Below are 140,018 nucleotides of genomic sequence, written 5' to 3'. Positions count from 1 at the left end.
AGCAAGCGGAGGCGAGGCGAGCGGATGCTGCACGGGAGCAATAGAGACGAAGGAGACGACAGCTCCGAGGAGAGTGTCGAGGAGGAGGAGGAGGACGAGGACGATGACGTGTCCGCGGCCGTCCGGCTGCCGCCGCCGCCTCCTCCTCCTCCAAATCCGGCGTCCTCGTCCTCTTCGCTGCCTCAGAGCAACCACCACCACCACCACCAGCAGAACCGGAAGAGCTTCCCGACCAAGCTTACGAGGACTTCGACCGTCTGGAAGGCGGACGAGATGATAGGATTCTCGGTACCAAGGAAAGCCCGTTCAGGTAGGGAAAAAGTGGGGGGAGTAGATATGGGAGGAGAAAAAAACTGTTTTGATCTTTCTTTCTAATCTAGAGTCTGTTTGTTGAAGAGTTTGGTTTTATCTTTCTCTTTGTTTGGTGTTGCAGCATCTGCGAAAAGGTCACATGACTGTTGGGTTTCAGGTGGCTCTGGAAGTGGAGAGCAGATTCCCCGGCAAGCTTCGACCTCTCCCTCGAGGCTCAGCCCTGCCTCTACCACCCAGATCTCACCCTCCTCCTCCAACGCCTCCGCTCGGAAGAAGATGGTCCGATTCCCTTCTCTTCGTCTCATCATCTTTCTCCAGCGTTAGCTCTTACCGGCCCTATACAAGCTTTCGCTCATGGTCTCGTTTGTTTCAGAAACCGATGAGTGGATCCAAGCACCGCCCCGCCAAGGTCTCCAAGTCGCCGTCTTTGATCCAGGAGGATATCGAGATCGAGGTCGCCGAGGTTTTGTATGGGATGACCAGGCAATTCCAATGCCCACCAAAGCAGGAGAGCCAGAAGCTTGATTCCAAGGACATTAATGGCGGTTCAGGCAATGATGCTAAGTCGAGGGTCTCCTCACCAAACACGATCTCCTCTCCTCCCGCAGCATCCCAGACATCTGTTCTCCCCCCTTCCAATTGCAGTTCTAATCCCAACTCCTTGTCTGCTACTGGTAAGCAGGGTGCGCCAAATGCTTACCTTTTCCTTCTAATTTTTCACTCTAGGTGACTAATGGCGTGGCGGCCATTTTGCAGCTCCAAAGAGGAAAAAGCCAAGGCCTATTAAATTTGAGAATGAAAGCCCCCCGAGTCCAGTTGGCTTAATCGCTCTTCCGAGCACGTCTGCGTCGCCTTCGGCTAAGTTGGAGTCTGAGCAACCGATGAAGACGGAGGTTTCATCGCCAAGATCAGAGAAGAACACTGGTTCTCCTGCCATCGAAGACGGCGGCGGTTCAGTTGATGTCTCTGTTGCTCAGGTGGCTGTGGCCGCCTTGGATGTACAGCAGTATTCAGCAAAGATGGAGAACGATTCAATCCCGGATCCCAAGCTTTTGGAGGGAGAACGGGATGGTCAAAATCGGATTGAGAGCCATAAAGAAGCTGCTTCACCTGCAAATGAAACTTCTTGTGCCGATTTGGTTGCCAATCGTAGTGAAGAAACCGCAAAAAAGGCGTAAGCTTTTTAGATCTGATTGGTTGCCATCGATTTCTACTGTACGTTAGGTTTTCGAGAGGGATCCTCAATGTTTTTCTGGGTTCAATTTTGCAGAGATCCAGTGGGTGATGTTGCCCGCGAAGAGAAGTTTAACATTGATCTTATGGTGGGTGCCTCTGGGATTCTCAAAAGTGCCTAAAAACTAGTTGAGCAGCATCAGATATTAAAGGAATTTACTTATTTTTTCAGGTTCCTCCTCCAGAGAGGGATGAAGTGTGTGATTTCGATATGGATCACAGGTCGCAGGTTTCTAAGATTGACATGGTGGGCGATCCGGCTGCAGATTTTTTGTAGAAGTTTTTAGAGTGTTTTAGTTTCCTTGACTCAGTTTTATTTCTCTTTTAGGTGTCAAAAATGAACATTGAGAAGAAGGAAGAAAAAAAGGCACCACAAGCAGATGAAACTCTTGACGAGGACCAGATGGTTGAGAATTCCACCGAGGAGGAATCCAATTCAAGGAAGCAGACGGGTAAAGAGAGGACCCTTGACCTGCAGATTGATTTGGAGAAACCAGATAAGGACAGCCTCGATGGCGCCAGGCTGCCATTCCAGAAGCAGCAAGCAAAAGTCCCTAAATCGGAGCCTAAACCAGAGAAGCCCGGTAATCGCCTTCGTTTAGATATCCATGTTCTCTCTTTGTTATGTGGAGCTATGATTTTTAGTCGGTTCCTCCGTAATTGCTCGCAGCAACATCTACTTCCCTGCCTACGCCGATGACCGTTGCAGGCTGGCCTGGAAGTTTTCCTCCATTTGGGTGAGCAAGTTTGTTTGTTTCCTTTTTCTGTGTCGCTCTGTTGGGATTTGGGGTGATTTACCTCCTCCTCCATTAACAGGTATATGGGTCAAGTTCCATCTCTGCAAGCAATTATTCCCATGGATGGAAAACCTGGGTCTTCGAATATCTTACAGGTCTTCTTTGCGCCTTCCCGCACCCTGCTTTCTGCTTGCTGCTTTTCCCTCTAAATTTCCAGTCTGATTGGTTGTGATATTGCAGCCTCCTAGCTTCGTTTCTCCGCAGCCCCGCCCGAAGCGCTGTGCGACGCACAGCTACATTGCACAGAACATATACTACCACCAGCGGCTTGCAAAGATGAATCCTTTCTGGCCTTCAGGAGGAGGCACCACGCCGCCAATACAGGGGGCCAAGCCATGCAATCTCAATGCTGTGCCACCTTCAGATGGATTTGCAGGCGGCTTCCCAGGGAGGAACGCGGGCTCCTTGCAAGACAATAAGGGGGCCGCAGCAGTGTCTTCACTCACTGGACTTTCCTCTAAGGAGAGGATGCCGTCGACCAATGATACTACCGTGGATGCTGGGCAGAGGAAGCAGCTAGCCCACCAACATCCACCCCAGCCTGGTTCAGCGGCCAATGCTCTTGTGAGTCTTCTATCCTCATTTCTTTATCTTTTACTTTATATATGTTTAATGGGGAAATTAATCATTCTTTTCTCTCTTTTTTCACCCTATTTCTTGTTTTCAGCCCGTCCCTGCATTCATATTTCCTTTCAACCAGCAGCAGGCTGCTGCAGCTGCCATGGCTGCTGCTGCCACGCTATCTGGTGCGGCAAAATCTAGTCCAGGGCTCAGCAATGGGGCACCGGCTTCTGGTGGTGCCTCTGCTTCGGTGGCGATGAGCTCGGGAGCTGGTGGACCGGCAGCTCCCATGAACTTGAGCTTTGCCAGCTTGCCCCCAAATGAAGCTCAGTACCTGGCTATACTGCAGAACAATGCGTACCCTTTTCCTATTCCTGCGCATGTTGCAGGAGCTCCACCTTTCAGGGGAGCGAGTCCTGGCCAACCAATGCCCTTCTTCTACCCTTCCCAGATGCTCCACCCATCGCAACTCCAACAGCAGCATCTGCCGGGGCCACAACAACCTCCCCATGCCCGACAAGGCCACCATAAGCCAAGCTCATCAAGCGGATCATCGTCCTCCCAGAAGCACCCGCAGCAATCACAGCGGGCTTTGGGAGGTGGAGCGAGTGGCGGCGGCAATTCACTTGGCTTTCCAGCTACAAATCCGAGGCAGGTCCTGCTCCCCCACCAGGCTCGGCAGCACGAGTCAGACAAGGGCTTGGAAGACGGCCCCCCAACTGCTGATGGTAGGGCTTCTCAAGCACAGAAGAACATCTATGGCAACAACTTTCCAGTTCCCATGCATTCCCAGAATTTTACCTTGATGTCTAATGCTACGGCCGCTGCAACATCGGGCAGCGGTGGGGGTCAGAGCGACAAGCAACCTTTGCATCATCAACAGCAGCAACCGCTACGGAACCAGGTGCTGAAAGTGGAACTCGCATCGTCCCAAGGTTTCGCAATGCCCTTTGCATTTAGTGGCGCTGGAGCAGCTCCACCAGGCCTTGGCTTCTCTTCCATGGCGCAAAATCACGCCCTTTTCCACAGCTTCCCTGAGGCAGCGGGGCATGGATACCCCCACTTCGCCACAGCTGCTGCTGCTCCCCCCCAAGCAGCTCAGCAGAAGAAGGCCATGGAAGATGGGAGGCCTGCTACTGGCGACTCGACGATGGCGGGCAGCAAAGCTCCAGCCGGTGGTGGTTCACAGCATTCTCTTAACTTCTCGAAATCGGACAGTGAGCCTGCCATCTCTTCCGTCATTGGCAGCAGCGTCGTCGACGGCGCACCTCGAACATTGAGTCTCATTTCAGCTGCTTCCAACGCTAGTCAAACTACAAACCGATCTGGTGGTGCCACTCCCTTGGCCGCATCGGCTGTCACGACCACCGCCAACCTTTTGAATTCCCAACCGCAGCAGCTGCAGCAACAGCAAGAGCAGCAGCTAATTCAGCCTCAGAATCCGCACCTTCAGCAGCAGCAGCGACATCTTACGCCAACCCACACAAAGTCCTCTGCATCAAGCAACGGTGCAAGTGCTTACTCCGAGCGTCTGCCTGGGGGCTCCACCAAGTACCCCCAAACTCTTCCCGCTTTCCCTCATCCCCTTATCCATGGCGGCAGCCCCACCCAGTCGCCACAATGGAAGGCCTCCACCGCAAGAGCTGCCGCACCTTCCCCTGCCCCAACCTCTGCTCAACCAGTAGTGAAGAACAACCATCTCCAGCAGCAAGCAGGCAGAGCCACCCAGCAGCCTCTTCCGGCCCCAGGCCACCAAACTCAGATATCTTTCGGTGCGAGTTCCATGAAGACGGTATCCACCGGAGGAGGACAGCATCGCTCTGGGGCATCTAGCAATCCATCTTCATCTGCCACCGCAGCTGTTGCCGTTGGCTCCCCCTCCCATTCAGTTTCTAAGAGTGGTGCTGGTGGCAGTCCACGGGCTTCAGCAAGTACGAGACCTGGTCAGCCGGCCGCTCCTCTTCCCCCGCAATCATCTGTCAAGAGTTCCATTCTGGGCCACCCCCACATCACTTCAGCCCCTAGCTCTGGTTCTAAACCCCAGCAGCCGCTGTATCAGCCTCAGCAGCTACCCAGACCATATCCATTCCCTAATGCTCCGCTCATGTTCTCCAATGCTGCCTATACATTGCTTCAACCCCAGGCTCCTCAATCCAATGCGGCTGCCGCAGCGGCCGCCGCCGCCGGGTATTATCAAAGACGCCCATGCGAACAGCAGCAGCAGCAGTACCAGCCAAGCTCGACACCAGGCTCCACCGGGATGCTTGCCCTTGCACCTTCTGCTCTAATGCCGGCTGGTGCATCCACGACGAACGACCCTGCAAAGGCTGCGGCCGCCGCTGATAACAGCATGAAGGGACTGGCCCCTCCAGGCCTTATGCATGCTGCGCATCTTGCTGTGGCGGCCCAGTCTGCCTCCGGCGCTCCCCACCATCTCATCCCTGGCTCATTCCCTTATATGATGCCGCCTATCTCCATGAAGCCTGCAGCTGATCAGAAGCCTGCAGCCGGTAATTAGTCTTTTCTCCTATCTTCTCCATTCCTCTTTTCTTAAAATGGTTCATTATTTTGTTGGTGGTAGTTGTGTTGGCTGCGGTCGGAAGTGTCGATGGTTATGGAGGTCTCATTTTTTTAGGAACGATTGGTTTGCCCAGGGAATGACCATTTGCATGCATGCTGGCAGCCTGAGAAGAGATGATGAGGATGGAGATGACGATGCTGCCGCTGAGGCCGAATCGACCACCGATGCCCAGGCACGCTATTGGAAGCCATCTTCTCTCTTGTTTGTGGCCAGCAGCACGATTCTCTAAAGACTAAAGAGGCTGCTGCAGCTGAGCCTGGGCGTTTGCACTGGTGAAGAGTTCGAACGAAAGGATAAGAAGAGGAGGAAAAAGGAAGGGAGACGGTGGGTCTGCCTTCATGTTCGGGGCGGGTCGTGCCCTTTGTCTTCCATCCTTTTTCTGCTACCGTGAGAGGAGGGGCTCAGACTTGGAGAGGGGGAGACGAGCACGAAAGACTTTTGGAAACAGCAGCGTTGAGTAGAATTTCCTCCTGTCTCAATTTTGTAGTCGGTTGTCTGATGCCCTTCTACCCTCCTGGACGCCTTTCTCTTCAAATTTATTCTAACTTCACATCAAAGAGGGAAGGATGACAGTGACTAATTTAGATTATTTTCTTGTTGATAATTCTTGCGAGTCGTATCTGTTTTCCATTTGAAGATGGTCTGTGGGCATAAGCAGGTGCAGGATCGGGGTTGTGGCATTTGTTTGTGAGGTTTTGGATGTCTATACATGGATTGCTCGCTAATGGATATTAGTTTATGTTAACTTAAAAGGACATCGGTGTATTTTCCATTGTTAAGAAAATCTAGTGACTTGGTTGCTCAGCGAGGTATATGATTGAGATTTCCAACGGCTGTCGCGCCTTCCTAGCTGCGAACGATCCTCATAAGCTTCGAAAGAAGTTATCTTGCTGCCTGCTGTCCTGCTCCAGGGGTAAGCGAAGGAGATTTGTCTTCCTTTTGGCCAGCAGGATTCTTTGCTACAACTCTGAATTATGTCGAAGTTTTCATTCGTTCTGATCAATCTATCAGCCTGAAGGCTCTTACATAAATTGGTCGAGCGGTGAGCACAAATGAGCCTTCTCCTGTGCCCACAGTAGATCTGTTTTATTCAATGGTACTTGTTGCTTTTACGTCTGTTTATCTTTGGAGTTGCTAATTCTATTTGCATTCTTTGTTAGGCGGTAAGAAAAATGTTGTGTCGTTGCTTGCAAGAAGCGCGGAGGAGGCTAACTAGAGAATTATCACCTCTTTGTTAGCCTGCCATCGATGTTTTCAGATTGTGGCATTGTGCCCAATAAAAATAATATATAGTATGGTAAAAAAATCGAATGGAGTTCGTTTGTGAGGAAACCAAAGGGGTCTCGTGTGTTCTTTGTTTCATGATCTTTTCGTCTGACATCTCTGGCTACAGAGGGTTTTAATACTATAATTATAGTATACATTAATCCAATTCCAAAGAACAAATAGCCTTCTACAAGAAATCTCTTGCATGACTTCATATCGTTCCAAAATAATTAAGGAGAAATTCTCGAATTTTGATTAACAAAGTTCTAAGTTCAAAAGAGAAGAGTACATGAGTTTTGAGTACCAACATGTTTCTTCCTTGAATTAAATCGTGTGAGCGGACAAAGAAATATAATAAATTATTGAAAATTGTATTAAAAACCTAATTCTAGTAGGTTATTATAATAATACTAACTCAGCCCGATCGATTAGCTCAAAACTCAATCCGATAACACCTAATAACGTAAGCTCCCGTTCTCATATGCCCCCAAAAGAGACACCCTTTCTCCCACGCACCGCGTCCAACATGGCATCCTCCTATTCAGACACATGGCCGGTCTAATGTGGGCCCAGCAACCACTGCAGTCCCTGACGTGGCAGCTGCCGAACAGTGCGCGCCCTCTTCCCCGAACCAAGACAGCGCTCGCTGTTGTACGATTCTGAGATCCACCAACTCCCTTCGAAATTGGATCCTTTCCATTTATTGCTATTACCCCCACCCCCACCCCCACCCCCACCCCCACCCTTTTCCTCTAACTTTACTAACAGATATTTTAATTACCGTGATCCAAGCTCTCTGCAGCAATTAAATCCACCGGCAGGCGGGCCCCGCCCCCCACTCTCATTCACCTCTTCTTTTGTTTCCTCCACGCGTCGCGGTCAAAGTTCGCCTCATCCCAAAGAAGGGAAAGGAACATCTCCCACCTACCTTTTTGTGTGGGCCCCGGTGGCATCGTGCCCTCAAGCGGGACCCAGCCTTCCGACCCTTGTAGCAGCCCCGTACTGCGGTGCACACGTGGACCAGACACCAGGGAAAACCCGGCACCTTATCCTGACCCAACACCCCCCCAACTCCCCATCCAAGCCGTCCAACTTAGTGCAACGGGGACGATCACGACCCTTGCTTTAGATAAGACAGCAAGGAGACGCGTGGACGAGAGCTGCTTTCTTGGAGCGGGACCCACTTTATACCCCCAGCTTTAGTAGGCCCGGGTCGGCGGTCTGGTTCGGACTCGATGACGTCGACGGCAAACCAAAGCAGGGCCTTTCCCCCTTTCCCTTTCTCCCATGTGCGGAGGTGTGGAATCACATAAAGAGAATTTTTTTTTAAAAAAAAGTGGGTCCATCCTATCGTGAATAAAAAAAAGATATTTTCAGAGCTTTAGAGGAGGTGCAGGTCCCTCCGTCGGCTCCACCGGGAGAAGAAATAAAAGTCTGCCTTACGGCCTACTCCGAATACTACCCCACAATTAAGGGGTTTTTTTTTTAATATATAACTATTATTTTAATAATATCGATATTATATTACTGCGTAAAGGATGAGACAAGGAGACAAAAGCGGTAGCGGACGGTAGAGGCCACGTGGAAGTATGGAGCCAATAGAGAGCGACGCACGCCTCCATTCAACAAACCCGGCTTGCTTTCAAAAATCCCGTCTCTTGGACAAACCCAACGTGGAACCGTGGGAGCCACCACATCACATGCGAGCATGAACAATTAAACACAACCAAAACAAGTATTGGATAGAAAACGATTAGGAGAGGGAGATCTAGAAGAAGCTAAATTAAGCGTCTTCAGTATTTCTTCTTTAGATATTAAAAAAATATGAAATCAGAAGTCGTGGTCGGCATTTGACGGCCGCCACACAAAACAATTACACATCTAAGTCCTTTCTTCTTCAAATTGTTCTCTGCCCAATCTTTTCTCTACCTCTCCCTGATCCTAGCTCTAGAGTCAAGAGGGGGAAGCAAGAAAAAAAGAAAAAATTGGGAGAGGGGAATGAAAGCATTACCCGAATTCAAAAAAACAGATAGAGGTAAAGCTGGTCCGTCCTTTTAGCCAATCGCGGTGGACCACCATCTTTCCTTCATCGATGCTTCCTGGATCAGCAACTACAAAAAAGGAGAAAGACGGGCATGGAGGATAGACAGTGACGGCCTTCTTTCCTTCCAAAACAGCAGGCATGCCGGCCAGGTCCTCCCCTCAGGAGGAACGAGAATGGATGAACTCCCTCGGCGGCAGCAATTCGACCGTCATCTCTTCTCAGGCTGCCAGCATGCATGCGAATTGTCATTCCCTGGGCAAACCAAGCGTTTCTTTACAAATGAGAAATCCATTATCGAGAACCAACTACGAGTATTTACTACTAGTTTACTTCTCCAAGGATCAAATGCTCGATCCTTTTCTGGAAGAAGATCGAAAGAGTGAGGGGCAATTAATTACCGGCTGCAGGTTTCTGATCGGCTGCTGCAGGCTTCAAGGAGACAGCCGGAACGGAGAGATAAGGAAATGAGGCGGGCATAAAAGGGTGAGGAGTGGCGGAGGCGGACTGGGCAGCCGCAGCAAGATGAGCAGCATGGAGGAGGCCTGGTGGAGGCATCCCTTTCATGCCATTGCCCGCCGCTGCAGCTGCTGCTTTTGCAGGATCAGTCGTTAGAGCAGAGGCCAGCATGCCGGAAGAGCCTGGTGTCGAGTTCAACTGCTGCTGCTGAGCCGCTTGAGATGGTGCTCGTTCGGATGGGCGTCTTTGATAATATCCGGCGGCGGCGGCATTGGATTGAGGGGGCTGGGCCTGCATGTAATTTGAAAAGAAGAATTGAGGTTGAGGGAATGGTTGCTGCTGCTTCTGTGATTGCTGAGCTTGCTGCTGCTGCTGCGGTTTGGTGCTGGAATTTGGGGCAGGAGCGATGTGGGAGTGGCCAAGTACGGAGGGCGCATTTCGGTTGTTGTTCACCGGAGAAGACTTCCGGCCTGAGCTTGACACACAACTCTTGGCGGATGATTGTTGAGGCAGTGATAATGCGGCGGCGGCCGACGAACCAAGTTTCATACCAGCAGAAGCCCGCGGGTTCCCATTCGCACTCTTGGCGACTGAATTCGGGGGAGAACCCATGGCAATGGCGGGAGCAGATGAGGATGATGGATTGCTAGTCCCTCCAGCAGGCACTGCTTTCATTGAATTCACACAGAAAGATATCTGGGTTTGGTGGCTTTGAGCAGGAAAAGACTGTTGAGGTGCTCTGCCTTGCTGCTGGGGAGGAGGATTGTTCTTCACCACCGGTTGAGCAGAAGACTGGGGAGGGGCAGGCGTTGCTGCTCTTGTAATGGAGGCCTTCCACTGGGGTGACTGCGAGCAGCTGCCACCCTGGATGAGAGCTTGAGGAAAGCCAGCCAAGGCTTGAGGAAACACACTGGAGCCCGCAGGAAGACGCTCTGAGCCAGAGGACTTCATGGCTGCGAGCTGGTGCTGCATCTGTAGCTGCTGCTGATGCTGCTGCTGCTGCTGCTTTTGAAGTTGAAGAAGCTGCTGCTGCTGCTGCTGCTGAGAATTGGGAATATTAACTACAGGCACTTCAGTGGCTGAAGTGGTTGCGGAAGCAGCACCAGAAGAACGGTTTGCAGGAGCTGGGATGAGACCCAAGGTCCGAGATGAGCCGTCTATGACACTGTTGCCAAGCATGGAAGAGAAGGGAGGTCCACCATCCGGTTTAGAGAAGCTAAAGGAATGTTTACTACTGCCAGGAGCTTTGCTGCCTGCAATCACCTTCCTTTCCTCTTCACCAACAGTACTTGTACTCATTGAGTCCCCAACTGAAGACCTCCCATCCTCAGGGTGGGCCTTCTTCTGTTGTGCTGCTTGGGCGGCAGCAGCAGCAGCAGCAGCAGAAGCAGCATTTATCTGGCTGTATGCAGGTCTGGCATCTTCAGGGAGGGCCTGAAAGATGGCGTGGTTTTGCGCCATGGAAGAGAAATCAAGGCCTGGAGGAGCAGCGGCAACCCCATTGAAGGAGATAAAGGGCATAGCAAAAGCTTGGGATGATGTGAGCTTATCACCGTGCCCCCCACCACCACCCAATGTTGCTGCTGTAGCCGCGGCAGACATCAAAGTAAAATTCTGAGGATGTATCGGCATGGCAAAATTGGGAGCATAGATGTTCTTCTGAGCATGAGGAAGAGGATTCCTTCCATCAGTGGTTGATGGGCTATCTTCCAAAGGCTTATCACCCTCCTGTCGCCGTGCGTGGTGGGGCACCAAGTGCTGCTGCTGGTTTGCTGCTGGAAAGCCATGATTGCTTCCACCAGCACCGCCGGCCCCACCTCCCAGAGCCTGCGGTGGCTGTGGACGCTTGTGGGAGGATGATGATCCACTCGACGTGCTTGTGTGCTGATGGTGGCCTTGTTGTTGGCTGTGGGGAGGTGCTTGTGGTCCCATCAGCAGCTGCTGCTGCTGCTGCTGCTGCTGCTGGTGGAGCTGAGATGGGTGAAGCATCTGAGAAGAGTAGAAGGGCCCATTGAAGAAGGGCATTGCCTGGGCAGGACTTGCTCCTCTGAAGTGCGGAGGCCCCGCAACATGTGCAGGGATAGGAAATGCGTATGCATTGCTCTGTAGCATCGCCAGATATTGAGCCTCATTCGGGGTCAGGCCAGTAAAGCTCAAGTTCATCGTCGGTGCCACCGATCCACCGCCAGTTCCAGTGCTCGCAATCGCAGAACCAGAGGCGCTAGAAGAAGGTGACCCATTACCACTCCCTGGAGTAGATTTTGATGCTCCGGATCGGGTGGCAGCTGCTGCTTGCTGCTGGTTGAGAGGGAAGATGAACGTCGGGCCATGCTGAAGAAAAGGATAATTTCGGTGGAAGCATCAGAAGTTGCTCTCTTCGATCAGCATTCGCACATTGATACAGTAAAACGAGGATTAACGCCATACCAGCATATTGGTTGCTGATCCAGACCGGGGTATCTGTGGGAGAAGTAGCTGCTGCTGCTGCTGCTGCTTCTTTTCGGCAGCTGCTTCGGTGTGGGGATTATTTGCTGCGAGCATCTCCTCCTTCGAGGGTGGTCCCTTAAATGCCGCTCCCTTGTTATCTTGAAAGGAGGCCGTATTCTTCCCATCTGAAGAAGGCGAGGCATTGAGATTGTATGGCTTGGCTCCATATAGTGGACCAGCGCCAGCTGCAGCAGGCCACAAAGGATTCATCCTTGAAAATCTCTGGTGGTAACCAATATTCTGTGCGATGTAGTAGTGCGTCACGCAGCGCTTCGGGCGAGACTCTGGTGAGACGAAGCTGGAAGGCTGCAATACAACAATCCATGGGATGTAGAAAGGAGAAACAAAGAGAAGGGGAGCCTGGAGAGTGGACGGAAAGAGACCTGTAAGCTATTGGAAGCACCTGTAGCCCCATCCATGGGAACGACTGCCTGCAGAGATGGAACTTGACCCATGTACCTGGTAACGAAAAAGAAGATGAATCATCTTTCCAGACATTATCATGACAAATTTAGAACGAAGAACAAGGAACAAATTGCTCACCCAAAAGGGGGAAGGCTTTCTTGCCAGCCTGCAATTGTCATTGGCATAGCAGGGGGCGATGCAGATGGAGCTACGACTGATTAGAGGAACAAAGAATCAATGTCAGAACTCTGAAGGTAAAAAGGATAAAACTAGCAAGAGAGAGAGCGAGAGATGATTCAACAAGAATTCTTACCAGCCTTCTCTTGTTTTGGCTCCAACCTAGGTGACTTCTGTTGCTGCTTCTGGAGTTGGAGTTTGCAGCTGCTAAGGCTGTCCTTATCTGGCTTCCCCATATCAATTGGCAGGTCAAGAAGGGTCGTCTCCTTCACCCTTTGCTTCTTTAACTCAAATTCCTCCTGCATGGACTTGTCAACCTTCTTATCCTCCAGAATCACTCCATCTTTTTCTGTTTTCTCCACTGCCTTTTCTTCTTTCTTCTCAATGTCCACTTTCAAAGCCTACCAAAAAAAAAAACAAACTTTAGACCAAAAGCTCCGAAATTACCATTGCGCGAACCTCTACAAGTAAACTTACTGAGGTCCCTCACCATTTCGATCCCTCCTGGACCCTGAGACCTGGGATTTGCGTCGAATTCGCACGAGTTGTACCTCTCGGGAGATAACTTCCCAGGGGGAGGAGCCTGCAAAAAACACACAGATTGCCCCAATATCCATCGCCGCCCAAAGAATTCTCAAGAAATATTCATGGATCGAAGAGGTACCCACCATTAGATCAATGCAGAATTTCTCTTCCCGACGGCTATCAGCTGCCGGAGCTCTGCAAAATTAACCGAAAAAACACCGTAAATCCATCTCACAAATATAAGTGAATCTTGGCATATAAAACAAGACAAACAACTGGTCAGATCTCGAAGCTTACGCTTTTGCTGTGGTTTCTTCACTACGACTGACATCCAAATAAGTGAAGGGAACTGTTTCCTTTTCAGGTGGAGTAGGTTCTTCCTGGTTCTCCATCCGATTTTGGCCATCTGGTTCTCCCTTCAAAAGCTTAGAATCAGGAACTGGATCGTCTCCTATTTTTGCTGAGTCTTGCTGTACATCAAAGGGGGCTGCCGCAACAGGAGGAACAGAGACATCAGTTGAACCACCACCGTTTCCAGTGACTGGACATGCGGTGTTCTTCTCTGATCTCAGTGACGAAGCCTCTTCCTTCATCTGGTGCTCCGGTTCCATCTTAGAAGCCTCTGGTGCCCGCAGGCCCCCCGGACTTGAGGGTCTTTCCTCCTCAAGCTTCACAGGCCTCGGCTTCTTCCTCTTTGGAGCTGCACAAGGCCAATAAGACCCTCAGTCGCAAAAAAACGGAAACATAAATCGATTTAATAAAATAAATATTTCATGGACGCTGCGCACCAGCAGTAGGCAAAGAAGTGGGGTTAGAGCTAAAATTGGAGGGGGGAGGAACAGATGACGGCAGAGATGCCGGAGGAGTAGGGGAGATCGAGTTTGGAGAGGAAATTCTGGATTTGGCTTCATTGCCAGACCCACCATTTGTGTCCTTTGAATCAATCTTCGAGGTCTCCTGCTTCGGTGGGCATTGGAATTGTTTGGTCATCCCATACAAAACCTCGGCGACCTCGATCTCGATGTCCTCCTGGATCGAAGACGGCGACTTGGAGACCTTCGGCGGCCGGTGCTTGGATCCATTCAACTCTTTCTGAAACAAACGAGACCGTGAGGAAAAGCTTGTATACGGGCCGGTAAGAGCTAAAGCGAGAGAAAGAAACTGAGACGAAAAGAAAGGAACAGGACCATCTTCTTCCGAGCGGAGGCGTTGGAGGAGGAGGGTGAGATCTGGGTGGTGGAGGCAGGGCTGAGCCTCGAAGGAGAGGTCGAAGCTTGCCACTGAATCTGCTCTCCACTTCCAGAGCCACCTGAAACCCAACATTCATATGACCTTTTCGTAGATGCTGCAACACCAAATAAGAGAGAGATAAAACCAAAGGCTTCAACAAACCAGCTCTAAATTTAACAAAAAATAAATCAAAAACAAATTCTTTTTCTCCTTCCATATCTACTCGCTCTCTCCCCCCCCCCCCCCCCTTCTCTCTTCTTCCCCTACCTGACCGGGCTTTCCTTGGTACCGAGAATCCTATCATCTCGTCTGCCTTCCAGACCGGCGGAGTCCTCGGGACCTTGACCGGCAAGCTCTTCCGGTTCGGCTGGTGCTGGTGGTGGTTGTTCTGAGATAGCGAAGAGGAGGAGGAGGACGGATTTGGAGGCGGCGGCGGCAGCCGGACGGACACGGACATGTCCTCCTCCTCGTCCTCCTCCTCGTCGACGCTCTCATCGGAGCTGTCGTCTCCTTCGTCCTTGTTGCTCCCGTGCAGCATCCTCTCGCCTCTCCTCCTTTTGCTCCGGCTTGATCTATCCCGATCTCGATCCTTCTTGCTCCCTCGATCCCGAAGCCTCGTCGTCTCCGCCATCTCCATCCCTACATCCTCCTCTATAAATATTTTCAGCAAAAAAAGAACCATTAAAATCCAAAAAAAAGGACAGGAAAAAGGAAGCAAAACATAGAGAGACGGATCTGAGGAATCGGACCAGGACAGTCTCTCAAGCTGCTGCTCCTCTGCCTCCTCCTCGACAACCCACCATTCACCGCCGCCCCGGTTCCTCTCCTCGCTTCCCGATTCCTCTCCATCTCCCTTCGATCTCTGTCATCCAATCAGTTCCCCTCTCTCCGCTTCTTCTCATCGTCCATCCCTTTACTCCTCCGACAACCGATATCCGGAGTAGATCTCCGCCGTTTCTCTACGGATTTCCGATAGAAAGGTGCAGAGAATAGACTCCTCCAAGGTATTAGATCGCCAAGCTTCGTCGGAATCCTGGGAGAAATCGGAAAAAGGAGGGATTTTTCCAGCCAGATCTCCCACTTCTCCTCCGCTGCCCTCTCGTCTGCTCTCTCTCTCTCTCTTCTTCTCTCCTCTCTTTGCTTTCTTCTCCTCCTTTTCTGCTGCCAATCTCATCCCCTTTCGGTTTCGTCGCTCCCGCAACCCGACTCCTTGCGCCAGCCGACGGACGGGATCGATTCCCCTATCGGTCTCTCAATCCCGTGCATCCATTTCCCGTCGGCTGTGATTGGTCCGGTGCCACCGTGGCTGAACTATGCACCGTCTGATTCGCTTGAGCGAAGAGAGTCCGGACCAGAACGGCTCTAGTGGCCACGTGTAATAAATATCACTTCTTTTCCGCCGATTACTCGTTTTGGTTCAGTTATCCGCTTTGTTGTCTAGCGATCGACACAAGACCTTATATCGCCAAGGGAATCACAGAAGGTCCGGTATGGCGGTACCGGTCCCGGTTATAGCACGTCGCCCGGGCTTCGGGGGCCCAGTCATGCTCTCGATCTCCCCTGATCGGTAGCCTCACTGCCTTCCGTTCTTGATTCGAGGCCCACCAGGAAAGCGACATGAGGGCTAGCCAACGGCCCAGATCTTTCGATTCCGCCCGATCTCCAGTCTGAGGTGGCGACATACTCGCTGAAACTGCCGAGCGAGGCCTAGCTGGCAGACACGATCAACCGCTTCGATCATACCGAGCCATGCGGTCCGTCCATCTCCATCATTCCAACGGTGCAGATCTCCTGCTCTATTCCAAGCCAAAATAGTCACGGAATTTTTTCTAGGCGCCGGTGCGGCCCACTTCTATTCCCTCGCGCCCCCTTTCTGTCCGACTCTCTCGGTGACGTCATCGGGTCCCACCACCTCACTACCGCCCCAGAATAAATAAAATTTTTAAAAATTACAACACCGTCCAAAGTCTGCGTTGCTTTTTTTTTTGGTTTGTTTGACGCTCCATTTGATCAGAGCCGTCGATCGAACTCTTAATGGCACGAAAAGTTCCCACTTTAGACGGGACAGATCACATGCATCTCGTGGACCGCTACGGACGGTTCAGCGAAACCCGCCCGCCCACTCGGCCCTTTTCCCTGGATCAAATCCACGCGCTCTATAAACATCACCGAGACCTGCAGCCCGACACGTGTCCCGCCGAGCTTGTCGGATGGACACGTGGCGCGCTATGGGAATCTCATTGGTCATCTCGGATCCGGTGATTGCCCATCGGCTCCCGCTTTCCCACGCCGACTGCCACCGAATATCTTTCAATTATCACGTTATCAGATTAATTACGCATTAAATAATCAGCTTAACTTAATAATATTTTAAATATTAGTTTAGCATTAAAAAAATCCTCGGTTGTGGGCCCGGGCGTTGGTGGGGCCCGCGAAGGGCTTGGGTTCCTACCGATCGCATTTGTCGCATGCGCCCGCTCCTCCTTCGGATGGATGAGACTCCAGAAGCGTGAGAGGCTTCCACGTGTGCCATACTGCCACGTCAGCCTAGCGGACGTGGACTCTCTCTCGCCCGCTCGAGCCGCGGAGGAGAAGAGATAGAGAGAGAAGAAGGAAGTGGTGTGATTATTATGGTCTTATTTCTTGTCCTTTCTCTTTTTTAATCCCACAAACAAATATATTAACCTTGGCTTTCTCCATCCTTGTACCAGCCCCTCTGTTAAAAAAAAAAAAAAAGTCTAGAGAGAGAGACACCCACAAAAAGGGGGTGGGGGTGGGCCTTAAAGAAGGCAGAATGGGGACAAAAGTGTGGCCTAATAAATTTCATTCTTTAATGGGAAGAGATATTTAATCGATTAATCATGGCGAACAGCTGTGCTTGTTAATATTTTGGGTTTTTCTTGGTTGGAAAGAATGCATCCTGGGATTTTCTTTTTTAAGGTCTGAGAAGATCTAATAAATTAATGTAGATCATGTTTTTATTGGGAAGGAATCCCATCCCTTGCATCCGCGCCGTACACGAAACCGACGTTAGAAAAGCACACGCTTTTACTATATTATACGTTAATATTTTATTTGTATCGAGTATGCTATCATTTAGCATACTAGTTTAATAATGAGATGCTTTTTTTTTTTAATGGACTTGTGTTTATAATACTGCTTACATATCATTATTTATTTGTTAGATGGAGAGATTGCACACGACAAGATTGTTTAGAATTACATTATTACAATTCTAGTCATGGTATTGATGCTTGCACCCTTCCATTCACGTAATATTCGAGGCGAGTGCATCAATTAAAGAAAGAGCATTCTTACTGCTGTTGTTTGAGATTATAAGTATTTTATCATGAAATTCTGCGGTAGTAATCCTAACTAGTTTAAGGTATCAATGATACATATAAAAATATCCCCGTTTTGGCCTGGGAATTATCAAAGGTGGGGGAGCGTTCATGGTGGAGGGTTCCACGGAGGCCAATTTGTCTGAGGGGCTTGACAAGACTTAAAAATGGTGGAAGGCTCGTTACTTCATGAATCATGACCAGTCCAATTAAAATATTCCCCACATTCAAAAGTTACTTGAGGAAACTTAATGGAGATATGGGACGGATCTGGACAATTTGCTAGTATACATTATTAGCGCATCAGGCTATAATTTTTATCTATTTATTTTATGAATATTATAATGTAGGCAGAATTAAATTTGTAAGCAGACTATAAAGAAAGAGACATTGCTGTGGAATTTTTATTTAACAACAAGTACGGCAGGGCTTCAGTCAGTCAAACAAACACATTCGTACGCTATATGAGACATAAAAAGTGGCAAAATTCATTAGAGACCGGCACAATTTATTTGTTTGGTTTGAAACACATGGAGACACATCAGCAATCAAGTCCGCATGAGAAATTTTTTATATGGCTGGTTCAAATTTAGTTCAACATCGGCAACCAGGCTACCACCTTCCCCACCCGAGTTCAAACAGACTAGTTTGGTTGAAAAAAAAAATGATAAAAAAATTAAAAAAATACCGCATATTGTTAATTTTTTTAAAATAAAAAATAATTTTTTTATAAAAATATAAGACTTTTATATTTCATGTAAAAAAAAAATCTATATGGGACATGAAAGTCTCATGCTCAACGGTTGAAAATTGAAAGAATATTTTTTTAAAAAAAATACCTTTAAACTTTTAGATAGAATGAGATAATATTTTTTTTATTAAAAGCATTACATATATTTTAGATAACCTTTCTAGAAAAATAGATGCTCGAACAAATATAAGCCAATCTAAAATGTGTCACTTTTTTCTGACCAACCAAACTTCCACAGGCATCATATACCCACCCCAGACATTAGGATCTTAGAAAAAATATTTCGATGAAAAAGAATTCTCTCCGTGAATCAAATGAATCCTAAAACATAAAGGCCATCGTGAAGTATGCTAAACCCAAAAGGGATCCTTGAGATCACAATCTACAGGGAAACAACTGGAAACCTACACGGATGGAATACTACCAGCCCAACCAAAGAGTTGGTGTGAACCTTTGTAATCTCCCATGCGACCTTGTGCCTGCCAACAACTTATTTTAGTTGAATCACTGCATGCTGCTCAGAAAATATTGGGATGTTCAAGTCAACCAATATTCGAGCCCTCTTTCTTATTGTATTATGAACGTACGAAACATTTTACAGTGAGCATAGTCAATCTTCGACAAGTTACCTCATGTCACAGGCAACAATGAGTTTGGAATAGAAGACAACTAATGTCTTGGAAGAGGCCTTGTGTTATTCCAAAGCCATTCCCAACCAGAGCCACCAACCAGAGCTGACACCCGTCAATGATTGGTAATTCAAGAAGTTTTTAAATACTTACCATTTCTCATGCACTAGATATGAACAAATTAAGAGAAGAATATTTGATGGATGGCCATGATCCAGTCAGCGAACGAAATGTTTGGACATAAGAGTTTGGTCACGAAGGTTTTAAGCGTTGTAATTGATACACATCCCCTCGTGGCAACATTCAACAAAATTGATACATGAAATGCTGGGGCCATTTGCAGATTCAAAAATAATAATATGTCAGTGATTTGTCAAGCGGCCCTTATCAAACACAAGGTTAAATTTATGTGTTACCCTTCCACAGAGAGATCAGCTATTGCCTTTTTTTTTTCATTAGTGATGCAGTCGTTCATAAAATGGACCATTTTTCATTAAGCACTAAGCAAAGTGGACCTTCGAGTTGGACTTTTAGCAACTGAAAATCAAATAATAAAATACTTTCTGATGGAGTTGATGTACCTAGTTAGGCAATATTTAAGTACTGTAGCATAAAGGACCTGGCTATAGAATGTGCTTTTAGATGTATGCAGCTTTACCTTCCTATGAGAAGCCTATTTTCGTGTTTCGAACTCATGATACTTAGGTTACAATAAAGCAACTTTACCATTGTGCCACAGCTCACCCTCAAATTTTATAATAACTATTATATAATAGTATGATGGTATACAATTGTAAGTTTCACTTGATCGCGAATACCATTGGATTGGTCAAAACAGGTAGAAAACAATGGCATATTAGGATATATGATTTTTAAGATAACTGACCTTTTCTCAAACTTGTAGGTGGTAATTGTTGAGCCAATTGATCTCTATATAGGGCAACTAATTTACTCTCTTACATTAATTTGTTTTACAAGATAGATAATTGCTACAAAGAGATATCTACCGTCGTTATTTGGTTCTCAGAATTTTCTGAGCCATCTATGAGAAATCAGGAAGACTGGGCAAGTTAAAGCATTTTACTGATTGATTCTCTACCAAACCAGCAAGAATGCATACAAGGTCAAGCTAAAAAGTGATAGGAGAAAATTATATTTATATATTTTTATCAGGAAGACACAATGAACATATTCTGTCAAGAACTAATAACTGGCATGAATAATTGGAAAAAGGGACAGGCGGCATCCTTTAACAGGAAGTTGGAGAGGTCTTAATGCATCTCATTCATGTTAGAAATAAAAGTTTCACCCTAAAAAACTTGGTTTTATAAGTAGCTGGCATATTTAAACTGTTTCTGAGTGCATTGGGCTAGGTATTCTACCCTATTTTCGTTCGTTCATCAATAATTTCTTGTCACTTAGGGTTATGTACGCTTAAATTAACCAATCTCCGTCCACTGGTATTCCCACTAAAAATACACTCTTTATGCTCTATATGGACTTCAGATTTGACTTTGTTTTAGTGCCAGCCGGGAGCTGGAGGCCTATGTGCCAGCCCCGGGGGCCCGCCCTATCTCCCATTTACTCTTTGCTGACGATTGTCTTCTTCTGGCCAGGGCACGGATTCCAGAGGCACGGGTCCTACGCAGGGTAGTGGCAGAATACTGCGTGGCATCCGGTCAAAGAGTGAATTTCCTTAAGTCTGCCGTCTTCTTCAGCCCCAGCACAGAGAGCGGAGTCAGACAGGAGATCAGAGGGATACTGCAGGTACCGGAGCAGGAGGGGACGCTGACCTACCTTGGCGTCCCTATCACTGGTCGGAGGCTACGGGTGGCCGAGTGCTTGGACTTGGTGCAGCGGGTTCAGAGCAGGCTGGAGGGATGGAGGGCATCCTCCCTATCCATGATGGGGAGAGTGACATTGGTCAGAGCAGTGCTGGGATCTATTCCGGTGTACCTTATGGCCAACACAGTAGTACCGAAGACGATTCTACTGAGGATCGAGCGCCTTCTTAGGTGCTTTCTGTGGGGGTCATATGGTGGAGGCCATGGAGTGCACCTGGTAGCTTGGGAGCAGGTTTGCCTTCCCACTAGCGAGGGTGGTCTAGGGGTGCAGTCCCTCATTGAGAGGCGAGAGGCACTTATTGCCCGGCACGCGGCCCAGTTCATGTTAGTGCCACACAGCTTCTGGAGTCAGGTGATGGCAGCTAGATATGGTCAGGGGGCTTTAGCAGTAGCACGGACCGGTCGTCGAGTCTCTTTCATGTGGCGCGAGATCGGGAGGTACCTGCCATCAGTTGCAGCACATACCAGGTGTTTGATCGGCGACGGCCGGAGTATTGATGTGACCAGTGATTCGTGGGTGGACACCCTTCCCCTGAGTCGCTGGCCGACCATGGTTGATGCAGAGGCAGTGGAGGGGCTACGGGTGTGCGATCTCCTAGCACCAGGAGGGGCCGAGTGGGATGAGGCCCGGTTACGACTGCTCTTCGGGGTACACCTAGCTGTGAGGATTCGGTCCCTCCCGCTTCCGGGATGTGGGGGGCCGGATGTTAGAGTTTGGGGCACTTCGAGTAGGGCTGGTGTTAGACTGGGAGACCTCTCCCGCGCCATTCAGCCAGCGCACGAGCCGGGGCCAGATTGCGCCTGGATCTGGAGGTCCGGTCTCCACCCGAGGGCAGCTCTCTTTTTGTGGAAGGTGTTCTGGGACCGCCTTCCGACGAGAGCAGTGTTGAGCAGGCGTGGCTGGGGGATCCCTGCGGAGTGCGGGACGTGTGGAGCTGAGGAGACAGTGGACCACGTGCTCTTTCAGTGTACTTGGGCGATGTCGACATGGCAGTGGACAGGGATCCCGCAGGGGGCCCGATGTGCGCGGACACAGTTCCTTGGTGCGACGCGGCAGTGGCTAGCTAGTCCGCAGACTCATGAGGAGGGCATCCGAGCGACCTGCACAGCCCTTCAGATTTGGCTGGCAAGGAATGCTCGTACCCTCAGCCAGCGCAGAGTATCACCGAGGTTTGCAGCAGAGTTTGCTCGAGCACAGGCCACGGAGATCAGCCATATCCCTTCCTCAGTTAGACCTTTGACAGCTCGGGACACCTAGGGTTCCCCCCTTGCTCCGGCAGCTTATCAGATTGTCACGCCCCGAACCCGAAGCCCGGGGCGCGAGCAGACGCCGCGCACCTGCAGGGCGGACCCCGCAGGCGCGCAAGGCAGATAAATCAGATCAATCATCAATAACTAAACAAAGATAAATTCCAGTTTTCAATTCAAATGTCCATAAATATATACATATGTCAAAAGGAAAAGTCCATATCCATTAGCTAACTACATCATGACCACTCCATCCCGTAATCCCTATAATCACATGTCATCACCTGAAAAAAATAAATAATAGGAGTGAGCTAACAGCTCAGTAGGCGACATCATGCAATAAAGTCATCATATAACATGTCATAATGCATATAAAAGCAGCTAAACTCATAAATCCAAAAATCCACACAATAATCTGTAAACCCGATCCGAGACTCAAAATATCTCAACCGCATGACTACGGCCACATCACCCAGTGGCATGGTTACACCGAAGTGCCAATACAACTCTCCGAAGAGCCGCTCCACTGAGCCAACGCACCACTGTGCCGCACCCCCTGGTGCCAATCTCACGCTCCGCAGAGCCAACGCACCACTGTGCCGCACCCCCTGGTGCCAATCTCACGCTCCACTGAGCCGCTCCGCAGAGCAAAACGCACCCCTGTGCCGCCACTATTCTATCACCGGTGGTCACGGTGTCGGAACCAGTTCCTCAGTACAAGTCGACAGGGCCAACGTATCATCCCATTGGCGGGGTCTAGACTATAGTCACGCGGTCTTTAAAAATCAATAAATAAATTTTCCACATCGTGAATTTCCAAATCAAAGTCATGAACATGCTCCCAATAATAAGTCACATAACAGTTTATATAAAAAAAAATAAATATTTAATTCTAATTCTAACACATAATGCCAAGAATAAATCATAACATCAAGATATGCAAGATACATGTTATAATTCGATTTAAAAGCAATAAGTCACCTACCTGGGTTCGCTTAAAAGATCCCTGCCACAGATATCACGAACCCCTGATTAAACATAAATATTAATTATTTAATTAATTAAGAAACATAATTTAAACTAATTTCAACCCCTTAAACTCCTAAGTTCATAAATCCAAGAATGGGCCCCCAAGATCAAACATATACCCTAAAATCAGAATCCTTTAGACCCAAGTCAATTGTGGCCCAAAACAGATTAGACCCAATTGAACCAAACCGGATAACAGGTTCAGATCAGATCTCAGGCCCATACCAAACCAGCCCACAAATCCAATCAGACCCAACTCAGCCCAAAAACAGGTCCCTAGCCCAACCCAAACCAGGTCTGACCAGACCAGATTAGATTAAATCTTAACAAACCAGATTACACTCAAATTAGACCAACCCAAGTCTAGACCAGATCCACAGTCAGAAGATGGTTCAATCAGATCAAAGTTCATTTGTGTCTGGTTTGTGACACCAACAGGGCACGGAAATCGATGCAAGGAAACACCCAAAGTTCATCTGTGCCTGGTTTGAGACACCAACAGGGCACAGAAAACGATGCAAGGAAAGCACCCAGCCGGAAGAAGAAGAAGAAGAAGAGGAAGAAGAAGAAGAGGAAGAAGGAGAAGAAGAAGAAGAAGAAAGAGAAGGAGGGGGGGTGGCTGGTGGCTCCGGTCGGCCCTCGGCGGCCGACCGTGGCCCTCGGCGGCGGTGCTCGGCCAGCCGCCGTCGGCCACGCCGCTGTCCCGAGCCGGGCGGAGAAAGAAGAAGGGAAGAAGAAGAGGAAGCAAGGGAGGAAGGGAGGGACCGAGGCTAGGAAGCCCGGCCTCCGTTCGCCCACCTCCGGCCGAACTGGTTTCGGCCGGATTGACCCCGACCGGCCACCGTTGGTCGGACGAATCCTACAAAAAAATCATCTCCGAAATAGGGAAGTGAAACCGAAAACATACTCTCATTCCTTTCCCCTTAAATTCATAAAAAAAATAGTAAATAAGTTATCTTCCTCACCTCCGGTTGTCGGGGAATGGATTCCCGACGGCGTTGGCGGCTCCGGCGGCACCTACGGCTCCGACGACCGTCTCTAGAAGAGGGAAAAAAAATGAGAAGGAAAAATGAAATGGAAAAGGTTTGGGGCTCTCAGAGAAGAGAGAAAGGGAGAGAGAGAGAGGGAGAGGGAAGAGGGGAAGAGGGAAGAGGGGGGTGGTGCGGAGATCTCGCTGGCCGTTCGGCCGGCGTGGTCTTCGTGGGCAAACCACGATGACCCAACTGAAGTCGGCACTCCTTGCCAACTTCAGTTCGGGTCTTCACACTCTAACCAACTAAAAAGAAATTTCGTCCTCGAAATTAAAAACATACCTCAATCCGAGAACAAGGCTGGATACTTCTCTCTCATCTCCTCCTCCAGCTCCCAGGTGGCTTCTCTCTCACTATGATTGCTCCACTGGACCTTGACATATGGGATAGTGCGTCTTCTCAAGACTTGGTCCTTCCTATCCACTATACGGACAGGCTGCTCCACATATGTAAGATCGGCGCGAAGCTGCAAAGGTGCCACATCAATCACATGATTTGGATCAGCAATATACTTCCTCAGCATGGAGACATGAAATACAGAATGAACTCCCGATAGAGCAGGTGGAAGTGCCAGTCTATAAGCAACAGATCCAACTCTCTCGAGAATCTCGAAGGGTCCCACATATCTCGGACTGAGCTTGCCTCGAACTCCAAACCGCATGATCCCTTTAGAAGGGGATACTCTGAGGAACACATGATCTCCGACCTGAAATTCCAATTCCCGCCTCCTGATATCTGCATAGCTTTTCTGTCTACTCTGAGCTGCTCGGAGTCGTTCTCTGATCAACTGAATCTTTTCCACTGTCTGCTGCACCATCTCTGGACCCAAGATCTTCCTCTCCCCCACATCATCCCAACAGATAGGCGATCTGCACTTCCTACCATATAGAGCCTCATAAGGAGCCATCTGTATGCTTGCCTGGTAACTATTATTATAAGCAAACTCTACCAGTGACAAGTGATGATCCCAAGAGCCCCTCATATCAATAGAGCAGGCTCTCAGCATATCCTCTAGAATCTGGATGGTCCTCTCAGACTGTCCATCTGTCTGTGGATGAAAGGCTGTACTGAAGCTAAGGGTGGTCCCTAAAGCTCTGTGCAAGCTGCCCCAAAAATGTGCCACAAACCGGGAATCTCTGTCTGATACAATGGATACTGGAACTCCGTGCAGCCGTACTATCTGCTCGATATATAATTCTGCCAGCTTCTCCAGTGTCATCCCAGTCTTGATTGCCAGAAAATGAGCTGTTTTGGTCAGTCTGTCTACGATCACCCAGACTGAATCATGACCTCTAAGGGTACGAGGTAGTCCTGATACGAAATCCATAGTGATATGCTCCCATTTCCACTCTGGAATCGGCAGAGGCTGTAGCATACCTGCTGGTCTCTGATGCTCAATCTTAACTTGCTGACAAGTTAAGCATTGAGATACATGCTGGGCAATCTCCCTCTTCATGTTATTCCACCAAAACACCGCTTTCAGATCCTTGTACATCTTGGTACTGCCTGGGTGCACTGTATATCCCGTACTGTGAGCTTCATCCATGATTTCCTTCTTCAGACCAGGATTATCTGGAACACAGACTCTGTTAATAAACCTCAAAGAGCCATCTTCATGTATACGGAATTCTGACTGTGTATCAGACTCGATATCCCTCCTGATCTTCTGGAGTCGAGGGTCATCAACTTGCGCTGCCTTAATTCTATCAATAAGTGTAGGCTGGACTCGCAAGTTTGCCAATTTCATAGTAGCCTCATGTAGATACACCTCTATCTCTGCTCTCCTCAGATCTTCCAGAATATCCTTCTGAGTAGTAATCAAGGCTGCAATATTCCCTGAAGATTTCCGGCTCAGTGCATCTGCTACTACATTTGCCTTTCCAGGGTGATAGTGGATAGTCAGATCATAATCTTTTAACAACTCCAGCCACCTCCTCTGTCTCATGTTCAGCTCTTTTTGAGTAAAGAGATATTTCAGGCTTTTATGATCAGTATATACCTGACATGTCTCTCCATACAAATAGTGCCTCCATATTTTCAGAGCAAATACAACTGCTGCAAGCTCGAGATCATGTGTGGGATAGTTTTCTTCATAAGGCTTGAGCTGTCTAGAGGCGTAGGCAATAACTTTTTCATTCTGCATCAGCACACAGCCCAAACCCTTCTTGGAGGCATCACTGTAAATAGTATAATCAACACCCGTGACTGGCAGAGTCAAAATAGGTGCTGACACTAGCCGGCGCTTCAATTCCTCGAAGCTCTTCTCACACTGATCTGACCACTCGAATTTCACTCCTTTGCGAGTGAGTCGAGTCAAGGGCCCAGCAATACTAGAGAAGCCTTCTACAAATCTTCTGTAATAGCCGGCTAATCCAAGAAAACTGCGGATCTCTGATACATTTGTCGGTCTGTTCCAGTCAACTACAGCTTCGATCTTCTTCGGGTCAACCATAATTCCTTCTTTAGATACCACATGTCCCAAGAACATCACCTGATCCAGCCAGAACTGACATTTCTTCAGTTTTCCATACAATTGATTCTGTCTCAAAATTTCCAAAACAATTTTCAAGTGTTGCTCATGCTCAGTATGACTCTTGGAATAGATTAAGATGTCATCAATAAACACAATTACAAATTTGTCCAAGAAAGGTTTAAATACCCTATTCATCAGATCCATAAATGCAGCTGGAGCATTTGTCAACCCGAAAGGCATCACCAGATACTCATAATGGCCATATCTGGTGCGGAAGGCAGTCTTGGCTATATCAGACTCCTTTATCCTCAATTGATGATATCCAGATCGCAGATCAATCTTTGAAAACACCTGGGCACCCTGAAGCTGATCAAACAAGTCATCAATCCGGGGCAGGAGGTACCTGTTCTTGATAGTCACTTTGTTAATTTCCCGGAAATCAATGCATAGCCTCATACTGCCATCCTTCTTCCTCACAAATAACACTGGTGCACCCCAAGGAGAGACACTGGGTCGAATGAAACCCAGATCCAATAGCTCCTGCAACTGTTCCTTCAGTTCTTTTAGTTCAGCAGGGGCCATTCTGTAAGGAGGTCTAGATATGGGTGCCGTACCAAGGTTTAGATCAATGGCAAATTCCACCTCTCTAACTGGTGGTAAACCAGGAAGCTCATCAGGGAAAACATCAGGGTATTCCCTGACCACGGGTATGTCTTCAATTTTCTGTTCCGACTGTTCAGAATCCATGACGGCTGCCATATACACAGAGCACCCCTTCCTGAGAGACCGAATACCCTGTAAGGCTGCCACTATCTGAGGGGAGACACACCCTCCATCACCCACAAAATAAAACTCTTCAATGTCAGGGATTCGGAAAGTCACCCGCTTCGAGAAGCAGTCAATGGTAGCGTGATATATAGCTAACCAATCCATACCCAGAATTAAATCAAATTCATGTAAGTCCATGACAATAAGGTCAGCTTTCAAGTCTCTACCCTCTACAATTACTGGGCAAGACTTGCATATCAGTGAGGTGATCATCTTACCCCCAGCTGGGGTACTAACACATAATTCTCTCTCCAAGGGTGAGCAAAATATGTCATGCTTATGCACATATGTGGATGAAATAAAAGAGTGTGTGGCCCCTGACTCGAATAGTGCATATGCATAAGTAGAATGTACTAATAAGGTACCTGTCACTGCCGTGTTGGATGCCTGAGCATCCTGCTGTGTCAGTGCATATACCCGTCCCTGGGTGCGAGATCCTCCTCCCCTTTGCTGCCTGAGGACAGCTGACTGGGTAGCCTGTACTGGAGTAAAGGAAGTCTGTCGTTGAGGAGCTACAGAACTCGGTGGCCTCTGCGCAGATCTAGTACGAGGACAATTGGAAATCCTGTGACCCGGCTGACCACACCCGAAACAAACTCCAGAAACTGTCTGAGTCTGAGGGCACTCAGCTATCCGGTGGCCCTGCTGACCACACCTGAAACATGCCCCAATACCAGGCCGTGTCTGAAGACACTCAACAGCTCTATGTCCAGTCTGGCCACACTTGAAGCACATTCCTGATATCCCCCTGCGATCCGGTGCAGTCCTCCCATATGGAACTCGCTGCCCTGCTCCTGGACGGAACTGCATAGGTCGGCGCAGATGCCGCTCACCGTCAGAATCAAAGTCCCTGGTCCTCTTTGACTTCCCTTTCTGAGCATCCTGTGTCTCCTTCCAGATGATCTCCATATTTTTAGCTCTGTCAACTAGGTCATCATAATCAGTCGAGTGAACAGCAGCTAAACCCTGACGCAGGCGAGGCCTCAGTCCTTCCTCAAATCTACTCATCCTAGATTTAGGGTCTTGGACAAGAGATGGTGCAAAACGTGACAGTCGATCGAACTCAGCCTCATAATCCTCCACAGTCATACTCCCCTGAGAGAGACTCAGAAACTCCCTCTCCAACTCCCTGATACAACTGGAAGGGAAATACTTGGAGTAGAAGGCCATGCGGAATCCCGGCCAGGTCACATATCCTGCATCCTGCATCATAGTCCTCTCCACAGACTCCCACCAATGATGAGCCCGGTCCTGAAGCATATAGGTGGCAAATCTGATCTTCTCCTCCTCAGTACAACCCATGGCCCTGAAAGCCTTCTCCATCTCATCTATCCACCATTCGGCCTCTTGGGGATCGGTAGTTCCCTTGAAGGCCGGAGGAGCCAACTTCCGGAATTCTGCAATGCTCCTCCCCTGATCCGACGAGCTAGCAGAGGGATGCTGTGGATGTGGGTCCCTCTGCTGTCTGACCAGCTCAATCACCTCCCTGACCAGTTCCAATACTGGGGTCGATCCTCCCGCCTGATCCTGTTCTGGTCGGTCTAAAACTGTCGGAGCAATCTCCTCTTCCTGAACTCGCTCAGCTGGGCGAGGAGTCGCCGGATCATCTCCCATCGTCTCAATCAGACGACGAGGTGGTATACGAGTACGGCGGGGCGGCATCCTGATACAGACATAATACCACAAGTTAGGGTTAAGTCAAAAATCTTCCTATGAGTTTACTACCCCACTCTCATTTCCTCACATGTGTCCCTATGCTCCTAGGGTTTTTTTTTTTTTTTTTTTTTTTTCTGATGTCCCTAGTGATCGTTAACCTAAGCTCTGATACCAATAAATCTGTCACGCCCCGAACCCGAAGCCCGGGGCGCGAGCAGACGCCGCGCACCTGCAGGGCGGACCCCGCAGGCGCGCAAGGCAGATAAATCAGATCAATCATCAATAACTAAACAAAGATAAATTCCAGTTTTCAATTCAAATGTCCATAAATATATACATATGTCAAAAGGAAAAGTCCATATCCATTAGCTAACTACATCATGACCACTCCATCCCGTAATCCCTATAATCACATGTCATCACCTGAAAAAAATAAATAATAGGAGTGAGCTAACAGCTCAGTAGGCGACATCATGCAATAAAGTCATCATATAACATGTCATAATGCATATAAAAGCAGCTAAACTCATAAATCCAAAAATCCACACAATAATCTGTAAACCCGATCCGAGACTCAAAATATCTCAACCGCATGACTACGGCCACATCACCCAGTGGCATGGTTACACCGAAGTGCCAATACAACTCTCCGAAGAGCCGCTCCACTGAGCCAACGCACCACTGTGCCGCACCCCCTGGTGCCAATCTCACGCTCCGCAGAGCCAACGCACCACTGTGCCGCACCCCCTGGTGCCAATCTCACGCTCCACTGAGCCGCTCCGCAGAGCAAAACGCACCCCTGTGCCGCCACTATTCTATCACCGGTGGTCACGGTGTCGGAACCAGTTCCTCAGTACAAGTCGACAGGGCCAACGTATCATCCCATTGGCGGGGTCTAGACTATAGTCACGCGGTCTTTAAAAATCAATAAATAAATTTTCCACATCGTGAATTTCCAAATCAAAGTCATGAACATGCTCCCAATAATAAGTCACATAACAGTTTATATAAAAAAAAATAAATATTTAATTCTAATTCTAACACATAATGCCAAGAATAAATCATAACATCAAGATATGCAAGATACATGTTATAATTCGATTTAAAAGCAATAAGTCACCTACCTGGGTTCGCTTAAAAGATCCCTGCCACAGATATCACGAACCCCTGATTAAACATAAATATTAATTATTTAATTAATTAAGAAACATAATTTAAACTAATTTCAACCCCTTAAACTCCTAAGTTCATAAATCCAAGAATGGGCCCCCAAGATCAAACATATACCCTAAAATCAGAATCCTTTAGACCCAAGTCAATTGTGGCCCAAAACAGATTAGGCCCAATTGAACCAAACCGGATAACAGGTTCAGATCAGATCTCAGGCCCATACCAAACCAGCCCACAAATCCAATCAGACCCAACTCAGCCCAAAAACAGGTCCCTAGCCCAACCCAAACCAGGTCTGACCAGACCAGATTAGATTAAATCTTAACAAACCAGATTACACTCAAATTAGACCAACCCAAGTCTAGACCAGATCCACAGTCAGAAGATGGTTCAATCAGATCAAAGTTCATTTGTGTCTGGTTTGTGACACCAACAGGGCACGGAAATCGATGCAAGGAAACACCCAAAGTTCATCTGTGCCTGGTTTGAGACACCAACAGGGCACAGAAAACGATGCAAGGAAAGCACCCAGCCGGAAGAAGAAGAAGAAGAAGAGGAAGAAGAAGAAGAGGAAGAAGGAGAAGAAGAAGAAGAAGAAAGAGAAGGAGGGGGGGTGGCTGGTGGCTCCGGTCGGCCCTCGGCGGCCGACCGTGGCCCTCGGCGGCGGTGCTCGGCCAGCCGCCGTCGGCCACGCCGCTGTCCCGAGCCGGGCGGAGAAAGAAGAAGGGAAGAAGAAGAGGAAGCAAGGGAGGAAGGGAGGGACCGAGGCTAGGAAGCCCGGCCTCCGTTCGCCCACCTCCGGCCGAACTGGTTTCGGCCGGATTGACCCCGACCGGCCACCGTTGGTCGGACGAATCCTACAAAAAAATCATCTCCGAAATAGGGAAGTGAAACCGAAAACATACTCTCATTCCTTTCCCCTTAAATTCATAAAAAAAATAGTAAATAAGTTATCTTCCTCACCTCCGGTTGTCGGGGAATGGATTCCCGACGGCGTTGGCGGCTCCGGCGGCACCTACGGCTCCGACGACCGTCTCTAGAAGAGGGAAAAAAAAATGAGAAGGAAAAATGAAATGGAAAAGGTTTGGGGCTCTCAGAGAAGAGAGAAAGGGAGAGAGAGAGAGGGAGAGGGAAGAGGGGAAGAGGGAAGAGGGGGGTGGTGCGGAGATCTCGCTGGCCGTTCGGCCGGCGTGGTCTTCGTGGGCAAACCACGATGACCCAACTGAAGTCGGCACTCCTTGCCAACTTCAGTTCGGGTCTTCACACAGATGGTGTTCTTCACCTGGGAGCCCCCACCCCCGAGTTTCCTCAAGGTCAACTTTGATGGGTCTGTGTTGGATGGCGGCTCGCGAGGTGGTGCAGGTTTTGTCATACGGGACCTGCATTCCAGGGTTGTGGCCGCAGGTGGTTGTCAGTTGTTTGCTACATCAGTCCCGGGAGCAGAGCTGCGTGCTGCTTGGGCGGGGCTGCGACATGCACGGACGATGACGCGGACCAGCTCGATTATTTTGGAGGGCGACTCAGCTACTGTTATTGGATGGATTCAGAAGGGGTTGAGGGGTGAGAGCTCGGACCACCCCTTGATCCGTGATATAGTCAGGATGATGAGAGATGGGGGGGCCTTCCAGGCCAAGCATGTATTCCGGGAGGCCAATGGGGCGGCTGATTGGGTGGCCGCCTATGCGGCCCACCATTCGGGTTACGCCCTTTAGTCGGGGGAGGGGGAGTTGCCACTGGCACTCCGCGAGATATTGTATTTTGACTTTATTGGGTGTATTCACACACGGTTTGTATGAAGCACCCGTTTCAGCAAAAAAAAAAAAAAAAAAAAAAAAAAAAAAAAAAAAAAAAAAAAAAAAAAAGGAAAAAAAGACCAATAATGCAACCCCAATCTAATCAAGAAAAGAGCTTCGAATTACAACTATCAAAATCTAATCATAAGGGAAAGATGCAGGGAACGATATCTTGAACTAATTCAATACCATCTAATCCAGCTACTTACTTTAACTTCTAATTCTTATTTAAAAGGAATCAAGAATCATAAAGCACGTTGGAGTTCCTTACGAAGAAGAGAAAAACCTAACCTGGTGGGCGACCTGAGAGGGCCTGGAGAATAGCTCTCGGATTTCTCGGAGCTTCTCGTCCTCGGTGCCGCTCCCTCCGGAAACTGTTTCTTCCGAAGCTCTGACGACGGGCGGGCGACGATCCCGTTGCCGAAGCTCCTGGCGGCGATGGACCGATGGAGAGGAGAGGAGAGGAGGAGGCCGCCGCGTCCACTGGAGCGGAGGAAACCCTCGACGGACGACGGCATCGACGGTCTTATCGGGGCAGTGAAGTGAGGTAGAGGGAAGAAGGGGGAAGAGCCCGGGAAAAAGAAAGGACCTCCGAAACAGAGTATGAGAGTCCATGGGGCCAGCTGGGCCAAGTTAGTGGGCCGCGTTTATCTGACGCGTAGCCCAGCTGGCTTGTGACGCTCAGTGGACGCTGTGCATGTGACGCTCAGCATTAGCGAGACACATGATAAAAGAAACTAATTAAAAATTTCAACAAGAAGGGAAAAAAATAGAGAGAGTAGTCAAAATTTCTTTTCCCCAATTAAGGGATCAGGACAAAGACAGATAAAACTAACAAATTCTTTAATTACCGTGAATGCCCCGTAATGCACTAGGTTTTGTGGTTCATCTATGGTGTCATTCAAACTATGGGTTTGTTGCCACATGGAGATGAACTGAAGCAAAACTCACTTCCCTCGACCACTGGCCAGCATAAGATCATTCTGAAGGCTAATATAAACCTAAAATATTCAAATTGTTTTTTTTTTTTTTTTTTTTTTTTTTTTTTTTTTTTTTTAATGTTGAAACATAAGATTCATACAATTCTAATACGGATACATCCAATAAAGCCAGAAAATAATAAGTCCTGCAGCGCTCCCAACAACTCCCATTTCTCAACCCATAGGGGGCCTCTGAAGTAACTGGCCATATATGAAGCCGTTCAGTCCGTGCCCCGTTGGCCTGATGGTTTCTTCTTGACAGGTATAATTTGGCAGAAGGCAAATCATTTCTCCAAAATGTTATTAGTTTGGTAGGCAATTTTAGCAGTGCACCTCATTTTCTTTCCTCTTATTTAGTATCAAAAAAGAGCTAATTTGTGCTTAACAACTATCACCAATGATCAAGCATTCAATGGGATTTTAAGAGTTATGATGCACAGGAGGGTGCATGCAGCAGTGAAAAATTTGGTCAGCATTTCACATCAAAACTATGTATAACATGGGCAACAGTGAGCATTTGGGCACAAGCAAATAACTTCTGATGTATAACATGGGCAACAGTCAGCATTTGGGCACAAGCAAATAACTTCTGATGTATAACAAGAAGAGTAGGAAGATAATTCTGTTTGAACAATCGATAAAGGGCGCCAGTGCAATGCACAATAAAATTTCCCTCCCCAAAAAGGCAAACTAAAACTGCCTCGATGAATTTAAATATTCCCATCCTTGTTCTCTGTGCACACAAATGTCAGAATACTGAGCTTCAGTAAGAGTAAAATCACCTCCACTGTAGCTGTTCAGTTTGGAAGGAAACGGCAGTTACAAATCCGATGCTAGGATATACAATTTTAATCAGCACTGGATTGTCTTGATCGGGATAACTTGTCAGTCAACTCTAGGTCTTGTTGTCTCTCTAAATATTTCTGAGCAGTAGATTGCACTATCTTAACAGTGAAGTTCATTAGCATAAGCCATATGAAGGTATTCCAGATCGTTGTAAAAGTCAGATTCCACTGCTTTCCCTGAAGAAAGGACAAGACATTCAAACTCAATATCATCAAAGAGAATACGGCAAGGCAAAAGAGGCCAGACAACATGGATTAAGTTAAAGCAAATTTGGTTAATGAATCCTCAAGTTTGGCATCAAGAAGTTTTTTTTTTTTTTTTTTCAAAAATGAAGTGCTTGGTCCTACAAGGTGCACAACATTGAAGTAAGATGTCCGACCTTCACAGCTGAGGGGTCTGGAGCTGGAACTGGGGCAGACAGATATTTATCCTTCACCATGTGCAACTTGGCAATAACGTCGGGCAGTACACCAGAGAATCCAGGACCGAAAACCCAAATCAACTTGTCCTCCACCAGTTCTAAAAGTTGGTTATTGCATATAGAGATGATAAAAACTGTCTGCAGTATCAACAAAAAACAATTACTCGATAATACAGAAATACTGAGAATATTGAAGGGCTAGAAGCATTAATCCCGAGTTAAACACCATTTCAGCAATTTCAAGTGCAAATCCATGCTTGCAAATATACCACAAAGGGGTCCACAGTACTTGAGACAAGTGAAGATCCAGAGCACTGGCATCAACTTCTATAAAGTATATTAAGAACTTCAAAAAACATGTAGAGACCTCAGTAACAGGCTGACAGCATACCTGCATGTAAGCCTTAATGATTGCCTTTCCAGTCAGAGTCGCAAGAAAGAACTTCCAGAATGGGATTCCAAATTGTCCACATATAATACCAGCGAGATCAAAAAGTGGGTTTGGCACCTAAGCATGCAGAAGCCATTGCAAGAATACCCTCTTTCAGCTACTCAAGCAATAAATACATCAAACAGAGTCTATCTTAAAACCAACATGAATGAAGTGAGACCTCTACAATATTGTTATGCAATTTCGATGATTTTAGTTGATGGAAAAAACTTGGAATTCTATTTTTTTAAGTTACTAAAGACAAATTGTAAACTAAAGGAATGAGATTACTGAAAGACATAAAGAAGCTACATTATAGAGCCCCCCCTCCCTCTCTCCCAAATGTTTTCAGGTGTCAGAACCCTGTAAAACCCCCAGCTTGCCTGCTGTCGAACCAGATATTTTAAGCAAAAGTTTCTAAGGAACAGAATCCAAAATTTTTAGATTCAAAACAACTGCTATTCAAGAACAACATACTCATATTACTCCAATAAATAGGGAAGATAACAAACTAAGAAAAACCTTTAGAAAGAATAGGGAGGTCAGCAAACTAACCGAAGCAAGCACTAAAATTGTAAAAAAGTTGAGATGTTGCAAGCGAGAAACAAGCCAGCATTTAATTTTCTTGAGAGATGCAGATATAAATCCATCTCCATTTGAGGAAGCAGCACCTAGATCCTCCATGGTTTCCAAGTTACTTGCTGACAAATGGGCTGCAGTACATACTTATGTAAACAGATTACCTCCACCAAGAAAACTTTGGATTGCATACAAATAGAACATCCACAACTCAAAATATATTCATGTGAAATAGATCTAATGCTTACTTTTATCTACCTGACCACGGTAACCAAGGAAAAATTAATTAGAAGTCCAAATAAACAATAAGAGAAAGAACCATGTTTTCTACCAAGTAGAGTTGTAGATGCTTTCATTAAAATGGAAGATATGCAGAAAACCGAATGCACATTGCTCCTTAACTCCTCTAGCCTATTGTACTTCATGTCTGCATATCGTGGTGGCCCTAGTGGTCTATGCACAGTATATTTTATGTACATGAAATAGAAGAAACTACCATGTCATATGAAATTCTATATAAGGCACACCTAGGCCTTTATTTTAAAGGGCATATTGATATAATTCAAAGAAACATTGGTAAGCTGAAAGAAACGATGTCATCGACAATTTTATTTACATGAAACTTGCTGAAGGCCAAAGTCAAGCTGCAAAGGGATGCTTCACTGCTAAGCCAATCTGCTCAAGAACTATAATAGATAATGTGCTATGCCGCAGAATGCAACTAATAAACATCAAGAATACTTGTGCATATACTGCAATATATCAAGCGGATCCCTACCTCTGAATGATAACAAATTAAATTGGCTACAGGTTTTGCATCGTATAAACTAAATGCTAGATAATATTTCAGGAAGCTACCTGCTCTTGAGATAAAGTAAGGAGGAAGCTCCCCAAGTGCAGTACCTATGCCCCAAAGAACAGCTTCTAGTTGAACCTGAGGAAGTATTCTGCTCACTGAAACCCTAACTAGAGAACTAGGTGATGATGGATACAGTGGAGGCCCAAATTCTAAACAATCCTTTTCAAGCCACGAGGGTTCTTTTTTCAGCTGTATGGTATCATATGGAGCAGTTTTCAGATCAACTCTACCACATTGCATGGCTTTAATTGTGAATAGGGCAATATGGGGCCCTAAATAGAGCACAAACGTGTGTAAACCAGATCCTGCATATAAAGCAATATAAGCAGATCAGCATCTTGGATATTTCTGCCACTAAAAAAGATATTGATTTACAAACATGGAAACAGAACTGTGCACATGCACAAGCACGTACTCACACTTGCCCATGCTCATGCATGCACATGCACATGTTCGATAAATTCATATGAATCTGGGTTGATGCACATAGTACATGGACATGAAGAGGAATAAAAATTAGTTCAGCATGTTCCACAAAGAAGTAAAATTATCTCAAGTCAGAAGCTGAATTACCATCACATAAATGAAATACCAATATACAACTTACACAAAACTAATCACAGTTATACTTAGCACTCAATCTAGTTAACGACATTTGCAAAACTGATGCAGGTCAGCTCAAGAATGAAACTTTAAAAATATAATTTCTAACATTAAGCTATTTACTCTAAAGATTAATAGAAAAGATTAATAATCCCCCCCAAAAAAAATGTAAACTAAGCACTAATGGTTTGTTCGAAGCATTTTATTGCATCTTAGATCTGAGAATCAACTTAGCACCCAAATACCTCTATCTGGAGCTCTGCGTCCAATCAGGAATCACACTCCAGCAAGTATCTTCTAAAGTTTTCGCACTGTCTTAAATCAGGTACTTTTACAATTAATGTTATTTTATCAAAAGTAATCTTCCTCTGTATACAAAGTACTGTTTATTGATTTATCAATTTTTTTCATCCCTATTTTTTTTTAAATTTCTACAAAATTTAAGTATTAAACATGTATACTACTATTTATTCCATATTATTTTGTACAATTGCTGTATACTCTTTTACAGCTTTACTTCCCAATCCCAAATCCACTACAAAATTCTGGTGAACAAATCATATGCACACAGGATTTGAAAATGGTGAAGGAAAAAAGTGTGCTTGTAATTATATTTTGCATAATCTAACACACTAGCAACTCTCAGAAGGGCGGTATATCTTTTTTCAAACTCATATTTGAATACCAAGAAAAACAGATCATAAGCCCCTCCTATTCTTCTTTGCACAGCAAAAAGCATCCAGAAGTATTAACTGTTTCAAGAACTTGGTACAGTTAGTCAACTTCTTGAAGTTCAGGAAGTCCTCAAATCTATCTACCATGTATGTCAACAGCTATGTAAATTTGATAAGGGAATGCTAAAGGTCATAGTAAAGAATTGAAAGTGTTTTCAACTTAGTTCATCTGGATTAGGGACTGACTGGCCAGCTTCAATAACTCTCCTCAATGGAAATGTGCTACATAAGTTCACGAGTCCTTTATCTTATTCTGACAACATACATTATGGCTGCCATAATAAATATCAGCTTCTTCAGATTTATGCTCTATGCTGCTGAACTAAAAGCATATGAATTTGATGTCTAAATTACAAAATGACATGTAACAAGCTAAAAATAGAACAAAAGGAGCATGCATTACAAGGTTATTAAAACATGTCTTCAGCTACAGAGTAAGGTAACGCAGAGTATACAAGAACTACAAACAAGGAGGTTAGATGGAATATATGAACCAGCAAAATACTGATTCCACTAACCTAGTCCAATAGATGATGCCACACCTAGTGCTACCCACCACAACCCAAATCTGGAATAGCAAAGAAACTCCTGGACATGCTGCAACCATGCCACAAAACAAGTTAATAGAAACTAATCAAATGATAGATTCGAAAAGCATAGGCAGAAACACAATCAGATGAAGTAGACAATATTATGCCAACATGATAGAAGCCATTTACTACCATTTAGAAAACATTGATGACAAACTTAGGAATAAGGATCAAATTTTCATCTCAACTAGCCTGCCATTGACAGCAAAACTTCCTCTTAAATACAGGATTTATTAGTGAAGTTCACGATTAGCAAGTTAAGTTTCCATTTATATAGCATAAGAGGCTTTCAATTAGATGCAAAATTTGATATCACCATAAACAAACAAGCTTATGATTGAAAAAAGGAGACGAATACCTTTTCATGAGAGCCATCAACAGCCATGAGCAGAAGACCAAAAGCCACTACCAGGATACTCAAGACCTTAAACCAACCACCTTTCCTCAGAATATATAGAAGTAATTTTTTCAGATTTTGCACAGTAGCAAAGAAGAAAAATGTTAACGTCCTAAACGGCTGCGTGATCAATGTTAACTTTTCCAGTTCCAATCGATGCTTCTTACGAAGTTCTGAAAAATAAAGCACATCAATCAGAATCAAAAAAATAAAATAACATAAAAACTTCCAACTAGCTAATATATTTTTTCATGCATTGTTGAAGGTATTTGTATCTCCTTTTCCTATACTCCCTTTCTTCTTTCATTAAACATGCATACACCATATACTTCACGATTACGAGTTTCGAATCATCCTCTTTTGGATCTTTTGTATATGCGTAACAATAGAATTTTTCTGTGTATACCGTATAGGTTACGTTATTGTGCCCATCACAGTCCCAAACCCCAAATCCACATCTAATTGAGGTAAGTGTTGACTATTATTTGGAGAATATCAATAAATATTGGATCAATACCCAATCAAACATATAGTACTTATCGCTACAATTTATAATAAGTTGACCTGAATATCTAAAACTGTTTATTTCCTTTTATTATATCCCTTTTGCTTAAGTGTCTTGCTTCTACATTAGCTCGTGGTGCAAAGTTGTGACAATGGCATACTGAGTTTTTACACTAAATTTTCATCAGTAATGATATGCACATTAAGGGTCAAGAATTGTGATAATTTTTAAAAATTTTATTACTTGATTATAAACAAATTAAAGTCTGATACATTTAGCTTGGAAATCTCTCATACTAATGAAAGAACAGCAAGCAAATCCCTCGCAATTATCAAAGGAATAGCAAACAAATCGCTCACAATAATCAAAGGAATAGCAAACAAATCACAAAGGCGGCAAAGGATTCAAATATCTCAGCAGAGACCATGAGAGCAGATATCACGAACAACAGAGAAGAGAGATTCACCTGAGATCAACGGGTCGGCGCCTTCCGACAAGGACGGAGACGCCGCCACCGCGGCTCCTCGGGACCCCATCGTCGCGCGCTACCTCCCGTCCTCCAACCCTAGAATCCCCCCACACATTAAGCCAAAACGCTCGCCGGAATCGGATCTGGAACCCGGGTTCCTAGGGTTGGTGGATCTAAGAGGGCAGCATTGGGGCCAGAGGGAGGAGGAGGGAGAGAGAATCTACGCGCAGAAGGAAGAAAGAGGGGAAAAGAGATGAGCTTAAGGAAGGCTGATTTCGTGCGGGAGCGCCTTAAAAAGCCCGGGGGTTGGACGCGGTAGTTACCCACGAATTTCTTCTAGATTTCTTAGGCTCGCCGTTTGGTTCGAAAGTTTCGTGCACGGGGTTATCCCGGATAAAAAGGAAGAGCATATGCCTTCCAGGCTTAATAACTTATTATAATACCGTGACAGGTTTCCGATGGATTAGATGGGGCAGGGTTATCCGGGATAAGACGGGTGCATCGAATTGGGGTGGGGATGGCGATCACCATCGTCGAGCGTATGGTCTGTGATGGAGAAAATTCCTGGAAGGGGCGGACGCACGTTCCGACATTCCCTGTCTACCAGGGAATCAATCCTACGATGGAAGCTGTTTATATATTTGCAGTGCACCGGCCTTGAAAAAAGTGCATGACAATCTTGTAGTGGTAGTTTTGTCCCATATATTTGGAAGCAGTTTCCATGAACTTCTTGTGCAAAAATTATTGGGTCCCCGAATGCACACGCCACTAATCATAGAGGTACATGAGCCAATCACCAAAATGAGCACATCTCCTTAATTGATAGCGTGCACCAATATAGTTGTGCATGTAGTGCACAAAATAATTTTTCTTTCGTGCGAGTGCAGCTTATCACGAGTTGCCAAAAAAAAAAAAAAAGTCTCCTATACAAGCAAAAGACAAAAAAAAAGAAACTGTTTACTCTATTTTTCAATCAAAAAGTGGAGTTATCAAACAAAGGTTGCATAGTCTCTTGTTGTAAGGGATGCCGACAATAGGCCAAATGAGTAAAATGATAGGCTTCTACTATTTTGGGAACCTTGGCTTGGTGTTCCTTCCATTCAGTTGGGTTCTTTCATCAGTTTGTCTTCTTTCATTCTTTTCAATCTTTTGTTATTGGTTTGAAGGAATCAAATATCTACTCTGCATCGCTAGTGGAGTTTGCTTGAGCACTAGGTAAGAGCCAACATGGATTATAGGACTTGGTCTTGCAAATATGTGCAAGTGAAACTTGATAATATGAATCCCACAACAGCAACATCTCAATAACAGTATAACTTTCAGGAAATTTCTATAACTTGGATTCGTGATAGATTTCATAGGCTAAAAAAAAAAATTGTAGGTCAATTAATTTTAATCGATTAAAACTAGCCTACCCTAAATGAGATGCAGGTCACAGTTATTATAGATCATAAAAGCTTGCTCCATCCTTTTCACATGTCTCAATAAGAGCTAAGTATAGCCTTGAAGTTAGTTAGCTTTAAGTTAATAGATTGTACCATTTCTTCATCAACAACGAGAAACCAAAGAATCGCAACTATGAGGTTTCGTTTTATCAAGATTGAAACAAAAGCTATGAACGCTTCCGAGGTCAAGGGTGCCTTCCACGTTGCTCCAAATACCAGAACATCTTATCCGTCTTTCATGGAAGCAGCCTTCCTTCATGTGAACACATAAATAATCTCCCAACAAATCAAGGAGGGCATCGAATTAAAAAATTCGTAAATATCTACAGAAACACCGACCGGTTGTTGAGACAATTGCCTTGGGTTGCCTTTTTTCATGTTGTGACGGCCCAGTGAGGGAATAAATTGGATTAGACCTTGTCCTCCTTTTCATCTTTTTTTATATAAAAAAAGACGAAGTGATGGGAATGGAAGACGTAATGAATTAGGTAAACGAGGAAGTCCCACAAAAATGCAACAGAATTGGTTCAACGCTCACCTAACCCATTTCATCACAAGCAACCTTCCCTGCATCCAACCTGGTTCATAGTCTATCCAGACCTAGTCAGGAAGAATGCTACAAGAACACCAGATGGCACCTTACCGTTGCTGGATTTAAATATTTGGTGCGTACATCAAACACGCTTGTCGAAGGAGTTGAGCTTTACCTTCACCAGCTATTAATGCTCCCAAAAACTTATCTCCCCCTTCCAGCTTTACGGCACCTCAAGTCCCATTCACTGGTTCTCGCAATCTTCTTTATATCCTCCACATCTCGCCATATAAATTCAGCCTCTACGTCTCCTTCCAGCTCATTAGCTCCACCATAAGTGACCCGAGTGAGCCTCCTTCTTTAACGTTCCATGGTCTTCCCTAGTGACATAAGTCAGACTGAACCATTATTATTTGGTTTGGGCATGGAACGCCCTATTCTACGAGCCAACAGCTTTTAGAAAAGTGGAATAAGAAAGGATTAGTTATTCTAGTTAAAGCTACTTATTTCTTGAATAACCATTCCAAGGAAGGTGGGCATAAAGCTCTCATTTATTTCTGTTTTTCTTTTCTCTTTTATTTTAAGAAAATACCCTCGTTTAGTTTAATTCCAAAATTTGAGCCAAACAAAATCAGCAATAACTATTCCCATCAGATCTTTTCTTATGGTCCAAACAAAAGCTTTTTTAAGGGAAACCGTGGAATAATGATTGTTCAGTGTGTGCTCAGCAGACAATAAAAAACAGGGGGTAAGTGGGGGAGCCAGCCACATAGAAGAATGGATCAACACAAGTAACATCAATATAAGCTGGGGAGTCTTAAAGTTCAATGTGGCATTTAACTGGGATAAGAGCCAAGGCATTCCAGGAGTAATCATTGTGAAGAATGATCACCAGTCCAAAAATTTTGTTCAGTAATAATGATTAAACGCATCTGTAGTGCATACCAACCTGAGGGTACCAACTGGTTGAGCTGATAAAATCCATTGGTCTGGATACAAGAGGTCTGGTATTAATTTTTGTTTATCAGGCTTCTATTTGTCCTCGTTCTGAAAAAGATTAGGACTCTTACTCAGGCTCTGGTTGGAGTTGTTGGACAAGACCAAGACCTAAGTCCCATATTCAGAGATATTGTTCAAAAAGTCACCTTACCAATGCGTGGCCTTTCCGTTGCTATTTTCCATGGAGTGCTAAATGATGTCAAACCCAAAAGGAGCAATAGGAATGGTGCAAACCAGTTAAGTGATTTTTTTGGTGAGATTTTTGAGATTTTCTGGAGTTTGATGTGTAGTTGCAATTCTATTCTTGTTATGGTGTATTGCAGTGTGGTTTTTGGTGAGGGTGGGGAGTGCTTGGAGGTTGTGTTGAGGTCCGGTCCTTTGCTGGCTAGACTTAATTACTTCCCTTTCCTCCCCTTTTCTCTGATTTTTTCTCTCTCCATACCAACCATTGCACTAATCAATGAAATGTCGGGCACTTCTCATTTGCTACCATCTTGCTCAATAAAAGTGAATGGAGAAAACAACATATTAACAAAAAATGAAGAATAATGGTTCAAAAATTGCGTAAGAAATTGTATGTTTAATCCCTCAAAAAACCGAGAAAAAGCTATGTTCAAACGTGCAGGAAAGAACATGAAACTAATAAGGAAACTTAGTGCATGTTTGAGTAGAGAAAGTTGGACTCGAAATAAATGACTCCCATTCTAACCATTCAGTTAAGAAAAATCTCATTCACATTTTGAGACTAGGGAGGAATGAGAATATCCCAATTCTCCAAAGTTATATCCCTACTCTCCCCTAGTATTCAAATCTCATTTCAATTCCTATTTCGATTCCCATTCTAATTCCGATTCTAGTCGTGAACCAAATGTGCGCTCAAAAAAACTGTCATGACACGAGTCTGTGGTAGTTATGTTCCTCAAATACTTTAACACATAATTGATGTATTGATTCAAAAATCCACAGGGGTTTCCAAGATCAGTCGATTGAATACTTACCTCAGTTGAGTAATTTTTCACCTGACAGCTGATAAATTTGCTTGGAGAACTGATGAAGAGTTCCAACGAGAAATGAGTGCTAGCGTGAACCCTGTCATTATCAGTCGTCTTCAGGTAAACTGAAGTGCGGGCCCTCATCTTTATCAAATGCTAGTTTACTTACAAGGTGATCACTACATATACAGAATTGACATACCTTTCTCATTGATCCTTCGGGAATTCCCCACAACCAGTAAGCTGGATGCTAAAATCATACCAGCATAAGTGCGTAACAACACAAATCAAATTGAGTAAAACATGGAAGGATTACCAGTAGAACAGGTACCACCATATTTCAAGAGAATGTAGGTTTTTAGATGCTACTAAAAATGATGGATAATAATTTAAAATAACCATTCAATTGTTATTTCATAGGCACCGAAGTCCAACAGACTCTTCATCTTAGATCACCATGATACTTTGATACCATTCCTGAAGGACGATGGCTGTCTAAAACCACTGTCAATAGAGCTGAGCTTATTGCACCCAGATGGAAAGCAACTTGGTGCTGTCAACAAAGTCTTCATACCAGCCAAGCATGGAGTTGAGAGATCAACATTTTTGAACATCTAGCCTACTTGACTATGACTAACAAAAAAAAAATGGAGACCACAGTAAATTTGCAAAAAAAAAAAAAAAAAAACTGCTGATGTCTTTCTTTTGACTAGCGACTCATTGAAAATTCCTTGTAAAACAGCAGAGGAGGGAAGGAGAGAGCTTGCTTCTCTGCCCACTTCATGTCGATGTACTAATCTGATATGCAGCCTTTAGTATGGTCTCCTTGTTTTCAGGAACTATATCGTAACCATGAATGTAATGACCAACGATAGTATACTAAAACTATGTGCAAAAGCATATGACAAACACTACATCAAATCCTTCTTCTTTTTCTTTCTTGTTTCTTTTTTTGCACGTGTATCCGTGTGTATTGTGTTTATAATACTAAGTTTAAGATGTGAATATGTCCGATAAGTCAACAGATATAGCCTTTGAGACAGTAAATCATATAAGAAATAATAATAATTATTACATGCATTAAAAGAAAAACCTGCAGTATATTAACTTGTACAGAGTTCAAAATCTTTCATATAAATCATACCAACTTTTTTTTAATGGAAATCACATGGTCAATCTTATCAGATCTCATTTTGTAGGATAGATGCCAAACCAAGTTGAATATCTTCTTTAGCACGTCTGTCAAATGGATCCTCGCCAAAGTAAAGATCTAATATTGACCGACACAAGAGCCTGCTCTGGATGCACCCAACGTCCTTTCCATCAACTAGAGAGAGAGAAAGAGTCAAACTTCAACCTTAATATTTTTGAGAGTATGATAGATCCAAGACTATAAAATATCTCATGTATGAATGCTAATTATAAATATTTGCCAACACCACAAGACACAGTCTACCTACTTAGTTCCTTCAACTTTTTTCTGAACTATTTCTGGAAAAATGAGCATCAAGCATCTTTTCTGCATACACATGACATGGTGTACTGTTATCTTTATAGAAGGTTGTGATGATTCATACGAACTACTTAAGCATGCAATTTTGCACAGAATGTGCAGACATGAAATAACACACTTTGCCAGCAATTTTTTCCTTATTTCTGTTCTAAGCAAATAGAAACACAGTTTTTACAGAAAAGACAAAATAAGTTTGTATGGCCCACAGAACTAAGAGAATGCAACTGGAAAGATGATATGAGAGAGGCATACATGATTAAGAATACATGGACTTTTAAGTTTAACATGGACTTCTTTTGATTTCTTATAGAGGGAAAAGTTTGAAAGTTTTTAATAGAGTAATTTTTAGAAAGATTAAGCAAACATGAGGAACTGGGCCAAATACACTCAGGTATGACAGAAGCAAGTTGATCAACAGTGCCACCAAACAAAAATCCCCACCACTCACAAGAATGAAACAAAATGCCAAAAGGAATGGAATGGAGAGATGGAGAATTAAAAATAATTATGTACCAGAGTAGTCGTAAAAGATTTTTAAGGGACAAAAAGTTAGTGCCCAATTGTTATCAAACACTTGAGTCAAAGGACCCAATCACTAAATTCCAATGCCACCAATATAACAAAACCAAGGTCTCAGTTTCCATGGCAAAATCAAAGCAAGTCATCAAACTTTGATGAGATTCAATGAATGTTTCATTTATCAGCTGAGACAGCATCTTGGTTCAGGTGATGGGCAAAAGCACCGCCGCAAACCATGCAGCACAATAATCAATTCAAGTGGCATAGACTGACTGTGTTTAATTCATTTTTTCAGAAGGTCAGCAGACCCCACCATGCATCTTGAAAGAAGATTCACATTCCAGATCTATAAAACTTAAGCAAGTACCAGATGGCTGCAGTACACCATAGAATTCACTAATGGGCATCATATGAAAATAGTAGTCTATGGCCATCTTAACTAAAGAGTATAATAAATGAACAAACTGCATCTCTAAATCCATAAAAACAAGAGTAACAAAATATTTGACAAAAGATAACAAAACAAAATAGCTAGCATAATTATGTTAGTTTACTAAAGAAGTATATTATGAACAATAAAGACCAACTTACTTCTTGTTTGAAGAACATGACCTTGCTCCCTGGAAAGATCTATTACAGATCCCCTTGGTAGCTTGTATTCATCTTTAAATAAGGATGTAAAACTGCAATAAGTTAAACTTGATCACGAATGTGCAAATAAAAGGAAACTATTATGTTTTATATAAAATCAATTAGCACTTTAATGGTCTGATCAATTTCAAAATAATCATGTTTCAATTTTAATAGAAAAATTAAATATCACCATAGCAATCTCTTTGACTGCATTTAAGAACATTTGATATCATAAATAGGGAAGAAATGAAAAAAATTCACAGACAATAGTGGGAGAGAGAGAGAGAGAGAGAGAGAGAGAGAGAGTAGCACTAAATATACATAAAAAATGCAAGGAATACAAAGTTTTCGTAGCTTTTGCAAAAGAAAATGCTAATAACTTCACAAGAATATAATGTGTACGTTTCATCAGAAAACTAGAAAGTCTAAAATATGACATGTACTTAAGGTCACAGGTGAAAAAAATACTAAGTACATACTATTTATTATCTTTTTGTCAACATATGTTTAGCAGTCATAGGCCAGATTGAATTTTTTTGCTGCCCATCTGAATCAAAATTCTTCACATACATCTATCATCAAAGCACACTTCCTTTTAGTTGGCACAACAGGGGCAGACCAGTTTATTTTTTTCCACATGCATGAAATGCACATTAAGAGGTGCATGTAATACACCATCATGCTTTTCTGAAGAATAGAAAAACATTCCCATTTTCCAACTACAAAGCTAATCTCGTAGAAATTATTAGTCACTTGACATGAATATGTAAACTTTCATCTAACTGAGCAGGTTAAAACTTGCGACAAGGTTAAAGTCAAGCAACTATAGCTGCTCAGGTATATATAGTTATAAAATCCTTCAAGTTAAAGAAGAAAGTCATAGGCTTCTAGGCAAACTGACAAACAAGGCCTTTAATTTTAAGCTTTACAGCAAATTTAGGCATAAGAATTTATCTGGGGCGTCAGGCAACAAGGCATATGCAAACCCAGCCTATATGCCACACATCAATTGAACTATAATCGAAGCGTTTCTCCAATCATTAGTTTATTTGGGCTAAAATAAATTAGTCAGTAAAATATGAGCTTATACCAATTGTCCTTCCTCCCAAAGTGAATTTTGGATTCACATGTCACAGTAATTGGAAGAACAATTCTTGAAAGGTAATTTAAGTCATCTCAAATAGCTAGTCAAGCTTTGATGGCAAGGTTGACAGAACTGGTACCCGGCACTGTACCGGTTTTTCGATGGCACGAGTCGGTACGGGCCTACGCCATGCCGTGCGCGTCTGTATTGACAGAGGAGAGGGCATGCAGACCATGGGAGAGAGAGAGAGAAGGGGGAAAGAGGGAGGGAGAGAGAAGGAAGCCGGCGGAGGCCAGCAGAGGCCACAGGAGGCGAGGCCTCGGCCGGTTCTCCTGTTTTGAATGAAATAGGAGTCCAACCGCAGCCTAAAAAGATCGTGATTTTTTTTCTAAGGCCGCGGCCTCCGCCGGCCCTTTGCCGGCATCTGCCACCCTGCGTCGGCCTCCCTCCCTTCTCCGCTCGCTCTCTCTTTCCTTCTCCTTTTTGGGCTCTGGGAACGGTTTTTCGTTTCCATTGCCGGAACCATACCGGTGAGCCGCCGGTATGGCTCGGAACGGCCGGAACCACCAGGTTCGTGACGGTTCCACCAACCCTGCCCAACGAACACTGCAGGGGCAAGATGCGGATGGGATGGACCAAATCTCCATCCCGAAAGGAATGAAACAAAGCCGGACATGTAAATCAAAAGGAGCTTGTACAACAAGTTATCCATGCAAAATTTTCTAAATTGAAAATATATCGAGTGCACAATATGATAAGTAAGCAGCATCCCTAGTTTACCATGTAGCTTTTCAATCATAAACTGTTGTGCTAATGCAATCAAGACACCAAGAAAGCTGAAGATTATGCCAATGCGCCATTTAAGTTCAGCAGGAAAATAATACTGAGAAAGGAACTAAATAATAAACACTACCTTTGAAGCAGTTCTTTGTTATCTGCTCCACTAAACTTTTTGATCCTGCTTCCCACAGATTTCTCAAATGCACTGCGCACAGAACGTATACTAAGTCTTCCATATACTATTTGAAGCCTAACTGTCATGCGTAAATCCTGATCCAAAACATCAGCAATGAACTCCTTATTTTCTTTCAGTTCAGACACTGAAAGCGTTCCATATGTCTCACTCAATTTTTTTACATCGCTATCATCCGCATAGACACCTGTAATAATGACAAAATTAGCTATACCAGAAAGCAATCAAGCTGTGACTCGCAAATAAAGGTGTCTACATGGAGGCAATAAATACATCAGCAAACACTCGGACACAGCATTACGAGCAATTGTAAGTATATGCAGGTTCTCAACTCAAATGAACAGCCTTATTGATGGATGGTTAGATCAAAAACTGCTGAAGAAATGCTTGCAAAAGTTGTTAAAATGAGTTTGGAAACAAGACTAGGAAAGCTTTTGTATGAATGGTGGGAAGTTATTTTTTTTCAAAAAAAAAAAAGCACTAGAAGTAAGAGAATGTATTTGAATATCATTACGGTTAGACCTTAAGAATAAGGGAAAAGAGAACTTTCTTCTTACCAATTTAAAAGAGCATACAATAAGCAGTGCAAACTGAGAAGCAGATCCCGAAAGGCCGACATAATAGATCTTCGATGAGAGTGTTGTTTAGCGTGTGTAGGAAGCATCAAGAGCAAAAAAAGCAGGCAAGCTCGTGCAAATTTGAAATGGTGGTTCAAACAATGTACGAATGCAGCGATGAAGCAGTTCATGGCAATCTCAATCAACTAATGAAATCGAGCATTGGCTAGCGAGACTAACAGGTGGTGTACAAAATGATCAAGTAATTCCAGAAGAAGACACCAGTCATTCGCAGGCAGGCAACGCAAATGAATGTCAAGAAACCATCAAAACCCAGAAATACTCAGTATCATAGCTGGATCTCATGGTAGAATCCGGAGAAAAGTGGAAATTAACCACAGAAAAAGATCAAAGAGGGGAAGTAAAAATGGCTTGAATTTACGTTAGATTAATTCCAGTGTAGGGGTAACGAGAGAGAGAAAGAAAGAGAGATTACCAAAGGCGTAGACGTTAATTTCCTTCAACCCCAAGACATTACTCTTCCGCAGTCCGATCCCCAGGAGGCGCCGGCCGCCGTCCAACGCCGTGGGGAAAGCGACGCCGGTCTTGGGCTCGACTGACGTTCCCGTGGTGGCCGGGGCGTCGGAGAGGGAGAGAGAGGCCCACATGGGAGAAGAGAGCCGCATGAGAGATGTCTCGACTTGGTCTGCCGATTTGAGAGCGACGGCGAGGCCTATGCCGGCACCGACGGCTGCAGCGGCGGCGGCGGCGATGGCGCGAGGGTAGCGGGACGAGGCATTGGGGAGGTGAGGAGGCCGCGGGGGCCGAGGAAACGAAAAAGGGAAGCGGAAAGAGACCATGGCGATGGGATTTGGAGAAGAGCACAGAGTTCAGGGCGGCAACGCGGAGGTGGGCACTGTTATAGGGGGATTGTTTCGGACAAGGGTTGCGTCTTTTGCGCGAAAGAAGGATTCCATTTCCTTCGAGCGAATTCACCGTTGGATCGCGCAATGGTCGCTTCGAGATATGTGCAACCGGATGCATAAAGTGATTTGGCATTCTTTAGATGTGTGTGGAGGAACATCCAACGGTTGATAAAGAAGATCAATCATTCCTTCGCGCGAAAGACACCTTTTAATTTACTGATAATTAAAGTTTTTCTAATATGCATCTAAAGTTATAAATACGCTCTTAACTTTGAAAATGCACGCTTTTTCTCTTTCCCTTTGAATATATATTATTTGATACAAGAGTACAGTAGCGAGAATCAGTCAAGGCTCCTTAAACGGAAAACCTCTATATCCAGTTAAAACCTGATTATGTGACGGATTAAGGGCATATTTGTCATTTAAGAAAAAAATTGTAACTTAAAAAAAAAACTTTCCAAAAATTAATGTTTGGTAACAATATAGGAATTTTTTTATAAGAAAACAATTAAAAAAATATTCTAAGAGTGCAAAAGTGATAGGTCCCAACCTGAGAAGAAGGAGCCGGGAGAAGGCAAGAGAGAGAGATTATATTCAATAGCTTTACTTGGGGTGAAAGCACACCACAATGCACCGAACAATACAACTCTCTACTTGCCTCTCTTTCCTCCCAAACACTCTTATTTATTCTTTCTGCATGACCCTTTGGTAACTGACTAGCGAAAGACGAACTATCACTTCGGCAAACCGCTTCCCACATCCTTGCGTCGAAGCCATGTGCATGGCTCAACGTGAATCTCCCTTCTGCTCTCAATTCCGAACGTCTTTCCGCTTCCTCTGTCTTCGCAACGGAACCATCAACAGAGCCTAGTCTTCCTCCTGCTCCCAGCTCCATCGCGGCAAACTCCCTCTCCACGTGCATGGCTTGTTGTCAAACTGCCTCTCGTTCCTAAAGATTCCGATGCTGTGGTTTGCGTGCATGGGATGTGGTCTAGAGCCACCAGATAACGGGGGTTTGATCTCCGAACCCGTTGGGGCTGGTGGGCTTAGTGAGCTTATCAAAGAGCATATGATTTAGAAAAGGGGAGTGATACGGGGCGTGAATGAAGTCTACATGAGATCCATCGTAAACAAGTCCACCAAAGGGTGAAGAAGATTGCGTAAGCCATAGAAGTTAGAATCCAGTTATGCTTATTTGACTAGCTGGCAATAGAAATAAGAACCCAATCAGGGTTCATAACTTTCTAGCCATCTTGATCATTTAACTGCATTTAGATATGCTTGCCTTGCAAGAAGTAATAGACAAGCTAAGAGATAAATATCTCTGTTTGGGTTCAAAGTGTAAACCATAAGCCTGGTCAAGTACTTAAGTCTTTGCGAGAACTTTGAAACAAACGACACGAGAGAGCCAACTGTATAATCGCATTTCAAAAGCAATTTCTGCACAAAAATAATCGTCACTGGTATTTTCTTGCAACCTGTATGCTCAATGAAAAATTCACAGATGACAGTATGACACTTTCATTTATCACCGGTCGCTGCGCGAGAACCAAGAGCATCAGGGCCTAGAAGAACATATCCAATAAAACTAGAGATCTAGACTGTCGCAGGGCACAAAATAATGCTTATCATGGCATTGTGAAGTCCCAATTTTAATAACAAGAGCAAGAAAAAGAATGGCAGGAAGGTTCTCTTCTAATTCAAAGCCAGTCGCAAGTATTTTCAACCAGCTTCAGCGCTACAAAACATCAGAGCTGGCCAAATAACTTATAAACAAACAGGTGGAAGAGAATATTTAGAATATCAAAAGACATTTTCCTGACAATCTACAATGGTTTCGGAGTAAAATATGAAATTTATTCTTTTGTTGCAGGCATTAACCGAAGCCTTTCTTCTGATGCTGCTTTCCCAACCCCTTTTTCCTCTGTTAGGAGTGATCGTAGATCACTCCCGTTTGCTAGGCTATTAAACTCAACTGATTTGGATGGATCTGCAGGGTAGCGACGTTGGCAAAGAGTCATTAGTCTCTTCACAGACTGCAAGTACTTTCGAGTTGTCTCATCGTTCATGATGTGAGCCACACTATTAGTGTAGATCTTCTCACGAGCTGAACGTTCATGGATGCCAACCATGGTCACACCAATAGGCCACGGTGCATTTCCAATGGCCAATTTAATGTATTGATCCATTGCTGCCAAATAGTCTCGTTTCATGCAGCATTCGACAACAAGAAGTAATGCTTGACGAATATCATCTGGAAGAACCTATAACAAGAACAACTTACAGTGTCAGCTTGCGCACGTGTAACCCAAAATGGATTAAGCAAAAAATAGCAGAATGAATGCTAAAAACTTAATTCATTAATTTGGATAGTTTTTGCCTTCAGAACCCCATGGTTATCAAATTTTGAGTTGTGCCCTAGACCATGATGATTCTACTAGGTCAAATTGGATTTGAACAGCGCTTGGACTACAGACTAATTAGACAAACTGGAATGACCATCATTACACTGGTATATGGATAGATTTTCAAATTGCTCACTGTGTAAGCTGAATATTCATGTCCTGGATCAGCGATCAGTATAAGCGATCCTTTAGCAAAGCTAACAAACACTTTAATGCCATCTGAATTTCAAGACCCAATAATAACCAGAGAGAACGAAAGAAGCTAAACATTATTCATTAATTCGATACGTGAATAGAAGAACAGTTTCGATATCAAAAGTTGACCTAAGGAGCACCATTACAACACCGGTGAAGCACTACAATTGTAGATATCCAATATTATCAACAAAACAGCCTTTGTTTAGTTAGAACCTCCAAGCAATGAAACAATCCTTTATTTCAAGACCAGCATAAGACAGCACTTGCAAAGAAAGTTCAGCCATGGCAAACAACTTACAATTCAAGCATATAAAAACAACCTTCTTAGTTAAATTCTTTGAATTTACAATACATCAGACTCTTACCAGGTACAAAGGAACTTCACAACTAAAAACAGAAGGGCATCTTTATCAGGAGCCTTGCCAGCAAATTGCAGCTATGTTTATCACATATGTTAATCACTAGTGGACTTCACACCTGACCCTATCTAGCAAACTGCAGCTACATTTATCGTGTATGACCAATCACGAGTGCCTTCAAACCTGATAGTAGATATCCTGGACTGATACTCTTTTAACCCTCCATGTGGCCCATCCAAGACTCCCACTTCCATTAGCTTAACCACGGCGGTCAACAAACATCTCAATCTCTCATTTATGGATGGAAATGACCAAACACAAGCATTTTTAAGTTTCCAGCTTAATACAATCAGAAATCTCATGATTCCCTTTCTCATATGAGGTTTGAAAACTTTCACTTTCAGCTATGTTTTTTGAGTTTTGGTTTTGGTTGTTTCAGCAGTTGCACTCCAAATTTTGGAGTTTTGGTCATAAAAATCAGGAAAAATTTTGAAAATTTGAAAGAAAAATAAGAAAACTATAAGAAGCCAGGCAAGAAAAATGGTATCTTCTATTAAATTGTTTGCATGAGGTTATAGAATATCACAATCATTTATATAAAAAAGATGTCATTACCATGATAATGGTATCTTGTATTAAGTTGTTTGCATTAATTCATAACTTTGTATAAAGTCCTACAACAAGAACATTTTTGGAAGCCTTGGTCCATCAAAGGTTACATCATCATCTATAACACAAGGAAAACAAAAATTACTGGAAGTGGATGTTGTAAAGCTCATATACTTAAAAGGATTAGAAAAATCACCTCAACATGACATCAAACACCAAAATTAAATTCAGTCTCAGTCGAAATTGACTTGTTCCAGCTATGAAACATGGACATCGATGCATGATAGAGAAACTACATGATATAGATACACCAATATGGTGAAACTAGAAGAAGTATGACACAATACAGCAAAATATATGTATATCTTACATATACATTCGAAAAAAAACCCAAAAAAACATAGTTGACCATCAAAATAACATAGTTCATACTTCTATAATAGCATCATCTTCCACAAACTCATCATTTAGTCATCTTTCAAATTCATAGACCCTCATCTATAATCCATAGTATAATATCAACGTCACAAACTCCAAAATTGACCATTCTACATTCAATGATTAACATGCAAAAGAATGAAAGAAAAACCTTCCTATGATATCCAAGAAATATCTCAAGTGCATCCTAGAAGAAACTGACAACTATTAGTAATCAATACATAGCTAATACGGACGAACATGCTATCTGAAGTATTCGTGCTTCCTAGGGTTCTGGTCTAGTTTTGATGATTTCATCTAGTTTTAGACATAATAGGCTGGAACTACTGAAAGTGACCAAAACACAAAGTTAAGGGTCATCTTGGTTCATTCTCAGCCAAAATTGTTCCTTTTTGATCAAAATGAGTTAGTTTTGGTGAAAATTTAGAATCCTGTCATGTATAGAGATCATGGTGTAGCCTTTATTCCCATACAGAGACTCTCTCTTGCATTATTTTTGTCTTACAAGAAGCCAAGATAGTAAGCTTCCTTGCCTTTTTTCATATGTTGGGTTCTTGTAAGCATAGATGCACTCATCAGTGTTTTTTCCTTTTTGTGTACTATTGTACATAGATACTGAACTTGAATTTATCACAAATACCAAATCAGTTTTCATGGGATTCACACAAGCACCATAAAAGTGAGAATTTATTGTTTAGAGTAGAACTAGCTTAATCTCCCTGTAGTCTTACAAAGGAACAATTTTTCCCAATAAGTGCAGCATAATTTCATTTCCGAGAATTGGTAATTTTCATAATTATTTTAATGTACAGACTACAGAGCCAACCATTTATTAAACAATCTTTAAGTTTATACAGCACATACAATAAACTGATGATCAACAACATGCTCTTGCTTGAAATTATGTGTTGTGGATAAAATATGCTCAGTTTCCTTAGCATAGGCTAAAACTTATCTATTGTTTAAGCTTATTTATGTTTTGTTATACATTTTACTGGCTAAAGAAGAATGTTATGTAGACCAATCTCCAAAATTAACAATTTTATTGGTTGGCAATAAACATGGGTTTGTTCTCCTAACATTGATGTGAAACATGTAAATATTGTTCAATTTGCACTTAGCTGAAACGTTAGCAAGGAAAGAAGTGCAAAACCTTTGAAATAATCTTTTGACCTTGAAAAATGTAGGCCAGGCCTTAGTAGCATGAAACAATTATCTGAATTAACATACTTAATTCAGAAACTTCCATAGAACTCCAACATGCACCTGCTTCCTAACATTACTTCAACTATTTTTAAGGTAACTGCACCTACACTTGTACTCACTCTCGCATCCGATCCCGGTTCTAGCAACTAAGCGATAGATGCCCTAATATTGCCTTTAGTGAGCTTATGATATTGTGGGGTTCAAGGACACCTTTGTAAAAAACTTTTTTGTGGCTTTTTACACATAGTTGCAACTTGCAAGCTTGTAGCCTTCACCATCAGAGGTTAAGCCAATAATCATTAAGAGTTACTTGAACACTTAAATTTAGCCTAAGGTACTTGCACCCGACACACACATAGATGTTCATATGACAATTGGACAAAACTCCTTAAGAAGAAATTCTTTGATACTGAAAGTATTCGATATTTAGACATGCACCCACACCCAATGCACAAACCCGAGTCCAGTAACATCCATCTTGGTAGAGTACTTAAGATAGCGAGCAACTACGTATCCTCCATAAATGAAAGAAGTTTTTCTAATTGTTATCCTAATTTACCTTCCACCTCTAACCTTGAACCACATCAAACACTAAATCCAAGCTCCCAATCTATATCCTAACATGGGAATCTAATGATAAGTTAAAGGCCAAAAATTGTTATGCCACCTTTCAATTTATCTCCTATGTTTCAAACAAGGTTCACCGTTTCGGTATCGGACCCCATTCCGGTGCCACACGAGCATAGTAATGGTACCGTACGATACGTAATTTTTTTTTTGGTTTACCAAGTGTCAGTATGTGATTTTTTTGACGTACCAAATGTCGGTACGCCACCAATACCGATACCGATACCGGTACCGAACCAATGCAATACGTCATACCATGGTTTAAAACCTCACCTCTCCAACTTTATCCTCAAAAATCCAAGCAACCCATTGTGCTCTTTCATTCCAAATCATGCAGCATCAATATTCTAAAACTCTCACACAAGCGTTGGAAGATCTAAATAAATGGAACCAATTTTAAAAAATTAAGGACCTTCACTAGTTCTATTCCACCCCCCAACTTGTTCTTGGATCCGATTCAAAAATCTCTAGAAAATCATTTAACTCGCCACCCCCCCTCCCCCTTTCCTTTCTCTTCTCACATTCCATGATTTTACAACCAAGCAGGCCGATAAGGCTGTCAAACTTCGACACCAGTTGCCATCAAACAGACTATAGAGTAAGCTTAAGGGTAAACATTCCAACCACATATGTTAGAGACTAGCATAGGAGGGGATGGAGAATAAGACTTGTTGGGCTTCAGGTGGGGGAAAAAAAATCTGTGGAGCATATTTGGATTGAGCTCAAAATTATCTGCAGCCCTAGTCAAGGGTTGGTCTAAGTTGGACACACTATGTATGTCAAGCCCGCTTTAAGGGTATGCTTGATCCGATCGGAGAGAATGAAAATTTTTTTCAACCCGCTCAACTCGAATCTCTCAAAAAATTGCTAAAAAAATTTCGCAAGTAGGGCTTAAGTCTTATTTTCTTTTATTAATGATTAAAAAAATAAGATACATAGCCTCAATTTATAATTTAAGGTCTGCCCTAACACAATTTGGGTCGGATTACTTTTTCTAATCCTAATAGATTTCTTTTTCTAAAATAAATATTTCTAGTAGAAATCTTTTTGGAAATGGTAAAAATCTTGAGAAAAATCTTAACTTCTATATCAACTCTCCCTTTTATCGCTTTGTTCGATTCTTTTCGAATAGAGAGCTATACTCGGTTAAAGTTGTTCGAAAATAAAATTTTCGGTTTGACTGGCCCATTTTTAGGCATAAACGATGAAATTTCAGCCTGATTCAACTTTTTTAGAAAACTATCCCAAAATTGTAGATCTCGAAAAGATACGTAATTTCATTTTAAAAAAAGATCATCTTAATTGGAGGCATCGTATGATCAAGTTATGGCCTCCGAAAGTTTACCATGCGACTCGACTTTTTGATGTGGTGCATTTTGCTCTCAGACCCTGTCAAGCCCCGCTTGTAGTGGCCAAAGTGGTATATATCGATCCTCCTAGATCGACACTCAACCAAACATATCTTATTAACAATTTGATAGAGATACATGGGAAGAAATAAACTAGCCAGCATAAGTAAAGTCTATACCTTTTTCCTGCAGAACTTGAAAAGGGGATACAGTCATGCAGATAGCGCGCGCATTGCTTAGAAGTGGCGACCATGGACTTCCCTTTGGCCGTCCTCTTCTCCGCCGCCGGCATCTCCTCGAGCTACTGGTTCCACTCGTTCAGAAGCCTCTTGAAGAAAACAAGAATCTTGTCCTCATCACACAGATCCTCGAACTTGGCCTTCATCCTCTTCAAATCCTTGTCAGCGTCCACTCCCGACGACCCTCCGTCCTCGCTCAAATTCTTGTCCGCATCCGCACCAACTCCTTCGTCCTCCAATCCATCCCCGTCCTCCCTCTTGCTCTTGCGCCGGTCGTGCAGGAAGGAGGCGGAGCCGGATTTCTGGCGCTTTGCGGAGCTCGTAGATGTCGCGGAGGAAGTCGTTGGTCTGGCCCTCAGTCATGTTGCTGTCGATCTCGAGGATGCCGGACTTGAGGGTGAGCTTGAGCCGGTCGAGACGGGCGTCGTCGTCCTCGCCGAAGAGGGTGATCGGCTGCTTCAGCATTCGGAGGCGGCGGATGACCTCGTGGCGGGGGAGGACGAGGTCGTCGATCCTCTGCTCCTCGGAGCGGGCGTCGGAAGGCTTCTTGGAGGAGGAGAGGGCCGGGGGGATGGAGGAGGCGGAGCTAGGGTTTTGACCAGAGGAGCCGGAGGAGGAGGCGGAGGAGGAGGAGGAGGAGCGGGATTTGGAGAGGAGTTCGCGCTTCTCCTCGGCGCGAAGCTTTTGCATCTCCTTCTGTTCGATCTCGGAGTGTTTGAGGAGCTTCTTGCCACCGAAGTCGGCCTCAAGGGCCTGCCGCTTCTTCTGCAGCTCGCGCTTGAGCAGATCCATCGCTGCTGCTTCTGTCCTCCCCCAGGCGTCGGATGAGACGAAGGCGATGGCGGTCGCCTCCGAACTGGGGGAAAATATGGTCATTTAGAACGCCTCCAAGAAGAGCCGGCTGTTGATTCAGGATACCCGCCGCCTTCTAGGCGATGTGTTATTTTTCGGGCTTCTCATGGGTATAGAAAAGCTAAATGTGCCGCGGCCTTATGTGCAGTCCATCATTTCGGAGATATCATCTCGAATGGACGTGGCTCGATTTCAGGCCCCTTGCAGTTTTTTGTTTTTTTTTTTTTTGTTTTTTTTTCCCCTTCCCTCTAACTTTCTAGGCTACACTCGTATCCGTAATGTGTGAATAGTAGATACACTAAAAAAAAATAAAAAAAAGCAGCGGTTTCGTCAAGTCTTTGCACGTGCGATGCATACCATAGGCCCCAATATGAACGGTAAAGCTTGGCTGATGTGGCCACCAAGGTGGTAGCCTAGTTGGAACGGGGCGTTTGCTTCCAACCAAGTGGTTTCAGGTTCGAAACGCGCGGTCGTCGATTAAATTTGGGGACCGGATGCCCTACGCCTGGACACGGGATCTGAAAGCGTTACTGGTCAGCTGGTAGACTGGGTGGTGCCAGGTGTGACGTATTCATACGGAGAGTCGGATCGGATAACCGAGCCGGCCCACGGGTGGGGAGGGTATGAGTAAAACCGGTCGGAGTGCCCAACACACGGTCATTTCTGCTCGTATCGAACATTCTCCTGGTGGGGTGGGGGCTGCTATGTGGGAGTGGGCTTGTCTCTTCCTCCCCTCTTCCTCTTTTTTAAAGCAAAAAAAAAAAAAGCTTGGCTGATATTTTGTGTTTGATGGATAAGGTAATATGATCATACGGATAATTAAATTATATAAAATAAAATTGAAGAAATTCCTTTTATAAACATATTATATTTTTTATTTTATTTGTCATAAATTTTATTTAGAGAAGTATATTTATTAAATAATTGCATATATAAGAAGAAGGGATCGTATGGTATATTTTGCAACAAAATGTCAAATTAATTTCTTTTACAAAATGATATATTTAGAGACTTCTATAATATTTTATCTTTGAGTCTAAGAATGAAATGGGTTGACAGTGTAAACAAATATGTATAAAAAATTCAAAATATGTATGACTCATCTCATTTGTAAGCCAAGAAAAGTTATTTGAGAAAACCTAAATATATATTAATTTACAAAAATAAAAAATCACCTTTTATACAATCAATAATTAAATAGATTTTTATACAAAATTTATAAAATATTCTGTGCATCGAACTAGGTTGGAGCTGAATAAGCAGGTGATCGAGACACATAAGCTCCTTTTCGCTTGCTATTTTGCTATTAAAAAATTAAAGTTAAACTAGTATGTACTAATTGAAAATTTGAGTAGCCCCCCAGATGCTGAGTAGAGATTCATAACCAGATGTATTGGATGCAAGGACCTCCATCATAATTTGGGATGTTAGGGACTACAGATATTTAGGAGAAGCTAATTATAATGAAAAGTGCCCAATTACAATGATATTTTTGAGAATAAAGCAGAAAGAAATGATATGTAAGCAAAAATGCTTTCTCAAACAACTTTCATGCAACAAACAAGGTCATTTGTCGTGCAGCAAATTTTAGTTTAGACTTGTTGCTGGGAAGCCAATAGAAATAGAATAAGATGAGAGTGTATGAGCTATAAAGTACGAAATGTTAACTTCTTATGCGCAGTCTGCAAAAGGAATAATGGTCATAATGGTATAATTGGCAACATATTTATATTAAAATTATAAATATTGTATTTATAAAATTTTAATGGTCTAGGATATTTTAGACAAGTTAATCATTTTTTTGATAAAAAAAATTAATTATAGTAGGCTATTAAAAATCATTGGCAAGTAGTGTTGGACTATTTAATTTATGAGATTGTCTCTTCCATTTTGATTGGGTTGCTAAGGGAAAGAGATCTAAATTTTAATTATTTGGGGGAGAAAAAAGAAATAATTGATGGAGTATTGATTTGATGATCAGATAGGCCCGAGATTTTTTTTTTTTGGAGGGGGGCTCATAATTAATATAAGATATATTATAACATATAAATGGCAACTAGAGAGAAGAAATTTTGTTTTATATATTGGATATTATGTTGCAAAAGGGTTGAAAGAAGATGGCCATGAAGTTGCACGCTAGCATAAGACATGGCTTGGTAGCGCTATTGTTGGTGATGATATGCTTATATTGCGTCGAGGCTAAGGTACGGGCCACAGCGCAGCAACTGGAGATAAGACAGCACCTGAAGCGATTGAATAAGCCTGCCGTCAAGAGCATCAAGGTCTACCATCAACTACTCTTTCATTTACTCTTTTCTTAAATTTTTTCTGTTTTATAGGGTCAAAATATATTTTTTTTTCATTCCAAGAGAGTTTTAGATAGAATTTTTAAATTATTTTTCAATAAAAATCTATTTTACAAAGTATTTATTTATTTATTTATTTTAAAGAAGAACCTAAATTTATTTAGATTATTTAATTTAATATTAATCTTTTAAAAGGGAATTTTGATCTCTCTCACATACATTTTTCGTTGGTATTGTGTAGTCTTTCTCAAAGGTTTAGGTGGTTTTCTTTTCATATTATTCCTATTTAGCAAAATTTCCATTAGGAATTGATACATTACTTTTTTACATTTTTTTTCAAAGTATAGATATTCATCCTAGCCGTTCCTCTTAGCCGATGAAATTTACTTTAATTAGTTGTCAACCAGTTATCTATTTACTAACCTTGGATGGCTTCCTCTTGGCACTAATCTTTTCTTCCTCTTGGCCTCTCTCGGGTTCAATATCCCTAATTCCCAGCTTTATAGAAGTGACCCATTTGGGGAAGCTTTTGAAGGATCCAAAAGCACTTTCTCGCCATCCAAAAATACTTTTAGATAAAATAGAGGTGTTTGGTAAAATTTTTGAAAAACTGTTTAGCTTTCTTAGAAAGCTAAAACAGCTTTTTGGGAGAAGCTCCATTTTGGAGCTTATTTGAAAAAGCACTTTTAGGAATTGTCGAAAAGCTATTTTGAGTTATAATATTTTTTTTTGGACCAAAATACTCATAATAAAATATAATGATTACACAAAACATCCCTTTATACCTTTATTGTATTATACTATAAATATTATATTATATACAATAATACGTTATGTTAAATAATTTAATATTATGTTATATTATACCACGTTATCGAAAGGATGAAAAATTAATTTATGCTAATAATTATAATATTTTTATATCTTTTTATTATATTATACTATAAATATAATATAATATTATATTATATAATAATACATTGATATGTTATATTAAATAATTTAATATTATATTAAATTATTATGCTATAGTATACAATATTATATTACTATATTATAATAATATATATTATATTACATTAATATTATACTATATCAGTTTGTTTACAAAATACATGTTAAAGTTGCACAGCACTTTAGAAATATAGTTACCAAACAGCATAATGCTTTTTATAAAAGCTCTACTTGTAAAAACTCTACTGCCAATAGCTCTCCCAAATGGAGTTTAATTTGCTGATACATCCTAGCTTCCTCCCCCGGTGCCCGCTCACCTTAGCTTTCCATCCTTTCCATCCATATCCTGATCTGTTGGTGGCTAAGAAAAATCTGGATTATTCCTTGTACATGAATAGTAAAAAAATATTATTTATAATATTTTAGGAAGCACAATGGTAAGAAAAATATTTTTGTACGATGCTCACATAATGATTAATTTCTTTTACCAAATTACAACATTTGATTTTTTTTTAAAGTTAAAACTAGAAATTTAATTTTGTTGTGTTTCTTTTAAAGAAATTTATTATCTTTCATTTACTCATAGTAGTGCCATCTAACTGATAGAGTTAAAATCATTCCTCCGTACTTATTTAGGCATTAAAAGTTCTTATACTACACTCTTTTTCCAATTTATTAGCATTTTATTCTCTGTTATTGGTTTGGTCTTGCCTAATCTTTCATTGTTTTAGCATCTACTTTCCATATTTTTTCATTTCTTGGAGTAGTTATTTCTTTTTTTTGTTTACATATTGGTTTTCTTCTATCAAAATTTGCCAGCTAAGGATACTTATCAAAAAATAAAATATCTATTTGTTTATTTTCTTCTATGTCACTTTTGGAAATAAAAGTTTTTATTTTATTTTACTTATTCAGTACAATACCATCTAGTTTCTACAGTAAACTTTCTCTTCTATTATACTTATTTTTGGCATTTTCATCGTAATGATTCTTAATTTGTGCTTTTATTTGTTCTAATGTTTGTTATTTTTTTTTCTTAAAAAAAAGAGCCCAGATGGAGATATCATTGACTGCGTCCATATCTCTCATCAACCGGCCTTCGATCACCCTTTACTCAAAAACCACACTATCCAGGTCTACTCTCCTTCCTCCCTCACTTCCTCTTCTTTTGCAATTCTATCCCTTTCACTTGAATGTTTACACCCGGCGGTCTCTCTACTTGGTCTCCACTTTGTGCTAAATCTCCAGATGAGACCAAGTTTCCACCCTTTAGGCCTACATGATGAGAAGGTGGCATCAAAGAAGAAAACAAGCTCCATAACTCAACTCTGGCATCAAAATGGGAGGTGCCCTGAGGACACCATCCCCATTAGGAGGACCAAGAAAGATGATTTGCTAAGGGCCAGCTCTATCGCAACATATGGAAAGCCGATGCACAAGACAATCCCAAATCCCACTTCTGCAGACCCCAATCAGATTCTTATCAATAGACGTGAGGTATATAGTTCTGAAAATATATGAAAAGGAGTAGCTTTGGAACATGGTATCTCTTACTCATCCATTTTTTTCCTACCCCTACTCCTCTGCTTTTCTTATATTTTGTTTCTCGGTGCGTCATTTTGAGCAGCATGCAGCTGTTTATGTAAGGGGAGATAAATACTATGGAGCAAGGGCAACCATAAATATATGGAACCCGAAGGTGCAAACACGCGAAGAGTTCAGCACGTCTCAACTTTGGATTACTGGGAATGATACGACGCAATTCAATATCATCGAAGCTGGTTGGCATGTATATAGCGTTTCAATTTCAAATAACAAAAACTAGTTTTAATTATGCCAACTTATGAAAGTTCTCTCTTCATGCATTAACTTCAGCTGATTACTCTTTGGTGTGGAAAAAAAAATCAGGTAGTTCCACTTTTGTATGGAGATAATAAAACAAGACTATTTACTTTCTGGCATGTAAGTTAATATTCCTTCATTGTCCCTCATCTTCTATCTATTCTTTCTATTAGTTTCTCCTTCGCTAATGTTCTCCTACCTTGTCTTCCATGATTACACACACACACACACAAACACTTATGAAATACAAGAGAATTGGATTGTTTTTCGAGCTTTTCTGTTATTTTCCGATCAATTATATGAAAGAGATGAGGTGTCCTTGACATTTTCCATTTTGATAGATGAATTGGGTAAAAATTATAAAAATTGGGCGGCTTCTAATATTTTTCCATGAAAATTTCAGGGAAATAGGAGTGTTATTGATGGCTGCTGGAACTTATACTGCCCTGGGTTCGTTCAAGTCAACAAGGACATAGCACTGGGTGCTGTCTTCGACCCTATTTCTAGCTACGGCGGACCCCAACATGAGATGACTGTACTTGTGTGGAAGGTAAAGATAAAAATTCATATCATTCTTATTTCTCGTCCCAACTCGCATGCTCCCAGTGCAGCAAAACTACAGTAGTCATATTTAATTGCTTTTTTTTTCACTTTTCATCTATTAAATAATAATAAGTATTCATATGATTTCTATTTTTTGAGCAGGGTCCACTAACAGGGGATTGGTGGCTGCACTATGGGGATCAGGCTCCATTGGGCTACTGGCCTTCTTCCTTGTTCCCTAATTTGTCGAATGGTGCCTCCCTAGTACAATGGGGAGGAGAGGTTGTGAACAACAAACAAAATGGTCAGCATACCTCCACAGAGATGGGCAGTGGCCATTTCCAAGAAGAAGGTTTTCGTAAGGCGAGCTTCTTCAAAAACATTAAGATAGTTAATTCCTCCAACATTTTTCATGATCCTCAAGGGATTGTCCCTTTCACTACGCGATCCAGCTGCTATAATGTGCGCAATGACTACAGTGTTGACTGGGGAAATTACTTCTACTATGGGGGTCCTGGTAGAAATCCCAATTGTCCATAGAAGGCCTCAGCTCTCTGTATCTCCTTCTTGTTGGGAAAAAATAATTATGCGAGATGAAAAACTTTTTCATGCCTTAAAAAGTAGAGAAGATGAAATATACAGCGAGACAGGGCCAATGTTCAAAGAAAATATGGTGCTGCCCCTCTCTCTGTGTGCGTACGTGCGCGCGCATGTATGCATGTGGGTGCATCCATACACACATGTATTGTCTGCCCATACCAAATGGGAGCAAAGTAATGACGACAATTTATGACCCAACCCATCAATTTGGCATGCAAACGATCTATTTTAAGTAGGTTTGGATTTGGCATAAATAGGTTTGGGTCATAAACAAGTCAACCTATCTAAACATATTTGTTAAATAGGTTGGATTTAGGTTAGGACTGTTGACTCGATTAATCCATTTTAATATGTTTAATAATTGGATCGGGTCATTTTTCGACCCATTTAATCCATTTAAAACCTAGTTAATCTATTTAAAATATACTTAACTATTTAACGAACAGGTTATGCTCGGATATAAATTTTTGACCTATTCAATAAATAGATCAGGTACGAGTTAATAAATTTTTGATCTAATCCACGTCCAATCCAACCCAACTTAATCCGATTGCCACCTCTAGAGCAGAGTATACGGATACGAGAGTCCAACCACCAACCTCGTATTTGTTTTGATAGGCCTTTTCTCTTTTTTTTTTTTTTTTTTTTTTTTTGAAACAATCGATGCTGTGTAGCCTCCTAATTAACTTAACTGATAGAGATGGCTATTTAGCCTTTACGGAAACTCTAAAACCTCTGTAGCCTTACAAACGAGGTCCTCAATTGTCAAGACTAATTGCATGTCTGGTGGCCATACAGTTTTGGTGAATCCACCTTCTCCCGAAAATGGTCTACATTTCAACTTGTTACAATGAAGATTAACGGATAGCATGGTGTCATACCAAGTATGGTACTGATACTTTGATGGATTTTTTTTGGATCCCATCAAATTATGAACCTATCTTTAAGTTGGACTGCTTTTTCAATCGCATGAATTGATAAATTATACTACCTAGAAAAGATCATTGGGGCGCTCATTAAGCTGAGCTTGATTCTAAACACCCTTGGTTTCAAAATTAAAGTTCAAGCTTCAACTTTGAGATCAAGATTGATTTGTAATTGTTTTTCCAAGCTCGATTTAAGTTTAATTTCTAGTGGAGCCCCGCAAGTGCTAACTAATAAATTAGATCGTATCAAGTTAAACTATAGTCAATTCAAGCTTGAATCTCGAATTAGCATTTAATTGAGACACATAAGCTCCATTTCTCTTGTTATTTTTCTTATTAAAAAATTAAAGTTAAACTAGTATGTACTACTTAAAAATTTGAGTAGCCTCCGAGATGCTGAGTAGAGATTCACAACCAGGTGTATTGGATGCAAGGACCTCCATCATAATTTGGGATGTTAGGGACTAGGGATATTTGGGAGAAGCTAAATATAATGAAAAGTGCCTAATTACAATGATATTTTTAAGAATAAAGCAGGAAGAAATGATACGTAAGCAAAAATGCTTTCTCAAACAACTTTTATGCGGCGTTTAGGTATGCGATGCTACCGATGGTATCTTGGGAGATCCTACCCTCTAATTTCTTCAAGGTGAATTTCGATGGCAGTGTATTAGAGGGCGGCAGTAGATGCGGTATAAGTTTTGTGATCAGAGACTACGACTCCAAGATGATTGCAGTTGGAGGTCGGCGTATATTTGATGGGTCTATTCTTATGGTGGAGTTGTGCGCGGCGTGGGAGGGCCTCGTCCATGCCAGAGTGCACCTAGGTGCTAGGCGGGTATTCCTTAGGGGCGACTTGACCACAGTGATCAGCTGAATCCGGAGCCGGTAGGCCAAGTCTGAGCTGCACCTACTACTCCAGGATATTTTACGACTCGTGGAGAAGTTAGAGTCATTTTGGGCTTCGCATGTTTTTCGGAAGGTAAACAGTGCAGCAGACTAGGTTGCCTCCTTTGCAGCCCACCATTGTGAGAGCGTTTTTTGGGATATTTTCGATCATGTGTCACTAGTATTAGATTGTGTTTTGTACTGTGACTGTTCTGGGTCGTCTCATGGTTGAGTGTAGTGAGAGGCCGGCTTACCCAAAAAAAAAAAAAAAACAACTTCTATGCAACAAACAAGGACAATCGCGGTGCGGCAAATTTTAGTTTAGACTTGTTGCTGTGAAGCCGATAGCAATAGAATAAGATGAAAGTGTATGAGCTATAAAGTACGAGGTGTTAACTTCTTATGCTCATCCTAGAAAGAGAATAATGGTCGTTATGGTATAATTGACAACATATTTATATTAAAATTATACATATTGTATTTACAAAATTTTAATAATCTAGGATATTTTGGACAAGTTAATCATTTTTTTGATAGAAAAATTAATTATAGTAGGTTATTAAAAATCATTGGCAAGTAGAGTTGGACTATTTAATGCATGCCATTGTCTCTTCCATTTTGATTGGGTTGCTAAGGGAAAGAGATCTAGATTTTAATTATTTGAGGGGAGAAAAAAGAAATAATTGATGGAGCTCTTAATTAATATAAAATATATTATAACATATAAATGGCAATGAGAGAGAAAAAATTTTGTTTTATATATTGGATATTATATTGCAAGAGGGTTGAAAGAAGATGGCCATGAAGGTACACGCTAGCATGAGATATGGCTTGGTGGCGTTATTGTTGGTGATGATCTGCTTATATTGCGCCGAGGCTAAGGTACGGGCCACATCGCAACAACTAGAGATAAGGCAGCACCTGAAGCGATTGAATAAGCCCGCCGTCAAGAGCATCAAGGTTTACCATCAACTATCCTTTCATTTACTCTTTTCTTAGATTTTTTTCAGTTGTATAGGGTCAAATTATTATTTTTTCATTCCAAGAGAGTTTTAGATAGAATTTCTAAATTATTTTTCAATAAAAATCTATTTTACAAAGTATTTATTTATTTATTTTTAAAAAGAACCTTTTATTTATTTTTTAGATTATTTAATTTAATAATAATCTTTTAAAAAAAGAATTTTTATCTTTCTCACATACATTTTTTTGGTTGGTCTTGTGTAGTTTTTCTCAAAGGTTTAGGTGGTTTTCTTCCATATTGTCCCTACTTAGCAAAAACTCCATTAGGAATTGATATAATTCTTTTTTATTTTTTTAAAGTAGATATATTCATCCTAGTCGTTCCTTGTTAGCCGATGAATTTTACCTTAATTGGCTGTCAACCAGTTATCCATTTACTAAATGTGGATGGCTTCCTCTTGGCACTAATCCCTTTTTCCTCTTGGCCTCTCTCAAGTTCAATATCCCCAATTTCCAGCTTTATAGAAGCTAGTGACCCATTTAGAAAAGCTTTTGAAGGGCCAAAAAGTACTTCTCGCCCTCTAAAAGTACTTTTAGATAAAATAGGGATGTTTGGTAAAATGTTCGAAAAGCTATTTTAGCTTTCTTAGAAAGCTAAAACAGCTTTTTGGAAGAAGCTCCATTTTGGAGCTTCTTCAAAAAAGCACTTTTAGGAATTGTCGAAAAGCTATTTTGAGTTATAATATTTTTTCTTTTTGGACTAAAATACTCATAATAAAATAAAATAATTACACAAAATATCCTTTTATACCTTTATTATTGTATTTACTATAAATATTATATTATATTATATCATAATACATTAATATGTTATGTTGAATAATTTAATATTATGTTATATTATACCACGTTATCGAGAGGATGAAAAATTAATTTATGCTAATAATTATAATATTTTATATCTTTTTTAATATTATACTATAATATAATATTATATTACATTACATTAATATTATACTATATCATATATTTATGTATTAATATATATTATATTTTATTATATGCTTTGTTGTATAATACTATGTAATGTTCTTTATGATCATTTTATCATGCCAAAAGTACTTTCTCAGTTTGTTTACAAAACACATGTTAAAGTTCAACAGCACTTTAGAAATGCAGTTACCAAATAACAAACAACATTTTATAAAAACTTTACTGCCAACAGCTCTCCCAAACGGGGCCTGATTTGCCGATGCATCCTAGATTCCTCCCCCGGTGCCTGCTCACCATAGCTTTCCATCCTTTCTATCCATATCCTGATCTGTTGGTGGCTGAGAAAAATCTGGATTACTCTTTGTATATGAATAAAAAAAATATTATTCATAATATTTTAGAAAACACAATGGTAAGAAAAATATTTTTGTACGATGCTCGCATAATGATTTCTTATACCAAATTACAATATTTGATTTTTTTAAAACTAGGAATTTTGTTGTATTTCTTTTAAAGAAATTTATTATCTTTCATTTACTCACAATAGTGCCATCTAATTGATAGAGTTAAAATCATTCCTCTATACTTACTGGGGCATTAAAAGTTCTTATACTATACTATTTTTCCAATTTATTAGTATTTTATTCTCTGTTATTGGTTTGGCCTTGCCTAATCTTTCATTGTTTTAGCATCTCCCTTCCAGATTTTTTTAATTCATGGAACAATTCTTTCTTCTTCTTTTTATTTACATATTGGTTTTCTTCTATCAAAATTTGCGAGCGAAGGATACTTATCAAAAAATAAAATATCTATTTTTTTATTTACTTCTATGTCACTTTTGGAAATAAAAGTTTTTATTTTATTTCACTTATTCAGTACAATACCATCTAGTTTCAACTGTAAACTTCCTTTTCTATTATACTTATTTTTGGCATTTTCATTGTAATGATTCTTAATTTGTGCTTTTATTTGTTCTAATGTTTGTTATTTTTTTTAAAAAAAAAGAGCCCAGATGGAGATATCATAGACTGCGTCCATATGTCTTATCAACCAGCCTTTGATCACCCTTTACTCAAAAACCACACTATCCAGGTTCACTCTCTTTCCTCCCTCACTCTCTCTTCTTTACACTTAAATGTTTACACATGGCGGTCTCTTTACTTCGTCTCCACTTTGTGCAAAATTTTCAGATGAGACCAAGTTTCCACCCATTAGGCCTACATGATGAGAAGAAGGTGGCATCAAGGAAGAAAACAAGCTCCATAAGTCAACTCTGGCATCAAAATGGGAGGTGCCCTGAGGACACCATCCCCATTAGGAGGACCAAGAAAGATGATTTGCTAAGGGCCAGCTCTATCGCAACATACGGAAAGCCGATGCACAAGAGAATCCCAAATCCCACTTCTGCAGACCCCAATCAGATTCTTATCGATAGACGTGAGGTATATAGTTCTGAAAATATATGAAAAGGAGTAGCTTTGGAACATAGTATCTCTTACTTGTCCATTTTTTTTCCTACCTCTAGTCCTCTGCCTTTCTTATTTTTTGTTTCTCGGCGGTCGTTTTGAGCAGCATGCAGCTGTTTACGTAAAGGGGGATAAGTACTATGGAGCAAAGGCAACCATAAGTGTGTGGAACCCGAAGGTCCAAATACTTGAAGAGTTCAGCACGTCTCAGCTTTGGATTGCTGGGGATCCTACGGCACAACTCAATATCATCGAAGTTGGTTGGCAGGTACATAGGGTTTTAATTTCAAATAACAAAAAGTAGTTTTAATTATGCCAACTTATGAAAGTTCTCTCCTCATGCATTAACTTGAGCTGATTACTCTTTGGTGTGGAAAAAATATCAGGTAGTTCCGATTTTGTATGGAGATAATAAAACAAGACTATTTACTTTCTGGACTGTAAGTTAATATTCCTTCATTGTCCCTCATCTTCTATCTATTGTTTCTATTAGTTTCTCCTTCGCTCACGTTCTCCTACCTTGTCTTCCATGATTGTACACACACACACACACACTTATGAAATATAAGAGAATTGGATTGTTTTTCGAGTTTTTCTGTTATTTTCCGATCAATTATATGAAAGAGATGAGGTGTCATTGACATTTTTTCATTTTGATAGATGAATTGGGTAAAAATTATAAAAATTGGGCAGCTTCTAATATCTTTCCATGAAATTTTCAGAGTGATAATAATGGTATTAATAGCTGCTGGAACTTAAACTGCCCTGGGTTCATTCAACTCAACAAGGAGATAGCACTGGGTGGCGTCCTCGAGCCTATTTCTGGCTACGATGGACACCAATATCAAATGACCATACTTGTGTGGAAGGTAAAGATCATATCATTCTTATTTCTCGTCAGCAAAACTACAGTAGTCGTATTTAATTCCTTTATTCACTTTTCATCTATTAAATAATAATAAGTATTCATATGATTTCTATTTTTTGAGCAGGATCCAAAAACAGGGGATTGGTGGCTGCAATATGGGGATCAGCCTCCAGTGGGCTACTGGCCTTCTTCCTTGTTCCCTAACTTGTCGAATGGTGCCTCCCTAGTAGAATGGGGAGGGGAGGTTGTGAACAACAACCAAAATGGTCAGCATACCTCCACAGAGATGGGCAGCGGCCATTTCCCAGAAGAAGGTTTTGGTAAGGCGAGCTTCTTCAGAAACATTCAGATAGTTGATTCCTCCAACAAGCTTCAACATCCTAAAGGGATTGTCCCTTTCACTACGCGATCCAGCTGCTATAATGTGCACAATGACTACAATGTTGATGCGGGACATTACTTCTACTATGGGGGTCCTGGTAGAAATCCCAATTGTCCATAGAAGGCCTTAGCTCTCTCATCTCCTTCTGGTTGGGAAAAAATAATTATGCGAGATGAAAAAAACTTTCATGCAGCAGAGAAGATGAAATATACAGCGAGATGCGGCCAATGTTCCAGGAAAATAAGGTCCTCGTGAGCAGGTTGTATCTCCTCCAGGCGGGAAAAAAGTAACTAGGAAAAAATAATTGTGAGCCATCAATGGACACTGGACAGCAAACATAAATATTTTTCTATTTGTATAATCAAATAAAGTATCAAAATCGTCGAGCACTAATAATCAAGTTGCACAATCAATAATCAATATGAAAATAATTTAATAGCCCGCAAGAAAGAGAGGGAGAGAGAGAGATAGAAGAATTTTAATGTGGAAACTATAACAACCTACCACCTCATCCAAAATGACTAGCCGAAAGATGTTATTTAGATTTTTTTGATCCTATATAAGTACCCAATATCTATTCAACGAATAACCGATGTGGGACATACATTGGCTTGCCAGGGCCCAACGGGAAGAAATAGAGTAGAGTAATAGCGGCATTTTATGACCCAACCCATTAATTCGGCATGCAAACAACCTATTTTAAGCAGGTTCGGATTTGACATAAATGGGTTTGGGTCGTGAGCAAGTCAACCTATCTAAATCTATTTGTTAAATGGGTTGGATTTGGGTTTAGACTATTGACTCGATTAATCCATTTTGACCCGTTTAATAATTGTATCGGATCATTTTTCCACCTATTTAATCTGTTTAAAATCTAGTTAATCTGTTTTAAATATGCTTAATTTAACCTATTTCTGACTTATTTAACTCGATTCACTTGATCTATTTAATCCATTTAACCAATTTAACTTGTTTTGCTTGACTTGATCTATTTAGTAAATTGGTTATGTAGTCGAGTTGGATTATCTGTTTAATAAACAAATCAGGTTCAAATCTGAATTTTAATAAATAGATCGGGTTCGAATTAATGAATTTTTTATCGGATTCGCACCCAATCCAATCCAAGCTAATCCGATTGCCACCTCTAGAGAAGAGTCATAGAGACGGATATGAGAGTCCAACCACCAACCTCATATTCGTTTTGATAGGCCTTTTTTTGTTGTGAGTCAATCGATGCTGTGTAGCCTCTTAATTAACTGATAGAGATGGCTATTTAGCCTTTACAGCTGCTTTCAAGAGGTTACATCCCCATCAGGGCTCGTTTGGTTTGCGGAAAAAGAAGAGAGGAAAGTGTGGTCAACATGAAAGTCTTGAGATGCCTCTAGTTTAGTTGGAGTTTTCAAATGAGAGAGATAGAATAGTTGTATTCCTATGGGAATATGATTCCCACATTTCATAGAAAAGTCTTTCCCATGAGAAATATGAAAAAGTTACTTTTCCATAAGGCGGAAATCACTCCATCTTTATTTTTTCCAAAAAGGTCATTTAGCATTAAAGAGGCATTAAAGAGAGGTAATTAGCCTGTGTTAGCAGAGCAATTTGACTTTGCGCCTTCTATTCAAAGATAGATCAAAGAGGATACGCCGGAGGGATGTCCATTGTATCCTTGCACGTGCCTTCAACTATGTCACAGATAAGAGAGTCCTCGTTAAGGTTAAGGAAAGAACCATTTTCCTCAGGTTAGGAGGTCAGAACATTGGCTTTGAATAGACCACTCCATCTTTATTTTTTTATTACGGGTATAATAGGAATTACACATAACTTTTTTAGGAAAGTTGATGGTCAACCAAACATAAACACTCTGAAAATCTCACTTTTCCATGTTTAACCAAACATGCCAAAAGTACATTCCCAGGCATTCTCTTTCTAGAAATCTTTTTTTCAGGAATTATATTCCTAGGAGGAAAAATGCTTCCCACGAACCAAACGAGCCCTAAATCTTTTCTCATTGGATGGAAACTCTATAGCCTTCGTAGCCTTACAAATGAGGTCCTCGATTGTCAAGACTAATTGCATATCCGCTGGTCATATAGTTTGGTGAATCCACCTTCTCCCGAAACTGGTCTACATTTCAACTTGTTACAATCAAGATTAACGTATAGCATGATATCATACCAAGTATAGTACTGATACTTTGATGGATTTTTTTGGATCCCATCAAATTATGAACCTATCTTTAAGTTGGACTGCTTTTTCAATCGCGTGAATTGATAAATTATACTACCTAGAAGAGATCATTGGGGCGCTCATTAAGCTGGGCTTGGTTCTAAACACGCTTGGTTTCAAAATTAAAGTTCAAGCTTCAACTTTGAGATCAAGATTGATTTGTAATTGTTTTTCCAAACTCGATATTAAATATAATTTCAAATGGAGCCCCACAGGAGCTAACTAATAAATTGGGTCGTATCAAGTTAAACTAAAGTAAATTCAAGCTTGAATCTCGAATTAGCATTTAATTGAGACACACAAGCTCCATTTCTCTTATTATTTTCTTATTAAAAAATTAAAGTTAAACTAGTATGTACTACTTAAAAATTTGAATAGCCTCCGAGATGCTGAGTAGAGATTCACAACCAGATGTATTGGATGCAAGGACCTCCATCATAATTTGGAATGTTAGAGACTAGGGATATTTGGGAGAAGCAAATTATAATGAAAAGTGCCTAATTACAATGATATTTTTGAGAATAAAGCAAAAAGAAATGGTACGTAAGCAAAAATGCTTTCTCAAACAATTTCTTGACCCTGGCAGGGTTGCTTGGGATGATGCTAGGTTGGGCCATATGTTTGGGACACACCAAACCGAGAGGGTATGGTCTCTTCCGATTTCGGGGTATGCGAGTCCTGATACTTAGGTATGGAGCACGTCGTGTAGAACTGGCATGAGGGTGTGGGAGCTCTCCCGAGTGTTCCGGCCAGCGCATGAGCCAGGTTCGGAGTGTGCCTGGGTATGGCGCCTGGGTCTCCACCTGAGGGTCGCACTATTCTTATGGAAGGTTGTCTGGAATCGGCTTCCGATGAGAGCAGTACTTGAAGGACGAGGTTTGAGGTTGCCTCCTGAGTGTGGGGCATGCGGGGCCGAAGAGTCGGTGGACCATGCACTGTTTCAGTGCACATGGGCGAGGGTGGTGTGCCGTGCGACAGGGCTGCTGCAGAGGTTGGTCTAAGGGGGACCAGTTCTTACGGACCATCCATGGATGGTCGGGCAACCTATTGACACACTAGGAGGCAGTTAGAGCGACCTGCATGGCATACCATATATGGCTGGCAAGGAATGCTCGAACATTCGGTGAGCATAGCATGTCGCTAAAGCTCGTGGTGGAGAGCGCCCGGGCTCAGGCGGCAGAGATTAGTCATGTTTTCTCCTTAGAAGGACCTTTGATAGCTCGAGATATCTGGGGCTCCTATTCTGCCTCGGCAGCTCCTCGTACGGTATTCTTCACCTGGGAGCCCCCACCCCTTAGCTTCCTTAAGGTAAATTTTGATGGGTCAGTACTAGATAGAGGCACAAAGGGTGAAACGGGTTTCATTATTAGGGACCCGAACTCTAGGGTTGTGGCAGCGAGAGGCTATCAATTATTTGACTGCACGGTTCTGGTGCGGAGTTGAGGGCTGCTTGGGCGGGTCTTCGATATGCTCAGCATGTGCTCTCAGCTGGCTCAATCATCTTGGAGAGTGATTCGGCTACGGTCATCAGTTGGATCCAGGGAGTCCGAGGGTCACTGCTGGTGACCATCCTTTGCTTCGCGATATCTGGATGATGATGAAGGATGGAGGGATTATCCAGGCGAAGCGTATTTTTAGAGAAGCCAACGGGGCTGTGGATTGGGTGGCCACCTACGTGGCTAACCATACTGATAGCACCCTGTGGGTAGGAGATGGGGAGCTGCCTCAGGAGCTCCGTGATATTCTGCTTTCTGATCTTCTTGGGTGCGTCCGCACACGTGTTATATGAATCATCGATCTAGCAAAAGAAAAAAAAAACAACTTCTATGCAGCGTCTAGGTATGCGATGGTATCAATGGTATTCTGGAAGCCCTATGCGATGGTACTAATGGTATCTTGGGAGCCCTCACCTTCTGATTTCTTCAAGGTGAACTTTGACTACAGTGTATTAGAGGGTGACAGCAAATGTGGCATGGGTTTTGTGATAAGAGACTAGGACTCCAAGATAATTGCAGCTGGGGGTCGGCATATATTTGATGGGTCTGTTCTTATGGCGGAGTTGTGCGCAGCGTAGGAGGGCCTCGTCCATGCCAGAGTGCATCTGGGTGCTAGGCAGGTGTTTCTTGAGGGCGACTTGACCACAGTGATTAGCTGGATCCAGAGCCGGCAGGCCAGGCTGGAGCTGCACCTACTACTCCAGAATATTTGTCGACTCATGGAGAAATTAGAGTCATTTCGGGCTTCGTATGTTTTTCGGGAGGCAAGTAGTGTAGCGGACTAGGTTGTATCCTTTGTAGCCCATCACTCTGAGAGTGTTTTTTGGGATATTTTCAATCGTGTGTCGTTGGCATTAGATCGTGTTTTGTACTGTGTCTGTTCTGAGTGTAGTGAGAGACCGACTTACCTGAAAAAAAAATCAACTTCTTTACAACAAACAAGGACATTTGCGGTGCAGCAAATTTTAGTTTAGACTTGTTGCTACGAAGCCGATAGCAATAGAATAAGATGAAAGTGTATGAGCTATAAAGCACGAGGTGTTAACTCCTTATGCGCAGCCTAGAAAGAGAATAATGGTCATAATGGTATAATTGACAACATATTTATATTAAAATTATATATATTGTATTTATTTATTCTTTTGTTCTAGGATATTTTAGACAAGTTAATCATTTTTTTAGAAAAAATAATCATAGTAGGTTACTAAAAATCATTGGCAAGTAGTGTTGGATTGTTTAATACATGCCATTGTCTCTTCCATTTTGATTGGGTTGCTAAGGGAAAGAGATCTAGATTTTAATTATTTGAGGGGAGAAAAAAGAAATAATTGATGGAGCTCTTAATTAATATAAGATATATTATAACATATAAATGGCAATGAGAGAGAACAAAATTTTGTTTTATATATTGGATATTATGTTGCAAGAGGGTTGAAAGAAGATGGCCATGAAGGTGCACGCTAGCATGAGACATGGCTTGGTGGCCCTATTGTTGGTGATGATATGCTTATATTACGCCGAGGCTAAGGTACAGGCCACAGCACAGCAACTAGAGATAAGGCAGCACCTGAAGCGATTGAATAAGCCCGCCATCAAGAGCATCAAGGTTTACCATCAACTATCCTTTCATTTACTCTTTTCTTAGATTTTTTTCAGTTTTATAGGGTCAATTTTTTTTTCATTCCAAGAGAGTTTTAGATAGATTTTCTAAATTATTTTTCAATAAAAATCTATTTTACAAAGTATTTATTTATTTGTTTTAAAGAAGAACCTTAATTTATTTAGATTTTTTAGATTATTTAATTTAATATTAATCTTTTAAAAAATAATTTTGATCTTTCTTGCATACATTTTTTTGTTGGTCTTGTGTAGTATTTCTCAAAGGTTTAGGTGGTTTTCTTCTATATTGTCCCTACTTAGCAAAAACTCCATTAGGAATTGATACAATTCTTTTTTATTTTTTTAAAGTATAGATATTCATCCTAGTCATTCCTTGTAAGCCGATGAATTTTACCTTAATTGGTTGTCAACCAGTTATCTATTTATTAAATGTGGATGGCTTCCTCTTGGCACTAATCTCTTCTTCCTCTTGGCCTCTCTGAGGTCCAATATCCCCAATTCTCAGAGTTATAGAAGGGACCGATTTAGGAGAGCTTTTGGAAGGCCAAAAAGTACTTTCTTACCCTCCAAAAGTACTTTTATATAAAATAGAAATATTTGGTAAAATTGTTTGAAAAGCTATTTTAGCTTTTCTAGAAAGCTAAAACAGCTTTTTGGAAGCAGCTCCATTTTGGAGCTTCTTCGAAAAAGCACTTTTAGAAATTGTCGAAAAGTTATTTTGAGTTATAATATTTTTTCTTTTTGGATCAAAATACTCAGTATAAAATATAGTAATTACACAAAATATCCCTTTATACCTTTATTATTATATTTACTATAAATATTATATTATATTATATCATAATACATTAATATGTTATGTTGAATAATTTAATATTATATTATACCACGTTATCGAAAGGATGGAAAATTAATTTATACTAATAATTATAATATTTTGTTTCTTTTTTATTATATTATACTATAAATACAATATTATATTACATTATATCATAATACATTGATATATTATGTTAAAAAATTTAATATTGTATTAAATTATTATGCTATTGTATATAATATTATATTACTATATTATAATAATATAATATTATATTATATTAATATTATACCATATCATATATTTATGTATTAAAATATATTATATTTTATTATATGCTCTGTTATATAATACTATGTAATGTTTTTTATGATCATTTTGTCATACCAAAAGTACTTTATCAATTTGTTTACAAAACACAGCACTTTAGAAATATAGTTACTAAACAACAAATAACATTTTATAAAAGCTCTACTTCCAAAAGCTCTACTGCCAACAGCTCTTCCAAATGGGGCCTAATTTGCCGATGCATCCTGGCTTCCTCCCCTGGTATCCGCACACCTTAGCTTTCCATCCTTTCCATCCATATCCTGATATGTTGGCGGCTGAAAAAAATCTGGATTATTCTTTGTACATAAATAGTAAAAAAATATTATTCATAATATTTTAGGAAGCACAATGGTAAGGAAAATAATTTTGTATGATGCTCACATAATGATTAATTTCTTATACCAAATTACAACATTTGATTTTTTTTTTCAAAGTCAAAACTAGGAATTTTGTTGTGTTTCTTTTAAAGAAATTTATTATCTTTCATTTACTCACAGTAGTGCCATCTAATTGATAGAGTTAAAATAATTCCTCTGTACTTATTTAGGCATTAAAAGTTCTTATACTATACTCTTTTTCCAATTTATTAGTATTTTATTCTCTGTTATTGGTTTGGTCTTGCCTAATCTTTCATTGTTTTAGCATCTACTTTCCAGATTTTTTTATTTCTTGGAGTAGTTATTTCTTTTTTTTTATTTACATGTTGGTTTTCTTCTATCAAAATTTGCGAGCTAAGGATACATATCAAAAAATAAAGTATCTGTTTTTTTTAATTTTCTTCTATGTCACTTTTGGAAATTAAAGTTTTTATTTTATTTTACTTATTCAGTACAATACCATCTAGTTTCTACAGTAACCTTTCTCTTCTATTATACTTATTTTTGGCATTTTCATTGTAATGATTCTTAATTTGTGCTTTTATTTGTTCTAATGTTTGTTATTTTTTTTTAAAAAAAAAGAGCCCAGATGGAGATATCATAGACTGCGTCCATATGTCTCATCAACCAGCCTTTGATCATCCTTTACTCAAAAACCACACTATCCAGGTCTACTCTCTTTCCTCCCTCACTCTCTCTTCTTTACACTTAAATGTTTACACCTGGCGGTCTCTTTACTTCGTCTCCACTTTGTGCAAAATTTTCAGATGAGACCAAGTTTCCACCCATTAGGCCTACATGATGAGAAGAAGGTGGCATCAAAGAAGAAAACTAGCTCCATACCTCAACTCTGGCATCAAAATGGGAGGTGCCCTGAGGACACCATCCCCATTAGGAGGACCAAGAAAGATGATTTGCTAAGGGCCAGCTCTATCGCAACATATGGAAAGCAGATGCACAAGACAATCCCAAATCCCACTTCTGCAGACCCCAATCAGATTATTATCAATAGTCGTGAGGTATATATTTTTGAAAATATATGAAAAGGAGTAGCTTTTGAACATACGATCTCTTACTTTTCCTTTCTTTTCCTACTCCTACACCTACTCCTACTCCTTTGCCTTTCTTATTTTTTGTTTCTCAGTGGGTTGTTTTGAGCAGTATGCAGTTGTTTATGTAAAGGGAGATAAGTACTATGGAGCAAAGGCAACCATAAATGTGTGGAACCCGAAGGTCCAAATACCCAAAGAGTTCAGCACGTCTCAGCTTTGGATTGCTGGGGATCCTGCGGGACAACTCAATACCATCGAAGCTGGTTGGCATGTATATAGCGTTTTAATTTCAAATAACAAGAAGTAGTTTTAATTATGCCAACTTATGAAAGTTCTCTCTTCATGCATTAACTTGAGCTGATTACTCTTTGGCGTGGAAAAAACTCAGGTATATCCAAATTTGTATGGAGATAATAAAACAAGACTATTTACCTACTGGCATGTAAGTTAATATTCCTTCGTTGTCCCCCGTCTTCTATCTGTTCTTTCTATTAGTTTCTTCTTTGCTCATGTTCTCCTACCTTGTCTTCCATGATTATAATATATCCACACACACACACACACACACACACACACACACACACACACACACTTGTGAAATATAAGAGAATTGGATTGTTTTTTAAGTTTTTCTGTTGTTTTCTGGTCAATTATATGAAAGAGATGAGCTGCCATAGACATTTTTCATTTTGATAAATGACTTAGGTAAAAATTATAAAAATTGGGCAGCTTCTAATATCTTTCCATGAAAATTTCAGAGTGATAGTAATGATATTAATAGCTGCTGGAACTTAAACTGCCCTGGGTTCATTCAAGTCAACAAGGAGATAGCACTGGGTGCCGTCCTCGAGCCTATTTCTAGCTACGATGGACCCCAATATCAAATGACTATACTTGTGTGGAAGGTAAAGATAAAAATTCATATCATTCTTATTTCTCGTCCCAACACGCATGCTCTCAGTGCAGCAAAACTACAGTAGTCACATTTAATTCCTTTTTTCACTTTTCATCTATTAAATAATAATAAGTATTCATATGATTTCTATTTCTTGAGCAGGATCCAAAATCAGGGAATTGGTGGCTGCAATATGGGAATCGGTCTCCATTGGGCTACTGGCCTTCTTCCTTGCTCCCTAATTTGGCGAGCAGTGCCTACTTAGTAGAATGGGGAGGGGCGGTTCTCATCGGCCATCAAAATAGCGAGCATACCTCCACAGAGATGGGCAGTGGCCATTTCCCAGAAGAAGATTATCGTAAGGCGAGCTACTTCAAAAAGATTCAGATAGTTGATTCCTCCAACAAGCTTCAAGATCCTCAAGGGATTGTCCCTTTCACCACGCGATCCAGCTGCTATAATGTGCACAATGACAACAATGATGATTGGGGACATTACTTCTACTATGGGGGTCCTGGTAGAAATCCCAATTGTCCATAGAAGGCCTTAGCTCTCTGTATCTCCTTCTTGTTAGGAAAAAATAATTATGCGAGATGAAAAAAAATTTTCGTGCCTTAACGAGTAGAGAAGATGAAATATACAGGGAGATGCGGCCAATGTTCAATGAAAATATGGTGCTCCCCCTCTCTCTGGCCAAACTAATGATGGCAATTTATGACACAATAAATTTTGGGCCAGGTTCGCTCTGATATTTTTTGTCATAGCTGAGAACTTTATTCAAAAAGATTGCCCATAAGGTGTTATTTAGATTTTTTGATTTTATATAAATACTAAGATTTATCTAGCAAATAATTGATATGGAACTAAACACATGTCCGCACAACTCCTCTGACCGGGGAGGGTGTTTGCTTGGTTGTAGAATGGGTTGGAGCAAGGGGAATGGAATGGGGAAAGAACTAGATAAGGCTTTGGAACAATGGAAAGAGGTGCTTTTCGTACATCATCTTTGCCCATCTCGACCTACGATTCTCACTTTACAACCTGTTTGTTTGTTATCTTCCTAATCTTATATTGATTAATTTCTTATCTGGAATTATGGCTAAATAGAATTAATTCTACCCCTGCTATGAGAAAGAAAGCACAAGGCTATATTAGGACACACCACTAGTTTGATACTTGGATGGGTGGTTTTGGATCCCATCAAATTATGAACCTATCTTTAAGTTGGACTGCTTTTTGAATCGCATGAATTGATAAATTATACTGCTTAGAAGAGATCATTGGCGAGGTCATCAAGCTTAGCTTGGATCTAAACACACTTGGTTTCAAAACTAAAGTTCAAGCTTCAACTTTGAGATCAAGATTGATTTGTAATTGTTTTTCCAAGCTCGATTTAAGTTTAATTTCAAATGGACCTCCGCAAGAGCTAACTAATAAATTTGACAGTATCAAGTTAAAATAAAGTCAATTCAATCTTGAACCTTCGAATTAGCATTTAATTGATTCAAAGAATAAAAAGTCGTAATCAAAGTATTAATCTACTGGTTCATTATCTAGTTATGATTGGCAAGAAATTACGATAGAAGCATATGACTGAAGATAGGCAAATACTTACCTTTGTTTATTCACCTCTAAGCCTCTAAGATAATTCAAGCTGTGCATATGGTGTACTAAATTGTCACAAATTTAAGCATGCATCATCATAATATGATGCAATAAAAAAATTAGGAGATGCCTCAAATCACACGCGAACAAAATATTTATTTTGCAATATGCGAACTTTTATTGGTTTCTAGAGTCAAATTTACTTGTCTAGAAACGCTGGAATAAGAAATTTTTTTCTTTCTTGCACCTTGATTAAATAATCTAAATATAGAGACTACAAGCTTAAAGCTTTATTAATATAAATCACAAATTTTGTTTAAAAAGTTTAAACATCATCGCACTCTCAAAGGATATTCATTCAGTCCATCAAGAGAAGTTTAGCTTAATAAATTCTAGCTAGTCAACCAAAAGCCGACGACAGTGTCGAGGAGGGTGAGTGCAGCAGCGGTGTCGGATTTGTCATCAGAGATCAGAAGGCCAGATTAGTGATGGCCGGGGGTCGGCAAATCTTAGATCAATCCATTGCCGGTGCCAAAATTAGAGCTGCTTAGGAGAAAATCTCTTATGCGATGCGGGTACTGGGTGCGGACCATATTATCTTTGAGGAAGATTCTGTCACGGTAAACGAGTGGATTCAAGGTTCAGGATGTGCTACCGATAGGATGCGGTTGCTTCACGACATCCGTAGTCTTTGAGATGAGTGTGCCTTTCATCGAGCTACTTATGTTTACTGAGAGGCAAACAGTGTTATGATTTAAATGGCATGCTTTGCGGCTCATCATTTTAAAAATTTTATATAAGGGAACCATGTCTATGTTATGTTTTTTTTTTGTTTTTTTTTTCCCCTGACCTCACCGGCTTTGCCCATGTCAAAAAATAAAAAAATAAAAAAAACAAAAGCCGACTTAAAACAACACAATCCTACCTTCAGTCGGAATTGGCTCTCCTATTCCTGGTCTGACCCACTGTGCCGTATATATTGAGAGTCCTTGGATCTCGAGTCGGTGGTAGGTTGAGCTCTGGTTTCGATCAAGGGCTATCAAACCCACCCTCCGGTTCCCCCTTATAACTCCCAGCCTCCCACCACCGGCGTCCTCGTCGGCGTTCCGATGGCCAGTGGCGGCGGCGGCTCCGCCTCAGCTCCCTCGTCCATGGCGCCGCCTCCCCCCTACCGCCTGGCCCGCACTCTCGCCGCCCACAGCCGCGCCGTCTCGTGCGTTAAATTCTCCAACGACGGCCGCCTCCTGGCCTCCGCTTCCCTCGACAAGACCGTGATGGTCTGGTCCTCCTCCTCCCTCTCCCTCCTTGCCACCCTCACCGGCCACTCCGAGGGCGTCTCTGACGTCGCCTGGTCTTCCGACTCCCACTACGTCTGCTCCGCCTCCGACGACCGCACCGTCCGCATCTGGGATGTCCGCTCCCCCGTCGGCGAGTGCGTCAAGGTCCTCCGCGGCCACTCCTCCTTCGTCTTCTGCGTAAACTTCAACCCCCAGTCCAACCTCATCGTCTCCGGCTCGTTCGACCAGACCATCCGCCTCTGGGATGTCAAGACCGGCCGCTGCGTCCTCGCCATCGACGCCCACGACGACCCCGTCACATCCGTTAACTTCAACCGCGATGGCTCCATCATCGTCTCTGGCAGCCACGACGGGTCATGCAAGATCTGGGATGCTGCTAAAGGGACCTGCCTCAAGGTCCTCATCGACGAAAAGACCCCCGCCGTCTCCTTCGCCAAGTTCTCCCCCAATGGCAAGTTCATCCTCGTCGCCACCCTCGATGACACCCTGGTAAGATTTATTGTCTCGGATTGGTTGATTGGTCCATTGAAATCTATGTTAATTAAAGCTCTATAAGAAAGAATGGGAAGAATTCGTTCTCAGAATTCCATCTTTTAGTGTCCAAAAAGTGTCTTGATTTCTCCAAGCTTTAGCCTTTTCGTTCCAAATGGATTGTTTTTTATCATAGACTGGAACACTATTAGTTCTTCTGTGAATTATTTGAGAAGCTGAATCTATAATTAGTAGTGTTGCATGCTCTTGTTTGAAATTTGAATAGCATCAGAAGGTCGGTTTTAAGCATTGCCATTTTGATCAAGCTAATAAGTATTCCAATCTGTGCACTCCATCTGATTGATGAATTTCCGTATGTATGTATTGACTGAGGGACCCTGTCTGTGTCCTTATATTAACTGTGGGAATAGTAATCACCTGGTTTCTGCTCTTCCAGATTTAAGCTTTTTTTTTTTTTGTTCAGGTCACCTTTTGTAATTGAAACAAGGTTAGATGTCACCTTTTAATTTATTCCAAAAAAAAAAAAAAAAATGCAATCACCCAGTTTGGGTGAGAACATCCATAGCTGCGAGAAGAGAGATTGAGACCCTGCCCTTCCAATTTACTGTGATCTGACATGTAAGAGACACTTGATCTATTGTTAAATTTCCAGTTGATGGATGAGGGGTTGTTTCTTAAGCATGAACTAGTGCATTGGTGGTGCATAGGGGACGGGATTACTGTTGCTGACTTTAGATCAATTAGCTAGGCAACTGGAAGTTCCTTTTTGGCCTCTGGCTTCTCCTCGAGTTGGGCTGGCATTTATGACTTCTCCAGCACCCTTCATTTCTGAGTATTTTTAACCTCATCTTAATTTGACCAATTTTGTCCAGTTTGATTCAATTGCCTCGCTTGTCACAAGTTTCTCTAGTGGCAGATTATGTTACCCACTTACCTATTCTGATCATTTAATTGGTGTTTATTATGTAGATCGATGTATTTATGGATTTGTATGTTTTAGCCTGCCTTGGCACTTGGGGTCTTAGGATTGCTTCTTTTTCCACTTATTCCTTATTCTACCTTTTTTTGGGTCGCCAATGTCCTTTATTTGCTAGGTATTTTCCTCTTTATCCTTCCCATGGATGGTTTATGAGTTCTAGCATTTTTGCTAGTTTTAACCAGGTTCACTAAGAATTGACAATCTTTGGTCAGTTTCAGTTGTTTCAGCCAAAAGCAACATACATTATGCTAAAAGCTCTGTTTTGGGGTTGCCTCTGATTTTTCCCCCTGGGTAGCACCTTGATTCAGCCCTAATGTAGTGGACCAATCTTTAAAGGTTTTGGAGGCTGTGAGAAAGGTTAATCATATTTAGTTGCTTCTTAGAAAAAAAAAGGGACAAGATCTTAACAAGTAGGAAGGGAGGATACTTCTAGGTTTCTAGAATTCTGGTATATTTTAATCTCCATAATTTATTTGATAGGAGCGATTCTTTCAGAATTTGGGGCTCTAATATTGCTCTGGTGATTAAGAGAAAATACATGTCTTTCACATACAACAATAAATAAACATGAGTAATCCTTTTTTGAATGGCAGTTCCAAAAAAACGTATTTCTAATCAAAAAAACATATTCGTAGGGTTCCCTCATCTGGGATCCCTGGGGAAGAGGATCAAGTTGGCCCTTGCGAATAGCTTGATGCACTATCTCCCTTCAACCCTTTGAGCGAAATGTGGCAGAAGGAAGGAAAATCATGGACCGACCCCATCGTCTCCACCCCGTAGGAAATGGATGGGTTTCTGTTCTTCCTTCATAAACAACCATAGATTGATTATAGAGTCATATCGGTTCGTGTTAAACATTTTTCTCTATTTCATGTCCTATAAATATTTCCACTTTAACCTATAAATATTTCCACTTTAACTCTAGCTGGTTTCTGAATACAGTTGAACTATATGGATATCCTCTATAAAATGTCAAAGCGTGTGTTAATGAACCTCCCTGTCTTAGTGCAAATGTATGGATGTTAGGCTAAAGGTCTTTAAGTTTTTTTTTTGGTGTTCGAATCAAGATTTATTGACTACTGTTCTCCTCTTCAATCCATCTTTTCTTAACTCTCTTCTCCAATGTCCTGCATTTTGTATATAGCCTCCTGAAAATGGTGATGTCAATCAGGTTAATTGGAAATTGCATTTTTTTCTCTCTGCTAATCTGTTCAAAGAAGATTCAATCTAGAACCTAAATTACCTTATAATGATGGGAACTCATCTATTTTATGTATATATTTGATTTTTTTGGGAAAATATATCTACCTCCTCTCGTATTCCTTTTTCATGTACTACTTCTATGCTCAATTTATTAATATTTACATCTATGTATTTTTTCATTAGTCATATGGCTATGTTGTATTCTTTCTCCTTTTCTAGGACTAACTGCATCACTTTTTCACCACCTTGCAGAAGCTATGGAACTACTCCACAGGGAAGTTTTTAAAGATATACACTGGCCATGTCAACAGAACATACTGCATCACATCCACATTTTCTGTTACAAATGGTAAATACATCGTCAGTGGGTCGGAAGATAATTGTGTGTATTTATGGGACCTGCAAAGCAAAAATATGGTTCAAAAATTGGAAGGCCATACAGACACTGTCATTTCAGTATCCTGTCATCCTACTGAAAACAAAATTGCTTCTGCTGGCCTTGATAATGATAGAACAGTGAGGATATGGATTCAGGATACTGCATGAAGCTGAAATGGCTATGGGATAAGATCAATGTAATGCCAATTAATTGCTCAGGATACGTCTAAAACAACTACTTTTTTTATATCTTAATTTCATTATATATCTTTTTACTGTTTATGAGTTAGTTTTGTGTGCATTAATGCAGTACCGTTTATATCCTTATACTGAATTCCCAACTTTGTGCATTGATAGAGCCTATGGCGTTTGATCTCATAACCTGTTTCAGAGTTTGTCAGATGAGGCATTTTGATTAAAGTTTCCCTCTAACGTGCAACTTCAAATGAGACCAGAGAGTCAAGTATGTTCAAAGGCATCTTACCTTCGCATTTCCTTTATGGAGTTTTGCAGGTTGCTGCACTGTTTTAACACAACTCCCTTGAATCATTTTGAACTAAATGATGTCTCATCTTCTTCTATTACTATTTCTTGCTTCCCATACTGCAAGTTCAGGACATATGTTATGCAAGAATTAGGTTTTTTTTCTTCCGTCATCAATTTTTCACATCTTACACCAACTGGATAGCAGAATGAATAATGGTAAGTGACCCCTTCTCAAACCTAGCTTATCCCTCATCTCATGTTTGTTACTCTCTGAGACGGTTCAACTTAGCTCCAGTGTATAAGTTGTGTCCTTTGATGTGTTGACATCTGCCATCTACTGGCTGATGCCTACGGTTCTCTTAATTGTTCTAAAGGCCAGGATGCAGAAAGACAGGGGCGCGCGCGCGCGCGCGCGCGCGCGCACACAGAGAGAGAGAGAGAGAGAGAGAGAGAGAGAGAGATGAAGGGGGTTGGGGTCAATTTAAGTCTGCATCCTTTACCCCTTTGGGAAAGCCATTCAGGATGGCCTTGAACCAAGACCTCCACATCTTTTACCCGTTTGAAGCAAGACCTGTTTGGTGATTGTATTTTCAGACAGTCTTTTCCCATCACCATCCCATCAAAGTCAGAAAAAAACAAGATTTAGGTCTGCTCGGCTGCTTGCATATCTGTTACTAGTAACCATATGAGGTTGTCTTGATGATTTGTTTTTATTGGTACTTGGTTTTGTATTTAATTTTACAATTTCGCTACCTAGTTGTTTTTCTACTTTACTTTGCAGAATTGCTCCTTTTTTTTTTCTTTAAAAAAGAAAAAATTGATGTCTGATCCAACATTCAGCTAGTGGTGTGCATGTTTAAAAAAATAGAGTCGACTCTCTCTTTCTCAGATTCAACTCCCAAATATATGGAACTTTTTGATTCGATTTCTACACAAATTGACCTCTCACTTGTTCTCCCATCTTTCCCCCTCCCCCCCTCTAATGTGGGAAGCACATGCCTGGCTGCTGCTATCATGTAAGATTTGGACCATCAGGCACGGACCAACCCTAGTCCTGAGTCATTCACTAAAACAGGCCCAACTCGGGAAATTGAGAACTTAGGAGCCACTTTGGGTTGAAGCCTTGGTATTCTGATTTAGGATTGGGTCCAGTCTCTATCCTTTTACTTAGACTAAGGTTGATTGTAGGTTGGATCAGGTGAGGTTGGACCCTTTATGGGTCGGGTTAGACTAGGATGTATGCTTGGTCCATTGAATTTGTTTGTGATTAGCTAGACATGGGACCTTTTAATTTGACCTGTAATACTTTAGAGTCTCATAATCATGCTTTAATAGACTAGCACACAACCTGATCCGTCATGAACCAAAATCCAGCGCGATCAAGTCTCCAATTTGATTGCAGCGATGACTGTCGGCTTGAAGTTAAATCAAGCACTTGCTGCGGAAGCACATAATTCTCATGTTAAGCTTTGAATCATTGGTCGCAAGGCGAATAATTTCCTAAAATTTATCATCGAAATATTAAATTTATAAAAAATAGTGGCCTTTCGATCAAACAACAATCTAAAATGCCATCCAAATTAAGTTCGCATCGCAACCTTGAAACCAAACCAAGACTGCTTTGTTCCATCGTCTTAAAGACAATATTTCAGTATAGATACGTTCGACATCCCTCTCAAGTACATCGAAATATCCTCCTTAAGTGCATGGAATGCTGTACCTACTCCTAATAAAACAGTTGACTATATAACACACCTTACCTAGTAATACTTCCAAAATGACACCTACTCCGAAATAGCTTCTTATATGAACACACAATGATGTTTGTCATGCGGTTGGCTCCACAGCTATTAAAGGCTCTTCCTTCATGCTCTACTTTTGCCATGTCCAAGTCCTGCACCTTGTCATCCCATGTCCGCATGGTTAAGTTTCCTTCCATCAGTTGCACAAAAAATGCCGAAATCTAAACTATTTGGAAAGACTATTCAGCCATGTCCCCTTTCTCCTAGTCAATCCTGGACCCAATTTTCTTTCTTGACCGATGTTTGTTTAACAAACAATGGACAAGAAATTCGATCAAATCCTTCCACCTACATCGATAAGGACATCGATCACCATCCTTGTTTTCTTGGGTTTTATCGTTGCATTTAACAACTTGAAGGTCAAGATTAATGACAAAAGATTACTATGTACAAAAGCAGTAGAATTTGATGTCATCTGAATTGGCCAGCATCTTGACCATGCAAAAGTTTTGACCTAGTTCAAATTATAGTAGTGTAACTAAGAAAAGGCCAGTTTACTCCTTCGAACATAAGGAGAAAATATGCTGTAGAAGATGGTTAATTAAAACTAATCACCAAATCAGTCTCGTCTCAATTCATTTACTAATGTCTGCTTGATGAAGAATAGACTTCCATGGATGAGACAACAGAACACTGGTAAAGGGTGGGTTAGGATGGCAACATCCATGCATGTATTTTTTAGATTAGGGCCGATCAACTTATGTTTGCAAGTGGTACTATAACAAATGTTAGTGAAAGGGAAAGCTATACTCGCAAACAAATCATACCTCGAATTGTATTTTAGATCAAGACGTAGGCTATCGGCAATCCTGCTAACCATTGAAATCAGAATTAATCTGGAGGGAAAAGACACAATTGGGACAGAAAAACAAATGCACCCCACATTTCTTCTGGGGCTTCTGAAATTGTTGGAAATTTCTTGAACCATGGGATCCGGGACATGGACATGGATGGAAAGTTAAATCTGGGTTGGCCCATGTAGACAACCTTTTATCTTTTCACTTGATGAAAAGATGCAATATCTAGATGGGATTGCCTTGATATCTATCATTACATGTCAGGGGAATGAAAAAAAAGGGTTTAAAGTTTGTCAGAAGGGAGAGCAGTGAACCTAAAGCATAAAAAGCTCCATGAAGCCTGAAAGCACTTGGCATGCCCCCTTCAACATGGGCGTGACTTTTGCACCATAAAATCCTGTATGACCATGGACGGTCATCATGTTACCTATTTTGGAGACGAAGGGCACTATGATAGATTATGTATCGCACTAATGGTGCCCCATCCTATTTCAAAAATAAATGAGTGCTATCCATCTATGAAATGGATGATGTGGCAGCTATCCACGACAGCACAAAACTCTGTGGTGTAAAAGCTACACCATAGAGAATCCGAACTCCCTCAATATAGCTTCTCTCTATCTCTCTCTGTGCACACACTCTGGATCTATTGTTAGCCAGATATTTTTACTTTTGAGCAAGCATCTTGTGTTTTGGTCTTGCACAAGCAAATGTTCCCCTCAGAGTCGGCATATCATCATGACTGGATCGAATGGCAGTGGCAATGGGACATTTGAGTCTAAAGATGGTGGGTCTTCGAGATGGTGGTGGGCTTTATTCTTGATCTGTCTACTAAGAACTTTGGTAAAGGAAAATGTTAGGATCATCATTAAAGCTTAAATATCTCTTTGTTCTTGTATAAAATGAGATTCTTAGGTATTTAGAGGATATGGGCCATTAACGACAGATAGGCCATTGAGAGAGGAATCCCCCACTTTGTATCCATGTTGGTCCGCCACTAATGGACAGACATGATATCTCACAGTGTATATGCTATAGTTTACATAACGGAATTTTTTGATAATTGATCACAAGAAAACTATTCAGAGAATCACAGGAATAGCCATCACAAACACCAAGCCCTTTCAAAAATTTTATGCTAATATGGGACCCATAAGCAGTTCTAGCTCTGTGCAGATCATGAACTAGATTCACAAACTCCACGAATGCTCAGTCTCCAAAGTCTAAAACATGTCTCAGAAGTTTGACAGAGATAAGATTAGCTGGCTATCCAGAGTTCCAAGATTGGTCATGATTCAAGGAGTTCTGCGAAGTTCAATCACGATCAAAACCACTTCCTTTTCCTGTTGCCTTCCTTGTTGGATCCATTGGATACTCAAATATCAGTCCTATTACAGTTTGGAAAGTGTTAGTAAGAAAGTAGCTTACCAAAGCATAGCATACAATTGGCAGCTCATCCGATTTCAACCTACATAAATAAATTAGAATACAATCCAATTACTTAACCACCACATCTCTTCTCTCTCTCTCTCTCTCTCTCTCTCTCTCTCTCTCTCTCTCTCTCTCTCTTTCTTTGTGTATATGTGTGTGTGTGTATATATATATATATATGTATGCATGCATAAAATAAAGCATGGTAGGACAGTTGAGTGCTGAGGGGAGTTCACTCATCTATTCTCCTAAGTAATGACAGCTCGTGGGTACAGCTAACCAGGGCCCAGATCCAACTAAAAACGCTCCTCTACTCATTGATTGCAGTTACCATACTATGATGGCCTCATTTTTATTCTATCAGCCGGTGCTATTACTGTTGCCGTTTCTTTATTTCAATTCCCCTCCCTTATTTAAAAAGGCAGCATTTCTCTTCTCCGGTCCTCATTCCCTGGTCGCTGTTTGGGTGGAAGTTGGCACACTGGCATTGGCCAAATCTCTGCGGTAGTGCACGTGGTTCCGTCTGGAAAAAGAAAGCTCTTGTCTTTATGTATTAAATATGTAGATGTAATTATATTTGTTTGGTTATTTAGGGAGAGAAAAGGGTTGTTTTGTGACCATATTTTATTGATGTTTTGAGGGTTTGATGAGAAGATCCATCCATTGTTCCTGAAGCCTTTTTTTTTTTTCTTCTTCTTCTCCTTAGCCATGCTTGATGCCTCTTACAAGTCAGCTCAGTTATTTTGAAGGAGACTCAGCTACCATGATCAAGTAGATCCAGAGTGGCCCAAGCGATGGTGGAGGAAGATTTTTCCTACTTTGAAATGTTTGGGCTATGGTGAGCAAGAGAATAGTCTTTCAAGCTAGGCATATATTTAGGAAGGCTAACGGAGCTGCACACTGGGTGGTCTTTTATGTGCTCTGTTACTCTGGAGGCATTTTATAAGTTAAAGAAGGGAAGTTATATCGGAGATCAGATGGGCCATTGGTGATAGCCGATCTATCGATGTGCTGGAAGATAGTTGGATGACCGAGCAGCCGTTATATCGTATGCCGACCATGGTGGACTCAGCGAGATTAGCAAGCTACAAGGTGAGCGACTTACTGGACTCAAAGGGGGTGGCTGGAGGGAGGAGCTGATTCAAGAGGCTTTTGGGGAGCAGTTGGCGAAGTTGGTTTTGATGTTGCCGGTCTCTACCGGGGGGGAGTCTGACAGGCTAGTATGGATGCCGACAGGACGGTCGCAGGTACGAGCTAGAGATCTTCATGCCTTGTTCAGTATGGAGCCAGCTCGACAGATTGAGGGTGGTTGGATATGGAGGCTGCGGATTCATCTCCGTGTGGCGCTTTTCATTTGGAAGGTGGCTTGGGGCTGCCTTCTAACCAGGAGCTTATTAGTTTAGCGTGGCATGCGAATCTCTCAGTGTTGTGAGGCGTGTGCAGATGTTGAAGAGACCACTGAGCATGTTCTTCTGCAGTGCCCTAGGGCCCGAGAGATATAGAGAAGGTCGCCGGTCCCACTACCCGACTCGGAGGTTTCGGCGCAGGACCTGACTCGCATGCTGAAAGATTCCATGCGGAGCCTTTGGTTTGCTGAGGCAGAGATTCTGATGGCATACTTGTCCTACTATATTTGGTTGGACAGGAACGCCGGCTTGTTTGAGGGGAGAAGGATGTCTTCGAGGATAGTGGTGGATAAAGCGGCGATACATGCGAGAGAGGTCATTGCGACTGCCATTGTGTTTTCTTCTGGGATGGCTAGGGATACCTGGGGTACTCTTCATGCTGTTTCAGCACCTCGGTTTGCCCTTATTTCTTGGGTACCCCCACCTCTTGGCTATCTCAAAGTAAACTTCAACGGCAGTAGGTCAGTGGATGGTGTGACTGACTGGAGGGGTTGGTTTTGTGATCAGAGACCACCTTGGTAGAATGATAGCAGCAGGAGGACGACGCATGTCAGGGCTTATAGTAGTCGGGGCAGAGCTGTGGGCAGCCTGGAAGAGTATATGCTATGCAAGGCTGGTACTTGGTGTCAAGCGGTTGTACCTCGAGGGAGACTCATCTATGGTGATCGATTGAATCCGGAGGGCGGATATGTATAGTGATGGTCACTTCCTTATCTGTAAGACTCGCAGGATAGCTCAGATGATGGGCGACTTTCAGGCAGTACACGTGTTTAGGAAGGCAAATAGGGCAGCAGACTGGGTCGCCCGGCATTTTGGAGATTTTTTTTAGACGTTTGCATCAAATGTTCCTCCTTTATATTTCTTATTTTTTCATAATTTGGCAGGATGTATTATAGGATATGAACAGCAGTTTTTATCCAAAAAAAAAAAAAAACCTAGGGTACTTCAAAATTTATTGTTTTCTGGTTTTGTAGGATGTATCCCAGCTTAAATGGTATGAAACGCCGTTTTTAGATAGGAAAAAAAAAGAAGAAACCTTTCTTCCCGTCGTCTGACGACCACCGGTGGATGAGTTGGCTGGGGGGGCATCTGGCAGTGTAAAGAGCGCCGCGTTTGTCTGCTCTTCTTTTCCTTGTGTGTTTTTTACTGCCCGCGTTCTCCAATCTTTGCCCCGTGGGCTGCGCTCGTCCTGTCCCTCGCCTCGTGCTTTTCTGCCAGCCATCCCCCAAAACCACACACACAAAAAGGGTTCTTTCTCTCTTGCCTGCAGGAGGAGCTGGAGTTCCTTGGTGCAATGAGGTAGGCGGAACTCGATCTCTTCTTCTTGTATGATGCTTTGAGAAAAAAACTCTTGGTTTCTTGAAATCTGGGGAGGAAGTGGGAAAAAGGGGGCGATTTGGGGGCTTTTTTTTTGTGCCCTTTTGCTTCTTGATTATGTGGTAGGAAGGGATCTGCTTAAGAGTTCTTGATTGAATGTGGTGACTGAATCTTTTCGGTTGCAAAGCTTTCGTGCGACGAGGACGAGCAAGATTGCTGTTTGTGGTAATTCCCCGAGTTCTTGATGGAATGAGGCGAGTGGGGCTCCCTGTTTCTTTGTTCTGAAAACGAAAAGCCGCCGCCCGGGAGATTGAGTTCTTGACGCCGGAATGAGGGATTTCCCGTCTTGCTTTGGGGAGAATGGAGTTCAGGTTGCTGATTCCTCGTCGTCGAGCGCCGGCAAGACAGCGCAGAATCTGGTGAGCTGCGTCTACCGGACGCAGCTCTGCAGCCGGTCTTGCGTGATCACGGTGACATGGAGCAAGAACCTGATGAGCCAGGGGCTTACCATCGGGATAGATGATTCTGCCAACCGGAGTCTCTGCAAGGTGGATATAAAGCCATGGTTGTTCTCGAAGAGGAAAGGCTCGAAGAGCTTGGAGGCGGAGAATAGCAAGGTCGACGTCTTCTGGGACCTCTCTGCTGCCAGATTTGGATCCGGGCCCGAGCCGTTGGAAGGTTTCTATGTTGCGGTGGTCTTTGATCTTGAGATGGTGCTCCTGCTTGGAGATTTGACCAAGGAAGCCTACCGGAAGACCAGTGCGACCCCGCCGCCTTCGAATGCACTGTTCATAGCCAGGAGGGAGCACATATATGGCAAGAACGTCTACTGTACAAAGGCTCAATTTTGCGACAATGGGCAAGTTCATGATATTGCAATCGAGTGCGAGACGGTTGGGCTCAGAGATCCCAGCCTTGAGATTCGCATCGACAAGAAGAGGGTAATGCAGGTGAAGCGACTCGCATGGAAGTTCCGGGGAAATCAGACGATCCTGGTCGACGGGCTCCCTGTGGAGGTGTTTTGGGATGTCCACAACTGGCTCTTCGGGCCCACAACTGGAAATGCCGTCTTCATGTTTCAGACTTGCATTTCAGCTGAGAAATTGCTGCCATGGTCTTCCTCGCAGATTTTCAGGGAATCTCAGTTGCAAGGGCTAGGTTTCTCCTTGATATTGTATGCTTGGAAGGATGAGTAGGTGTAGGCAGGAGGAAATGTTTGCTCCCTCATCTTCACCTTTGAGTGCTAACGAAACACTTCTAGCGAGTGATTTGTTTTTAACGATGTGCGTGAGGCTCCCATTTGTTCTTGTTTTCTTTCTGCCCCTCTTTTGCCATCCCTCTTATAAATTTGATCTGTTTGAATATATTGGGAACGATCTGAAACTTCTTATTGGTTACTCTCAATGTTTCTTCTCAGTTCCTCAGTTTGCATCTTATGTTGGAGCAGTTATTGAATCACTGTACTTTATCTGTGGAAAAAATAATATTGTTATGTACATTTACTCAAAAATCTGAAAGCAATAGAGAATATATTTTGATGATAAAGCTGAGTAGATGATGTTGAAAGTGACCTAAAGGTTCCTTTCAATGGTGCTTGTATTGTCACATAGTCATCTAATGTTAAAGGTTGGTTTTTCCTTGGTATTTTGTGTTGTTGAAGTATCTAGATTCATGAAATGTTACAGAGTGATTGGACTATCCTGCATTCTTTTAAGAATGATTGGCAAATATTCATCCCAATTTTATAGACAATCAAGAAGAGAGAGATTTGTTACGGCATCTTGATTGTGGTTGGGATACATGCACTGGGTTGTTTCGACGTTCCTCCTATAGTGGCTAAGAATGGAGGTACTGAAGAAAAGCATGAAGAAAGATCATGCAAATTGCTAATTTTTTGAATTGAACTGTAGATATTTTTGTTTAGGTTTTTTTGCCACTATTGACTACACCTTTTCCATTTCAGGAGCCTAAATTATTTCGATGAGATCCCTTAAGAATATTTTAAATGGTGCAATTATTCTGCTTAAATTGAAGGGAGGTCAATTAGACTTTTCACAGGTTAGAGAAATTAACATTTTTTCCTTTGATCAGCAAAATTGTTGATATTTTAATGATTAAGATGAAGTCATGTTACTGCTAGGAGAGCAATTTCATAAGTTATCCGAATTTGCTATTTATCTAGCTGACTTGTCATTGCTCCTCTATCCCCATTTCTATTGCTTGTTCATAGGGTTCAATTAAGTATGTCCAAGATGACATATCTGGAGCATTGAGGAGGGCAAGAAAGACGAATATATTGCAGTAAGTCCTCATGCAATAGTTTAAAAACTTCAATAGACTCTTAAATATGTATTGCCATTATGTTTTGGAAATCCATGTGTGGGCATTAAGGGTCTTCTCTCAGGTTATTGTTCCATGATGTATTTTCTTGCCAAGAGGTAACTTATGCATGTACAAGTTCAGTTGATCAATAGTTCTTTTTTTCCGGTATACATATCATGAGCCCAGCCTCCAAGGTACTCCATCTTGTAATTTAGACATTTGTTGTAACACTTTTTTTTTTGTGAAGTTGTGCTTCATCTAGTTTTACTTGTCAAGATGACATTTGGTTCTAAAACTTGCTTATTGCTTCGGCAAATATTTTATGCTAATTTTTAAGATGATTTGTGATTTTTTCCCCCTTCACATCTTGATTAATGAATGTGAATCTGGATTTTTGTGGCATCTGCTGCTTTCATTTTTGGAGCTTGAGGATTTGTGAATTATTACATGGCACACTAGCATTCACCTACCAAAGTGAAAGGCACTAAATGCCTAATAAGATGAAGGTTTGCCACACCGAGCCACACTGCCCGACCCTGAGCATACCTTACCATAAAGATAAAGTACTAGTTCAGTGTCTGGGCTTGATTTGGCACTGTACCAACTTATTTTACAGCTGTCGTCTCACTGTACAGACCTGTGCCATAGCGTTGAGCTCCCAGTATAGTGCCTGATGTCGGTACAGCAGAATTTGGATAATGTGTTTGACTTTGTCATCTTTTTAAAAAACAAATGGTATAATTCAATCCACAATTGTCAGTGATATATTGACATATTATCATTTTAGTGAAGTGCATGGTGGAAGTAGGATTTGCTTAATTATTGCTCGCTCGAAGAAATGAAATGTTTTTTTGGCTTCAACTATGTGCTATAACTATTCGAAAAACTTGAGGAGCATACACCTAAGTGCAAGCACAATCTTATTAATGAATATAGTCAAAACTATATGGTCATCATGGACTTGAGACACAGCAGTAAGGAATGCAAGAGTAAAGGAACCTGGTATGCCTTGCAGGAACATGCGTGTTTAGTGTATTAACCATATGGGCTGTAGATATTGCATGCTGCAAGAAAGATGGACTAGTCACTTGATATATTGTAGATCCAGGAACATAAGTTATTAATAAGCACATAAAAAGTATTAACGTGCATCAGTAGATTGTGGCCAAGGTGATAGGTTTAAGGATACATATGTACAAACCATGAGAGTGCATTCCTGCTGACGGCTAGGAGCATTTAAATGCACAAAGGAGGCCAATGAATTTTGAGGCTGATGGTTAACTGTCCGAGCATCCTTGAAATGATGACATTGATAATTTAAACCTATAGGTTGGTGGTGAGAATAGGCTAGCAAAGAGTTAATGGAGTGGTCTACTAGTAATGTTGACTGACACAAACTTGCTTGGCAGGTTGCATTTTAATACGGAAGTATTAAATTACAAGCAACTATATGACACCGGATCTACAGGCTTGAGAGCTATGAGAAACAAAACACCAGTATTAACCACATGAGGCAGGGAAGGTAGGAAGTCTTGTAGAAGAAATCTTTAGATGCTAATGGGGGCACGGAAGAGGAGATTTGAGGAGTTAGGTGCATGGAGGTGGCTAGATGGTTCCAAGGTCAATAGAATCTCAAAGAATTGGAACAAAGGCTACAAATAAAGGTCAACTACTTGGTGCAAGGATGATTAGGGAATGGATGATAATGATCACTGGAGGCGTATTGAGAAATTTCTTAAAATTTAAATTGAATTTTCACAATTCATTTCAATTTGTTGTTCACATTACATGTATATGAATAATCTCAAAGAGTCAAAATCAATTATTTACTCTATTGTCATGAAAATAAACTTGTGAAATCATAACCTAATACAATACACAAATAAGGCTTCTTGAAAAAGGAAATCTAATCCACTACTAACAAGAGAACTGACATAGAACTCCTGCAAGTCACAACTTAAGAGAAGTGTTTTAATAAAATGACATCTCAACTTAATCAGCTCACTGTAATAGGCCTAAAAATTAATATGAGGACAATATACATAAAAATCTGAAATGTATACTTTGCAAAATCTAGAGTTTCTCTCTCGCAGTCAAGCTACTTAAAGATTTCAAACAAGGTACTTGCTTCTCTTGCTTCGTCTTCCTTGAACTTGATCATGTAGCCATTGAACCTCTTAATTTGGATTTATGTCAAAAAAAAAAAGTGATTAACCAAGTCTTATAATTAGTTTGTTAGTTTGCCAACCTTCATTATCCTTACATATCCTTTTAATTTAGCTCCAAAGTATGTCTTGGATCAAGCATTTCCAAATGGCTTGTTTTGTGCTTATGACTATTTTGCTTCCTACAATGAGATTTTCCTTTGGAGTAATCTGTCACTTTGACACTTATTTTTATTCCTGTTCAGATTTGCTGATTAGGATTAGACTGGCCCTGCTTGTATTTCTTCTTTTCGTTTTCTAATTCTATGTAAACCTGCCTTCCTTAATGTTATGGATTTTGAGCATTTAGGATCTGAGATTTACATTAATATGAGTACTGAGGATTGTTTCTGTCCCTTCACCATGACCCTTATTACTTCCATTGCAAATGTTCGTCCAATGGCTTCCTAGCATATTCCCACTTTTGGCTCCAATTCAATTGTTTCTTCTCATTTTATATAGGTTTCCCCATATATATAGACTTTTTTTCCTGCATATTTAAACTTCTTGTCACTTATTGTATATTGTAGAGTCACTAATCTCATGCTCTTCAACATACTCATACTCTTGTCACTTTTTTTGTTTCTTATTAAACTTGTTTTCCTTATTTTACTCTTTTTATATTATTTACATATTGGTATACAATGAAATTATGTACCTAAGTATCCTATTTGATACAAAATGGACAATGTCGCAAAACTTAAAATATGATCAGAGTCTGACGGTTTAATTGAAGATCAAAGCTCCTCATCATTTCTAATATTTCATAATGATTATGTTTTTTATGAACATAGTTTGAGGTTAGCAAAAAGGGATTCCTGTACACAAGATGAGTGTATACAAACACAGGGATATTGACAGTTGTCTGATTAAACACATAAAGCAGAATTTGCCCATCAAGAAAGGGTTGGGCATCAAGAAGCCATAGAATCACACCATTATGGCCATGGAATGGTGCAAAATTGGTTAAAGATGCTTAGATATTCATGATGAAACATTTAGGCTGACCTAATGTGTAAGGTTGGGAAGTAGGAATGACATAAGAATATCTTGATGAATTACTTCTGAAAATGATTAGGAATTCTTATTTTGATGATTTAGCCTTTGAGAGAAGCAGCAGCAAGTGTTACAAAAATGACTAATGCGATAGTATATTGGTTATATTTAGCATGTAATGTTTTTATATGCTTTCTAGAAAAGTATCTTATTTGGTGACGTTTGAAACCAAATCAGATTGAAGTGACTGATGGTAGAGATTTTGGTTTAGGAAGGTTGTTTCTAGGCTTGTCGGTTGTTGAACCATTCAGTGGCAACTATGGTCTCATACTCATGTGCTATTTCCTTCCTGTGGGCAACCAATTACAAGCATTTAATCTTAAATTTGCATGTTCTAATAGACGTTATGAAGAGAATATATTGGTAAAGATAATTTCATTAATAAGATCTTTTTCACATGGTTGGCATTAAATGGGTTACCCACGGAAGATAAGTTGATGCAAGGTACAACGTTGTTCTACAATCTTCCAGAAAGTTCTGTATACATGCTTGGCCAAGGAATTGCCTCGTATGAGGATTTCAATGTGGATAGTTGCTTCTGTAAGTAAGTGATGATTTTCTTGAGGAGAGAAATTTGAGCTTCATGTTTGTAAAAGCTTGATTGCAAGCATTTACTCAATTTTGTTTGACTGCTCTTTTTCATATATAATATGTTTTTTGTGCCATGATACATATAATAGCATTAGGACTTCTGGGTTTAAGTAGGGGTTGCATAGAGTCATACACTATACAAAATGTGAATGGGAAAGGCAAAAAGGTTCCAGATCCTGGAATCATCTCAAATTCAAATGCCACTTTATTTGTTCCCTTAGCTGTTTGGTCAACAACTTCTATTAAAACATGTATATTAAAAACTCAATATGAATGAGTTTTACAACAACAATTTTCGATTTCTTTCCATAAATCTAATTTGCCAAAATTGACATCATGAAACCTAAAAAATGAGTTCTATAAAATAAAAGGTCTTCCTTTAGACTTCACAAAACCTGTTTCACAAAGAATCACTCTTCATAGATATCTGTTTTAGTAAAACTCAATTGAGAACAAAACAAGCCCTTAAGAAGAATGAGAATTAAATACTCTTGGTTGTGGGAGAAAATTAAAAGACGTATATGGAGATGAACTTTAACATCTGACATAAAGGTCATATGAGGTGTAGTCGTTTCCTTCGGTTATTGAAGGCATTAATCACTAGAACAATTATCCTTGAAAAGAACTCTTGCTCTGAAGATGGAAATAGCTACTGAAATGGGTGGTGCAGATATTTAAATGGATGCAAGCTTAGGGATCACCATCATTGGATAAAGATACATAGTTTTCAGTATTGATGGCAATGCGGAGGCATGCAAAGCTAATGCAGGTAGGGTGTAGGCCCATATGCTTATATGGGACTTGTGCTTACAGTGGGGGGTGGGAGGAGGCACCTGAAGGTTTTTTAGTCCAAAAAAATAAAAGGAAAGGGAAAGAAGAGGACTACGGCCTCCTATGTTAAGTAACATTTAACCACTAGCTCTAGAAATCATTCTTTCAATTAACATTGATGTAAACCACAAGTTTTAATCCATGCTGTGTAGTATTCTTGTCCCTGTTAGTACATTATAATACTGTTGGTTGTCTCCCTTAGAAGACACTTTTCAACAAGAATATCGCCACATAATCCCTTAGGCTGAGATGACCTTTTTCATCTCCTCTGACATTTGTTTTCACTACTGATGATAGGAACAATGCTGAACTTTGAAATTGATAAAGCAGATATTAGTTCTGTCATGATTTTCTCTTCTTGTTTGAAAAAAAAACAACCCATATTTTAGGTTTGTGGTAAGTGGTCCTTCTGCTAGATGATAGTTCTGATTTTGGTAGTGTAAACTAGGAAGGGCCACGACCATGGGCTTGGAGTTGTCATAAACATTTTAAAATAATATATTCACCACCTCAGAGTCTCCCTTTAACAGTTTCATGATGTTTTAAAATCTTTCGAGTTAATATGCAGTGATTTCCTACATTGCCTCTAGCAATTGGTTCATGTTTATGTCCTGATGACTTTTATTTCTTACATCATTTTATCACTTGGTTCATGTTTGTGTCTTGATGGAACATGGCGTGCTTAGTGTGTACATGCGGGTGTAGTTTGTTTTGTTCTAAAGACTTATAAGAGTTGCTGGTTATGTTAATCTACATAGGCTTTTTTTTCCCCCTTAGATTAAGCCCCTTGGTTAAGTCTTCTCATTAGCCATATAGCCAGTTATATGCTCACCACAATTAACCGGCGGCATGAACTGGGGATGTTAGCTCCAGTTTTAGTAAACCATCTTTTCTAATATTTGTTCTCCCTCTTGTAGCCTTTCCTGTGCCCTGGACAGCTGCCGGTGTCCATTCAGGTCCTGAAACTCCTGTGGAATGTTAGCCACTCTAAGAAGAAGAGGACTCGTATCGTGGAAAAGTTTCACATTTAACTTATGTAGCTTGCCAGGTTACGGTCTTCTCCAGTCATGCCTTGAATACCAAAAGATGGTCCTGATCCTTCGTAGGGCCTGCTTGGATAATTCAATGGGATTCACAAGAACACAGGCTAGGCAAGATCCATTTCACAATATTTGCAGAATTTTTTTCAGAGTAGACCGGCCCAAATCCTATAGGGAGAAAAAAAAGACCTCACCAGATCTTTTTTTTGCCACCCTACAGGATTGAACTGGAAGAGGTCGGGTTGATATGAGCTAGGGTGCACATTGTTTAGAAGATATGTGCTGGAAGAGCCAGAGCCAATTCCTATAATTTTTAGACCATCCTGCAAGAATATCCAAACAGGCCCTTAGAGATTATGAAAACTCCAGTGCTAGCTTTCTTGCATGCTTCAATATTGTACAAGTTTAGAATAATTATTATTTGATCTCACGAGGGCCAAGATTTGTATCATTATTTGAGTCTCCTATCCCACCAAGATCCAGCTGAGATCTCAGAGACAGAGACAAGTTTGCGGATTGAAAAGCCAATCAAGCAATAATATATAAGGATTAGCGTGGCCAATCGAGATATTCAACTAAAAGTAGATGCTCTTGTCAAGGTTTCCTTTTAATATGTTCCACAATTCTTTGCCTCATTCTTAATTTGATGGTTTCTTAGCCATTATAAATGTTGTAGCAGCTGCTTGCATGTCATTGATTGCCATGCCTTCTGCACATGAGAAGTGGAGCCTTTCCCACCACACCACTACATCTTACGAGTGCCACAACATCTCACTAGTGTCACAGAGTTCATCATCGATGGTGAACTCTATAGCCCTGGCCATTGTGAGATATCATTGTCTCGAAATTAAATGGGCCTCCTTGCAAGAGACCCTTGGCTTTGTTTTATTGACAAATTGTGAGATGGTGGACCACCTGCACAAGTTAGATTGAACAGGAAAAAAAGGGTCTTATGGTCTGAGCTGATATCATTCAGGAAGTCGGAAGAAAAGGGAGTTTTGTTTGTCTTCAACTATAAGAAAATTTAGGACAGGCATTTCTATTGTTTATGGTATAGAGGGCAAGAAACGTCTCTTCTGTGTTAGGGAGAGAGCTTGAGAGGGAAGTGTTAGAGGTGGACAGTGACATGGTACCAAATGAATTTTTTTTTCATGATTGGACTGCAAAGGAATGGAATTGGGCAGGAGGAATAGTGAAATAGACTTCACCCCTCCTAAAGCAAACCGATAGCTGCTTGCTCTCCAACCCCCACCATCCTATTTCCCCACCCTCACTCTTCATTCACCCTATCAATGAAACAATAACACTGCCACGCCTCCATATGGGGTGGCTCCAGTCCCTCCTCTCCCCACTGAAGAAGCTGTGGCTTCGCATGCATTCTGCCCACAAGAAGAGTATGCTCGACTCCACTCCGAGTAAACTATAATTAATGTCTTGCCTTCCTAGCATCATATTCTTCTGTTTTCAACCGTATTTGCTCTTGCTCTTAATGCACCATGTGAATCCTCTTCTAGCATTCTGTGGTATCACTGCATTCTTTCAGATTCTCTATATGCGTTGAGCTGTTTTCTTATTCTTTTGTAGTCAGCTCTTCTTACTCATATTTCTTTTTTTTCTTCTTTCTTTTAGGCAATCTATGGTTAATTCTTCTTCAAATCATTGTTTCTTCCACTTTAAATGCATTTATATTGCCTAATAATTCCTAATATTGTTCTTGTTCTTGTTGTTTTGATAGATAGAGGAATATATATCCTCTATGAGGATGTGAAGTCATGCCCGTACGAGGATGTTCATGTCCTCTGGTCGATACTTGTGGAGTCACACCCTCCACCATTGCGGTTGAAGCAATGAGAATTCATGTGCCCATGAAAAGGAAAGAGAATAAGCAAGGTTTGATGTATATGGATACGCTCATGCCTATAGGTTCCTTTTGAGTTACATGTCATGTAGCTTCACATGTTTGATGAGCGAGGGCTACGAGCTGCTTTTCTTATGGCCCTATTTCTTCTCATTAAGTCTTTCTGCTTGCCAAAAGAAATTAGAAGCTTGACTTCATGTGTTGGATGAGTGAGGGTGATATTTTTGTACATACATACATATCATGCAAGGAAGAAAAAAAAGGACAAATGTGTCATAGGATTCGGTAAAAGGCTTCTTCCTCTCTTTTTTTCCAGATGCATGGGGTGGTTGGTCTATTCTGGGTTGGCGGGTTGCGGGTATTTCGTTTTCATTTGCTTCAGTTGCTGCTCGAGGTAAGGGGGAACAACAAACAAAGCGGACGGCATGCGCGTGTATAAATTAAGGCCATTCTGTGAATAAAATGTTCTTAGATTAAGGTTTTGTGGCAATCGGCATTGCTCTGGGAGCATTCATGGATTGATGAGAGGACATCCATATTCTGGTAGGATGAGGTTTTGAAAATTTGTAACCAATGGATGGGCAGTATCCATTGATGATGACCGACCCTCTCATCCTCTTCTTTCCGTGCTCATTTTTCTTACAACTGCTTTCTTTTTAAAATGATTATGAGTGATTAATCAAATTTCCACTAGCTTTCCTGGCATTTCCATACAAAATTTCTATCAAGGTAAAAGTTTGTGGGGATAGCCAAAACAAATCAAAATTTCAAGCATGTTTTCCTGTCCAGCTCTAGCTATTTCGGAATCCCGCATTTAGCCAAATGGCATGTAAATAACACATGATCCACTTGCAAGTCCATTTACGAATACCCTATGAGCAACCATTCAGCATTAAATCAAATGATGTAGCACGTTAACTAGTTTCAGTACGATCTGGTGGCCATGGTTTCACAAATCTGCATATCCCGTTTTAAATTAAGCTCTTAACTGCTGACAAATCATTTTCATTTCTGGAATGATCAAGAGAAATGCAGCGTTGCAAAGTGCGCCATTAAAGCCTGGTTTCATTAGATGATATAAAGGAAGTGTTCAAAATTATCAAGAGCACAAAAGATCAAAACCCTAAGAACCACTGCCGATAGTATAAAACAACATATATTCAAGTAATAAAATAGATACTAGAAATAAACACACAAATAACATTTACAAAGAGAGGCAAAAGATAGAGAGTTTTTCATGTTACACGTAACATACGAGCAGCATTGAGCCCAAATAGTCATAATTTCAGCAGGCCCCATCAGCAGCATCAACATCTTGTCCAGCACGGTCAGTCTACCAAATCATATCTTTCAATAGGCCCCAGAAGTGGAAAACTAGGAGACCACTTCCTCGAATATAAGCAATCACCTGTACTTTCCAAGCTCCATCTTCTTCTTAATTGCTCTTTGGCCATGATAAATGAATGCATCAATTATTCCAGAAACTGTGAAGACACCTGAGCATGATCAAAAATTCTCAAAATCAGGTTCAAGCAGCTTTGTTCTAAATCATACTTGTCTGAGTGAAAAATTAACATATAAGCAATATGAATTCCATCAGCTAATTAACTGTTGAAGATGGTGCATACAATGGAGCAAACTACTAGAACCACCTTTTAGCTCCAGAATAGTAAAACATGGATGCATAGTTAGCAACAAAATAAGCTCCAGAATACTTTTTTTCTGAAAAAATTTACCTACTGGACCCTTACAAACTTCATGAAAACATCGAAGAGAAAAAAGTATAAGATGAGTGTCATTAGTTGCATTGGAACCTCAAATTTCTTTAATAAATAGGGTACTAAATGGTCTTTGACGGGCTAAAACCTAAGCTACTATCCAAATATTTTTTCAAGAATGAATTCATTAAAGAAAAGTACAAAATTAGTGGGATAAGCTGCATTAAAACCTCCAACTATAGCGCATAGGTTTGTCAAGAAGTGCAGCAGAGATTTATTTTCTTCTGTAAAGATCACCTGCAACATTAATTATCACATTGACAAATGTGAGAAAGATACAGTAATGTGCTCTGCTAGAATCTAAAACACCTGTAATATTAAAAATAACAGTACATAGGTTTGATAAGATGTAAAACAAGAAATGTGTGAATACATGCATGTGCCTGTGTCACACACACACACACACACACTGACACACACACAGAGAGAGAGAGAGATTCCATTAAATTGAACATATGTGAGAGAATATTTATGGAGAAGTGGATCTAATTTGTCATCCTACAAGGAATCCTGAAGAAAACATTTTTGGAGTAACCTCTGTGAACACCATAGTTTTTCAGGGAAAAAAAAAAGAAAAAAAAGATCCAGTAACATTTCTAGATATTCTACAATATGCATTCTCAATGTCCGAATTTTAAGTTGCCTCCATAACATTTTGGTGGGACAGCCAACATATCTTCATTTTGCCAACACTTCCAATGTTCCATGCTAATCAAATTTAATGTAACCTGTGTCCACATACACTAGCAATATACAATCTGCCAATCTCTTATCAATATTTTTTTGTTAACTATCTGGCATTAGGTTTCAAAATTAATACCTTTTGTTTTTTCACTTTGGCTTATAATTGGTGCTAGCCTCAAACTTGCTACATGTACTACCATTCATCAAGACAAGAGGACTACTGTTTCAGGTGAACCATTGATATGTTTATTCTAATGCCTCAGCCTCACCTCATCATTCAAAAAGGGAAATAGATTATTATGATGTCTTTGTTGATGATTATACATGGCTTTACCCCGACTGCGTGGGCCAATTACAAATCTTGGTTGCTAATTGTGTTATTTTATAAGTACTCTTTCTTTCATTTTTTAGCATTATAGCTTCACGTTGGTTGTAGTGCAAGCTCGCCTAGCAATTTCATACATCAATTAACCATTAGAGGTTTCTATCTTCCGCAAGCTCGTTATTATTTTTCAGCTCAAGAGTCAAGGCCATAGCTAAACCTACACAGATAATTGCCTTTGCCTTTTTCACATCTATCCCTGCATTCCTACCTGCCTTTGCTGTGAGTTATGTTTAACCTGCCAACAATTTGCCATTTTATTAGTGCACCAATCACATCTTTATTGAATGTCGACATAAATCTGGTTTGGATACTACTTTTATCATATACTGTTTCCCAACTCAACTTGCCAACTTCTTGATAAAATCACCCCACTCAAAAACTTACCTTTATATCTATCCTGCCAACGAGCTACAAATTAAGGAACCATTTACAACAAAGGGCAACTTTCAAACTCTTACTATGAGACAGTGTAAGATGAAAAAGATATTGCTTCCCCAATATATGTAGAATTTGTGATCAGAAAATGTTTTCTCAATTCTAATTTGAAATAGCAGCAAAATAATAGTTTTAGATGGCAGACATTTTTTATGAAGTTCGAACAGTTTTCATTTGATGGCTTCATATTTCATGAGGATAAAATCATACATAGGAGACATGATGATGCTGAATTGAGTTGATTAAAACATTAGAAAGACTTCATGCAACCTATAACTAAGACTAAGCATATGCAATTTGGTGGAGCCATTTATCAAGCATTATTTTCATAGATATACATTTGAATTTTGTTCTCATATCAGAAGATTAAGCATTCTTCAATCGAACTCCAAACAGCTTTTAAAACAAGCACATATGAGCATGCTAGATATCTTATTTCACTCACCTTAATTGGTGAAAAGTCATAAAAGAAGAATACCCCAGGAGGAGGCTTGGGATAAACATTGCCATCTTTGAAGTGTTCTGTTACTGAGAACTGCAAGTACAGCAAAAGCAAATTTCAGGCGCCAGACTGTATCCAGTCACCAGACAAACGTTACAGATCAAAGTCAATTTCACCTGGTTCGAGTGAATTTTGCGTCCTCTTATGTCAGTGTAAATTGTGGGAACAACCTGAGAAACACCAAACACAGTCCCTTAACAATGCTTGTGTAATCATATACGGTGTCAAAAGAAAGAGCTAAGGAGTTTCTAGCATATAGGTATAAAGATACGAAAACCAAACATTTCACAGATTAAAATAATATATCAAATAATTGGGGGTCTAGAAAGGATGATAAAGACTAAGCTGTCCATAATAATCTATCAAAAGTCTACATGACAAAAACACAGAGTTGCATGTACTCACTTTGATGAAATATTGGTACATCCCGGATGAGGCTTGTCGTGTCCATTGTGCACTGAAATTTTTATCAAGACCGAGTAAGCATTAAAAAAATGTGATCCTAAATTTTTATATCAAAGATTAATGATTACTTTTCCCAGTCAAATTAGCTGAATTATGTGAGGTACACCATGCAACTTACCCATCAAGTGGATTTATAACACCTGGAAACTCTTTCCCAAAGGATAGCTTATTTATTTTGTGGCTTATCTGGTGTTTTTAGCAGAAGGATGTTAGTAAATATGCTCTGTTAGACACATAAGCTAGACTGTAATACAAATACCTCCAAATATAATGCAAGAAAAAGTTAAACTTATTCTACTCAGGTCATAACTTTCAGCTTGGAAGGTCAATAGGTCATGCACATGAATGTTAGATTTGTGGAAGCTTTTTCCAGGAACAAAGTGAAAATTTCCAGCTACTTTATTAACATCCAAGAACCCATGAATGTTGCATCCTTCCCCTTCTTCTTCCTTAATCCTTTCGATGAAGCCTTCTCTTGTGCACTGAAATGGAATTTAAGATCACCATCGAATCAAGACAAAGTCAAGATTTGAAGAGCATAAGAAATTCCTTGCAAGAAATAAAAAGTTAATGATTTAGAATTAAAGTTGCCTTCAGAATGCAGACAATAACATGAGGAGAACCGAGCATAAAACAAGCATCAGGGTGCTAACTAAATCCCTTACGGAAGAGCATAACCTACAGCATTTGAGCATATAGAAATAAATAATTCCCCCTGAAATTCATAAACAAAAACTACTGAAGATAATTGTCCCATATTTTGTGCTTAATTTGCACTGCTTGTAATATACTTTGTACCGCAAGAATCAAGTGGATCACAGTTAATAAATGATATCATTATTTATAGGAAGACAGCATCCATTTGTCACAAGCACCAAAAGTAGCGGATATAAGGTCAGAGCATGCCATAACTAGCAGTGCATGTGAACTGCAAAGTGCATTTGAGACTAACGTCTATACTAGGTTCTTTGTTCCATTAGGGCCATAAACTCAAGTTCATTAACATTTTGAGACTTTTGAAATTTCAGCATCTATGGACCTAAATAACTTGCTCCATTTTATTCCAAACTATAGTTTGGATGCAAAATTCAGAAATTATGACTTAATTATGAGCTACCTCAACTTCAGGTTAGAATCGTGGAGGAAAAATCTTATTACAATAACTTGATAACTATTATTGGATTTGATCGTTATTCATCCAATTCTCTTCGAAGGTGCAATAAAAGCATACTTCTAAAAATGCCAAATAAACCTAAAATAGAACTGAATTATTTCTAAAGGTGTTCAAATTATGTGAAATCTCTAGGGTGCAGAAGTACCATAGTCATATGCATGAGTTACAACATTTATCAAAACTACGATCAGAATTGATGGATATTCTCCTGTTGAGAGGGCGGTCAAACAAACCAACCACAAGACTAGCACTATGTATTGTATTCCTTGCTGCACTTATTTACAATGTATACATTTTGCATTTTATGCAAAGCCTTGCAGATTATGTCAAAACTAGGAAAATGCTAATAATACATTTTGATATTTGTAGAATAGAGCACACACCAAGACAATGATAAAAAAAACCAGTCTATATTTTGAGTTGTCCTTGACAGATGTATTGTTGTGGTGGAGCTGCACACCACTTGCTAGTAACGATCAACAGTCTAAACCAGCAAGTTTGTGCATCACTTTCTTGCAAGGTTCGTCATCTCGGTACCGGATCCTATAGTGGTACCATCCTATTATTGTTGTTATTGTGTCGGTATGCTTGGTAGAGGGGCCGGTTCGACGTACCGACACTCGGTATGTCCCCCATGCTACATACTGGTTTGGTACCAGTAATGTACAGTATGGTTGGTATGCACTGATATCAACCGGTACGGCAACCTATGCTTTCTTGTCTGATATGCATTTATAGTCACATTCGACCATTTAAGCATTTGGTTAACAATATCTATGAAGTAGCTGTCACTTGCACCAAACCCAAAGCTAGTTCTCAAAAAAAATGCCATACTTGAAAATCAACATAAGTTCAATGGAAGACAAGTAAGCTTAAGATGGGCAATATCATTATGTAGACCTGGTCAATCAGATCTGGATTCGTTAGGGCCCATCCTTTCTTCTGATATGCTTCACGAACTTCTTCGCATGAGTTACAGCAATCGTCATCTGACTGCATCAAAATAAGCAAGCTGTTATAGTTGAAGTTGAGAGAAGTCTCAAAGTCTTTGAATTTAGCCGTAAAGAAAAATAACAAGTGACAAAGCAGAATACCCCAAGAAAAGATCAATGCAACCAAGAATCAGTGTTAATGGTACTTTGGTGCACTTAAAGATAACATACCACTTCTGCACCATAGCAAGAACCACAATAAGTCTCATTATGCTCAAGCCTTCCTCCATGCCTTTGTAACGGCCTTTCAATCTGTATGAAAGAAAGAAGCATAAGAACGTTTAAATATGAAAGAGTTAAAGAATAATATATTGCAGATACAATTAGTATAGCAGTTTGTAACAAAGAAAAAATATATATAAGTTTTGTAATGAACACCAAATTTGCATTCATGAATTGATATGCGCTCAAAAGAGAAACATTCAATATAATGTTTTCACATTAAAGTCATTGAGAGTCCCCCACAAGCCACACCATTCAGAACTTAAAGAGCAAGAGAACCTCCAAAGTTCAGAACCTCAAGCATCTCACCCAAAACTAAAATTGGCCAGGATTGACTGAAAACTGTCTAAAACTACTAGAACTCAAAAACTGTGGTCAATCTTGGACAAATTTTAGCCAGCAAAACTTATTTTAACCAAATCTGGAAACTTCATGAATCCCATATCTATCGAGTGATTACACTTCCAATGCACTCTTCAAAACATATCTTCTGTTGATATTATATGCTACCAAGACGGTTAGACCATATTACACATATTCTGTTGATGCTATACGCTCTCAAGACAGTTAAACAAATGCAATATTATTTGTTGCTTTGTCATTTTTGGTATCCATGAATTCATTGTGTTGTATGATACAACCAGAGAACCACCAAGCTCACAGATACGGCACAAAACACTTATAAGTTGGATTCTAATGCTTCATATTTTTAATACAGCTTACAATGTAAGCACTTCCTAAGAATTCAAGCTTCCCATATATCTTGTGATCATCAACCCACTTATGCTTCAGGATACCTAGGCAAAAAGGGTCATAATGACCACTTGTCTAAAATAACTATTTAGTCCTATCATTCTAAGCTGTCAATGAAGTGATGAACCAACTTGGATTGGGTTTAAAGAAAAAAACTTGACAAAACAAGCAAATACCCAAACCAATAAACTGAGGGAGACAACAAGATCTTTTGCTGACCTTTGCAAAACAGTTTTCACTGCTGTGTACAAGACTCCTTGCTTAAAGGCGAAATGATTAAACGAGCGAGGTTTGTGAAAAAAGAGAGTTCTTGTTCACCAAGTACAAGTGTTTTTTTTCCCTTAATATGACCCCTGCCTGCCAAGAATTGTGACATTGAAACCCAACACAAAGCCTAAAAACCTGTACTGTACACAGCTTTTCATAGAAACAAGTGACATCATGATAAAATGGAACATGATTGCTCTCAATATTCTCTTAAGAAAAGAACACCAAAAACACTAAAAGACTAAAGCATTTTATTTAGGCCAACAAGTCTTGCCAATGCTCATGCTAAAAGAACCTCTCCAACACACACACACATATTGCTTAAAAAAGAAGACTACAATTATTTGACATTGTTAAAAATGGCAACTATTTGTAACAACTTGAGCAAGAGTTCTTTACTGATAGAAGTCACATATGGATATTCAGAAAAGAAGCAAGATCCTAACTAGAATGAAGGATGGATAAATGGATGAGAAGTCTATGCAACAACAAGAAATGCCTAGAAAATCTGGGGGAAAAAGTCTTAGATAGGAAAATAAACACACGTACAACTACAGTTTCATGAAGTGAGATTAAATATAGATGCAAACATAAGTAATGGGATAATTTTTAGACAATCAAGGTGCAGGGTTGCTTATAGATAAAGCTAACTATAAAAACAATGATCATAGAATTAATTAACTCAGAAGTGATTTTGGATAATTTATGGTACTAACGACTAGATGCTTAAGACCTTGGATGGTCAAAGAGGTAAAAGGTGCAGCACCCGAAGTAGAAGGTTCCCATAATCAAGCTCATGACACAAAATTAAAAAGGTTCAACACCATCAGGTACCTCCACACTAAAATAATGCCAAGTCACACTTGTGCTCCAAAGCAACAGGTTTAAACCACAATAGTATCCAATATCTCTAAATAGCTCTCTATTTACATTAAACTGCCACAAAAATTAAGCTTAAAAAAAAAAATTAAGGATTCACTTTACACCCAGAATCATAGAACACAAATAGACAAAAAGCTGTGACATATCTTTAAAACCACTTGAAGCTCAGAGCACCCTAAGATATTTGCAACCTTCCTGTATATTTATAAGAAATTCTATGTCATTTTATGGGCTGATAACAATACATATCTTGGTTAAAGTCTCAGAAAATGTTAAAGTTAGACCAGTTTGCTAGTCAATTACTTAAAATCAGTTTTAGATGATTCCAATCAACTTCAATGATCAATGATCTAAGAATTTTACTTGCAAACATATCGTGATTGGTATCATTCCAAACAAAATAATTCTACAGGATTAGAAAACTTGTCATGAGTCTACAACAGAGAAAATTCTATTTCAACATGCTGCCTTAAATCAGCCTACAAAAATATGGAAGTCTTGGTAGAAACATTTTGGTTCAAAAGGATCAAAATCATGGTTATAGGAATCTCACCAATTAAAGATAAAGTGATGGAAAACCAGTTTCAAAGCATAATCACGTATGACAAATAGTTGTGGCAAGGTCTGATGGTTGCGGTTATGATTAGAGATCGAAAATCACAATGCGTATCTAATTTCTCTATAGAATTCAGTATGCTAAATTATAAGGTCTCTTTATGCTCCTCTGAAATGCATTGCAGCAAGCACAGACCATGTTCGCTAATGTCAAAGTTTTGTGACAGTGAAAGTTGAACAACAGATCTCAATAAAACCATCAGTAAGACATTTATAAATCACACCAAGAATCTGAAAAATTCAAGTTAACAGTTTATTTCTCATGATAAAGCCAACCTAGCAAACAAGCAACTTCCGCGCCTCCCCCTCGTACTGATACTGATTGTGCTTTCCATGTTTGCTTTGCCACAACAACTAAAAAAGTTTGTTTGGAACTTGTAAAGATTGTCAAGCGCAAAAGTGTAATAATATTGGTGTAGAATTAACTTCCAGAGATTTAAATACATTTTATAGACTGACAAAAAAGATGGACATAACACATAAATGTTCCGAAATATTAATTGCAACCAATATTGAATTTCAAAGTACAAAGTTACCAACCTTGGTTGCACCAATACCATCTTGTCTTGATTCAATAACATTACCAGAATGATCTAGTCTTTTCTTTATTATGTCATGCCTCTGCAAGTAAACAGACATTATGATATGGAATATGTTTGACATTATAGTATAAAATGTGCTTTAAAACATAATGTAATTCAATAGGATCACCAAGTCAATTGAAGATAATGACAAGAAAAGGTGCAGAATATCTACAAAAAAAGGGACGTGTATGAACATACTATATCGTAATGCTGCTCCCCGCTTATGTCCATGGTATCCACACTAACAAGCGAACAACTAAGGGATGGAAAAGTGATATCAAACTGCAAAATAGAGTGTTATTATTCAGTTTCTATTGATGAAATTGGTTAAGGTGTCACATGTGTTCTGTAGATGCAATTTGAAAAACATGTTGGCTGTTGGAAAACATCTAATATCCCTATTTAATAGCTCTATATTAGCTACTCAAATATGTCACTTCAAAACAGGCACATCAGACATATGACCCACAAAGTTATTGGAACCACCATAAAACATAACTATGTTGTTCCAATTATCAAACTGTAAATATTAAAAATTTTCTCAGTATAGCTGTAGTAGAAACGTACAATCAAAAAATGTTAGTTTAGAGTATTTCAAACTCTTTACAAAGGATAGCAGGCTAAATTTTGTAACAGGACAAGAATTTCTCAGATTTGTTGAAACATAAAATACATCTGTTAACACAAATTAAATACTGACATTGATTCGTAGTCTTTCTCCTCTTGAAGTATCTACTATCAGCTTAGTCTCAGTTTCCGAATAAATATATAGTCCTGCAGCAAACAAAAAAAAAAATGATAGGACAATAATTCTTCTTAAATGCTAAAGATCTACGGACACTTCACTGTAAATGATTTCTACTTAGAAAGACATGCAATGAAAACTGCAGAAACATATGTTTGTGTGACAAATGCATATCACTAAATTACAAGTCAAAAGGTATCTGACAAGGCTTAGCTGCCACAGGAGAGCTAAGATGAAACTAATCTGTTAGAATTATTAATCAATTATGTGCTGTCAGATCCATATTTTCACGAAGCAACAAGTCACTTTAAATGTAAAATGTGAAGTTCAATAAATATTTAAAATGAACATAGGGCAGAGTCATAAAGAGAGGATATTAAACTACTCACCATGTCAGAAGAAGAAGTTCATGCTGGGGCCAACATTTGAATTCTATCACATTTTTCTCTATCTAAGCTCATCTCTTTCATGATAGCTAGCTCCTTCAAATAATATTCTTATTTGTGTCCACATTACTATCTAAGCTTGTTTCTTTTAATTGCCCTCTATGTATTTTCTTTTCAAGTGCATCTTGTTCCCCTTAAGTCTACCCTTCTTTAAAGATCAGGTACTTAACATAATCTTGTTTCCCTTATTTGAGCCATGTAGACCCTTGTCACACTTGTGACTGAAATTGCTGAGATAGCCAATACAATTCCAATCATCTTACGAAGAACAAGTGGCAGGTCCCTCCCTAACTTGTCTTTCTGGGTCAGTGAAGCATAAGTTCATAATATATACCTTGTTTCAGATACAGCCAATCTTTCTCACTCTCTCAATATTTAGCATTAAAGGATATTAAGAAGTAGGTCCTAAGTTCAAAACTCAGTATCTCCTACATTTTTCAAGTGAAAAAAAAAAAATCTTATGATGCTGGATGTTATTATGCTAGCATATTTATAGGTCTTGTCTCTCAAGTTGGTTGAGCCTGCACTAAGCTAACCTGATTTCTGTATTATATAGATTCACCACTTGTATTATATCAACCTGGAACAGGACTGCGAAAAGTGGCATTGCCAAATCCTTAACCCTAACCTTATAAAACCTGAAATAACTTGATGCTTGCAAACCAAACCCGATATTTATTTGCTGACAAGACCCAAACTATGGGGTGGTACACATCATGCAGCCCAAGTTGCACACCTAGAAGCAAAGGGTATTTAAACAAAATGATACAAGAGAGAGGCAGTGAATATAGGTTATGGCTTTTAAGCCCGCTATAAATGATCATGCACTGAGATTTATGAAAGTAAATAGTAAATTTTGCATCGAATATGATCTGCTAATTCGTGGGATAGGATGCTTCATGCCCTTTTAAGCCTTGCTCAACGCACATTTTAGCCTAGATCAATGAGCATTTCCGCTTCCGCTGTTTGCTTTTAGGCCAAGATATATATTAAGATATCTGTCTCCACATGTTTTGATCCCCAAACAGGAGAATCCGTCATAAAATTAAGTGTGCTTAAGGTCCAAAATCAAATTGATCAAATGGGTGGCACATTGCCAAGATGCAATGCTAATCGTCAGATCCATTAGGAATTAATATTATGGTCTTATGATCAAACGGGATGTTGCAGATATTTTGAGGTAGAAGAAATAATAAGAATCAACTCAAAATCTTATTATTGTTCAACCCATGATCACATGACGTATTCTTTTGGAATCTTTCCTAGTATTGATAAAAATCTACGAACAAAAGCCATTAAACTCAAAATTTAATTTTTATGACAACCCATGACCCCATGAAGCATTTGTTTCATCTTTCTAATAATAAGTCACCACCTCAAACAAAGAACAAACTAGAACCTATTTTCTTCAAAAAAAAAAGGACTTACTGGCCTCGGAGATGAACAGGAGGAGCATAATGATGGAGGAGATGATGGTGATGAGTCCTCCCGAGAGCGTGCGGCTGTAGAAATCCTCGTTGATCTTGGGATAGGCATCGAGGTTCTTGAGCTTGTTGAGGATCTCCATCTCGAACGCCCTGGAACCAGAGCCTTAAAAGCCGAACCCACCGCCGGAGAAAATCTAGGGTTTCCCCCGGCGGTCCATCTCCGACCGGCGCTCGGCTTTCGTTGCGCTCTCGACGGAGGCCTCCCTCGAAGCTTGAAAAACGGACGGAGTCCCCCGATCTTCGGCGGTCAGCCTTAACATTATAGATGATAGGATTTTTTTTCTGTAATTTTAGAAATTGTTAGGGGTATTTTAGTATCGAAATCGAGGACCCGGGCGCGGAAGGGGGAAGTTCTATATACACCCCCCCTATTGCTCAGGACACCCCCCAAAAACCAAAAAAAAAATACCCAAACTAACCTTTAGTGTAATTACCATATTGCCCTTGAAATTTTCTCAGTACACCCCTCCTTCCTCCTTCCTCCTTCCTCCTCCTCCCCATCCCCCACCTCCCCCCCCTCCTCCCCTCCACCTCCCCGTCCTCCCCTCCACCTCCTCCGCCTCCCCCCTCCTCCTCCGCCACCTCCTCTCACTCCTCTTCCCCCACCTCCCCGTCCTCCTTCCTCCTCCTCCCCATCCCCCACCTCCCCGTCCTTCTTCCTCCTCCTCCCCATCCCCCACCTCCCCCCCTCCTCCCCTCCACCTCCCCGTCCTCCCCCTCCACCTCCCCCTCCACCTCCCCATCCTCCTCCTCCGCCTCCCCCCTCCTCCTCCGCCACCTCCTCTCACTCCTCTTCCCCCACCTCCCCGTCCTCCTTCCTCCTCCTCCCCATCCCCCACCTCCCCCTCCGCCTCCCCCCGCCTCCCCCTCCGCCTCCCCCCGCCTCCCCCCTCCTCCTCCGCCGGCGAGGTGCTCGTTGCTCGGGAGATGGCCGGGGAGGTGCTTGAGGCGAGGTTTTTTGGGCGGAAGGGAGAAGCCGGCGGGTGTTTTGGAGGGGAAGAGCGGGGTGGGGGGGGGGGTTTGGGGGGTGTAGAGAGCAATTTAGGTGAGGGGGTGGGAAGGGTGGGGGGTAATTTAGGAATTTTTAATTTTTTAGGGGTGTCCTTAGCAAATGGGGGGGTGTAGAGAGTATTTAATTTTTTTTTAATTTTTGGGGGGTGTCCTGAGCAATAGGGGGGGTGTATATAGAACCACCCCGCGGAAGGCGGTTGACGGGCTTCGGGGTTTTAATTGACTGAAGTACCCCTCATTTAGGATCGCTTTTTGCGAGACGAGTTGGTAATTGTGGTAACGGAGAAGGATATTATGGTCTTAAAGGAATTGAACGCGCCGCTAAAGACGGCAAGGAGTCCTCGAATCATAGCCGTCTGATTGGCTTTGAAGCTGGCGGTCTAGTCGGGAAGACCCATCAAGATCGAACGGTTATCGTGATCATCAGATTAAAGAAGGTCTGCGGGATCAAATAATCAAGTGAGCTCAAATTCTGAGTTTGTGAGTGGAGCTGGTTTTGTACGGACGAAAGATTAGTTGCTTTGGGGTCTAAGTCTGGGTTCGATTAGTCCAATATAAGCTGATTGTATTCCGCTCAATTTAATCTTTTTACTAAATAGATGGGTTCCAAGTTTTGATTCCTCAGTTGTTCACTCAGTTTTTGGCATATTTAATAGTCGAATATGATAGAATCTGGCCCACTTAAAATCATTTTTAATCAATTAAGATTCATTTAACTTTCTTAAGTCCCCATTGACTAATTATCATGAACATGACATGATCAATCTTGTTTATTAAACAAGTTGCAAGTGCCATATCAAATTACATTATAATAAATAGATCTAGTCCAATTTTGGATTTTTGATCAATTTAACAAATACATTAAGTTTAAATTGCAATTTTTTTCCTAATATATATGTTCCTATTTATCCAACCTGATATATCACTGGTCTAATTTAATTTAATATTGTAAGCTCCCACCTAGTTATACAAAAGTTCTATCACCCATATGATGCAATAAGATTAGTATACATTATGAGGACCAAAATGACACATGAATATTTACTTGAATCAACAGCTTCCATGCAAGCATTATGCAGATCCGAGAAAGACCGACCGGTAGATATATATTATTTTCTAATTTAAATTTTATGATTTATAAGTTTTCCGGGCTCATGATATGTTCTTCAGGCTTTTGGTGACAAGCAATGGTAAATTTGCACTATTTTGGGCTGTAGATAAAGGATAATTTGACTATAGTTATCTATGGGCCGGCTCACTAGCCAGTAATTGTATGGATATTGATTCTTGATCTGAAATATAATTCAACGAACAAATTTTGTATTTTTAAGAAAAATAATGATGCAAATTAGATAGCAAGTATGGGACTTCATATCTCTCCATCTTCAGAAAAAGGAATCATGCTGGACAGCAAAATAAAGGTCTAGTCAGGACAAAACTCAAACTTTGATTAATAAATAATTCTAGGGGGCTTTTGAATAATTTAAATGCTAATAGATTTGATAAGCATGGATGCACTTGCTTAAAAATGCAGGAGGACCGTTTAGACAGTTAATAAATAGTCTAATGATGGTTGATTTGTCATTTGATTTGGATTCTTATCCCATAAAAAAATTATGTATTGTCTCCATTTAACCCATGTATATAATTTTATATAATATAAAACTTTCAAAATTAACAATTCTCTCAATGCGGATAATTTTGACATGCCCAAGACTTATTTACTCTTTTTTTATATAATACTGATTTAATTTTTTGGAAAAAAATCTTCACTGCATATATTTATATTACCTACTTTCTCAAAAAAAAACTTTAGCATTAAATTTATAGTATATTTTTTTAATTTATATCATACGCGCATGAGTACATTCAAAAAAAAAAAAAAAAAAAAAAAAGAAAAAAAAAAAAGAAAAAAAAAAAGAAAGCATATACCAACCTTTTCCAATAAATTTTTTTTGAGTAATGCACTCAGTTAGCTGCACTGTTTACAGATAAATATGAGCACCCAAAAAGCAGCGATATATAACGTAGCGTCAGCGGCAGCCAGGGGCTAATTTTCGTTCTCCAGACGCTATTATGGCTTTGGGTTGTATCTTTGGCGCAAAAGAATGATTCATTTTTCTGGCTACGACGACCGTTGGATCTCTCCATGCACAAATCTCAGAGCACTTCGAACCCTTCATTCATCCGCTGCACAGGCTCGAACCGACCTTTGTGCGATCAAACGGTAGATTCGCGCGAAGGAAGGTGAATCGATACATCTCCCCTCGCCTCTCCTTCCCGCTTGCACTCACTCTGCTCCTCGGTTCCTTCGCCGGAGATCTCCGCCCGAGATCTCCACTCCCGTGGCCTCACTCTGATCCTTTCCTCTCATCTCCTCGATCTCAGAAGAAACCCTAGCAATGGAGAGGGATCGCTCCTCTGACTCCTCCTCCGACGAGGAGGAGGAGCGCGGGGCCCTCGTCCCCCAAAACGAGGTCAAGACCCGCCGCCGCTTCGCTGCCTTCGAGATTGGCGATCTTCCCACCCGGATCCGCCGCGGCTTCTGGACCAGCAAGCGCTACCTCCTCGTCATCTGCCTCCCCCTCGTCGTCATCCTCCTTTTCTTCTCCCTCGACCTCGGCAGCCTCTTCCGCGGCGTCTCCATCATACAGGCTGACTCCACCGGCGAAAGGATGCGGGAGTCCGAGCTCCGGGCCATCCATCTTCTCAGAAACCAGCAATTAGGTTTTCTGAGACTCTGGAATCGGACACTCTCCGTCGCTCATTCCGGATCCGAGGTCTCTCGTTCTCCTCCTTCAGTTCCATTCAACAGCTCCAATTCCAACACTTCAGGTAAAGTCGTCGATCTGCCGCAGTACTTGAACTCGGTCTCGTTCGAGGAGTTCAGATTGGCGTTGCTAGAGCAGATCAAGCTGAATAAACAGATCCAAAATACTCTTCTCTCCACTCATCGGGTCGGAAACGCTTCCCTAGGGTCATCAGATGACAATGTGGACTTCGATCCCTCTAGTTATGGAGTTGATGTGTGTAGGAAAGTGGAGAGACCAGCGGAGAGAAGGACGATTGAGTGGAAGCCACAGAAAGATCGATACTTGTTTGCTATATGTTTGTCTGGCCAGATGTCCAACCATTTGATCTGTCTGGAGAAGCATATGTTCTTCGCTGCACTTCTGGGCCGCACCCTGATTTTTCCGAGCTCCAAACTTGATTACCAGTACGACCGGGTGTTGGACATCGACCACATTAATGAATGCTTCGGTAGAAAGGTTGTGATCACATTCGAAGAATTCCATGAAATGAAGAACCATAAGATGAGGATAGATAGGTTTATATGCTATATTGCATCACCTCCTTGTTATCTGGATGGGGAGCATATTAAGAGGTTGGAAAAGTCGGGGATTTCGTTGGGCAAGATTGAAGCTGCTTGGCCTGAGGATGCCAAGTTGAAGACACAAAAGAAGAGGGTCGTGGATGATATTGTGCCCAAATTCTCGTCTGATGATGAGGTTCTTGCTATTGGGGATATGTTCTATGCAGATGTGGAGGAAGAGTGGGTGATGCAGCCAGGTGGTCCACTTGCTCACAAATGCAAGACGGTGATCCAACCAAGTCGGCTTATTATTCTTACAGCGCAATGCTTTGTGCAGACATTCTTGGGGAGCAACTATATAGCTCTGCATTTTCGTCGGCATGGATTCTTGAAATTCTGGTAAGTTTTATCTTTATATGTTTATAAGTTTTATCTTTATGTTTTTATAAGTTTTATCTTTACGTGTTTATTTTCTAGCTAATTTAATTGAATGATGTAATGTGCAGTGAGCATCTCATGGCATGTGATACATTTTTAAAGTATGGATAGGTTATACTTTCGAGCTCATTTGTTTATATACAATCAGTTGTTTGTCACTTTCAATTCAGGTATTTGTCTTGCATTGTTTTTTTTCTTCTGCAGTTTGAGATTTGTTGGTATATGAACTATTGCAAAGTTTCATGATATTTTCAATGATCATTCTGACTTTCATCTGGTTTGACTTTTAGGAAGTTATGAAGGAACATTGGATGAAAATAGCTCCCCATCTAAAACGTGTCCTAATCCTTTAGCTATTTTCATGTTCTAAATATGGTGATATGTGGTCCAAACATGAGCTGGATGAGTTATTATGTTATACGACTTCCTATTAGATTCATCAATTTACTCTTTGGCTTGGCTAAGATTGAATGAAGGAAGTGGAACACCATGATGGAAAGGACAGAGGTACTTTGCACACTAGAGATTACTTTAGCTAGCTTGTAGAGTCTGATGCTCTCAGAATTTGTGGATGGGGCATAGGTTTACATAGTGTCTTCCTTGAAAAATCCTGGATAAAAGGATGCCTCTATACATTGATGTAATTGACTTGGTGGAATTTTGATTGGGAATAGAAAATAAAAAAGATGTTGTTTAGTTATACATTGTTGGAGAGAATGTTCCCTTCCTACTCTTTTTCCACAATCTATTCAAAAAATCTAAACCCTAACCCCAAAATTAAGAACATATTTTACCAAATTTATGCAACCTTCTCTTGCTGCGGGGGAGGGAAACTTATTTATTTCATTTTTGGCTTAATTCACCACCCATATTTTGTGGGTTAGATAATGCTAACCTAGATGCAGAGAATGTTTCAACACTTATTTTTTATGAATCATTCTGAAAACAACTACAAGCTCACGGAAATTTAATGCACGAACACATATAATAGTTATAGTTTCAATCCTATTTAATACTTGGAGGCTTTGAAACCTTTGGCTAGTATCCAAACTCTGGAATATGTATCCAAGCAATGTAGTCAAAAACCTTAGATGGCAAACCCCATCCTATCAATTTGAGCTGATATGTCATGGTCAGTTTCTAAGCTTATCAGATAAGCACGGGAGGAGGCAAGTTATTCAGCTTCACTTTTATGTAATTTGAGGAGAAATATTGTTGTCAGTTTGTTGCGATGCTGTGACTCATTAATGGAAATTCTAGCTTGAAGCAATGGGTCCCAAAGACAAGGGCCTCACCTTTGGGCTCTGGCTTCACATGCTCAACTCTAGGATGGCAGGTTATGCATGGTACTTATGTTTAAGCAGACTAGCAAATAGAATCAGCACTACTCTATATACTGCCCATAACTCTTAGCAGGTCTATCCAGAGTCTTAAATGTCATTTGATTATACTAGATTTGGGGATTTTCTGGAATTCAAGCAGGGAAAAATGCTCATGATTGCTGCAAAAGGCACTTTGATTACTAAGTAGTTACTTTTTTCTTTCTTGGGCCTTCCGGGAATTGACCAAGAAGGAACCAGGGTTCCACTGAAAGCAACAATCCTTGGTGTTCTGGGGGGAACAATTCACTCGAATTAGATGGCCCCTATCTCATTATTATGATTTGTAGTCAAGGTTAAATCAATACTAGATGATTCCTTAATTGCTTATGATTACTGCTGTTGAGGAATTTCAGTATTTCCTTACAATATTGTTAAGGAAAAGAACATAACATGATGTGAACAAAGGTTATCTCTTACATGATGTAGGGGTTCAGATCTATCTGCTTGTAGATTATTGGTGAAAAAACTGCACTGTGACGACCAAAATTTATTTATTAGATCTGTCAAATGTTCTTTTAGTTCTAGTAAGGTAGGACAAGATGACTCAAATTTGTACACTCTGCAAAATGTGTCTCAAGGAGTTATGTAGGTTTAGATTCAAAATTTATAACGATGCTGATCACATGCCTATCTGTAGATCTCTAGTGATACTCTCATGCCAGACAAGAATGATTCAAGAAAGTAAACAGCATCACATTGTGTTGAATAATTTATAGTTCAAAACAGTTGAGGCCAATTTTCAAATATTTTTTACATGGTTAAAAACAAATAAGAGGAAGTAATTGTGAGATTTATGATGAGAGCTGATTTGATGGGATACAACTTTTAATCACCAAAGATCAGAGATTGGGGATTTCTTTGAGGTTGAGGAAGGTTAATAAATTTTATTGGAGTCCTATATGAATGCCTATGGACAAGCATTTGTTGGGGGTGGCAAAGTAGACTCTATGTTTTGCTGATGTTTAAGATTCTTGCTTAAGAATTGATTAACATGAGAGCATTCGACATGTTTACATGAAAGGATTGTTGAAGCTCACTATTTGGAAGAGGTTTATGCAAGGATTAAGGATCCGGACCCCATGTCCCTTCCAACTGTGTCGTTGGGACAATTACATTCTGACATTTGAGTGGCTTTAGCATCTCAAGGCACCTTTTTTAAATTTTTTTTTTAAAATGTTTCTCTTCATTCTCATTTAATGGTTGTTCTGGTCTGTCCCGGTCCATACCAGTACTGTATTACCCTGGCTGTAGACTAGGACGGGCCTCGGTACTGAGATCTAAGCCTTTCTATTTATGTCTTTTTGAATGAAGTAGGTGTATGACGAAGAGGCAAGTAAGAAGTGGATATAATGGACTGGGTTGTGTATGTGGTTTTTCATATTGCCACTCCATTGTCTATGGGGCATGTTTTGATAAATGCTTATCTTGAACCCTAATCTTGAAGTGCGGCATAACAAAGAAGGCACAAAGTCATCAGTTCATGCTAAATTGATGAATTCCATTTCATTGTTGTAGCTTCTATTAGGAGAGAAGAGGAAAGAAGAAAAAGGAACAAAGATGCAGTACAATGTTTATGGCTTAGAGTACTCTTATAATTGATGACTAAAATTCTTGATGTTCTCACCATATTATGTTCACATTTTATGCATATGGTGAGGTTTATTATTCATTTTATTTACTTTTTTGTACCTAACAATATATGATTGTGCAGTTCTTTGCATCCTTTTCAGCATTGGCTGATACCTACCCAACTCTTGCATGTGTTTGGTATCTGGTCTATTTCTGAAGCATGGCTCTCTTTTCCTATTTGCTTTCTGTTGATTAAGTTGATGAAATTTATGTTCAATGGGATGTTTGTTATACATCTCGAGACTTATTTCTAGCATCTATTTGATGGTCAATAATATCTGGAAGTTTAATCCCATTACTAAATGTTGCACCGAGCTGAATGGTTTTTGACTGTTTTTATTATTTAAAGCACCGTGCTTTGCTTCACTTCAACATGCTGATAAACATTCTCCACTCACTATTGTTATTGCTTTTGAAAACAATTCTAGATTCTCTGCAATTAGTTGGTGGACGGTTACTATATTTAATGTTCATTAAAGTATTTGGAGTGAGAAGCACTAAATGGAAAAATCTATTCGCTCTCAATAATATCTTTAGGGGTGCCCTGTTTGTTGGAAATTGTAACAATCTGCTTGTTTTAATCTGTTTCACATCCTGGCACACTATTATAATTCCAATGCAGTATTAAAAGTTCACCTCTGCAATTTGCCAGTAACAAATTCAGATTTCATTCTAGAGACTGATTTATTGATATGATAACATGCAATAGAGTCATGATCCATTTCTAAGTGTTAGAAATCTATGTCGCTCCTTTTTTCTGTTGATTTTCTAGAGCACATTTTGATTTCCGGAATAGCATTGATTTTAGGAAAATTGAGAGAACCGATGGCTGCAGTACAAGGCCAGGGACAGGATAACTGATATAATCAGACTGTGATTCATAATAAGCCAAACATGCAAATCTTTCCCTTAAAGAACAACTGCAGAACTTATTATGCTTTGATTCTGATGGCACAGCATAAAAAATTTTTATGGGGGCTTGTTAGGACTACCGGACTAATGGATTCATTTTTATGGACACTACTGACTTGTAGCAGTCACAACTTTCTTTTGAGTCATGATTCTATGTCTGAGTGCTAGAAATTTATATAGAGGCTGCTTTCTTGATTTATATGAATTTTTAATATGTTAGAGATTTCTGTAATTAGTTGGAGAGAGAACTCATGGTGGTGACGCAGCAGTCACAACATTCTGACTACTAATTTTGTTAAAGATAAACTGGTGATTCTCTGACCATGTATGTACATTCCATTTTCTCTTGCAGCAATGTGAAAAAAGAGAGCTGCTTTTATCCCATTCCGCAAGCTGCAGAATGCATACTACGAGTGGTAGAGAGAGCTAATGCCCCTGTGATTTATCTTTCTACGGATGCTGCTACGAGTGAAACGGATCTTCTACAGTCTATGGTTGTGTTTAATGATAAGCCAGTCCCTCTGGTCAAGAGGCAAGCTCATGCTAGTGCTGAGAAATGGGATGCCTTGTTATACCGAAATCACATAGCTGGTGATAGTCAGGTGAAATATTCCGCTTAAGAAAAACAATCCGAGTTTATATATAAAAAATAAACCCATTAGGGTTTTGCACTCTATTCTGTCTCCTTGTTAGGCGACTGTCAACACTGAAGCATTCGCTAAGCTGGTTTTAATTGTATGCAGGTAGAGGCCATGCTGGATAAAACAATTTGTGCTTTGTCAAATGTTTTCGTAGGAGCCTCAGGTTCAACTTTTACTGAGGATATTATTCGACTCCGGAGAGGCTGGGAATCTGCTTCCCAGTGTGATGAGTACCTTTGCCAGGGCGAGCTGCCTAATTACATAGCCGAGCTGCAATGAGAGGAGCAGCTATGTGCTCCAACGATGTTGCATGCATCACACCATCACAAATATATCCATAGTTCTTTGTGGTGGCCTGTATATTAATCTGTAAATTGTGTATAAGAGTATTTTGCTCCCAATGACCTCGATTCATTCTGTGGACTGCAAATTTGGATGTTATGTGTTACGGTAGTGTAATAGCAATACATGATTTCCTTCTGTCAAATGCCCCGCCATTTCAAGCAGCGGACAACAAGCATACCACGTCCGAGAGGTTGGAAGATATGGCTGGGACCCGGGAGAGCTGATTTGAGATCTGATAATCGAGGCCATCTGTCTCTAGAGCCTGAATACTGTGAACAAAAAATTACTATGAGGTCTGCATCTTAGTCAGACTTCATCTTCTGTTTATCTTTCTGAAAGATCAGGAACAGCCTTTCTGGTTCATTTTGGGGGTCGCAACATTTTCCTGAGTGATAAATTGTTCAGCAACTGTGCTTCCACTTCCAAGCTCTTTTGGGATGGGGTGGGGAGGAGCAGAAATTATTTTTCACACTGCGTGCACTACATGGCTATGCATGCCACCAATTATAATCACTCGTTCTTATGGGTTTGATTCATCAAGTATGCATCTTGGTGCACTATTACAGGAACAAGTGGTTGCGATTGGTGGCGTGCATGGCTACGTGGTGCATGCAGTGTTGGGAATAATTTCTCGGGGAAGGGGCAGGTCCGAAGTTTTTTTTAAAAAAACTTTGGCCAGAATCCAAACCCAAGCTCGCTTTGGAGAGAGAGAGAGAAAGAGAGATCAGATGAAGATGAAGATGAAGAGAGAGGAGATTGAGCGAAGAAGGAAAAGAGATCAGGTGAGAGGAGAGAGGGAGAGAGAGTGCTTGAGGGGGGGGGGGGGGGGGAACCGTCAGATTTTTTTCTTGGGCCTGGTTCTGGGATTGGGCTACGGGCCGGCCCAAATTGATTAAAGCCTGATTTGAAATTCCTTCAAGCCCTATTTCCAAACCCAGGTTGAATCATATTAGTTCGTTGTCAATTGAAAGATATCATCGCATAACAGATACTAGTATCTTTTGATAGAATCAGCAAGGGAAACCACAAAGACCTTAGTGTATTTCGAACACTGCTCTTTTGATCTGCTTTTTGCTAAAAGGTCCCCTCCAATTAAAAAACATATTTTAGCATAGACCTTCTCGCAAAATCCTTCCACGCTTTTCACAAATCTACTTGATAGCGATCCAAGCATGCATCTCTAATACAATGAAAGCAATTTGACCTCCGATCGCTTTCATTGTATGCACCATACGATCCGTGCATGCTGTTAATCACAGCTGCTTGTTCTTGTGGATCTCATTCATAAGCGCTCATCTCAATGCACTGCTGTAGAAACGAGCAGCAATGATTATCGGCGTGCACAACCACGTGACACAGTGGAGGATATAATTTGTCCTCTCTCTCTTTCTCTCTCTCCTTCTTGGACTCCTCTTTCAAAAGAAGAGGGATATACAAGTCATGCGCAAATTATGCAAGAGACTTGTTTTTCCCTCCATTTCCGTCATCTTCTGCATCATCTTAGGAAGACCATGCCCAATAAATTTCAACAAACCAGCGGAACTTCAAACCAACCGATAAATACAAAGAAAACGCAAGTTGTCTTAACCTCATATGCACTGTAGCCTTTATAGAATTACTCTTCCTACTCGACAAACGGATTCTTATTGTCTCTCGAGTCAGAGATGAAAACTTAGTAGATTTTTTACTTATAAAAATAGACCAAGTTCATATTGCGGATTACATGAGTCGACGATATGGCCAACGGATGCGACACGAGCTTTTACGTGGTGAGGGAGACCATAAAACACAGCCAAACACGTACGGGAATTTTGCCGTAGAAGCCGCCTTTTTTTTTTTTTTTTATTTTTATTTCAGCAGCTCACATTCGACGAATATGAATACAACCAATAAAATCAGAAAACAAAATACTATGTAAAAGTATTGGTATAAGCCCATAGTCTGTCCAAATGAAACTTACAGAGTGATTAGTCACGAAAGAAGTAACTCAGTCTATTGCATCGTTCGCTTTTCGATATACATGTGTGGCTTGGTAGGTGTCACACTTTTTCAGTGCTCTGCACATGTTGTGGAATAGCGGCCGATCTTCGACTGAGCACCCTCGACTCCGAATTCATCCAATCATCGTAGTCGAATCTTCTTGAAAAGAAGACGAGCCACGCCAAGTAGGAGCCGCCTTTGAGCCGATCCCTCATTCGCAGGACTTCACCACGCCCAGCTTTTCTTGCCCAATCGTCATCTTCCATGACTGCTCCATTGAAACAATGGATGATTTGATAGATACCAACGATTGTGGAACGAGCCTGAAAAGGCCACGTTGTAAATATATATCAAATGACTTTATTGTATTGCATTGGTTGCTTAATCATTTGAATCATTTCCTGTTACATTCTATGTGTTAACATCCAATAATAATAGCCCAACGTCGGATGAGTTAAGAATTTTTATGATATTTATATATTCTTAGATCCACCAATCTAAAAGTGTGGATTTTTATATAGAACCTTAACAATATGTATTGGTATTAAGTGATGGTTATTTAGTTTTATGGAGTTATCCTTCTGTAATTAGTCAACCTGTAATAAAAATAGCAGCTGTTAATTAATATTTTCCTACATACTATATTAATATTATGTTTTAAAATCTAAAATTTGAAGTATCCCGTCCATTTAAAAATAAATTTTATTTAAACCAGCATGCGGCATCACCCTTTTTAAAGCAGATGGTTTAACGCCATTTTTTTTAATTAACTCAGTTTTCTTTTTTATGATTTCCAAGATTCATCTTAAAAAAATATATAATAAGTAAAAAAATAAAAAGAAATGGCTGCATCGAGTGAGACTGTGAAAGGTTGGATGATTTCCACCATCGTTTTCTTGGCCTTTGGCCGTCACGAGCTCCCTCTTGAGGAATTTGGATAATAACCAGTGGCTAAAATTGGCCTGAACTTGGCTGACCTTTTTTTTTTTGTCCCTTTGAAATCAGGGATGCGTCCATCCAGCTCCATAAAAATTTTATCAAGTAAAAATAAACTATTTTTTTTATTGATAAGGTATTGCAAAGGTTTCAAATTAATATTTTTTTCTAAAAAAATGTAAGTCGAGTACAAAATTGACGGCTGGCACCAGCTTTAGCCGCTCAAATTATTTGGAAAAAAATTCGCCAATAGTGATTAGATGAATCTAAAACCAGATAATGAGCGCCCATCGTTATAATTTATTGAAAACTGCGCGACCTTGCAAACTATCCATATTTATTGAGAGATGAATGAAATTTTTTATTGAACCGCCTTATATGATGCTGGAAATATAATAGTTATAAATTTTCACCACTTTCTTTTCTTCGTTTTTTCTTTTTTATTTTTTTAGATATATTTGTTCTAAAAAATATGATATATTCGATTTATCAAAAAGAAAAAGGCCATCATGTAATTTTTATTTTATTTTAAAGAATTTAATATTGACAGTTATTTTTGCACGGAGGAAACGGCCGCTAGGCGTTAAATAAAGTAACGTTGGTATAAAAAGACAAATCTACTATATGACCCGAACCTAACGGACGGTGGCCCCAGGAACCACATGTCACAAGATTCGATGCCGGATTTGGTCGTGTCTCAGGATTGGACGGTGCAGCATGGGGAGGTTCCACCATATCATATCAGGTGGTCCTGATGCGTCCCTCCCTCAAATAATTGGGGATGAACTAAAAAACAAAAATCTATCAAACTATTCATTCATTCAAGTGGCCCCTCCCTCACTTCCATCTAGAAAGAGAGATAAGAGAGAGAGAGAGAGAGGAGGTTCAAAATAACAGATGTTATAACGGTTTCTAACTCCATCAATCCATCATGTTAATATATATATATATATATATATATATATATATATATATATATATATGATAAAATAACATCAATAATAATTATTGGTTTAATGGTGAAAATCTAAAGATTATGCTATAAGGTGGCCAACAAATTAGAAAAAATAAAATCACACAATAGCTCATATGTAGGGACATGGTTTGCTTAAATAAAATTTTTGGAGTGATGAGCCGCAAAGGTCTTTGGATGGCAACATAGGAGGCAAGATTTCTTTACGCCGAGACCAAAGTTTAAAAGGAGTTGTTTTCATGCGCTCACGTGGCCTTCCGTCCTCTCCCTCCCAAATTCCTAGCGCCTGATGGCGGAGGGGTTTTCCACACCGACCTCATCTTTCCACCCCCGACCTGGATACGTCGTCCCATCCCTCACTTTTTTTTTTTTTTTTTTTGGTACATCAGTAGATTGCAGTAGCTTACGTCAGCCTGGCATGAGTACCATCTTTAGCATCAAGAGAAATAGGATGACACAAAGATAAGAGGGCAGAATCAATCTTAGTGCATAAAACCCCTTCTGAATGGGAAGCAGCAAATAAGACGACTCAGTGTATAGCCCTAATCACCTCACGGAACACATGAGCAATCTGGATCGAGCGGCAACTTGACACAAGCCTCTGGATATTATTGAGTATGGGATGGTCGTCTCCTTGGTGCCCGATGTCATAGAGCCACTCAGTTACCGTAGTAGAGTCTCTTTCTAGGATTAGGCAGATTGCCCTTAGGATCCTCCTTGCATAGGTGACTCCTTCCCATGCTGTCCTGAGCTTTACTCTAATAGCTGTCATATCGCAGGTGCGCCGCCCGCTTGCCATGACTAGCTTGGAGTCATGATTCTGGATCACAAACCCAATTCCTCCTCCATCTCCTTCTGCCGAGGTGTTACTGTCGAAGTTCACCTTAAGATGATCAGAGGATGGGGATTTTCAAGAGACAAGTATCACTTGGGGTGCTGTGGCAGTAAGTGGGAACCTTAGATGTCTCTAGCCAACCTCGATGGAGATGCCCGAGTGGTGGCAATGATCTCAGTCACATGATCGAGTGGCTCTGTCCACCACAGTCCTCGAAGGAGTTTGCTTGTTCTCAAAGATGGGATCTTTCCGGTCTGGTCAATGCACATTTTTGCTACCTGTCGCGCAACCATTGGTGGATATTGTGGGGGCGCCGAAGGGGCAGCTCTCCATCGCAGCCCGAGGCCTTTAAATTATGGATGGACACGTCATGAGGGGAATCTGGATCGTGTCTGGGACGAGAGAGCTGAGTGGAGTCGCCCAACGTCTGCCGTACTTCGTTTAGTACACTGGCTGTTATAGTTTAATTGACCGGGAAACTCGGCACGGAAAAGTCCTCATGGGGAACATCGCACAGTGTTTCCATCCAATTGGCGCTTGCCACGATCGATTTTCTTTTTCTCTTCTTTTTTTGTTGTATTGTAGTCTGTTTCGAGATTGTCTCCTCCGTATGTTTTTTTTTACTTTTTATTTATTTAAAGTAAACCCGAACGCTAAACACCGCTAAACGTAAACCGGAATCACTAAAGCAATCTAGAATAAATAGAGCCATCTGAATATAAAATGTCCAACAAGATGAAACATTTGAATCACCAATCATCATAATCTACATATCCAAAATGCCTAAAAACAATATTGAAGTTTTCTGAAAATATATTACCTATGCAGGAAGTGGTTTAAAAGTAATTAATTATTTGATAATGATATGATGGTGAAGATGAGTATTTGTTATGAAATTCATAAACTTCGAAAGGAATTGATGCATGGTTTGTTTATTTGAGTTTGATCTAATTTACAGATGTGCAAACATGATGAATCGAGTCGATTTCCTAATATGCAAACATGTCCTATGAATTTCGGTTGTCGAATTTTTGAGCAAGTCATATGTGCCGTAACATTGGTCTGCCTTATTAGGAAATGCACCAAGTTTAAACTTCATATAGTTTTGGAGCAGCTTAACATTTTCCTACTCATATTCATCTTTAGCTCGACTCAATTACACCCTCTGCCCAACTCTTATGCAGCTCTGATGACACAATCTCCCATTTCGTGCAAGAGATCATTCTTTTACCAATCATTTCTATTTTACCAATAAAATGATTTCTGAAGCCTATTCACCAAGGCCTATGTTATGTTATCTCCAAGTTAAATGCATCCTATTCTTTATTCAACCATTTATTTTTCTATTGACTTAGGGGAACTCTTAAAAAAATGGATTCAAGTCTCCGGGTGGCTCGCCATAAATAGCTATGATTTCAATCGATTTACGTGTTGCTACAAATTTTTTTTCTATTTCTTTGAACTGTCAGCTAGCTACCAATTTAAGATAGTAAAAGATAGCAAATGTCCAACCTTGACATCCTCAGGAAGCTTTGAGCGACAAGTCAATTGCTGAGAACTGATCTATAGTCTATATGAGAAAGATTAAAAAATTTCACATCCTTGCTTTTATCCCTTTTGCCCAAAGATAGCCCTTAACTTTCGCATAATGAATATCTAATCCATGTTTTGCTCACCACGCAACATGGAAATTTCCAAATCATGCAAAATAGCACAGTAAAGATAAGATGTCAAATAAATTCTTCTCATAGTAACTAATAACAGCACAATTTATTACATATTTTTGCCAAACGAGATATTTATGATTCATTTATTCATTATATGTGTGTGTGTGTGTATATATCACATGTAACCCATTAGCCGAAGGTTGAGAAAGATTTTATGCACATTCTTAGACTTTTTAGGCTTTAAAATGTAGGATATATCAATACAAACCATGCGATTATAAAAGACAGAAGAAACACATGAGAAGCAAAGGGCATAGCAAAACAACATTTCTGGCCACAATTCATGAATATTGAAGCATCTGTGTATAACTAAAAAATGCAGTTATTCGAAAATAATTATTACCATACATATGTGATGTGTCTGCAGGTCCACCCACAATACAATGCTAAAAAATCCTTATAACTTAATCGAGCCAGAACTTGTGGTTTTGAATCTGTTTGGGAGAGAGATTAGTATGTCATTATGAGTTTTCACAACCAAGGATGAGAGAGAGAGAGAGAGAGAGAGAGAGAGAGAGAGAGAGAGTCCGTGAGAAGGCCTAAAGAGGGATGGAGACTGCTACCAGGAAACAAAAAAAAAAAAAAAGAAAGGAAAGGAAGAGAGGGAGGGATGGCGTGAAAAGTTTTGGTCCCTCCATCTGTCGTTTTTGTCCTGTAGGTTGGTATCTCCCTACTGAATTATGGAACAACCTTTGGAGCTGAGTTGGAAAACCTTGTTCTCTTGGTGAAACCGCCCAAAGCCTATCTCCCCTTCCCCTCCCTCCTTCCAACTCCTCTTTCACCCTTCCATTTTTCTGCTGTTTTCATAACAGGCAATTGGTCTTTCCTGACTCATTTTTTCTCATCTTCCATCTATCCATTTAGGCTGGAATTCCCTCTCCTCAGAAGTAAGAGGTCTTGCTTTTTTTTTTTTTTATGGTCCTCTAAGGAAGGATTTTTACAAGTAAGCACTGGAGCTAAGTAGAATGATGGGTGCAAAGGCCCAGGTGTCAGATTACCCAGAATTTTTAGAGGTCGATCCCACGGGAAGATATGGCAGGGTACTTGCAGAAATATATTTGTTTTCCTTTTTGTTCGAAGTTCCTAAGTTGGGCAACTTCACAATCTTTTTCGTTTTCCTGTCTGCAGTACAATGAGATCCTTGGCAGGGGAGCTTCAAAGACAGTGTAAGATCCCATTCCCCCCTGCTGTCCACCTACTCCAGCTTCCTCTTCTTGGTTCATGGCTTTCTCATGTTGGAATCTGATGGCAGTTACAGGGCTTTTGATGAGTATGAAGGGATTGAGGTGGCATGGAACCAGGTGAAGCTCTATGACTTCCTTCAGAGTCCTGAGGACCTGGAGAGGCTCTACTGTGAGATCCACCTCCTCAAGACCCTCAGGCACAAGAACATCATGAAGTTCTACACCTCCTGGGTCGACACCTCCAAGAGGAACATCAATTTTATCACCGAGATGTTCACCTCCGGCACCCTCAGGCAGTAAGTGAATCTCCCCCACACTAAAGATCTGGGTCACTGTTTTATTCTTGATTCAATCCCTTCCTTTTTTTTGTTTTTGTTTCTTTTGTTTCCTCCTCTATTGGAATAGGTACAGGCAGAAGCATAGGAGGGTGAGCATCAGGGCAGTGAAGCATTGGTGCAGGCAGATCTTGAGGGGCCTCCTCTACCTCCACAGCCATGACCCCCCCATCATTCACAGGGACCTCAAGTGCGACAACATCTTCATCAATGGGAACCAAGGGGAGGTCAAGATCGGCGACCTCGGCCTCGCCGCCATCCTCCGGAAGTCGCACGCCGTCCATTGCGTAGGTGCGCCCGCCATGGCCTGCTTTTATCATCATATAGCTTTCACGCTAGGCTAGGGACATTGCCAATCTAGTCTCTTTTCTTCATTCCTTTGTGGCAATGACTTAGTCTCAAAGATGCTGCCCACCCTCTATTTTTAGATTTAGATTTGGATTTGGATTTGGATTTGGATTTGGATTTAGATTTAGATTTAGGTGGTATCTCCATTCCTTCCTCGACAGGCACACCGGAATTCATGGCCCCCGAGGTGTATGAGGAGGAATACAATGAATTGGTGGATATATACTCTTTTGGGATGTGTATCTTGGAGATGGTCACCTTCGAGTACCCTTACAGCGAATGCACGCATCCGGCGCAGATCTACAAGAAAGTTATCTCAGTAAGATCCCATATCTTTGAATCCTCATAGCTAATTATAGCATTGCTGCAATGCCTAAGAGTTATTTTGTTGCTGTCTTACGGTCGTAAATCCGGTAGGGGACCAAGCCTGAAGCTCTGTATCGAGTTAAGGATCCCGAGGTGAGGCAATTCGTGGAAAAATGCTTGGCCGCAGCTTCCCGAAGGCTTCCTGCGAGAGAGCTTCTCAAGGACCCATTTCTCCAAATCGATGATCGCGGTATGGTCTATGGAGAGGGAGAATTGAGCGACATGGGCCGGATTGTGAGGCAACCTTCTCTTAATCTCCTTCTAAGTAGCGATTCTTCGTACACTAATGGATTCTCCAGCAGTCTCCACCGAGAAACAGAGATAGAAAATGGGTGGGGCTGCCATGCTGCTGGCATGGAAATCCATGGAATGGACCTTTTCAATAGCCAAGAAGACGAAGCACTGGCTAATGTAGATATCACAATCAAGGGAAGGAGGGGAGAAGATGGGGGCATTTTTCTGAGGCTCAGGATTGCAGATAAAGACGGTATGAGAGAATTTAGATCCTCTGAAGCTTTCCTGTTTTGATTCATTCATGAGCAAGGGAAACCCATCATCACCTGTGATCTGTTTTGCAGGCCGTGTGCGCAACGTATACTTCCCCTTCGACATCGAAGCTGATACTGCATTGAGTGTTGCGACGGAGATGGTTGCGGAGTTGGATATAACTGATCATGAAGTAACTAGAATAGCAGAAATGATCGACGGAGAGGTAGTGTCCCTGGTGCCGGAATGGAAACCAGGACCTGGAATAGAAGAAATGCCAGGAGCTCCTACTGCAAGTTTCTGTCAGAATTGTGCATCCAATGCCTCATCATGCGGTTCGCTCATGGACTACCTTTCACTCAAGTCTCCAGGCTGTGCTAATGTGCAATCCATTCATTGTTCCAATCTCGAGTGTGCTGCGATGCATGGCCGGTTCGAAGAGAGAACGTACCAAGTCGAGGGATCTGAGGATAATGTGACCGAGGGAGCACCGGTGCTGTCTACCAGCCAATCGGATAATTGCTCCGACGATGAAGGTGACCAAGCTGAGGATGAGAGGGTTGCACACATCAATGGCTATCTACAGAGCGAAAGTACGAAGTCGTCGGGCCATTCGTATTCTGGTTCCAACCAACAGCATTGCCTCGAGGTACCGGAATTAAGATTCGGCTCTCCTCGACCTGATATATCAGATGATTATGAAAATGAGATCCATCAAGAATTGAGATGGCTCAAGGCAAAGTACCAGGCAGAGCTAAGAGAGTACAGGAATCGACACTTGGGAGAATCAGGAAGAGCTTTGCATCCATCCCCGGAATTTGGCAACGGGGAAATGAGAGTGGAGAATGGTGCTGCAGGTTCCTTGCTCCTTGAACATTCACAAACTTCAGAAAACAAGACAATGAAATCCTTTCATTTGGGAATGCATTTTTCATTTCACATCCCTTGTGGCGACGCAGAACCAGGCCCCGGAAAGAAGAGTTTTCCAGCCGATAGCAATGAGAGCCGCCCCGTTTTGGGAGCCCGAAGGGCCCGAGATTGCGAGGCGAATGCTGAGAGCAGCCCTGAGATGTTCACAGCAAAGAATTTCTATGCGGGAGCTCCTCTGCTTTGCAGAACCAAGTCCCTCCCTGCTGATGCAGTGGATGTTTGATATCTGCAAGGCATTCTCAAGATAATTCCATCATCACTCACTTCGACTGTATATTGTTTTTGGCCCGCTACTTGCATAAGATTGCGCAGCTCTTCTGCCTCACTGTATATGGGTAATGAAGTGAGTTGAAATGCGAGGGTGTCTGTATTCACTCGTGAGCACTATGTATCGTTCTTTTACTTCCTAGAATCGAAGAGATCAATTCAGGCAGACTTTGTATGATGTGATGCAACTCCATGCGGTGTAACTCGAGAAGATTTACATGAGAAACGAGAGACATCTCATTTCATCTAGATTCTAAATATTTTACGCTCTCTTTTTCCTTGGGGGAAGACCTCCATGTTTGCCCATTTTCTTAACTTCCAGGCTCAGCGAAGAGATTGAAGCGCACGTAAAACAATTTAAATGCACTCGGAATGCAGCATGCAACGGGGACAAGCAAAATGAGCATGGTGATCGAGCGGCCTAAGATGTTAAAATCTACGAAGCACCAACTAAAGAAATCCTCCATCAAACCGACAGCAATCTAAATGAGCAAACGAGAGGGCAAATATCCAAGCTAAATGGATCCTTTCAAAGTACTGCGAGCTTTCTGAAGGTGCTGCTCTGTGCCCGACAAGCCCATCCATGCATGCCTCGCTGGATGGAGATGCCAACTGTGTGTGGAACCATCCATTAATGCTTTATTTATTTATTTATTTATTTATTTTTTATTTTTTGCTAAAGATGGTGGTATCATACATAATGTGTATCTACAACCAAAAAAATTAAAAGGCAAAACATCACAGAGAGCACTCGGCGGCTCCGTCTCGTAACAAAGAAGGCTATCCAATCTGCAGCCCCATTCGCCTCACGAAATACATGCTTCGTCTGAATGACCATTCCATTACAAACCAAGGCCCGAATATCCCTCAGCAGCAGGTGGTAGTCGCTGACCCCCTTTGACACCCGTAGAATCCACCCAATGATCGTCGTGGAGTCATCCTTCAAAAGGACCTTTTCATCCGCAGAGCACACCTGACATAACACAGTCTGAATCAGGCCGCTCGTAACTCCTACTCTGGCACCAAGGTGTCAAACAACTGGCATCTCCTGACAGTAATCACCATCCATTAATACTTAGCAGCATGCATGCAGATGCTGGTGGTGAGTTCCACTCATTGGCGCATGATGGGAAACGGTTGGCCAACCCCAGGGGACGTCAGTCATTTAGAGCTATTCTGAGGTCCTCAGTCAGCCTCCTCCTTGTCCATTACGTCCGCTACAGCGGGTTCCACGACATGCTCCCTTCTGTTCTTAAGGAGACTGAAATGGTTTCAGGACTTCCAGCTCTTAAATTACATCGACTGGAGACTTAGAAGTCATGGATGATGCCGTGCACGCTTGAGATGGGGAAGTGGATGGAAAGTGACGGTTGAAGGGTCCAATTTTGGGAACTCTGGAAGGTCATCAGCTGAATTGGGTAGGGTGGCGGGGAGGTGAAAGGTAGGCCTCCTTTTGAATGATTGGAGGCTGGGTCATGCCCATAATTTAGAACAAAAAAAAAGGAAAGCATAGAGAAGTCCTGCTTGCCTGATTCCATGGGGGCATGACATGATCTTTATTCGAGAGTGTGAAGGCATGACTTTTGTTGGCTATGGATTGATAAAAGCGAAGGCATCTCGTTTGTTGGTCGCAGGTCACAAACATTTTCCAAGCACAGATTCTACAGTGCTTTTTGTGAAGCATCCTCTATGGCTCTTTTGATCTCGGCATCAATATATATAGGATACATCTCCCAAAAGTGCAGGCATTAGCCAAAGTAAAAGAGGGGTCGCTGAGATCCACAAAACTGGCAGGCGATGATCCTGATGGTCTTGAAGGCTGTGAACCATCTGATCCATGGACCTTTGATTTCACATCATACAATGACAACGCATGGCTGTTCATAATATGGAGACCACAAAAGACTTGCTTAGGCCAGCATTTATTAGGACAGGGCAACCACATAGGCCGGCCCAAAAGAATACACAGACCTAAGCATGGCTGTTTTTTAATCTTAAATACTTTGTTGTCGATGGAAATAAGCATGCGGACTACTTGACATTATGTGTGGGAAGAACTTAGAAAGGTGAGACTCAATCCCAATATTTTGTTTCAGCTCGTTCCGATAGACTCTATTCGTCAAGTATTCATCTCGACACACCAGTATAGAAATGAGCGGCTGTGATTTGCTACATAGTGCATGCCGTGTAGGATGCAACTTCTAGAAAGAGCGCAAAATAATAGCTAACATCTTTGGAACTTGGCCTATACATGGATGAAGAAATTAGAAAGGAATGGTTGGAATTTGGGATAGAAAATTGACATAATTCACAGGGTGGAGGAGTAGATTTTGGTCGATTATCTTGTCTGTTAGGCCTAGTGCAATCACTAGAAGGAATTGCCGTGAAGAGAACAAAAATCTTAAAGCAAAGCGAGTACCTAGGAGTTTATAGGCAAAAGGGCTTAATTCCACACTGAAATCGGACATCCTGCCCCAATCTTGTTACTAGTTTTATATAGGGATAAGTGTAACAATATTTCACGTCTTAATTAGTAGTAAAATATGCTATAGTGCAACAGCTAACTACGTCAAATAGCTCGTCAAAGCGAGTGTGAACGGTGGGCATTCAGCAGCCCATGTCTTCCTTCCCCCACAAAAAATCCACAATGAAGAAAAGAAACAAGCAGTGGAGACAGGCACCTCTCGAGCTATTCCACTCCAAGCTGGTACTCCCGGAGACTTGACGAACGGACCATCCTTCTCACCGAACGTAGTAATTATAAGGTTAATTTCTAATAAGAACGACCTAAGGAATCCAGCGTCAGGAAAGCAATAAGGACAGTGCATGCATCATGCATGTACCGCCAATAAGACACTAGCTGGGAGGGATGGATTAAATTATGAGGAATCATGTGGGCATGTGTTTAGTCCCACATCAGTTCACCATAAGAAAATAGGATTTTGCCAACTCTTTTTCGCCGACGCTAACAGAAAGCGTCGGCAAATTTCGAAACAGCCCTGGCATACTACGACGCTTTTGTAAGGCGGTGGGTGAAATTAGAATAAGACGACGCTTCAAAGCGTCGTTGGAGGAAAAAGGCCACCAAACCCACGGATCTCCTGCCTTTTTCTCGATCCCCTGTCTTTTCCCTCCCTCTCTCTCTCTCTCTCGTGCGGAGGAAAAAACCCTAACCCTTTCATCCCCAGCCGCCATCATCCCCCCCTCCTTCCTCCCCGATCATCTCCCCCCAAACCCCCCACCGAGCTTCGGATCCCCCTCCCCCTCCGGATCCCCCTCCCCCTTCGAGCTTCGAGGACGACCCCGCGCCGTCGAGAAAGGTGTTCTACCCCTCCGACGGCGCTGGTGGCGGGCGGGATGTAGTTCGATGACAACATACCCTTGAAGGAGGTGTTTGATAATCTGAGATGCACGCGGGAGGGGATGTGTTCTTTCCCTCACCACTTCAACTGATATAGATCTGTGAGACAACCCTCTTGTTTGTGCTTTTTGTTTTTTAATCTAGCTGTTGATTTATTTATTTATTTTTTGAATTTGTTTGTGGTTGCAGGAGAGCAAGTTTCTGAAATTCTTAGGGTTCATGTGGAATCCACTGTCGTGGATGATGGAGGCGGCGGCCATCATGGCCATCGTCCTCGCGAACGGAGGGGTGAGTCTTGGAAACACCATAATCTGATTGTTTTCTTCTTCTTTTTTAGTTTTTTTTTCTGTGACGAACCCATATGGGTTCTTGATTCCGTTCAACAGGGGAAGCCCCCAGACTGGCAGGATTTCGTGGGGATTATTACCCTGCTTCTGATCAACTCGACGATCAGCTTCATCGAGGATAACAACACTGGATTTGTTTAGATTTATTGTAGATTTTATTACAAGTTATTTGAAATCTTTTCTGTCCGGATGTTGGATGTTAAGTTGCTCTGATCATCAGAGGGACACTTTAAGATTTAAATGAATGAATATTTTGTGCCCACACTCCCCTTTAATTTCCTCTTATTTTGAATATAGAGCCCACATTTTTTTTTTGCTTATAGCAAAGGAGTCTTGCACATAATTAATTTTTGTTATGTGATTTCCAAGTTAATAAATCAAGAGGTTTGATATCAAAGCTTCAAACATACAACTTGAAAAAATAACGTATTAGTCATTCTTATTCCTAATTTTTTTAGAAAAAATTATATGGCCTGTATAGGCTTCCAACTGGACTGCTTTTAAAAACTACAACTAATACCTGCAATATGTTCTTTTTTTGATTTTGATCGTTAGTATCTAGTTTGATGTTTTTTCCCAGGTTAGGTACTTATGCCATTTATTAGTTTCTCTTTGTGTATTTGTTCAATTCTAACTTTCAAATTCAGAAATGTTCTTTGATATCTATTGGGCCTTTTCTTACCATTCTATTTAGTTGCTAATGTACTTTGGTAACTCCTGATGTATGGTTTAATATGTTTATTTCAGCCTTCCAATGATACTGCCCTCTTGTTTATAAAAATTCATTCAATTGTGCTGGAATATGTATATCAAGTTCTTTGTAACAGTGGTTTAGGATAATTTAAATTCTGGATTGCAGTTTTCTTATGTTCCTTTCAGTGCATGATTATTTAAATAGCTTGGTTTTTTATTATAACGATATTGCAGTAAAAGCAAGAAGCGTGCAACATCTCTTAGGACTTGCAATATCTGTGGAACTGAGAGATGCCTCTTAATAATGTAAAGGCTTATGACAGGCAACCCTTTAGCAACAAATATTCAGAGAGTAGTTTAGTCCGTTCAGCATCAAATTGTGTAGCCAATTCTTTTACCATTTTTTACTTTTTCCTCTTGTTATGTACTTACTTTAGAAGAACATTACTTGACAAAATCCTGACTAAATGCCTAATGCAATTGTGAATGGTATTCTAAGTCACTGATTTGACCTTGTGTGCATATATAAGGTGGTAATTGTCGTGAAATATATTTTTTTGAAACTTATATCTTAGGCTTTAAAGATTTGTAAGTCAATTTACTAAACCAGGAAAAGATTTTGAAGAACAAGCAACTATATGCATGTGCCAGACAGAATATAGTCAATGTAAATATTCCCTGAATGACATATTAAATTCCTTTTCTTACACTCAAATTATGTATGTTCATATAATGTTCACGTAGATAGCTTTTAGATGATATTTTGATCTAAAATGATAATAAAA

General features: G+C 41.0%; 13 protein-coding genes and 1 pseudogene across 38 annotated transcripts in view; 9 read left to right on the top strand and 5 right to left on the bottom strand.

Annotated features, from left to right (window-relative positions):
- The window catches only part of LOC103717653 (protein TIME FOR COFFEE), a 6,896-nt gene extending 608 nt beyond the window's left edge, over positions 1–6,288 (top strand). Inside the window, exons 2-13 of one of the 6 annotated variants that reach the window (XM_008806123.5) lie at positions 1–310; positions 434–591; positions 686–986; positions 1,069–1,486; positions 1,583–1,634; positions 1,718–1,792; positions 1,874–2,129; positions 2,216–2,282; positions 2,362–2,437; positions 2,523–2,906; positions 3,010–5,413; positions 5,587–6,288. The exon at positions 1–310 is cut by the window's left edge and continues 89 nt beyond it. In XM_008806123.5, coding sequence (XP_008804345.4) covers positions 1–310; positions 434–591; positions 686–986; positions 1,069–1,486; positions 1,583–1,634; positions 1,718–1,792; positions 1,874–2,129; positions 2,216–2,282; positions 2,362–2,437; positions 2,523–2,906; positions 3,010–5,413; positions 5,587–5,591 — 4,506 coding nt within the window. In that variant the 3' untranslated portion in view covers positions 5,592–6,288. Of the gene's footprint in view, positions 311–433; positions 592–685; positions 987–1,068; positions 1,487–1,582; positions 1,635–1,717; positions 1,793–1,873; positions 2,130–2,215; positions 2,283–2,361; positions 2,438–2,522; positions 2,907–3,009; positions 5,414–5,538 lie in introns of all 6 variants that reach the window. The other 5 variants (XM_008806120.5, XM_008806121.5, XM_088703886.2 and 2 more) reach the window with 5 other exon arrangements.
- Positions 6,289–8,503: 2,215 nt separating this feature from the next.
- Positions 8,504–15,298, bottom strand: LOC103717654 (protein TIME FOR COFFEE-like). Of its 13 annotated transcripts, none has more exons than XM_089925190.1 (14): positions 14,824–15,298; positions 14,342–14,725; positions 14,032–14,189; positions 13,633–13,936; positions 13,142–13,544; positions 12,988–13,039; positions 12,810–12,902; positions 12,456–12,720; positions 12,281–12,356; positions 12,121–12,196; positions 11,678–12,043; positions 11,027–11,581; positions 9,193–10,282; positions 8,504–9,046 (listed from the first exon to the last, which is right to left on the bottom strand). In XM_089925190.1, the coding sequence occupies exons 1-14, from the start codon at positions 14,921–14,923 to the stop codon at positions 9,003–9,005; spliced, it is 3,966 nt and encodes a 1,321-aa protein (XP_089781316.1). In that variant the 5' UTR covers positions 14,924–15,298; the 3' UTR covers positions 8,504–9,002. The 13 variants fall into 13 exon arrangements, with proteins under 13 accessions (XP_089781316.1, XP_089781317.1, XP_089781320.1 ...); XM_089925191.1 differs by having other exon boundaries at positions 9,193–10,279; XM_089925194.1 differs by having other exon boundaries at positions 13,768–13,936; positions 14,824–15,291.
- Positions 15,299–33,414: 18,116 nt separating this feature from the next.
- Positions 33,415–39,675, bottom strand: LOC103717651 (vacuole membrane protein KMS1-like). Of its 2 annotated transcripts, none has more exons than XM_017845313.5 (8): positions 39,278–39,675; positions 38,268–38,479; positions 37,838–37,916; positions 35,982–36,287; positions 35,100–35,269; positions 34,506–34,622; positions 34,073–34,252; positions 33,415–33,869 (listed from the first exon to the last, which is right to left on the bottom strand). In XM_017845313.5, exons 1-8 carry the CDS (start codon positions 39,345–39,347, stop codon positions 33,696–33,698), a joined length of 1,308 nt encoding a protein of 435 aa, XP_017700802.4. In that variant the 5' UTR covers positions 39,348–39,675; the 3' UTR covers positions 33,415–33,695. The 2 variants fall into 2 exon arrangements, with proteins under 2 accessions (XP_017700802.4, XP_008804338.4); XM_008806116.6 differs by having other exon boundaries at positions 35,100–35,257.
- On the bottom strand, positions 38,340–50,094 carry FAP1 (Chalcone-flavanone isomerase family protein). Of its 4 annotated transcripts, none has more exons than XR_016396346.1 (7): positions 49,024–50,094; positions 47,911–48,157; positions 45,872–45,963; positions 44,462–44,575; positions 43,451–43,491; positions 43,255–43,345; positions 38,340–38,479 (listed from the first exon to the last, which is right to left on the bottom strand). XR_016396346.1 is itself a non-coding variant. In XM_089925187.1 (5 exons), exons 1-5 carry the CDS (start codon positions 49,385–49,387, stop codon positions 43,355–43,357), a joined length of 954 nt encoding a protein of 317 aa, XP_089781313.1. In that variant the 5' UTR covers positions 49,388–50,094; the 3' UTR covers positions 43,352–43,354. The 4 variants fall into 4 exon arrangements, 2 of the variants coding, with proteins under 2 accessions (XP_089781313.1, XP_017700805.2); XR_016396345.1 differs by lacking the exon at positions 38,340–38,479 and adding an exon at positions 41,498–41,637; XM_089925187.1 differs by lacking the exons at positions 38,340–38,479; positions 43,255–43,345 and having other exon boundaries at positions 43,352–43,491.
- Positions 50,095–51,130: 1,036 nt separating this feature from the next.
- LOC103717672 (uncharacterized) lies at positions 51,131–57,860 on the bottom strand (annotated as a pseudogene). Its single transcript, XR_015968549.2, has 2 exons — positions 56,824–57,860; positions 51,131–51,717 (listed from the first exon to the last, which is right to left on the bottom strand). The product of XR_015968549.2 is annotated as an uncharacterized LOC103717672 (transcript).
- A 1,992-nt stretch (positions 57,861–59,852) lies between these two features.
- On the top strand, positions 59,853–64,129 carry LOC148702379 (protein neprosin-like). The gene is made up of 7 exons (XM_088703883.2): positions 59,853–60,017; positions 62,043–62,129; positions 62,244–62,492; positions 62,623–62,784; positions 62,904–62,957; positions 63,241–63,387; positions 63,543–64,129. The coding sequence occupies exons 1-7, from the start codon at positions 59,853–59,855 to the stop codon at positions 63,918–63,920; spliced, it is 1,242 nt and encodes a 413-aa protein (XP_088560009.2). The 3' UTR covers positions 63,921–64,129.
- A 2,484-nt stretch (positions 64,130–66,613) lies between these two features.
- LOC103717671 (protein neprosin-like) lies at positions 66,614–70,884 on the top strand. Its single transcript, XM_039120137.3, has 7 exons — positions 66,614–66,754; positions 68,756–68,842; positions 68,941–69,192; positions 69,323–69,484; positions 69,603–69,656; positions 69,939–70,085; positions 70,209–70,884. Exons 1-7 carry the CDS (start codon positions 66,614–66,616, stop codon positions 70,584–70,586), a joined length of 1,221 nt encoding a protein of 406 aa, XP_038976065.3. The 3' UTR covers positions 70,587–70,884.
- Positions 70,885–75,598: 4,714 nt separating this feature from the next.
- On the top strand, positions 75,599–79,982 carry LOC120106998 (protein neprosin-like). 2 transcript variants are annotated; one of them, XM_039120138.3, is made up of 7 exons: positions 75,599–75,794; positions 77,918–78,004; positions 78,103–78,354; positions 78,497–78,658; positions 78,776–78,829; positions 79,146–79,292; positions 79,445–79,982. In XM_039120138.3, the coding sequence occupies exons 1-7, from the start codon at positions 75,630–75,632 to the stop codon at positions 79,820–79,822; spliced, it is 1,245 nt and encodes a 414-aa protein (XP_038976066.3). In that variant the 5' UTR covers positions 75,599–75,629; the 3' UTR covers positions 79,823–79,982. The 2 variants fall into 2 exon arrangements, with proteins under 2 accessions (XP_038976066.3, XP_088560008.2); XM_088703882.2 differs by having other exon boundaries at positions 78,494–78,658.
- A 1,908-nt stretch (positions 79,983–81,890) lies between these two features.
- WDR5B (Transducin/WD40 repeat-like superfamily protein) lies at positions 81,891–85,519 on the top strand. Its single transcript, XM_039120135.3, has 2 exons — positions 81,891–82,674; positions 85,112–85,519. Exons 1-2 carry the CDS (start codon positions 81,997–81,999, stop codon positions 85,403–85,405), a joined length of 972 nt encoding a protein of 323 aa, XP_038976063.1. The 5' UTR covers positions 81,891–81,996; the 3' UTR covers positions 85,406–85,519.
- Positions 85,520–92,216: 6,697 nt separating this feature from the next.
- Positions 92,217–93,986, top strand: LOC103717650 (uncharacterized). Its single transcript, XM_008806115.6, has 2 exons — positions 92,217–92,458; positions 92,664–93,986. The coding sequence occupies exon 2, from the start codon at positions 92,806–92,808 to the stop codon at positions 93,670–93,672; it is 867 nt and encodes a 288-aa protein (XP_008804337.1). The 5' UTR covers positions 92,217–92,458; positions 92,664–92,805; the 3' UTR covers positions 93,673–93,986.
- An 835-nt stretch (positions 93,987–94,821) lies between these two features.
- Positions 94,822–103,285, top strand: LOC120106996 (uncharacterized). The gene is made up of 2 exons (XM_088703881.2): positions 94,822–101,914; positions 102,256–103,285. Exons 1-2 carry the CDS (start codon positions 101,842–101,844, stop codon positions 102,369–102,371), a joined length of 189 nt encoding a protein of 62 aa, XP_088560007.1. The 5' UTR covers positions 94,822–101,841; the 3' UTR covers positions 102,372–103,285.
- Positions 103,286–103,518: 233 nt separating this feature from the next.
- LOC103717649 (uncharacterized) lies at positions 103,519–115,307 on the bottom strand. Of its 3 annotated transcripts, XM_089925185.1 has the most exons (14): positions 115,214–115,307; positions 114,736–115,076; positions 112,817–112,890; positions 112,315–112,398; positions 112,073–112,153; positions 108,965–109,045; positions 108,702–108,794; positions 106,930–107,109; positions 106,746–106,813; positions 106,568–106,619; positions 106,279–106,332; positions 106,106–106,195; positions 104,327–104,393; positions 103,519–103,874 (listed from the first exon to the last, which is right to left on the bottom strand). In XM_089925185.1, the coding sequence occupies exons 2-14, from the start codon at positions 114,872–114,874 to the stop codon at positions 103,783–103,785; spliced, it is 1,155 nt and encodes a 384-aa protein (XP_089781311.1). In that variant the 5' UTR covers positions 114,875–115,076; positions 115,214–115,307; the 3' UTR covers positions 103,519–103,782. The 3 variants fall into 3 exon arrangements, with proteins under 3 accessions (XP_089781311.1, XP_089781312.1, XP_088560006.2); XM_089925186.1 differs by lacking the exon at positions 104,327–104,393; XM_088703880.2 differs by lacking the exons at positions 112,315–112,398; positions 115,214–115,307 and having other exon boundaries at positions 114,736–115,073.
- A 2,485-nt stretch (positions 115,308–117,792) lies between these two features.
- On the top strand, positions 117,793–124,607 carry LOC103717648 (O-fucosyltransferase 36-like). Its single transcript, XM_008806111.6, has 3 exons — positions 117,793–119,517; positions 123,832–124,081; positions 124,223–124,607. Exons 1-3 carry the CDS (start codon positions 118,208–118,210, stop codon positions 124,397–124,399), a joined length of 1,737 nt encoding a protein of 578 aa, XP_008804333.4. The 5' UTR covers positions 117,793–118,207; the 3' UTR covers positions 124,400–124,607.
- A 6,788-nt stretch (positions 124,608–131,395) lies between these two features.
- On the top strand, positions 131,396–135,081 carry LOC120108451 (putative serine/threonine-protein kinase WNK1). The gene is made up of 7 exons (XM_039122058.3): positions 131,396–131,956; positions 132,045–132,082; positions 132,169–132,396; positions 132,506–132,726; positions 132,945–133,102; positions 133,201–133,636; positions 133,728–135,081. Exons 1-7 carry the CDS (start codon positions 131,882–131,884, stop codon positions 134,786–134,788), a joined length of 2,217 nt encoding a protein of 738 aa, XP_038977986.2. The 5' UTR covers positions 131,396–131,881; the 3' UTR covers positions 134,789–135,081.
- Positions 135,082–140,018: the final 4,937 nt, after the last annotated feature.

Source organism: Phoenix dactylifera, chromosome 9 (genome assembly GCF_051530095.1).
Source record: "Phoenix dactylifera cultivar Ajwa chromosome 9, Ajwa_hap1_PhDact_Kaust_v1.1, whole genome shotgun sequence".
Classification (NCBI taxonomy): domain Eukaryota; kingdom Viridiplantae; phylum Streptophyta; class Magnoliopsida; order Arecales; family Arecaceae; genus Phoenix; species Phoenix dactylifera.
This window is presented reverse-complemented; position numbering and strand designations above follow the sequence as displayed.

Coding starts and splice junctions, on each gene's coding strand:
- LOC120106998 (XM_088703882.2), top strand. CDS start 75,630: ATGGCCATGAAGGTGCACGCTAGCATGAGACATGGCTTGGTGGCCCTA. Junction 78,005..78,102: donor TCAAAAACCACACTATCCAG/GTCTACTCTCTT, acceptor CAAAATTTTCAG/ATGAGACCAAGTTTCCACCC. Junction 79,293..79,444: donor TGACTATACTTGTGTGGAAG/GTAAAGATAAAA, acceptor TTTCTTGAGCAG/GATCCAAAATCAGGGAATTG.
- LOC103717650 (XM_008806115.6), top strand. CDS start 92,806: ATGAGGGATTTCCCGTCTTGCTTTGGGGAGAATGGAGTTCAGGTTGCT.
- LOC103717648 (XM_008806111.6), top strand. CDS start 118,208: ATGGAGAGGGATCGCTCCTCTGACTCCTCCTCCGACGAGGAGGAGGAG. Junction 119,518..123,831: donor CATGGATTCTTGAAATTCTG/GTAAGTTTTATC, acceptor TTTCTCTTGCAG/CAATGTGAAAAAAGAGAGCT. Junction 124,082..124,222: donor ACATAGCTGGTGATAGTCAG/GTGAAATATTCC, acceptor AATTGTATGCAG/GTAGAGGCCATGCTGGATAA.
- LOC103717649 (XM_089925185.1), bottom strand. CDS start 114,874: ATGGAGATCCTCAACAAGCTCAAGAACCTCGATGCCTATCCCAAGATC. Junction 106,333..106,567: donor TGTACCAATATTTCATCAAA/GTGAGTACATGC, acceptor GGTGTTTCTCAG/GTTGTTCCCACAATTTACAC. Junction 106,196..106,278: donor GCAAAATTCACTCGAACCAG/GTGAAATTGACT, acceptor CTGTACTTGCAG/TTCTCAGTAACAGAACACTT.
- LOC120108451 (XM_039122058.3), top strand. CDS start 131,882: ATGATGGGTGCAAAGGCCCAGGTGTCAGATTACCCAGAATTTTTAGAG. Junction 132,083..132,168: donor AGGGGAGCTTCAAAGACAGT/GTAAGATCCCAT, acceptor ATCTGATGGCAG/TTACAGGGCTTTTGATGAGT. Junction 133,103..133,200: donor TCTACAAGAAAGTTATCTCA/GTAAGATCCCAT, acceptor TAAATCCGGTAG/GGGACCAAGCCTGAAGCTCT.
- LOC148702379 (XM_088703883.2), top strand. CDS start 59,853: ATGGCCATGAAGTTGCACGCTAGCATAAGACATGGCTTGGTAGCGCTA. Junction 60,018..62,042: donor CTGCCGTCAAGAGCATCAAG/GTCTACCATCAA, acceptor CTTAAAAAAAAG/AGCCCAGATGGAGATATCAT. Junction 62,785..62,903: donor TCATCGAAGCTGGTTGGCAT/GTATATAGCGTT, acceptor AAAAAAAATCAG/GTAGTTCCACTTTTGTATGG.
- LOC103717654 (XM_008806124.6), bottom strand. CDS start 14,923: ATGGAGAGGAATCGGGAAGCGAGGAGAGGAACCGGGGCGGCGGTGAAT. Junction 14,190..14,341: donor ACCAAGGAAAGCCCGGTCAG/GTAGGGGAAGAA, acceptor TTGGTGTTGCAG/CATCTACGAAAAGGTCATAT. Junction 13,040..13,141: donor GAAGAAACCACAGCAAAAGC/GTAAGCTTCGAG, acceptor TTAATTTTGCAG/AGCTCCGGCAGCTGATAGCC.
- LOC103717651 (XM_017845313.5), bottom strand. CDS start 39,347: ATGGGGTCCCGAGGAGCCGCGGTGGCGGCGTCTCCGTCCTTGTCGGAA. Junction 34,623..35,099: donor CAATTTTAGTGCTTGCTTCG/GTTAGTTTGCTG, acceptor CTGCATGCTTAG/GTGCCAAACCCACTTTTTGA. Junction 34,253..34,505: donor TCATTAAGGCTTACATGCAG/GTATGCTGTCAG, acceptor TTGATACTGCAG/ACAGTTTTTATCATCTCTAT.
- WDR5B (XM_039120135.3), top strand. CDS start 81,997: ATGGCCAGTGGCGGCGGCGGCTCCGCCTCAGCTCCCTCGTCCATGGCG. Junction 82,675..85,111: donor CCACCCTCGATGACACCCTG/GTAAGATTTATT, acceptor ACCACCTTGCAG/AAGCTATGGAACTACTCCAC.
- LOC120106996 (XM_088703881.2), top strand. CDS start 101,842: ATGGGGTGGCTCCAGTCCCTCCTCTCCCCACTGAAGAAGCTGTGGCTT. Junction 101,915..102,255: donor GCATTCTGCCCACAAGAAGA/GTATGCTCGACT, acceptor TTGTTTTGATAG/ATAGAGGAATATATATCCTC.
- LOC103717671 (XM_039120137.3), top strand. CDS start 66,614: ATGAGATATGGCTTGGTGGCGTTATTGTTGGTGATGATCTGCTTATAT. Junction 68,843..68,940: donor TCAAAAACCACACTATCCAG/GTTCACTCTCTT, acceptor CAAAATTTTCAG/ATGAGACCAAGTTTCCACCC. Junction 69,657..69,938: donor GACTATTTACTTTCTGGACT/GTAAGTTAATAT, acceptor TGAAATTTTCAG/AGTGATAATAATGGTATTAA.
- FAP1 (XM_089925187.1), bottom strand. CDS start 49,387: ATGGTCTCTTTCCGCTTCCCTTTTTCGTTTCCTCGGCCCCCGCGGCCT. Junction 45,964..47,910: donor AACAAAGAACTGCTTCAAAG/GTAGTGTTTATT, acceptor AACTTATTGCAG/TTTTACATCCTTATTTAAAG. Junction 44,576..45,871: donor TCATGTTCTTCAAACAAGAA/GTAAGTTGGTCT, acceptor CTCTCTCTCTAG/TTGATGGAAAGGACGTTGGG.